This window comes from Nansenia antarctica, assembly GCF_963989245.1.
Source record: "Nansenia antarctica genome assembly, chromosome: 4".
NCBI classification, from domain to species: Eukaryota; Metazoa; Chordata; class Actinopteri; order Argentiniformes; family Microstomatidae; genus Nansenia; species Nansenia antarctica.
This window is the reverse complement of record NC_137689.1, coordinates 22,886,830-22,990,897: the sequence shown is the minus strand read 5'-3', so window position 1 is coordinate 22,990,897 and position 104,068 is coordinate 22,886,830. Positions and strand designations below refer to the sequence as shown.

General features: G+C 44.0%; 11 protein-coding genes across 13 annotated transcripts; 8 read left to right on the top strand and 3 right to left on the bottom strand.

Moving 5' to 3' along the window:
• Positions 1–1,455: 1,455 nt before the first annotated feature.
• On the top strand, positions 1,456–8,708 carry kptn (kaptin (actin binding protein); the record flags this gene model as incomplete). Its single annotated transcript, XM_080530142.1, is given in 17 exon segments — positions 1,456–1,666; positions 1,922–2,004; positions 2,245–2,329; positions 2,703–2,757; positions 3,628–3,635; positions 3,638–3,661; positions 3,664–3,704; positions 3,825–3,867; positions 3,870–3,897; positions 4,064–4,113; positions 4,116–4,168; positions 4,425–4,535; positions 4,537–4,546; positions 4,775–4,838; positions 7,602–7,737; positions 8,001–8,174; positions 8,355–8,708. Coding segments are annotated over 17 exon segments (1,341 nt in total). The 3' UTR covers positions 8,520–8,708.
• Positions 8,709–9,936: 1,228 nt separating this feature from the next.
• LOC308156942 (RNA-binding protein Nova-1-like) lies at positions 9,937–22,958 on the top strand (the record flags this gene model as incomplete). Of its 3 annotated transcripts, none has more annotated exons than XM_080530402.1 (4): positions 9,937–10,102; positions 16,282–16,425; positions 21,300–21,466; positions 21,936–22,958. In XM_080530402.1, the coding sequence occupies 4 exons, from the start codon at positions 9,937–9,939 to the stop codon at positions 22,956–22,958; spliced, it is 1,500 nt and encodes a 499-aa protein (XP_080386528.1). The 3 variants fall into 3 exon arrangements, with proteins under 3 accessions (XP_080386528.1, XP_080386526.1, XP_080386527.1); XM_080530400.1 differs by having other exon boundaries at positions 21,300–21,544; XM_080530401.1 differs by having other exon boundaries at positions 16,222–16,425.
• Positions 22,959–32,541: 9,583 nt separating this feature from the next.
• On the top strand, positions 32,542–38,095 carry alkbh6 (alkB homolog 6). The gene is made up of 6 exons (XM_080528511.1): positions 32,542–32,740; positions 33,023–33,091; positions 33,287–33,347; positions 33,431–33,582; positions 33,803–33,901; positions 37,513–38,095. The coding sequence occupies exons 1-6, from the start codon at positions 32,687–32,689 to the stop codon at positions 37,780–37,782; spliced, it is 705 nt and encodes a 234-aa protein (XP_080384637.1). The 5' UTR covers positions 32,542–32,686; the 3' UTR covers positions 37,783–38,095.
• A 1,060-nt stretch (positions 38,096–39,155) lies between these two features.
• On the top strand, positions 39,156–43,109 carry LOC308155132 (calpain small subunit 1-like). The gene is made up of 11 exons (XM_080528380.1): positions 39,156–39,233; positions 39,973–40,048; positions 40,194–40,230; positions 40,562–40,654; positions 40,819–40,876; positions 40,983–41,047; positions 41,238–41,306; positions 41,443–41,521; positions 41,713–41,829; positions 42,372–42,430; positions 42,608–43,109. The coding sequence occupies exons 2-11, from the start codon at positions 40,002–40,004 to the stop codon at positions 42,632–42,634; spliced, it is 651 nt and encodes a 216-aa protein (XP_080384506.1). The 5' UTR covers positions 39,156–39,233; positions 39,973–40,001; the 3' UTR covers positions 42,635–43,109.
• A 1,941-nt stretch (positions 43,110–45,050) lies between these two features.
• Positions 45,051–47,807, top strand: LOC308155896 (uncharacterized protein; the record flags this gene model as incomplete). The annotated part of the gene is made up of 4 exons (XM_080529262.1): positions 45,051–45,177; positions 45,741–46,268; positions 46,390–46,443; positions 46,543–47,807. 4 exons carry the CDS (start codon positions 45,051–45,053, stop codon positions 46,989–46,991), a joined length of 1,158 nt encoding a protein of 385 aa, XP_080385388.1. The 3' UTR covers positions 46,992–47,807.
• Positions 47,808–48,178: 371 nt separating this feature from the next.
• On the bottom strand, positions 48,179–75,914 carry LOC308155895 (adenosine deaminase domain-containing protein 2-like; the record flags this gene model as incomplete). Its single annotated transcript, XM_080529261.1, has 8 exons — positions 48,179–48,289; positions 48,464–48,596; positions 48,964–49,198; positions 70,741–70,952; positions 71,144–71,311; positions 71,444–71,594; positions 75,287–75,415; positions 75,698–75,914. The coding sequence occupies 8 exons, from the start codon at positions 75,912–75,914 to the stop codon at positions 48,179–48,181; spliced, it is 1,356 nt and encodes a 451-aa protein (XP_080385387.1).
• Positions 61,579–63,285, top strand: LOC308154819 (uncharacterized protein; the record flags this gene model as incomplete). The annotated part of the gene is made up of 4 exons (XM_080528038.1): positions 61,579–61,705; positions 62,275–62,748; positions 62,870–62,923; positions 63,023–63,285. 4 exons carry the CDS (start codon positions 61,579–61,581, stop codon positions 63,283–63,285), a joined length of 918 nt encoding a protein of 305 aa, XP_080384164.1.
• Positions 75,915–80,156: 4,242 nt separating the features above from the next.
• On the top strand, positions 80,157–81,911 carry LOC308155893 (uncharacterized protein; the record flags this gene model as incomplete). The annotated part of the gene is made up of 4 exons (XM_080529259.1): positions 80,157–80,283; positions 80,853–81,380; positions 81,496–81,549; positions 81,649–81,911. The coding sequence occupies 4 exons, from the start codon at positions 80,157–80,159 to the stop codon at positions 81,909–81,911; spliced, it is 972 nt and encodes a 323-aa protein (XP_080385385.1).
• Positions 81,912–82,663: 752 nt separating this feature from the next.
• LOC308155892 (adenosine deaminase domain-containing protein 2-like) lies at positions 82,664–86,159 on the bottom strand (the record flags this gene model as incomplete). Its single annotated transcript, XM_080529258.1, has 8 exons — positions 82,664–82,774; positions 82,949–83,081; positions 83,559–83,793; positions 84,162–84,373; positions 84,565–84,732; positions 84,865–85,015; positions 85,370–85,498; positions 85,781–86,159. The coding sequence occupies 8 exons, from the start codon at positions 86,157–86,159 to the stop codon at positions 82,664–82,666; spliced, it is 1,518 nt and encodes a 505-aa protein (XP_080385384.1).
• Positions 86,160–93,868: 7,709 nt separating this feature from the next.
• On the top strand, positions 93,869–99,437 carry LOC308155891 (uncharacterized protein; the record flags this gene model as incomplete). The annotated part of the gene is made up of 4 exons (XM_080529257.1): positions 93,869–93,995; positions 98,364–98,900; positions 99,022–99,075; positions 99,175–99,437. 4 exons carry the CDS (start codon positions 93,869–93,871, stop codon positions 99,435–99,437), a joined length of 981 nt encoding a protein of 326 aa, XP_080385383.1.
• A 753-nt stretch (positions 99,438–100,190) lies between these two features.
• Positions 100,191–103,771, bottom strand: LOC308155890 (adenosine deaminase domain-containing protein 2-like; the record flags this gene model as incomplete). Its single annotated transcript, XM_080529256.1, has 8 exons — positions 100,191–100,301; positions 100,476–100,608; positions 101,083–101,317; positions 101,758–101,969; positions 102,159–102,326; positions 102,459–102,609; positions 102,966–103,094; positions 103,381–103,771. The coding sequence occupies 8 exons, from the start codon at positions 103,769–103,771 to the stop codon at positions 100,191–100,193; spliced, it is 1,530 nt and encodes a 509-aa protein (XP_080385382.1).
• Positions 103,772–104,068: the final 297 nt, after the last annotated feature.

The window sequence follows — 104,068 nt, the reverse complement described above, 5'->3', positions numbered from 1 at the left end:
GGATGGACTGACTGAGTCCTAGTTGTAGAGCTCCAGAATTCACCACCATGGTGTCAGCAGTGGTATAGCGCTACCTGGAGGGCATGGGAGTTAGTGTAGCAGACAGGGTAAAAATCAATTGTGGATAAAAGCACCAACATTTTACCTCAAGAGTACCTCTTGGGTCATTCTTTGGAAAAAACCTGTTAGCCACGTACATTTCAAAATGGCTGCCATTTTGGCCATGTTTAACCATAGAATCTCATCGTCAAAGCCGATTTCTTATGATGATTTGGTGATTCTGACAGGTTTTTAAGTATGAAAAATTCAAATGTATACATCAGAAATCCTTTATAGGTCTCCCTCTGCCAATTATTCAGATTTATTTCAGAATTAATGTGAAAAATATGCATAAACACAACATTATTTGTTTTTTATTCTTCACATCTGTAGCTACACAGTGCTGTGCAGGAAGGTCCACAGCTGTTGCATTTGCACCTTCCACGGCATTCAAATTTGCTTCTGCACTTGGTCAGTTGTTTGCAACTCTCTGCAATAGGGGGGCGATCAGTCCACAAGATCTGCCACAGATCACCTTTCTTTGTCCATCCCCTGTCACCAGGACTTTGTGCTTCTGGTTGACAAAGTGTTGATTGACCCCATATGCATCCTGCATGGTAGGCAGCACACTTTACATGCTGGAGTAGAGCAGCTTGAGTAGGAGGGATGGCTTCATATGGCCTCTGCTTCCGAGCAAACATGTCCAGCCTTGCATCGTCAACACAATCAGCTGTACTGGACCTGTCATACATTGTGACAACAAAGTTTTCCAGTATCTTCATGTCGGCATCATCTACTACTGGTTGAGTTTGTTGAAAACATCAGAAGCATCGTCAAAAATGTCCCAGGTTTGCCATGCAGTCTTCTTGCCTTTCCCATGGAAGGCTGACACAACATCACAGATGGAGCAAATTGCCTCTGTCAAAAAGATTGAGTTTGTGCTGACACCTAGTGGTAGCCTGACGAAGTGACATTCTAGGGCATTTGTGGATGTAGGCGCACTGCACTGCGCCGAACCAAAAAGAGACTTGTTCCTGCACACTTTTGGGCGCGGGTCAATAGAGCACGGAGATTGCTCGTTACACGTTGCAAATTTAGTAAAGATTTCCTAATCGATTATTTTTTAAATGTATTTAGCAGCGTACTTTACAGTTATTTCCTGTTCATTGATTATGCCTGTTTCTTTTCAATACCTGATTGGTTAAATCTTGATAACAAACACTGGCTGCGCACTACGTCAGTTAAAATATGTCGATGATGATTTGCTAAAATGTTTAGAGTCTCTCCTGATTGGCCAATGTTATTGACAGTCCCTCCTACACAAGGATGTTTTGATTCAGGAGTGTGGGTGCTGAAATTGCATGGTGGATTCCTTGTCCATATCTCATAGAAAAGTGTGTTTGATACGAAGCGAAAATGCTGCGGGAGGCTAAAGAAGCCTGCCCCTTTGAAGAGGACAGTTTCAGCCGCTTTTTGTCCCAGAGTAACATGTACGGACTCTGTGAAGCAGGAGAAAATGAATTACTTGCTGCTACGCTGAAAGGCAAAGTAGTGTATTTCAGGTACCAAGATCTCCAACAGAAAATCAGACCTGTTGCCAAGGAGGTTCAATTCACCTACATACCAGGTGAGGCCGATCAGAATACATTATTAGCAGCAACGATATTTGTTAACAAGTCTGACGCCAGCGTGCCTTGCACAAAGGCAAGTCATGGATTTAACTGAAGTTGATTGTGAAGTGTATGAAGTGAAAACCCGCCCGTCATGAAATAAACTTGTATTATGTCTATCCTAACGTCAACGTGTCTCCCTATGCATTGTATGGTATCCATGCATGTAGGCAATGCATAATGTTATCTACAAAGGTGTCATCTCCCCACAGTTGATGCAGAGATAGTATCAATAGATGCTTTCAACAAGTCTCCACCAAACAGAGGGCTGGTCGTTGGCATAACGTTCATCAAGGTATGGTTCTCTAAGGGTACAGGGATGGGGTAACTTATAATTGACACAGTACTCAGTAGTAACTCCCTTCTGAAAATGCCTTATTTGTACATTCCCTGATCAGTTGCTTGGTGATGTTTACATCCCTCCTTGTGTCCATGTAGGCTCCTCCTCCCCCCCCCCCTTCGGTGTACACTAGATTGGAAGAATCTATTCATGTATCCTATTAACACTCCTCACTTTTTTATTGTTTACCTCAAGGACTCTGGTGATAAAGCCACTCCATTCCTCAACATTTACTGTGACTATGAGCCAGGGTCAGAGTTCAACCTGGAGTCCATTGCACGTAAGTCTAACATTGTGGCAACTTACACAGAACACACAGTCCCCTCTGACTGACTTTCACTGTAACACACAGTCCCCTCTGACTAACTTTCACAGTATTATTTATTCTGCTCCCCAGTCTGGCAGTCAAATGTCAATAATATAATAATATATGCCATTTAGCTGACGCTTTTATCAAAAATGACTTACATTGCGGTGCATACATTTTTCTATATGGTCTCTGGGGTCCATATGAAAATAAATAACATAAAATACAATATGATTACATTAAAAAACTGCAATGACTAGAGAGCAACAACAACAACAACAATGACAACAACTGGCAAACACAATGACTGTGTCATATGAATGTGCTGTTTTGTCCTTGTCCATAGAGAGTTGCCTGAACCTGGAACTGCAGTTTACACCCTTTCAGCTTTACCATACAGAGTAAGTACTACCACAATGATAATACTTTAGAGTAAGTACTACCACAGTGATAATACTTTACCATAGAGTAAGTACTACCAGTGATAATACTTTACCATAGAGTAAGTACTACCAGTGATAATACTTTACCATAGAGTAAGTACTACCACAGTGATAATACTTTACCATAGAGTAAGTACTACCAGTGATAATACTTTACCATAGAGTAAGTACTACCACAGTGATAATACTTTACCATAGAGTAAATACTACCACAGTGATAATACTTTACCATAGAGTAAGTACTACCAGTGATAATACTTTACCATAGAGTAAATACTACCACAGTGATAATACTTTACCATAGAGTAAGTACTACCACAGTGATAATACTTTACCATAGAGTAAGTACTACCACAGTGATAATACTTTACCATAGAGTAAGTACTACCACAGTGATAATACTTTACCATAGAGTAAATACTACCACAGTGATAATACTTTACCATAGAGTAAGTACTACCACAGTGATAATACTTTACCATACAGAGAAGTACTACCACAGTGATAATACTTTACCATACAGAGAAGTACTACCACAGTGATAATACTTTACCATACAGAGTAAAACCTACACACAGTGACAATAGTTTCCCCCCTTTACAATTGTATTACCCAGTTACTAGACTCCATTGCTACACCAGCAGTACAAGTGCATAATGCATTTCAGACATGAGCCACTCAATAAAAAGAAGTCATGTTTACAGGATACAGTTGTGTGCAGGGTAGATAAAGCTGAATGCATAACAATGTGTGGACAGCAGGAATTATTCACTGAGTTATCGTGTTGTTATAGCATTTTTTAACAATAGTATTATTACATTGTTATAGAGTGCAGTGTGTCGAGGCTGCGGTGAGACTGTGTTCTGCTCAGTGGTCACGACCAGAGGATCCACCTCTACAAGGAAGTAAGATGATGTGTGTGTGTGGAACTTTTGTGTTTGGGGTGATTGGGATGATTTTATGAGCTTTTTTTACTGTGTTCTAGGAGACAAATGTTCAACATTGACCCTCTCCTTTTCTCCCAGAATGCTTCACTTCACCAGTTTGAAGAGCAGCCAGTGGAGAGGCTCTTCCTGAGTTACAAGAACTACCCAGAAAGTGAGTTATTGTTGTTCTCTGTCTCTAGGTTGTGTGTGTGCGTGAGTGAATGTGTACATTTCTGTGTCCATTATCCAGTCTTGTTAATCTCTCTCTTTTTCCTGCTGTGTTTGTTTGTGTGTGTGTGTGTGTGTGTTGTGTGTGTGTCTGTCCTCCCTCTCTGCAGTGTGCTATGGCTGGATATGCTGAGTATCCCCGGGGGACGTCGTCTCTCTGCGTTGGCTGTCAGAACGGTTGTGTGGGGCTGGCCCTGGTGGACCAGAGCGGACCTGGTGAGTCTGGACATGGCGTATACACTCTCTGGCCGTCTTATTCTGACTCTACAACTACCTCCACTCACACTCTCTTCCACCTTACAGTAAATTACGGTCATTATTTCAGTGTCTTGACTACAATGACAAAGCAGAAATTGGCATATTGATGTAATGATTTACCAAAAATGGAACCACAAATTGTGTGTGTGTGTGGTGTGTGTGTGTGGTGTGTGTGTGTGTGTGTGTGTGTGTGTGTGTGTGTGTGTGTGTCAGAGGTTTCTACAGAGTTGGCGGGTGCAGCAGGACAGTCCCATCTCCACGGTGCTGCTCTTCCCACTGCGCTCCCGGCTTTGCCGGACCAGGCCACTGACAGAGACAGAGAGGCGGGGGAGACAGTACGTATAAGTTGCCTTTGGCTGTGTTTCATTCAACAAAGTTGTTCCCTGCCCTCTGCCCCTGTCTATCTTGGATCTGAAACATGCAAGAGGCTCATTGCTAATACAGTTTTATATGCACAAGGAGGAGTGCTGACAATGACAGTCATTGTGAAAACAAGGTGTGGCTATAGCATGTGATTGATTCATTGAAGACTAGTGCATTTTTGTATCCCCCACTGTTCTCAGGTGTTGAGATCGAAGGCTATAATCTCCTGGTAACCAGCACAATAGAGATGGCTGTCGTGTACAGGTCAGTGTCAGAAACTTATTAGAGACTCCTGCATTTTATTGAAGTGAGCTTTCATGCAGTCATACTTTTGTACTTACCTCAAATTTAGAGTATTATACTCTAGGTCAGCATATTATATTTTGTGGTGGTAATTGTGTCCACTGAGTTGCAGTATGGTCTGAGGTCAGTAAGTGGCAGTATGGTCTAAGATCTGTATGGTCTAAGATCTGTATGGTCTAAGAACAGTATGTTCTAAGATCTGTATGGTCTAAGATCTGTATGGTCTAAGATCTGTATGGTCTAGTCCAGGGGTCGGCAACCTTAAATGTTGAAAGAGCCATATTGGACCAAAAAACCGAATCTGTCTGGAGCCGCAAAAAATGTAAAGCCTTATATAAGCCTTATAATGAAGGCAACACATGCTGTAAGTGTCTATATATTAGCCTACTATCAAAATAGTAGGCTACAAATACATAAGCCTTAGCACATATGCATACAACCGAATGCAAACGTATTGTGCTTTACAAAAGTGAAACACTAGGATAGCGTAAAGGGGGTCTGGGGGGTTCCCCCAAAACATTTTTTTAACAGAGTAGATGCAATTTCGTGTATTCTGGTGCCTTTTAACAAGTGGGTTGATACTTTTATCTGGCTATACTAGCCTGAAAAAAAATATGGATAAGTTTGTAATTTCATCCGGAGGAAGTGAGCAAACCAAGAGATCGTCAGCCAAAAAATAGACAAATCTACAGACTGTAGACTACAGTACCAAATGAAAACTAGCCTTCCTCGTCCTCTTTTCACTATTTTAAGTTAAACCCTCTCAGACCCACAGGAACGCCGGCGCTTCCAAATATCATATCTTCTTTAGAAGTTCATAATTCGGAAACGGTTTGAGCTAAAGACAAGCCGCTTTTTGCATTTAAAAGTAGGCAAATAGCGCTCACCGGGAAGCTCCCGTTCATCGATGTGCGTCGCCGATGTCCGTCTATAAATCTAGCCACAAAGTTGTAGACAATGTGGATAGTTTCTTGCTTTGCCTGCCGCAGTACTTCGTCAATCCCTGTGGATATAGGTCTACTCTTGAAAAAAACCTGTCACATCCAGTCTCATGTTGGGTCCAGTCAAAATACTAGTCATGTGCCAACATATCCGAATCCTATTGGCCCTCGTACAACATTACAGCGTAAACAGGGAGTTGTAGTTCAAGGAGAGACACCGCGGCAACGTAAAAAATAAATAATCGTTGTTAATTTCCATTTGTGGTCAAAGCCACAGGGAGCCACTGAAGATGGGCAAAAGAGCCGCATGCGGCTCCGGAGCCGCGGGTTGCCGACCCCTGGTCTAGTCACTAGTGAGTGGTAGTATGGTCTACTGAGTGGTAGTATGGTCTAAGATGGTCTGGTGAATGGTAGTATGGTCTAGTGGTAGTATGGTCTAGTGAGTGGTAGTATGGTCTAGTGGTAGTATGGTCTGGTGAATGGTAGTATGGTCTAGTGGTAGTATGGTCTAGTGGTAGTATGGTCTAGTGAGTGGTAGTATGGTCTAGTGGTAGTATGGTCTAGTGGTAGTATGGTCTGGTGGTAGTATAGTCTGGTGAGTGGTAGTATGGTCTAGTGGTAGTATGGTCTAGTGGTAGTATGGTCTAGTGGTAGTATGGTCTAGTGGTAGTATGGTCTGGTGGTAATATAGTCTGGTGAGTGGTAGTATGGTCTAGTGGTAGTATGGTCTAGTGGTAGTATGGTCTAGTGAGTGGTAGTATGGTCTAGTGGTAGTATGGTCTAGTGAGTGGTAGTATGGTCTAGTGGTAGTATGGTCTGGTGAGTGGTAGTATGGTCTAGTGGTAGTATGGTCTGGTGAGTGGTAGTATGGTCTAGTGGTAGTATGGTCTGGTGAGTGGTAGTATGGTCTAGTGGTAGTATGGTCTGGTGGTAGTATGGTCTGGTTAGTGGTAGTATGGTCTAGTGAGTGGTAGTATGGTCTGGTGAGTGGTAGTATGGTCTAGTGGTAGTATGGTCTGGTTAGTGGTAGTGTGGTCTGGTGGTAGTATGGTCTGGTGAGTGGTAGTATGGTCTAGTGGTAGTATGGTCTGGTGAGTGGTAGTATGGTCTAGTGGTAGTATGGTCTGGTGGTAGTATGGTCTAGTGGTAGTATGGTCTAGTGAGTGGTAGTATGGTCTAGTGGTAGTATGGTCTAGTGGTAGTATGGTCTGGTGAGTGGTAGTATGGTCTAGTGGTAGTATGGTCTGGTGAGTGGTAGTATGGTCTAGTGGTAGTATGGTCTGGTGGTAGTATGGTCTGGTGAGTGGTAGTATGGTCTAGTGGTAGTATGGTCTAGTGGTAGTATGGTCTGGTGAGTGGTAGTATGGTCTAGTGGTAGTATGGTCTAGTGGTAGTATGGTCTGGTTAGTGGTAGTATGGTCTAGTGGTAGTATGGTCTGGTGGTAGTATGGTCTGGTGAGTGGTAGTATGGTCTAGTGGTAGTATGGTCTAGTGGTAGTATGGTCTGGTTAGTGGTAGTATGGTCTAGTGGTAGTATGGTCTAGTGGTAGTATGGTCTGGTGAGTGGTAGTATGGTCTAGTGAGTGGTAGTATGGTCTGGTGGTAGTATGGTCTGGTGAGTGGTAGTATGGTCTAGTGGTAATATAGTCTGGTTAGTGGTAGTGTGGTCTGGTGAGTGGTAGTATGGTCTAGTGGTAGTATGGTCTAGTGGTAGTATGGTCTGGTGGTAGTATGGTCTAGTGCTAGTATGGTCTGGTGAGTGGTCAGTGTGTTGTGTTTTCAGAGACGTCCAGGAGTACGGTGTGGCTCGTCCTGCGTGTCTCTCAGAGAGTGACCAGTGTGACGCGGTGCTCTGTGCGCTGGTCATAGATGTGGATTTTGACGGACAGAAAGAGGTGCTGCTGGGAACCTACGGCCAGGTCAGTGGATTGGACGTGTCATAAAGAACACTGCAGCTATGACCAGAACATATCACTGTGCTGGGGTGAAGTGACATAAAACACAGTTCACATTGTGCCCAGTATGAACCAGGGCCACCTAGGCCTCTGCAGTGACGTTGTTAGGCCTGGGCATCTGGGGCTCTAGCCCCGAATGTTTTATGAATAGCTTCGATGAAACCTGTGCTGGGTTAAGCCCCCATTGTTTAAGACCCTAACAAGGCCTCTGCCTCTCTGCCATACAGGAGCTGCTTTGCTATAAATTCCAGCAACCAATAAGAGGGACAGGGGGACAGTTCCAACTGCTCTGGAGGCGGAGCTTCAAGAGTCCCTTGCTGTCCATCATCTACTTGGACCTGACTGGGGATGGGCTGAGGGAGCTGGCCATTCTAACACTAAAGGGACTGCACATACTACAGGTAAATTCACATAAAGCCTAAGCCCAGTGCATATATTGTACCAACGGTATTTTAGTAGACCATGTGGAGTGGCATTTTAGTAGACCATATGGATGTGTTAAAGACACATGTATCATCACTTGACTCCCTTTCATCCCTCTCTCTACTTGTCCATCTGTTCTCCTGTCTTCCTCTCTCCAGCACAGTTTGACCAGCACTGCAGATTTGGTTCTTCAGAGACTGGCCAAAAGGGTTTCCATGCTGACTACAGCTTCCGAGGTCCAGCCAATCACAAGTCAGGAGACCGAAGAGAGGCGTTTGGCAGCCAGTGAGGAGCAGAATCCCACAGAGACACCATCAATTTAAGAACCACCTGTACATTTTTGTACACCTGTGCCAACAATACTGACAATTTTACGATGATGTATTCATGCTTTAGGTTTCAACTAGGTTCCTAGTTGTTCCCAAGTTGACAATTTATTTATTCATGATGTTTTATTCACCAAAACTGTCTACAAATGTACATAATAAATTAAACGTTGAAGGTGGTTTACAGTAGGCCTACTGCCAGAAAGATTTTGAAAACTTTCTGTCTGTTGCCAGGACTCCAAATCTGGAAAAGATTAACCAACCATCTGTAATAAATATGAAGAGATAAGTCTGCCATATGTTTGTTTACTGTTTAGAGAGTGTTTTTGTAATCACTGTAGGCTAATATAATATAATATATGCCATTTAGTTGACGCTTTTATCCAAAACGACTTACATTGCAACGAGTGCATACATTTCATATACGGTCCCAGACTAGGGTCCTAATAGATCTAGAATTTTGGAGTGGAGAGGCAATGTTGCACTGTTGCCAGGACACAAAATCTGGAAATGATTTACCAACCTTTTGTAACAATTCTGAACAGAGATAAGTCTGCCATATGTTTGTTTCTTTACTGATAAGAGAGACTTTTTGTAATTATTGTAGGCTACACTTCGTTACTGTTCAAATTAAACAGTCCAGTATTATCATTATGTAGAGATTGTAGACGGTCCTATAGATCTAGAATTTCAGAGTTGAGAGACAAACATTAGTGAAGCCAGCCCAAGGTGCATGCTCGTCCACGTGACGTCAGCTCGCCTTCTGACAGCAGCCGAAGATGCCCTCGCCGCTCGTTCGCCTCCTCTCTCACCGGTCAGCGGCAGTGTGGTCCACTTAAGAGCTTTCAAAACTAATATTTCCCTCTTCAAAAGACCTTAAAAACAAAACCTGTGCTTATCAAACACCGACATGCTGCGGACTTACTGTACATGTTCATCCCGGAAGATGGCGTGAAGATGATAGAAAAAACCAAACATTTTTAGCAAGTGTTCTGCTCACATCGTCAATTGTTCACCTGCATCATAGTTCAACAGCGAGTTACACATTGTGTTAAGCGACTCTAATGGGGGTTGTTTCGTATGAATAACCGGCAAGAGGATAATTACTGAAGAAGACAAAGCTTTTTAACTGACAAGAGCGCGCGAATGAAAAGCATTTCACTCAATGGATTTGTATATTTAGCTTTTCTGTGACGCTCGATCAGCCAACACTGAGCAGAGTCGAGAACAAGCTGGACCGAATGCACGCTGTGTTCATGTCATTTTGGTGTTGTTGAACGGGGAAAAGGTGGAGACATTTTCATTCAAACCGGAGAAAACTTGACTATTTTGGCCAGAACTCGCTTTCGTACTCTATGTCATGTGGTGAGGGCGCCGTGGAATAACGCTAATTGAATAACAAACTGTTCGGAAAATGATGGCCGGTGGAGCAGTTGAACAAAACGGGGTTTTCTCGAGTCCTCCTCACCATCACAGTCAACAGCAGCACATGGAGACGTCGGAGCCACTCGACTCCCGTAAGCGGCCGCTGGAAACTCCGAGCGAAGAGGCCAGTTGTACCAAGCGCACAAACACGGGAGGTAAGAGAAGAGATAGTGGCCTTTATGTATATTATGGACACCTTATCAGCACGTTGTCTCCTGCGTGTAAAACGAACTCATGTTGCAGGGCCTCTTTGATGTGAATGTTTCATCTGTCATCACCCCATATACATTTAAGAGACAGTTTAACAATGAAATGTCACAGCAGCTTTTCTTGGCGCATTATAATATCACTCATTGGTGCAGTTGCAGTATGAAACATAGGCTACTTGTATGTTGTTCAAACATACTCTGTTTCAAAGCATTGTAACTTTAACTTGAATTCCACATTTTCAGGTATACATTACACTTGCCTAAAAAGAAGCAAGCCTCGAGTGACAAGAGTAAAGTGATAGTTGGTATCTGTCAGCTCTGAACCCAATCACCCCTTCATGTTGTCCATCTGAGATTCAGTGTGACGTTTCCCATATAGTGGGAAATTGAGTTAATAAGGCACACGCTCTATGTGGGGTTGATAACAATATTATCAAGCAAAACAACTGACATTTTTTGAAACATTTGCAGAAGCAACACTGCATATTGTAAATGTCACTTTTGATCCTTCTTCCATACTGTCCCCTTACAATTGTATGTTGATTCCTTTACAACAACAATCAATAACAGTCAATAACCGGTATAAGGCTAAGCCTTCTGAATCAATACGCTATAAGGCTAGGTCCTCTGGATCACAGGCTCTTCTTTACAGCACAGTTTTTCTGCAAAAATTTAGGTATGAAGCCACTTTTACGACTGCTATAACAGTTAAATGTTATCAACCTAAGCCACCGTGGTTTTATATCCCTTATGCCAGCTCGGATTACAGCACAAGCAAACTGTCAGACCGGAGAGTCACACAAATATACTACTTCCCCCTGGACAAACCTATTTGTGTTGCTTACTTGTGTTTTAAATTAATAAAAACTTTGAATATGTTAATTAATTTTACACACAAGAAGAACCCAACCCAAATAAAGAGCCTGCAATGTGTTGCACACATGCTTACCAGATGATTCATCTAAGGAGAATAGTAACATTTCAGTTATAAGATTGAGGGTGTTTGGGATGGTGATGGTAGATACATGAATCCATGTCAAGGCAAGTCTTGTCTCCAGCTTTTGATCAGTATGCTGTAGACCAGCTCATGGGGACCACTTATTCCATGTGCTATGGTAATAGTGTGCCAGCAAAGAATACTGTATTATTCACTAGCTGGTGTACCAGTTGGCTTTGTCTGGCTTTCGACTATAATGGCCAGAGGATGCTATTAGCGAAAACCTAATAATAACTAACAACTGATAACTAGTCACCATATATCACTACAGTAATAACCTGTCGTCATGGTTAACACATTCGATGAGGTGGAGGTGGAGAGACCATGTCTTACCGCTCTCCTTGTAATGAGACTGTCTGTGATGTTCATCTCAGTGATGTAGTAACACTGTCATGAGCAGACTAGAGCTCTAGACTATTACTGCACAACCTATACAACCGCCAGATTACATATCATCTATTATGTGTGTTTTGTAGTCATGTCATATTTTAGTATGTTAAAATCATTATCTTATTAGGTTCCACATATATGTATAAACAATTTGCACTATTACGTATATTACATCTTGTCTGGTAAATGGTTTAGTATATCCTTCTAGTCATTACATACATCCTGACTGTGTCTGATATTGATCATCCAGTTCCTGTTAAACATGAACATGATTAGCAGTTACCATAATGGGCAGAAGCACTAGGCTACTATTTACTGCTGTGCGTCTATTGTGCTTTCAGGCACAGGTTGAGAGAATTACAGCCAAACTGGGTGAGGAGGAATAGCTTCTTTTTTTATCAGCAGTACCTCCTCCTCTTCCTCAAATTGAACATCTCTTTCATTCATCGCTCATGCTAATTTAGACAGTAATTACCCATGTCCTGAGCCCCTGTTGCTGGCTCACACGCTTTTTCTAAGCCTGTGTAGCTGTAGGATTAGGTATGATATGGTAATGTTGCTAATGGAAAGGTTGGCACAGGAATGTGAGCTGGTGGGGTGTTTTGTGAGAAGGACACAGGTGCCCTTGCAGAGCGGTGTGACGTGAGTGGACTGTGAATTTGCCAGGTGGCAGAGTGAAAAAGAGAGAGGGAGCGAGAGAGAGAGAGAGAGAGAGAGAGAGAGAGAGAGAGATAGAGAGAGAAGCCTTCAGGAAGACAATGCTTATGTACGCCACTGGTGAGCATTGGCGACACAATGAATGTGATTGGTTTATGGGTAGAATTTACTGAAAGACATTTGTCCAGAAGCTTATGGGCCTCTGTAAATAGTACAGTTCTGCTGTGTGATTTGAAGACATTGGATATTAATCTTGAAAATGTAAGCGGTTAGGCAAATGGGACTTGTGTTTCTAGAGGTTCCCTGGAAATGGCTATTGAGCGGAGCCAACCTCCCCCCGCCCGCTCTCCACACACAAACACACGTACACACACACACACACACACACACACACACACACACACGTAGGATACCTCTCTATAAGATTTATAGGCGTAGTGATTGGTTTCGTCGCCCCCCTCCACCATTCTGCGGCACTGCCATTTGCAGTGGTTGATGAGCCCCCCCGCCCTCTAAAACATGGCCGTCTAAGGAAAAGGGGGGTGGGAGAGGATAGGAGGGAAAAGGGGGGGTGGCGTTCGGCGCGCTCTTCTCAGATCACTCCTCTCCTCCTCCATCATCCACTCTCGGCGTCCACACACCTCTTCAGCCATCGCTCAAGGTCACCCCACGCTCTCTCCCATTGAACACACAAACCAACCCCACGGCTCGTTTCGCCTTTGTCATTTTCCACTAAAAAGGAAAGTGAATGGGCTTCTACGCTTTATAGTGCTGCGTCAAAAGAGGCGGAGTGGGGGGAGAAAATTCAATTTTTTTGGGACAGGCATTGGGGGGTGGGGACGTGACGCGCTGGGGGGAGGAGGTTGCTGATTGGCCAGGCAGGGTGTCAGTCCTCCACGCTACTGCAGATGGACGGGCCACTCGATGAATATGGATGAGAGCAGTGAAAAGGGTGATGCGGCAGGGAAGACCCCCCCCCTTCAAACCGGTGCAGGCTTGAACAATGCGTGGCGTCTTTCACTGAAAACACTGAGAGCCTGCATTAGCATTTTCTCAGACAATTGAGGCTCTGGCCAGCTGCAGGCATGGCTTGGATGCTGCGGTGAAATCTTTTTTTTTGCACCCACTGATGTGTTAGACCTTGGTGAAATAGGTTGACCGGCCGCATTCCTCAACGCCACCATTGCACCTATGCCGAGCCCAACGTTAAGGTACCCTTTAGAGATTGTGCCCCGGCATTGATGGCGATCTGACAGAGGATTTTAACCAGCAGATCTCAGAATGGGTAAGAGCCAAACTCTTTTTGTGTGACTTGTTGAATTCATTTATCATGCGTAACTCTTTGTTTTGTATCGCGGCACGCAAATCTCATCGGTTCATTATTGCACGTTTTGTTCCATCGTCCTTGCTGGCTGTCAGCGGTGCAGGTTGGTCTATTGAAATGCAGAGTGGGTATCTGGAGGGGTAGTGAAGAGGAGGGGGGGGGGGGTGGGGGGTGGTCACAAGGCATTTCCTCCTGACCCACCCCCCTTGAGTGACTTCACTAAACACGTTTGGCTCCGTGTCCGTGTCTCTCTCCTCCAAGCCATCCCTTCAGCATTGGATCGGGGGGGTTCTGAACTCACACCCCACTGGGCTTAGCTCCCCCAACCTGCCCCGCTGTACCCATCCCCTGGTGGAATCGCAGCAACAGATTGCCATGTTTACTCTACCACTTGACGCCATTGAAACCTGTTACTGTGATTTCAGACGCGAGGACTGAATTAATTATTGACTAATGACAGCAAACGCTGCTGTGAAGGCAATGGAGGGGATCTCAGCAGCATGCCTTCCCCTGCTGGGGTGACACTGGTTTAAGAGACATAGGGGTTTGTGCTCGCCTGCCAACGGCAGGTCCTACAGAGGACGGTTTGACTCTTCGATCCCCATTGTTCAGATTGTCTTGACTGAGTAGCCTTGGAGACAGCCTTGGTGACCACTATCACAGAGTCTGAAGCCTAATGAACACATTTACCAACGTATGGGCCATGGGCTTTTCTTTTTCACCAAGGTCATTTATTGTCATACGCTTTTTTTTTTGCTTGAAAAGGGGAAATGTCTGGAGTATGAAGCAGAGATCCATGCAGAAAAAGGGGTCTTATATGAATGAATATGGTTCCTGTCATAGTGTGACGCCATTATAATGGTTTCTCTCAGATTTATAGAAGTGCTACTGATGTTCTTGGAGAGTCATTAGTGTGATTTACAGCATATATACATATATATGTATATAACATATATATATGTTGACGGGGCTGTTCACCATGTTGAAGATTGAGAGAATTTTCATTGAAATTTAGAATACAGAGTCATGAGACTCAGAGCAGCAAGGAGGGTCCTTTTGGACCAAGGCAACTTAATGTCATCTAATTGACCTGGGGTTTGAGAAACCATAACGTCATTGCCATAATCAAAAGCGTCGGCCTTTCCAGCAAAACAATCAAACCCCAAATGGAACATGAGAGGCATATTAATGCAATCAGGAACATAGCTGACGTGTAGGCCGAGTGTGAAATCCCATAGATGTCAGTGTCATGTTCATTAAGATGTGGATCTAATGAGCGCATTACAGAGGCAAACAGAAGGTCAGTCTTAGCATAGGGAGATCTAAGTGTGCAGACCTACATCCATCATCACTGCCTCTGGATGAGCCCCCACATTCACCCCGCCCCCTCCCGCATGAAGCAAAAGATGTGACGACACTCACAAACCCAAAACCGTGGCATCATTCAAAAATTATCATTGTTATCACCATCCGTTTCGGTGCTGGTTTGTGTTATATAGATTGTTCATGTACATGGATACGGAGTGAACAGTACTTTAAACGTCCATTCGTAGTGGAATGACGTCATCCTTGCTGCTAATATGGCTACTGAAGAGGTCCCAAAGGGACGTCATTCCATCGTAAAAAATAAATGTTAAATTAAGAATTAGAATTAGAATTAGAATAATTATTTTGGTACCAGCATGTCATTTACTATTATCTTGATTTTGAGGGTAATATTGGGGCATGTCTGTCTGTATTTAAGTTTTTTCTTTATTTAACGTATTTGTGGCGTAGCACACCCAAGTGTTGGTTATAATCACGCAACATCCAATCCCGATATGTGGTTGATTAGTTTGTTCTGCGCTAGCCCTTTCACTGTGCTAGGGTTTGTCTGGATTGAGCCACTTATAGGCAGAGGAACTTTCAGTTTAATGGCAGAACAGAATGTTTGGCTAGCCTATCCCTTGAGCTGACTTGCTGTCAATCACTGACTGATACAAAACACTGTAAGCTCATTGAGACCTCTTCGGAAATGGAGGAGATAAGAGTCAGTCTTGGCAGTACCCACTTTAACAAATCTGAGGGATTTGTGTCCCATATGCTCTCATCACTTCCACTCATTACTCAGGATCACACTGTATTGGATTTCATGCACTGCAGGCATATGACCGTTTTCTGTGTTTCTCCTGTACAGTCCTCTGTGAGTAATATTCCCTATTACAATATGTCATTTTGAAAAAATTCTGATGTTTCTTGTGCTCGTCTCTCGGATTGATTTATGATTGATGATTGATACTGTTAGACGTGGATTGATTTGAACCTTGAAATTCAAAAATGTTGTCAGAGGATTATAAAAAGGAAACCAAAACTCCTTGAAAACAGTTAAAATTAGACCTCTGCAAACTGGAAACGAGGTCAGCATTTACTCCACAGAAAATCTGGGACAGAACACAGAACGTGTCACCAAACTGATAAAATGTGGGACTGGAGGCTACAAAGAATGACACTCAAAAATGAAATATAACCCTCTAGATACCTCCCCCTCAGCGTGGAAGTTTGACAACAAGATATGTAGCTACCTACTCAAGTGAATGCAATGCATGTGACAGTTATACATTCCTATTGTGAAATATTGAATCCAAGAATGAATAAGAATACATAGTGAATGCGAGAGCCGGGCTGTCTGAGGGGCTAGGTTGTATATGTGATGTGTAGAGCGTCTTCACTACAGTAGCTCTGACCCCTCTCCCTTTCTGTGCCTGTCTCCCTCCCCAGAGGAGGGTGAGTACTTCCTGAAGGTGCTGATCCCCAGCTATGCGGCCGGCTCTATAATTGGCAAGGGCGGCCAGACCATCGTGCAGTTGCAGAAAGAGACGGGCGCCACTATCAAGCTGTCCAAATCCAAAGACTTCTACCCAGGTAAGAGGGCTCCACTTATCCTTCACATTGTTCCAATATAAAGGCTGGGACAGGTTAGAGTCTCCAGAACCATCACATTCTCTGATGAATACTGAATACTATTCTAATAGTAGTGGTGGGGGTAGTGGTGGTCTACTCTAGTGGATAGTGAGTTGGTCTGGTGATCGGAAGGTTGTGAGTTCAAATCCCGCCTGAAACACCACCACTAGTGTGCCCTTGAGTAAGGCACTTAGCCCCCAGTTACTCCAGGGAGACTGTCCCTGTAATTCATAATTGTAAATCGCTTTGGATTAAAAGTGTCTGCTAAATGGCAAATTATTAGAAATTATTAATGGCATGTGAGGACTGGGAAGATTCTGTTCATTGTTTGTTCACCCCAACCAGGGACTGCAGGTAAAACCCCAACCATGACACCTGACAAGTTCTAAGAGCTCTCTACCCAGACAACAGATCCATACCAATGCTCCAGCTGTTATTGACTCAGGAGTAGCATTTAAATCTTTCAAGCAATTTCTCTTTTTAATTTGGCTGCACTCTTAGCAGGGAGTCAAGCCAATTTCTGTGCAAAGTCTGTATTCCCCAGAAGAACAATCATTCTCCATTCTAGTACAATGCAAGAACTGCATTTAATCAGTTTCCCTTGTAGCTGCCTGGCTGCCATTTTATTTTCAGATAGAGAGCACATTTTCTTATGTCCAGGAAATGTAAGGGTACATTGAAAGCACCAGTCATTGAGAAGGTTCTTATTGGAAACAATGTGGGCACATGGAAAAAAGACGGTCATGTTTTCCAATGACCCCTATGTGATGGAGGTCACAGCTCTCTCTGCTGGGTGCTGAAGCATCATGTCCTCTAACAGAAATTCCAGAGTCTGAGAGACGTGTACTGTATGTCCTTCATGCCGGAGGAGGTTTCAACCTGCTGAAATATAACAGGTGTTGAGCTGCTCACTGTTGATTATGTCCAGATGTTTACTCTGATAACTGATAGAACTACATGTTTTGTTGTGTTGTACACTGGTTTGAAATCATTTTATACAGATCGGATATCGACTGTGGTACAGCGAAACTAAAAGCATGTCGTCAGTTGCTCACGGAGACATAAATGGAGAGGAATGAGCGCACTGCTTTTCCCTCCGATTCTTTTCACACAAGATGACTTATAGTAAATTCTCTGCTTGCCTCAAGCAAACAATTATATGACAGAGGAGAATAGTTCTCCAGGACTAAATGTGTGCCTCTAAATGGCTATCTAGATTAGGTCAATGAAAAAGAATCTGTCCCCCAACCTCTGCCAATTCCGAGTGATATTGCACTCTGAAATGAGCTATATGTAGAAAAGAGAGATTATACTGCCCTGCAGAAATTTGTACAACATGGCTCTAATATGGCCTATTTTTCGAACGGAGGAAGGCTTGATATATTATGCTTTGACTGAACCTTGGCAAAGTATCACCAAACCTTGGCACAGAATAGAAGTATAATAACCCTCTTTTATAGGGTCTTCTTTACTTTGAATATCCCGCCTAAAAAAAAAACGTCTGTATGAACAACAATCAACAAATTAGATTAGATTAAACCTTATTATCATTGCAGAGTACAAGTACCAGACAACAAACTGCAGTAGATACATAAATACAACAGGACACCAAAAATGTACTAGTTAACTAGCATGGAATGAATAGCGCTGCTTGTTTAGACAGAACACATGAAAGCAGTTGTGCTGTTTGGACCCTCTCTGTCTCTGCCGCTGGGTCGTAGATGTGTTGATAGGCCACCACCTGCTCTGCTTTCCCCCCGCCTCATTACTGTGGTGAGTGAGGAGAGCCATTCAGGGAGAGGGTGCTGGCAGGGATCTGATTGGGCGGTGCTACGGCCCCCCCAAAGTAAAATTAAACTACTACACTGCACAATGGGCTAGAACTCCACTCCAGGACCAGATACACAAGCATTTGCAGCTGTTGTCTTTTAAAAGATAAAAACCCTGGGATTAAAAAGACAAGAACCCAGGTGAAACCCATGAAACTGTCTTTTTTTATTACGTTCTACTACCTGGATATGCTGCTACTTATGTAGGCTGGTTTTTTTCTTCCTTTTGAGATGTATCCTTTCTCTACTTGAGTAGGTCAGGTGTTTTAGTAGGAGTGTTTCCTCTACCTTCAGTTCGCGCTGTTGCGTGTGAGACCTGTGCTAACATGTTATTTTTAATGCCATTACACACGGCTCACCCCCTCACCTCTTGTCCTGTAGCAGCCTGAGCTCACACTGCATACAGTACCATGACACACTGCAGGAGACAAATAGACAGAGCTATTTCCCCCGGCGGACCGCTCAGCGATAGCTCGGTTAAAGGATCCCACCCACCTCACGTCTCCCCATCAGTCAGTGTAAGACATGAGACCATGAATGGAAGAGCCTTGATGAGAGCTGTACGACTGGGCCCTGCTGTGGTGGCCTGAGATGAATGACTGGAGATAGTGAAGGGTGTGGATGATGCATGATTGTGTGTGAGGGAGAAGACAAGGGGGCAGGCCCAGAAATAGCCTGTTTCAATCTCTCTCTCTCTCACTGGATGTGACCCTGGCCCAGCTGTACTCAAGCTGCTCTCACACACGCCAAGTTTCCTCCCCCCCCCCTCTCTCTCTCCTAATATTTTTCTTATAGTACTTGATAGTTTAGATAATGCCATAAATAAGATGGCATCAAGCCGGCTCTCCAGAGTTTTGTTTACAGGTTTGCCTAGTAACACACTCAACCCAACCCCCTTTTTGTTATTTGATCGCATCCTTAACAACACCTTACATGACAACATTACCCCAACCGGGCCTGCATAGGACATACTGTGCACACATAGTACATGCATGCTTACACACACACACACACACACACACACACACACACACACACGCACAGGTCCCAGCAGCTGCAAAGAAAGCTGTGGGTCCATGATTCGAGGGCAAAAATCTTAGAACCAAAACTCCAGACTCCCTCCTTTGTGCAGCTGGCTGTTAGCCCAGCTAGCATATAAAGTTACTCACTGTGCTGTACGGACAGATAAAAAGGTTATGATGTCATAGAAATATGGGGCTTGTGTTTTTGATTAGCCGAAAAAACACAATGTCTGACCTCACCCTGAAAAAGGATACATACCAGTCAGTCCATTCTTGGTGAGGTAGTTCCTTCAAAGAGTCATAAGCAACCTAACTGAAATGCTTTGAAAAACGCCTCTCAGTATTCAGAGGAAAATGCAGATAGTTGTTAGGGCTTTATAGCCCTCTGCAGTTAAAGAACTGCAGCCTAAGGCTTTGGACAGAGGCCACTGCACTCCAGAACGGAGGTCCTTCTTCACTCCGCCTGGAGAGACTAAACATGGTGCCAGAAATCCATCGTAAGATTAAAGACACTTATTGTTGATTTTATTACACACATATAACTGATCCCACATTATAGCTGGTCATATATAGCCTGTAGTCTAGTACTAGTCTAGAGATCCAACCAAATTCTCTACTTGGGGCTACCGTTGAAATTCTTAGTGTTCTTCCATCTACAATGCATGGCATCACATAGAGATACATACCCGCAATGGACAAGACGAACCAAGGGACTACACTGTCCGCACCACATAACTGGTGAAAGACAATATGGTTGAATATCAGGCTTTTGAGATGGGAACAGTGGCAACCAGCCCGTGTTTGGTTCTCAGTCAGAACCTCAAGGCTACTTTGATTAAACCCTGGAGTTTTTCCCCAGACAAGGACTGTGTGGTTTGATAACTCGGACATACATTTCCTGAATGTCGACAGGTGCCTAACGGGCAGATGTTTGTGTCACCGAATCCTGTAAGGGAAGATGGAATCACATTATAGGATAGAACACAAATGACCAAAGCTAGAGCAGAGCAGTGTTGCCCGGAAACGAACAGGCCAGTCTTGGCCAGCTGGTCTTTTAACATGAGCGAAGTCCCCTGAATTAGAAGGTTAGGAAGACTCTGTTGCTACCATGGGAAATGTGTCTGTACCACACCATCCCTGGAACCGATTGGATTTCACGAGATTGTTGCTCACCAGCAAATCATTTTGTATGTTTTTAAGACTCATAATATTCGTATATTTGGTAGATGCAATAAAGTTTAAATTGACGATGGTGGTATGAAAGTACTATGGGTGTATGTGTGAGAAGGAAGGAAAGAAAGAAAAAGAGAGCAAGGCAGAGGAGAGGGGGTGGGGTAAGAGACGGAGAGTCAAAGAGAAGCATGCAGGCTGTAGAAAGGACACACTGTTGCATCACCTGTTTCCACGGCGCGGCTCCTTAACCATGGCAACGGAATTCCGGTAGGGCCAACAACGGGGGTGTAGAAAGAAGCTGGGAAGAAGCAAGAGTGTGTGGAGTCTATAGAGGGTGGGGGGTGGGGGTGGGGGGTCGGAGTGGACAGACTCAGAATTCCTGGGCTCTGAAAGAGTTACATCATTTAGGAGGAATCCTTTGTCCCCCTGTGGTTTGTTACCCGAGCTTGTCTTTTTTTTTTCTTCTTTCAGCTGCTCTATTCTTGATCGTGTAAATTAACTCAGAGGGAGCTGGAATAGGCTAGCAATTAGCCCCTCCAGTAAAAATAATGTGTAATACTGTGTATCTAAAACTGTGTTAACAAACCACATGGAGGCTTTTTTATCTGAATAATATTCTAGCACCAATAACTCTCCAGGGGTTGATTTGTACAACTAGGAACAAATTGTCCTTTTATCAATTGTTTGTTCTATATGTCCTCAGCAAACACATTTCAGGAGAGAAATCATTTCCGCCAGCTTCATTTAAACAGAGAGCCCTTCTGATCACTAAAATGTGACATCATCATGTTTTGTTCCTCTCTCCTCACAGGAACCACAGAGCGTGTGTGTCTCATACAGGGTACAGTCGAAGCGCTGAATGGTGTCCACAACTTCATCGCGGAGAAAGTCCGCGAGATGCCCCAGAGTGCCCAGAAAACAGAGCCAGTCAGCATACTGCAACCTCAGACCACAGTCAACCCCGACCGCGTCAAACAGGTGAGACAAGTCAACCCCGAACACCATGCCAATATTACATCTAATGATAAGACAAAGCGTACTGCTTCACATACACAAGTAGAAACACGTAGGTTTGATGCTGGAGAACGAGAATGTTGACATGAGGAATTGACGTAGCATGTGTCGACTGGTCACCACCACATGGCAAGAGCACAGTCACATTTCCAACACACCTTGTCAGGCAGAGAGGCCTGTCTCTTTGGATGTATACCCCGCAGGCCCTGGCAGGGTCAGGAAAATGTGAGGGCATGGGGTTATTTTTACCCCTGGTCCTCCACAGTTAGAGGCAGCTGCAGCCTAAACCCCTGGGATTAACAAACAGCTGAGTAAAGCAGGGGCTGTGATGGCAGACTGACTCAGAGATGTGAGTGAGAGATGTTTTTCTCTTTCTCCATAACCCTCTTTCCAACTTCTCAATCTCTCTATTTCTATCTCTCTCTCTCTGTAGGCTAAGTTGATAGTGCCCAATAGCACTGCTGGCCTGATCATCGGGAAGGGCGGAGCCACCGTGAAGGCAGTGATGGAGCAGTCGGGCGCCTGGGTGCAGCTGTCCCAGAAGCCCGAGGGCATCAACCTGCAGGAGCGCGTGGTCACCATCAGCGGGGAGCCCGAGCAGAACCGGAAGGCTGTGGAGATCATAGTGCAGAAGATCCAGGAGGATCCTCAGAGCAGCAGCTGCCTCAACATCAGCTACTCCAACATCTCCGGCCCTGTGGCCAACTCCAACCCCACCGGCTCTCCCTACGCTAACTCAGCCGAGGTCCTGCCCAACGCGGCCGCCGCCGCGGCTGCCACTGCCTCCAGCCTCCTGGGCCAGGCCGGCCTGGCGGGCATGGGCGGCTTCCCCACCGCAATGTCCAGCTTCTCTGGCAACGACCTGCTGGCCATCACCTCGGCCCTCAACACTCTGGCCAGCTATGGTTATAACACCAACACCCTGGGTCTGGGCCTCAACCCCGCCGCCGCTTCCGGTGTCCTGGCCGCTGTGGCGGCGAGCGCTAACCCGGCCGCAGCCGCCGCCGCTAACCTCCTGGCCTCCTACGCCAGCGACGCCTCCGGCGGTGCCGGCCACCCTGTCGCGGGGCTCGGGGGCTTCTCCCTGGGCTCGCTGGCTGCCGCCACAGGGGCCTCCAACGGCTACCTGAACGCCTCGTCCCCGCTGATGGCCTCCTCCCTGCTGGCCGCAGAGAAGCTGGGCGACGGGGCCAAGGACGTGGTGGAGATCGCCGTGCCCGAGAACCTGGTGGGCGCCATCCTGGGGAAAGGAGGGAAAACGCTGGTGGAGTACCAGGAGCTGACGGGAGCCCGCATCCAGATCTCCAAAAAGGGAGAGTTCATCCCCGGCACGCGGAACCGTAAAGTTACCATAACGGGATCACCCGCGGCAACGCAAGCCGCCCAGTATCTGATCAGCCAGCGGATCACGTACGAGCAGGGCGTGCGTGCCACCAACCCACAGAAGGTGGGCTAAAAGGGAAAAAAAGATGAAAGGAAAGGAAGGATGAAGACAGAGAAAAAGAAAGGAATCAAGAGGGTCACAGAGGAAAAAAAGGAAACGTCCAAATATCTGTTCAATATTTCAGTATTAAGAGAGGATCACAAAGGAGGAGGCGGGGAGAAAACCAAGATAAGTGTGTGTGATATGTGAATGTGTTTTTAGGACTGAAGTCCTGATGTTTTTTAAAAGTTGTGTCGAGTCCTTTTGATGACGGTGATCAGAGTAAAGCTGAACTGGTCCACTGCCAAGCTGCAGATCCAGGGGTGAGGCCACACGATTTCACCCTCCTTCAAAAAACCTCATAGCTGGGTTTATTTTGGGTATTTTGTTCTCCTAATTTTTTCTCTAATTTGTTGAGTTGGTTTTCAGCTTCAGTTGCAGACCTCTGCTCCCGGTGAGTTGAGAGTCAGTTCAGGTTCCAGACAGCTAAAGGAGCAGAGATAGCCTTTGCTTATGCCTTTTTTTTTCTTCTTTTTTTGGGGGGGCTAACCTCACTCTTTGTACACAATGCAGAAGGCATTGTTTACATGGAAGAGGTTACATGACGAGCACCAGGGGTCATCTCAAGACCATTAGGCAGCAATTTCAATCTAAATTCTTAGCTGACATTTATATTGTTTATGACATTATGTCAAAGTGTCACTCAATCTAAAATTGAGGTTTGTAAAATTGGGTTCTTGTCATTTTATTTTCATCAGTTATTTATTGATATTGTCTCATTCAAACACTTATAGATTACTTAAACCTGTGAATCCAGGTTGATCTGAATGTAAAGACAATATTATTGTTCTCGTTTATTTTTGATGACTAAACTTTGAGTTACAGTGAATTTATATGTATAATTCAAACCCAGTCAGAACTCCACAGTTACTATATGTGAGTATAGTTCAGGGGTCAAATGTTCAATGTGAGAGGGTAGAGGAGACACACAGGAATGTACACAGACATAAACAAACACACAGACACTCACACTTAGATAACCCCACACACACAGACACGTGCTTACATGCAAACTCAAACACAACCACAGACAAAGAGTACACAAACACATGTGTAGTTGCTAGACCCTACTTTTGGTGCTACGACATATCTAACTAAATACCTAAATTAAAATCCCTTTGGAGAGTATTCTTCCTCTCCTTGATTGTAAAATTCAAAGTGTAGTCTACTCATCCGTAGTTTGTGGGATCTAGTTCTGCCTTTACATTAACAATATAGCACTGTATTTCATGTTGAGATACAAGCCAGTCTTAATATTTAGACCCACAAAATCACAGTTCTCCTTTAGCTGCCATTGCAGACTGTTTCTTGTGCCACTGTGGACAGTTTAGGTCAGAATAATGTAGTTACTGATCTAAGACGAATCCTTTATCGTATTGTCATGAATTGGCCCTGTACTTCGAGTTAGCCAGTAGATATGTTGCCTTGAGACATACTCATACATAGAAATTGTATTAAACCCCATGAGACGAAACATCAAATCTATGAGAGAAGACAACCCTATACACATACAGCTTGAGGTGTCTTACCTCTCAATTGAAGCAACATCTTACCAGGAAAGTTCCCCGGGGGATGAAGCACTACAAAGCAGTCAACAAGCTATGTATGAAATAATGTCTGGGAGCAAAGTGACTATTGCTTAACATCTAGCCTAGCTGATAGTCAAGAGCCAGACACTAATGAGAAGAAAATGGAGTTACAATGAAAAAAGGCCTCAACTTTCAGTTTTTCTGTGGACCATCCTTCTCAATTAGAGTTAAATCCAGATCGAGCCAAACAGTTTCTGCAGATGGTCAGTCCAGCCTATTATCTTCCCTAAAGCAGACATTAACGCTAGCTTAATATCAGCGGTAGTGCATAAAAGGAGCAAAGTTTGGGCAAAAATTGTTTGGCAAACGGCAGGGAGGGTAATTGTCTAGAACATTTTCAAACACACCGATATTACCCTGGCTTGCTTCCGTGCTGCTATCCATGGTTTCCATTTGAGTACACTGGGTCTTATGACTGCACTGTGAGACATGATGGAGGCATAACACAAAGTGTGTCTGTCCCTAATGAGCCAAGTGTTCATATTTTGATGTACATATCTATACAATAAATAGGCCTACAGCTGGCACACATGCATCGCATGTTGTTAAGAGCAAACCAGCGGAGCAATGAGCGAAGGAATATCTCCACGAGAGCGTCCATCCTGGGACGTCTTGTGACATTTTTTTTGTTTACCAGTACTGCACAGCAGAAAGCTGCTATACTCATATTAATGGAAGTCTCTTATATCATACTGATCAGTCAACAGTCGACCGCTTTTGAAATACCTAAATTACTCATACATTTTTCTCCTGCACAGCAATTCTGAATCTTATTCTGACCTACTTTTCTGTTTTAAAGACATTTATCAATGGCCTTCAACCAGAGCTCTGTGATCAGCTTTTAGAATATGGGGCTGTCAGGGTTAGAGACCGAGCAACATCAAAGGGACAAAAACACTCTCTGTGTGAAATTAAATCACGGGCCCCTCCTCTACCCATTATTCAATAGTTATAAGGCATATCGGCAGACTTTGACCCCTTCAGCAGCTCTGGTTTTGAACTTTCTGCATGGCGTTGCACTGGCAAGCCCATTACCCTGACTCAGTGAATACACATTATCTTTCCTTTCACTGTATTTCTGGAAAGATGTACCATGATTTATGATCGTACTCACTGAACTGAAATTTGATCACTCCAGCTAAACAAGGTAACTTCCACACCTAGGGGTTAAGACAAGTCGTATTTTACGCCCTAACCACCAGATATTTTCGCGCTGATTTTAAATACAAGCACAAATCCAGGTGATTTATCAATGCAAATGAACTGCTTGGCTCAGAGAGAACCCTTCTGTAGAGGTGTCTGATCTATACATTGTGCCAAATCCTCTCTTTCTGCATCCATCATCCCTTTTTCCTCTCTATCAACATTTGATTCCCTTACATAATGCTCTTTTTAACCTCTGTCCAGATCCCTGTCTCTCTTTCCTCCTACACTCTGCTCCCCCCTCTCTCCCTCCGTCCTCCTGTCTTGTCTACTTATAGGTGGTGATGTGTGGTGTTGCCAGGGTGGGTCGAAGTGATTGATGGGAGTTATGCACTATAGGTCATAAGGGTATGCAAATATTGACACAGCCCGTAGAGTTCACAAGGCTAAAATGCACAGAGAACACCTGCCTCCAGACTGTGACACCCACAAGACCAACCAGCAACATTGGCTCAAACTACACTATCAAATTCCCCCTATAAGAGGAACGAGTAGGATGTAGAAAGGTTAAAACCGTGAACTATGACCTTTTAAGGGGGCAGGGAGGGGTTCAGGTTTTTTCTATTAGAAAACAAAAGATGGTGAATCTTGATTGAGATTTCTGTTGGTTAAACAGAGCTTGTATCCCAGCCTCTAGACAAAATAAAGCAGGAGATGAGATGTACAAGAGAGAGAGGGAAAGGTGGGGAACTCGTTTGTGACCTCAAGCTGAAACAATGACATCCTTTATGCATATCCTCATATCTGAAAATGACTAGAATTAATTTCTGTGGAATATGTCATGTCACATGATCTATATGTACTTTATTGTAGCTAATCTAGTTTGTAGTCCAAATGCAGTCCAGCGTTGTCGATACAATGTGAACTATGTTATATTTGTGTGGATGATGAGAGTGCCAACTAAGCCTGATTAAGATTAGCTTTGCGATTTGTTTGTGCATTATGATGACTCATCATCGACAGGTGGCGTCCATATTTCTGTCATTGATGATTTAGTTGACAGTAAGAAAATGTAATGAATATTGGAAGCAATATAGTAGCATGTTGTCCTGTTTTGTGTTTTTGTTATGTCTGTTGTATGAACCTTTGAAATTACTAAGATTTTGAATGAATAGGTTTACATGTACTTTTTGTAAGTTATGAAAATGCTGCTATTTGATAAGTAAAATATACAAAAATATTTTAGTTGAAAAGATGTCTGGTCTGTTGATTAGAAACATGCTCTTAAAGACAGGAGCATTAAACGAGGTGTATAGAATACTATACAGTATTGATAAGATAGTAACAGTAATAATAGACTCTATAGTACAACCTGTGCCAAACTAGACCTCTGCAGCTTCTGAAATTGTAGATGTGCGATCAAATGTTAGATATCAATAACTTGTTTAGAAGTGCTGATGAAGTGCCAATCAAACATGTCTTTTAAGTTAAGAAAAGATAATCAAATACATTAAGAAAACGAAGGACAAAAAACTATTTTGTGCATTGTTTTACCCCATAGCTACATAGAGTAAGAGCTAAAGATTGTGATTTTTATGGATCCATGTTGTTTTACACTCCATGCATCCCCTGTGTGTTTGTTTGACCTGTGGCTTAAGCACTGCTGTTTTTTCACAAACGTCTCTATAGGCCAGCATGGACTAAGCATAACATATTATAAGCATTCATAACATAGCCATTAACAATCAAAAAAATGTGTTTCGTGGAGTTAGGTGTTATCTTTTTGCACGTCTTCTATTGCATGGTATCAAAGTGAATTATGGAGGGGAAAAAATTACAGAAAAAAAAGCGAGTTGTCTCGCAACATTCAAAGACATAATGTTGCATGCAGTCAGTTGTAGAGCAAAGTTAAGTTAATTCGCCTCATATTTAAAACGTTTTTTCTTGTCGTAAGTTGGGAGGGAGCCCATTATCGTCATGTTGGCCCAAAACAACACATGTTAGATCAAAATTCTCATTTATCCATCTCTCTTTATATTACCACAGACAAGGTTATGTTTTTTAGGTACAGTGAGGAGTATTACAAATGTGAAACAAGCAAACGTGAAAATGTTATTCAGTACATTGGCTCCTTGTGTTTTGCTTTCTAGAATACCAGGCATGCATTTTTTAAAGATCAGGTTGAACCTCACAAAACCTGCGTAATATTTTTTAAAGATTTTTTATACCACAGCTTGAAAGCCCAGATCTAATCTATGAATGTACTCCCATTAGCTCATTATTTTCTGTTGAATGTTATCAGTCTTATAATGTGAATTCAGGGCTGGAATGTCAACTACATGTAGAGTTAACATACGTCAATAACCAACTTCAGCTATAGTCAGGTAGGACATGGCCATTATCACAACCCAGATACGTTATAACAACTTCCGATTCGCTGTCAACATTATCCTGTTTGTTTGGTGTTGCATAAATGCACTTTACTGATCAATGGGTCACATCTTTTACTGATCAATGGGTCACATCTTTTTACAAATGACATCTCCTACTAGTGGATGTGAAACAAAGCAAACCATGTTAACTTTCAGCTGCTTTTGTCATTCTTTGCTGTTGCTCTGATGTGATTGTTTTTCTTTTGGTTTTTTTTCTGAACTGTTTGGGTCTCATGAATGATGGGAATGGTATGTGTATCAGAATTTTGTGGAAAAAGTGGCACCTGTGTCCTCACTCCATGACCTCTCCTTCACATTCCCTTTGGCAGAGGTTGGCGTCAGTCACTCTGAGTGAACCAGTCTTGAATGTGTGCAGGTGCTGGAGTCACTGAGGGAACCTAGAGTGGAACTGTTCCATCTTCTCATGCTGCATTCTGCTGTCTTGAAGCACTGGTATAGAGAGGGCAAGATTCTTTTTTTTTTTTTTTTCAACAATTTGGCATTGAAGCACTGTAAACCTCATACCATGTATCTGTGCTTTATCTGAGAACTTGTGGTTGTTACATTACAGAATGCAATCCCAAGGTCTCGCTGATATAATTTTCAGATCTGAGACAAATACAGCACCAGCAAAATTAGACAACTTGTAGAGTCCTGTTCAACTTAAAATAGCATAATTTAATGGCATGCCTTATCTCAGACTTTGTCATCCCTCTACCACGCAGTGCTACTAACCTTAACACTGCTCAGACTCCCCCACCACCCCTCCACTACTGAGTACCAAACAGAAACAATACCATTCCAAACATTTTTGTTTTTGTTTGCTTTTCTCCAAATGTAATCTGGACATTCATCGAACCCCTCGGAAACCCCGCCATAACTATCCGACACAGGACTGGATTTAGACAGTACAAGCTGGCTAAGGCTGCTTGTCCCTCTTTACCTCTTCTACTCAACTCTCTCCATCTTTTTCGGCCCACATGATATTACGGTGTATGTGCTGTAGTGTTGGGCGCCTGTCACTGTATTCACCCTTTTAATGGATAAAGATATTCTGAGCCCATTCCTCTGAATAGTGGGAGAAATACAGGATTTTTACCAACGAGCCATGAGGCCATCTCTTATCTTTGACATTTGACCCTCCCATGAACTAAGTTGACCTTTTTCATACACCCATCTGCCTGTTTGGATATTTTACCCTAGGTTTATCACTAAACCCTATGAATACAACAACTGTATTTTATTTGACTGTTTTGTTTGTTTGATTTTCTTGTCATCCGGATAATTTTGCAGGGTTGAAAGCTAACAAAATTGTAGACTGAAAAAAGCATGACAATACCCTGCAAACTTGTTCGAGCCATTGTAATTATTTGTTTGGGTTAGGTTTTTGATTTTGTAAAACCTCTGTTTTTCCATCTGAAAAAATGGACTGACAGCATAAGAACTAAAACTAAGATGAACGTTGGTGATTTGGAAAAAAATGTGTCCATGTTAAACCACTGTAGTGTCTCTATGTTGAAACAGGGAAGATACTGTACCATTTGAAAGTCCACAGTTTGTACTGCTCTAAGGGATTATTTAATTTCTGACTTAAGCATTTGGATGCCTTTTAAAATGACACAGTCCTCTCAATCTAAAAGATAGGAGGATAATGCTGTCTCATTTTGTGCCCCTTCAGTAAAAAGTGGGTGAGAGCTTTTTATTACTATATTTGCCAATAAGAGTGCCAAATGCAATCCCTACTGAGCCAAAAGAGCCAGCCTAAATACTGATGATGTTGGAGCACTGGAATGGTCCTCTTCCCATTTACTCCCAGATACCTACAGTACTTGTTTGACCTTTTGACTTCATGTAACACTACTGTTATGCTGACAGTCTATTTACTGCTTTCCTCAGTGAAACATCTCAGAAGCAGTTCCTTTTTTTTAACAATACACTGTTGATCAACAGAAACTATGGAAAGGGAATGAAAGAATTTTAAAAGTGTCATTTTTGTGAAGTTATTTTTTAATTATCAGTTTCTGAACATCATTCATTAATAGATTTAAGGGTAATGACTATTTAATGTAACTGTAGTATTGTGTTTGTAAAAAAAAATCAGTGAGTTGTGTTTTATGACTCGTGGACTACCAGTGAAGTCAGCATTTCAGTGTTAATATATTGAATTGTTTTTTAAAGATTATTTTTGCGACGGCAACAGCAACAAAGAGTCATTATAAATGTTCATTTTAGCATCACTTGTCTTCTGTTCCTTTATTCTCTTCCACCTCCCTCTACTCTGTCTCATTTGAGTAAGGTCTTGAGTTTACATAATTTGCTAGCAAACATACACAATGAAAAAAAGCTTTTCAAAATGGGGGGCTGAATTCCAGCACAGACAGTCCATGAACAATAAATAGGACAGCACTCTCAAAATCATATAATTCATTTTTGCTTATTGTGCATGCTCTATGCGAGGCCTGAGTGCTTCCCTATTCATTGCTCAGGATCTTGAGATTTAAACGTAAGTGTCGCTGCAAATTAGTGGTACTGTAAATAAGCCTGTGGACGGAAAGTTCCAGTGTTCTGTACCTGAACCTGTGAGTTCCTACTGATTAATAGAACCTGCTGAAGTGACCTTGATCTGATGTAAAAGAAATGCCCACAGTCTCTCTCATCTCCTCTTATGTGCTGACATTCCTGAGCCATCCAGTGCACAATCATTCCTACACCATGTTGACATCCTCCATTACCAAGGAGCTGTAATACCAGAACACAAGATGCTTACCCAGTCTCAACAGCTGAGAAAGATAGAATAGGTTTATCTGAAATATGAGAGTTGAATACAGTCTAGACCTGTACCAAGAAAACACTGCAGTGCATCCACAGTATCATGTGTATGGTTTCTCAAAGTTCGAGCATAGAGTCAGAGGGACATTGGCTACTCAGGTGGCTTTGTATAACTTGTGTTTCATCCAGTATAAATACAGTTATGGTTTTCCCTAAGGTAATTAAGCATTTGATTAGGATGTTGATTCCGGATCATGATTGAATTCAATCTCATAAAACTCAAAAACAGACGCTACAACAGATGGGTTCACTATGTGTGAAGCTAGCAAATAGCTGGCAAAACTACAGCAATAACTAACTGAGTGGATATACAACAATAATTGAATCTACATGTGCAAGACCTTGGAAAAAGATTGCCAAGGTCATCTGTGCTTTGAGTTTTCTGTCAACAAAGTCTTGCCAGCTTGAACTCTTATGCTCAAACCCACCCAATATTAAAGCAAAATAGAAAATGTGTGGCATGAAACGTTTCAAGACATTTCAGGCAGACACCAGCATTGTGTCTCATCGTGCTCTTTCGAAGCACATTTGATTCCCACTGTGGGAGAAGGTAGCGGTGGCTTGAATGATAAAATCATGTTGTCAAGGTAACAGGTTGTACTGAGAACTGCAAATATGTCACACTGGGGATGCTCCTGGAAGGATTGAACCTGTAGCCTCGGTAGCTCTAAGCAACTCAAGATCTGCAATGCGCCCCCAACAGGACAGCTGGGTAAGTGCGAGTGTGATCATCTTGATTCAATAAATCAAAAATATTTGAAAGCTATAAGGTTAGTGAGGTAATCCGTGCTGCGATGATTAACAGGGAGTCTCCTTTCGCATACCGAATCACAGCAGCCAAATTCCTGGCACTGACTTATAGCATGATGAATGTGAAATAGAGGTGGAGACTACTGCAGAATCAAGAGGCACCCCTTAACATGGCTCCTGATGTAACCATGGAAACCTCTATTTCATGGTTGGAGTGATTCTTGCTGGAGTGGGATTTGAAGGATAGATACCGCTCACTCTATGGAGCCCTTGTCTTACATTATTCGGTCTTCATTCACCAGGCCAATATTATTCCAATCCATTCTATTAACTACAGTGCAGATATGGAAATACCACCATACTTAATCTCTTCAATAATCCACCCTGTCTACAACTGTAAAATGCTATCTAACATGAAGGCAATGATGAGTCTACTCAGACAGCAAATACCTCCCTAGTATAATCAGCCAATCAGTGTGTGTGTGTGTGTGTGTGTGTGTGTGTGTGTGTGTGTGTGTGTGTGTGAGAGAAAGAGAGAGAGAGAGTGTGTGTGTGTGTGTGTGTGTGTGTGAGAGAGAGAGAGAGAGAGAGTGTGTGTGTGTGTGTGTGTGTGTGTGTGTGTGTGTGTGTGTGCGCGCGCGCGCGCGCGCCTGTGTGACTGTGTGCATAATACCATTCAGTTGCAGACCACACAGACAGACTGCTGTACAACAGATGACTGATGACATCTACTCCCGTGCAGTAGGTGGCAGCATTTGTTAGCTAGCTAAATATTGGAATAATGTTTAGAAGAAGAAAGTTAAAATCAGGAGAATCATTTCGAGAAATGCTTCTTTGTGTTTTCTAAACGCTCAATATGACAACGTTAATGATTATTTTCGCAACAATGGTTGAGAGTTAGTTGGGAGATCATGACTTCAGGTACTAGATAGCTAGCCTAGCCTCACAGCTTAAAGATATGGAACCCCCGTGCAATATTTCGAAGAATCTGGAAGGATACATCGTGAAAGATGTAAACTGTTTTCTTTCTTTTGTGTCTCTCTTTGTCCTATATAATTCCTATAGACATAGTCTATGTTGATCACAATCATTAAATCCATATAGGATGTTGGGAGATGGAGCTTTTAAGTAGCCTGGCTAAGCTAGCTACTATGTTACCAAATAAATAGGATGCTAAGAGGATACCTACGTAGCATCCTCTTTATTTGTATCCTCTATTCTCCTCCACTCACTAGACATACTACTATGTATAAAGTCAAGATCACTATCTGACAGTGGGTATTTATGTGTCCAGGCTCCACCTACGGTTTACTACATTCCAGATTTCATATCAGAAGATGAGGAGACCTATCTTTTACAACAGGTAAGTGAATGCCAGCCTGTGAACAGGGTAACAGCTACTAACTTTAGACATAATCAAGTGTTTGGCTTAAGTGGGCTATTACCAAGAATTACATCGGTATTTATGAATACTAAAATGATCTTGTTTTGTCTACCAAATGACAATGTTGTGTTTTTTATGGCTAACCTTCCCCTCTTCAACCCCATGCTGTTGCAGGTGTATAAGGCACCAAAAACAAAATGGACCCAACTGTCTTGCAGAAGGCTCCAGAACTGGGGTGTGTAACAGTCATTAGTGAAATGTAATATACAGTGTGGGAAAACAAATGATATACGGTATCTCATTGCATTTTTGATCTAGGTGGGCTACCTCGTCCGAAAGGGATGCTTGCAGAAAAGCTTCCTGACTGGCTGCTGAAGTACTGTGAGAGAATCTCTGCTCTTGACGCATTTGCTGGGAAGGTTGCCAATCATGTACTGGTGAATGAGTACAAGCAGGGAGAGGGGTTAATGGTACTGCCAACAACATCATTTCCATTTATTCATATGAAAATCAAAATGTTGAAATTCCTTCTAAAAAGAGCCCAAAGTGTTCATGTAGTAGTACAGTATGGTACCGTTTTGGTAAGCCTTTTGTGCATGTTGATTTTGTATTATGATTAACACTCCTTCTAGAGGTAGAGGAGTGGGTTGCTGAACTAACAGTTGATGTCCCATCCACCCTCTGTCACAGGCACATGAGGACGGGCCCCTCTACCACCCCACTGTGACTACTATCAGCCTGGGCTCACACACACTGCTAGACTTCTACAGACCCATTAGTGCCCAGGAGGTATGCATTACCACAAACATGCATTCCTACCCATCCACCCTTTAAGTTAATTTCTATGTCATGAAGGTGCAAGGTTGAAAGAATCAAACTGGTGACACACTATTTTCATAAGTTTAACTAGCTTGATTCTGTAAAGGCCAATGCACACGGCGTGCAATTTTTGTTGCACCACAACATTCGATTTTGAAGTTTGAATGGAAGTCTATGAGAAAACTCCCCAACGCACACGGCCCCGATTTTAATCGCACCGCGAAAATTCGATTCCATTCATTTTTAATGGGACAAAGCACACGGCGTGCGAGTTTTGTCGCACTGTCAAATTTTGCAAATTTTGTAAAAGTTTGTGGTGCGACGGATTATTGCATCACAATGGGACAATTGGGAAAACTTCAACTGGTCTATCTAAATTAATTGAGTCACTCATAACGGGGAGAGAGACTGGAGCATACATTTTTGACTGTCTCCTTTTTTTCTGAAAGAAATGATGCAGTCTCACAATGAAAGGAGAGTTCAACTTGGTCAACAGTTGAGGCTGTAGTGTACAGGAGGACCGCTCCAGACAACTTACTTCAGGTTGAACAGACAGGAGTTTGACGTGGATCTGGGAGAGATTGGAGGCGGAGCGGAGACATTTCGGAGCTAGCATCAAAACACTAGCCTATTAGGGTACTGTACTGTTATAAACTGTTTAATAACAGCCTCCAATACAAACGGAACCAATCTATTTTAACGGTTTGACAGTCAAGGGCAAGATATGAACATCACCATCAGCCAGCCACTACACCTATATAGCCCACAGCTACACTACAGCCCGTTCCAAATTATTATGCAAATGATATTTTTCTCAGATTTTCCTAAATAGTCGATGCAAATGACAATCAGTATAATTTTCAAGTCATCAACCGTTAGAGTATAATTCAAATTTTATTGAACAAACCTCCCAATGATAACAGTATTTTTTTTTTTAATAAAAAACTCAAAATGCACTGTTCCAAATTATTATGCACAACAGAGTTTCAAAACATTTTATAGGTTGTAAAGAACTAAAAATGGTAATTTGATGAATTTAGGGTTAGGAGGTCATATTAGGAGGTCATATTTACTGAAATCAAAAGCTATTTCAAACAAAAACATCTTAACAGGTCAAGTTACATGTTAACATAGGACCCCTTCTTTGATATCACCTTCACAATTCTTGCATCCATTGAACTTGTGAGTTTTTGGACAGTTTCTGCTTGAATTTCTTTGCAGGATGCCAGAATAGCCTCCCAGAGCTGCTGTTTTGATGTGAACTGCCTCCCACCCTCATATATATTTTGCTTGAGGATGCTCCAAAGGTTCTCAATAGGGTTGAGGTCAGGGGAAGATGGGGGCCACACCATGAGTTTCTCTCCTTTGATGCCTATAGCAGCCAATGACACAGAGGTATTCTTTGCAGCATGACAGTGGGCTCAGAAATACATGAAGACTAATTTCCAAACAGTCTTGTTTACTGATGAGTGCCGTGCAACCCTGGATGGTCCAGATGGATGGAGTAGTGGATGGTTGGTGGATGGCCACCATGTCCCAACAAGGCTGCGACGTCAGCAAGGAGGTGGCGGAGTCATGTTTTGGGCCGGAATCATGGGGAGAGAGCTGGTAGGCCCTTTTAAGGTCCCTGAAGGTGTGAAAATGACCTCTGCAAAGTATGTAGAGTTTCTGACTGACCACTTTCTTCCGTGGTACAAAAAGTAGAACCGTGCCTTCCGTAGCAAAATCATCTTCATGCATGACAATGCACCATGTCATGCTGCAAAGAATACCTCTGTGTCATTGGCTGCTATAGGCATAAAAGGAGAGAAACTCATGGTGTGGCCCCCATCTTCCCCTGACCTCAACCCTATTGAGAACCTTTGGAGCATCCTCAAGCAAAATATATATGAGGGTGGGAGGCAGTTCACATCAAAACAGCAGCTCTGGGAGGCTATTCTGGCATCCTGCAAAGAAATTCAAGCAGAAACTGTCCAAAAACTCACAAGTTCAATGGATGCAAGAATTGTGAAGGTGATATCAAAGAAGGGGTCCTATGTTAACATGTAACTTGACCTGTTAAGATGTTTTTGTTTGAAATAGCTTTTGATTTCAGTAAATATGACCTCCTAATATGACCTCCTAACCCTAAATTCATCAAATTACAATTTTTAGTTCTTAACAACCTATAAAATGTTTTGAAACTCTGTTGTGCATAATAATTTGGAACAGTGCATTTTGAGTTTTTTATTTAAAAAAAAAAATACTGTTATCATTGGGAGGTTTGTTCAATAAAATTTGAATTATACTCTAACGGTTGATGACTTGAAAATTATACTGATTGTCATTTGCATCGACTATTTAGGAAAATCTGAGAAAAATATCATTTGCATAATAATTTGGAACGGGCTGTACACATTACTAGCTATACGAATTACTGCATGCATGATTTATTTCCGTGTCATGCCACATAGCTACATGGCCCATCTCACATACAAGACGCCTATATTACATAATAATAACAATCGAGCATGTAGGCACAATATTGTAGCGTGAACGCAGGAACAATCGTCTGCCAGACGGACTTACATATTGAGCCTCATCGGTTGGCAGTGCACCGCTCAGACCCCACGGGGGGGTCTCAAATACCCGGCGAGTTACGTGCCCTTTTAATTATTTACTATTCAGCCAATATGTCCAATGTTTGTCTTATTTATAGGCCTATGATTATTTGAATGAGATGAATTTGTACTACTGTATATTTATGATGATTAATTGAGATGCATGATCAGTTGTGGAAGTTGAGTCCTAGGGCGAATAGCTAGATGTTGGACTGTCTCCGTCCTCCGAATCTATGTCTGCCTGATCATCGCCCATAATAATAAAGTGGCTTTTATAATACACCTTTCTGGCTGTGTGTTTTGTGCGCTCCCTCTCCTGACATTTTACCAATACCCCTAAATCAGGGGACCCACATATTTTATCACAATATGTCCAGTGGTATCTTGTAGAAATTGTGGAAGCAAGGCAAGCAATATTGGTAGAGCCTATTGTAATCAGCCTGCCTGGTCCGACTACGTAACAATAAAGTAACAATTGAGAATGGAATGTTGTGGTGCAACAAAATCTCGCACGCCGTGTGCATTGGGATGAGATTTTTTATGATTTTCTCATAGACTTCAAAGGTGTGAGTTGAAAATGGAATTCTGCGGTGCAACAAAATTGCATCGCACGCCGTGTGCATTGCAATCGAATGTTGTCGTGCAACAAAAATCGCACGCCGTGTGCATTGGCCTTAAGATTCTGAAGAGACCTGTTTACATACATACATACATACATACTGTACATACATACATACATGCATACATACGTACATAAATACATACATACTGTACATACATACATAGATATGTACATACATACATACATATTGTACATACATACATACATACATACTGTACATACATACATGTATACATACATACTGTACATGCATACATGTATACATACTGTACATACATATGCATACTGTAAATACGTACATACATACCTATGCCATGTAACAGCCATGTAATGTTATGTCTCCCTCACTATGCCCCCAGACAGACGTCCCACAGACAGAGGAGAGCCGCTACGTCCTGTCTCTGCTGGTCAGACCACGGAGCCTCCTCATCCTGCAGGACGACATGTACAAGCACCTCCTCCATGGCATCCAGGACTCAGCCCAGGACACACTCACTGACAGGGTGGCCAACCTGCCCACCGCTGGGGCCCTGCCAGGGGACACACTGACCCGAGGCACCAGGGTGTCCCTCACCATACGCCATGTGCCCAAAGTCATGAAGGCCAACCTGCTCTTTGGGAGGAAATGACAGAGGAAGAGACATTTGAATACATGGGCTTCTGCTACGACAAGACCTGTGAATGCCATCATACAGAATTACTTAATGACTTCATGATGATGGTGGCATCATTGATTGCCTGCATCTTCTCTGAAAATATGAATTGTACACTAATGTATCCAGAAGTGAAGTGCAATTTGTAATTAATTAATTTTGTGTGTGATAACTTAATAGTATTTCATTTTTGAATCTGTGGATGTGTTATCCATGAGGCTTCATGTGATGTGGCCCTTTTTTTTGTCTTAAAATGAATGTTTCCTCAGTGTCCCACCTCGGGAATCTCAAAATTCCCATGATGGCTATATGGATACTGTAGTAGTATTCACTTATAGTTATCACTTACACTACAAGAGTATGTACTGAAACTCAATAAAGTGCCGTTTTCAATTGACTTTGCATACTGCAGAGCTTTCCCCCCTCACTCACACCATCAAACTGCCGTGTGGCAAACTACTCTGAAATGGAGTCAACTAAGCTGCAAGTTGGTATTCCTCTGTTAAATTAAACTGCTGCTCCTCTCAAAGGGATTTCACTACACTACAGAGTACACTACCCAAGAAAAGTAGCTCACTACATTGAAACTACTTTACATATACTAGAAGGTCATGAATACTAATCTGGGTTTAAATTTCATGCAGCGAACAATTAATGTGACTCAAAGTAGCAGATAAATCAGAAGTCAAAATGCCCCTTTTATATGCATGATTGTAAGTTTAAAAAAATAATACTCAGCAGTGAGAAATCGTGAGAAATGATGCCATTTTTATTCAAGAAACTCAATGGAGTTAAACGAAAATGTAGTTATGTAGTTCTCGTCCACAGCCTTTTGTATATAGGTTGTCTGTTTACCCCTACTATGAGTAAAATATACAGTTATTTTGGTCTGTTGCCAAGAGCACACCTCTCAATTCGAGGACGACCCTGCTGGTGAGTTTGACAGTAGGGGTGTGTAGGGGTGTGTTTAGACATTTGACAGTAGGAGGTGTGTTTAGACATTTGACAGTAGGAGGTGTGTTTAGACATTTGACAGTAGGAGGTGTGTTTAGACATTTGACAGTAGGAGGTGTGTTTAGACATTTGACAGTAGGAGGTGTGTTTAGACATTTGACAGTAGGAGGTGTGTTTAGACATTTGACAGTAGGGGGTGTGTTTAGACATTTGACAGTAGGGGGTGTGTTTAGACATTTAGACAGTAGGGGGGGTGTTTAGACATTTAGACAGTAGGGGGTGTGTTTAGACATTTAGACAGTAGGGGGCGTGTTTAGACATTTAGACAGTATGGGGCGTGTTTAGACATTTAGACAGTAGGGGGCGTGTTTAGATATTTAGACAGTAGGAGGCGTGTTTAGACATTTGCATTTTTCTTCTTACAGTCTAGCTCAGCTCAGCCCAGCCTCAGTAGAGCAAATTCACCGAGTCTGGTAAGTAACGAATCCACGAATATTCATAATTTAATCGATGAAATTAACCAGCTATAGTTAAGTTATCATACATTTCTTAGCAGTAACGTCAGCTGTATTCCAAGCACACATGCTAATTAGCTACGCTAGCTTGCAGCAGCTTCCTGACACGGGCTAGCTGGTTAGCTCATAAATAGCTGGTTTGCAACTTTTGGCAAAGAAAGCCCGTAACACTTTAGGATTAAATATGAATATTATTCCAACCCCATGGTCTGAATATGTTGTTGTTTTACAAGATGAGCACGACACTACTACTAGTCACTCAGAATCGCTTCCGTCGCTAGTTATGCTGAACACATTCCGCACGACCGACGTTGGCAAATTAGCGATCTGTCAGCTACTTTTCGTAAATTGCTTTACATTATTGGCAAACCTGCGATAAAAACTACCAACATAAACGATACAGTGAAGAGTGTGTATATTGACATTGGGGCAGGGCAGCTCCCTTGTTAAGTGACACATTCTCCAGAGGGCGTATGCAACTTCCAAGTTGTTGCATGAAATATTTGCGTGGGCGTCTACCATTTATGTCAACACTTACTATTGTCAGGAGCAACATTTTTACAAGCTTTCCATTTTCTTATTATGGTCAAATAATTGGTGTTCTTTCTCAACCACAATCTGGGGCCCAGGTCTTGTTTAAACGCCAATGTAGAGTCTAGGCTAGGGGTATTTAATATACATTTCCCTTCGTCCACAGTTGAACACATCCAATTTCACCGATCAAAGATGTTTTTGGCCAAAAAACTGATCGGTGGTATCATCGATGTTGTGAGGTAAGGACCAGTGTGGACACCGCAAACAGCGGTCATCTGAGACCTCTCACTTGTCAGTGCTTGTTAGTACTAATGTGAATGCATAGTTAAGAGGAAGGAATGCGCCTACAGCGTCTAACCGGTTCTTATCTTGCCCTTTCTGCAGCAATATTGATCCAGCCCAGTTTGTGCCCTCTGACCCTGTGAGTGTCAGCTCTCTCTCTAATTACGAGGAAATCATTTGAGTTATATATTTTTAGCTTTCTGTCTATATTGATCATCTGGGCCTAGTATTTAAAAACGTTTAATCTGGATCAGAATTTTTACCGTACAGAATCAAATCTATATGGCTGATTTTGAGTCGTACAGGGGAAATCAGCCATCTCGATCTGATCCTGGATAGCAAAAAAGAATCTGGATCTATTTGATACAGATACTGGGCCCCGGACATTAACTAGAAATGATATGATGTTATTGATCATTGACAGAGTAATCAATCTAAATATCTAATTTCCTGATATCTTTATTCTGCAGCCCCCACCACGAAGGCCACTTGCGTATGCAGAGCAGAATGAGAGTGATGAAGAGAGACAGTTTCGCAAAGTCTTCCAGCAATTGGCTGGAGAGGTGAGTACATACTCATACTGTTTGTCCCTACCACTTCCACCCTACCACATTCCTTTGCTCCCTTTTCACAAACAAATAATCAGTCCCCCAATATCTACTTTCTGCCTTGAGGTCAGAATTATTAAACTGAATTATATATTAAGCTGACCTTATGTATCCTTTAGGACATGGAGGTGAGCGCCACTGAGCTGATGAACATCCTAAACAGAATCGTTGGAAAACGTAAGACCTGCTTCTCTCAGTGTGTGTGGACGTATGTGTATGTGTGGCTATGTGTATGTAGCTGTTTGTCTTTGTGACTCATTGAATGACTGCTTTTGAACCTTAGATTCGGACCTGAAGACAGATGGGTTCAGCATTGAATCCTGCAGGAGTATGGTGGCAGTCATGGATGTATCCTTCCCATCGTGATCTACTGTATTAGTGGTGTGTTGTGGTGTGGTACCAGTGTGCTGAAAATTACTTTTGTATCATTGTACTGTATATAATCTCTTCCCCCTTGTTGGACTTTTCAATAGTTATGAACAATGTTGTGAGGCTCTCCAGAAGTACAGTATTTGGGTCATCCTTAACTATGTTGCAGAGTGACAGCACTGGGAAGCTGGGATTCCATGAGTTCAAACACCTCTGGAACAATATCAAGAAATGGCAGGCAAGTTACTTTTCCAACAGTGCCCCAAGAGAAAACCTAATTTTAGAATTCCTACTTTATTGATTGGTTTTACAAAATGTCTTGAGACCATGAGGATGATGACATTAAACCATTGACTTTAAATGTTTTCTGTTAGGGTGTGTATAAGAATTATGATGCTGATGGCTCCGGGGTCATTGGTGCAGATGAGCTGCCCGATGCTTTCAGGGCTGCAGGTAAGAGCATAATATCATGTTAGAACATACCAATAAAACATACCAAGAGATATTATAAATGTGTTTTGAATATGATTTCAATCAGAATGTGAATACGTTCAAGCAAATAAGTGTTTGAGTGAGAGTTGGACTGTGTTCATATGGAAAAAATCATACAATAGAAACATTAAAGCTTTTCATCTTTTTCACAGGCTTCCCCCTCAATGACCAGTTGTTCCAGATGATCATCCGCAGATACAGCGATGAGTGTGGGAACATGGACTTTGACAACTACATTGGCTGTCTTGTCAGACTGGATGCTATGTGCCGTAAGCTTCAGAGTTCAATGGATGTCAATGGATGTCATTGATGCTGTATTATATCGTTAGCCTCGTAGCATAATTGCATGAAAGTCATGATTCATTTGTGGTCAGCCGAGCCATCTTTGTATGTAGTGTCAAAAATGCCTGTGTCTAAGAGATGACTTGGGCAGATAGTGATTTTGGAATGTAACAAGCATTCTGATAGGCTGATGGCATAGGCAATAATGCACAGTGAATCAGCAGCGTTAGGAGAGTAGAGTTAGGCAGATATCTCAATTTGGCCAAAATATGACATAGGCAATTATGCTATGAGACTAACGAACATGCAAACAGAGTCTGGGAATTAGGTCACCCATTATTTTACAGCCCTGTTTCAGCAGGTATGTACCCAGTATTTACCAAGAAACTAGCAGTTGTCAGTATTATTTGTAACGAGTGGGTTGCCTAAAACGTCTTCCGTCTCAACTGGAAGAAACGTTGGACATCATCACCTTTATTCACTACAACAACACTCTTATAATTTCTTTTCTTTTTTTCTTCCGATTCAGGTGCCTTCAAAACCTTAGACAGGGATGACAACGGGACCATCAAGGTCAACATTCAAGAGGTAAACTTGCCGCATCAGTTACAGATTGTTTTACAATGGTCTTGTTTTACAATGGTCTTGTTCATAGGCTGTTTTCAGTAAGAATGTAAGTAGATAGACATAATACAGCTGGGACAGTCAGTGGTAAAACCCCATCACTGTATAGGATTGACCAACAACACTCTCTTTTCTCTGCAGTGGCTCCAGTTGACCATGTACTCCTGAGCACGGAAAATGCCTCTATGCGCTTACAAAACATGTCTGTCAACTCTACACTGAGCTTTGGACCATTCCCAGGACTCCCTATGTCAGTCAGCCAGATCCCTGCGTATGCAGGTTTCCCTTATTTTCAATCTAAGCAATTACAAGACATTATTCCCTCAGCTTGCAACCGTGAAACACAAAGGCGGTGTAGCAGAAGCCTGCACACACAAGAGAGCCTCTTTGAGGTAACATTGAACACCTCTGGGTCACTTAATGCCAATGCTGGTCCTGCACACAACGACAGCTGTCTGCCTGTTTAACTTTGAATTTGAGAAGCCTTCTACTTGGACACAACACCTTACCAGTGGCTTTCAAATGGTAATCATTTGACAAAATGATTATAAAAGGAACTATAGTCTATAACAGTGGTTCTCAACCTTCTCCTTGGGGTGCCCCAGCCGCACCACATATTTGATCTGTTCCACCACCAGCTCACCTGATTCAACTAATCAAGTACAAAGCAATTATGGTTTGTACTTGATTAGTTGAATCAGGTGAGCTGGTGGTGGAACAGATCAAAAATGTGGTGCGGCTGGGGCGCCCCGAGGAGAGGGTTGAGAACCACTGGTCTATAACTGTATTACCTATGATGCATTCACATACAATAATATAACTGTGTTACCTATGATGCATTCACATACAATAATGCCAGCACTGAATGTTAGTCTTTCCCATGTCTAACAACGAAAAATAGATGTTTGTGCCACAGCTGCATGAAGCGAACAGATGCCATTTAATTAGGATTTAAAGAATGAGTTACTGTTGCCATAGTCATTGAACTGTTACTGTCTTTGAAATGGCCATATTCATATTTTGTATGGAATTAAAATAAAAAATATTATCTTAACACTGATATATCATGTATGCTGTTATTTCAATATCCTAATGATCTTCTATCTTCTTGAAGTACTTTGTGTCCCAAGTGCTGAGAAAATTAGTTTGATGCATTTAATTAAAATGCTAATTCAATGTTGCTGGAATGACAATCTTCTCAGATATGCAAACAGTTGTTGCCAGACGGTTGTTGAATCCCAGTGGCCTTGCACAACTACTAACTTTATTCATTGTGATGATGGCATGCTGATTACTTGCAAAACTTTCACAATGCAAAGGTCTTGGTTCATCAGCCACTCGAAAGAGATTCCCGTTCTTTTGTGTACTTTATTTGATCATTGAACGTATGATTTGAACAGCGCCCTGGCTCGCACATGGTGGTGACTATCGGTACTTCTCCCCGAGGCCCGAGCTGGAGAGAAAAAGGAACCACCGTCATTGAATTTGCGTAGCTAGCGTCGAGACGTCCGACTGTGGTTAGCTAGCTAGTCAGCTACGAAGTTTCTGGACTCGCCTCAGAGAGATAACGCAACCTTTATTGATCGGGAAGGTAAATTCACTCTGCACAATAACATTTTTAAGGTTGAGACAATGGTCGTAGTATTTATTTGTCCCTGTGAATTATTGAAGATACGATAGCTACGTGAACAAATGTTACAATTTTGCAGATTCTTCCAATGGCTAGACGTGACTGGCAAGCTAACGATAGCTAGCTAGCTCACGTTGTCATTCTGTACGAATAAACATACGCCCAAACCGGCATACGAAACCGTATGATTGTTTTTATTCACAGCATTGGACTTTGTAAAAGTGATACTGTCTGTTACAAAAGCCTGTGGAGACGTCTTCGGCTACGTAAATACTACATCGTGTCTTTGTTAGTTAGCTAGCGTTGACGTTAACTAGCGGCTAGTCACGCATTTATGTTCTTGTTGGTTGGTTTACTAGCTGGCGTACCTGCTCTAGTCAGTAAGCCAAGGTACATTGGCACTCAGCTGACTGCACAGGCTGATGACAACTGATCAACAAAAGAGTGAAGATGAGTGTTGAGGGATGCTACAGACTCCAGAGCTCATCTCCTAGAGCTGCGCTAGGCGTGCTTAATGCTTCATATGCAATGATGGATTCGGTACCAAACTGATTTCAATCAGCTGATGAGTGGAGCCGTACGTGCTTATTCCTGTGCATGCTGTGCTTATGAACTTGTGTTCGCGCCTGAAACGTCTCATTCGCCGTACGCTGTACATCCACCTGCTCATTTCCCCATCGACCTGCTCATTTTCCCATCTTGTCCTTACAAACTGTGAACAGCCTACATGGTACTACACGTTTTCAAATTATATTTGAGATAATACAAATTGGTTTCAGTTTATCAAACATATTTAATGTTATTTTGATGTATTTGATAGCAGTTTCTCTAAAGTGTGTATGTAAATGATTGCACTGTCTGTATACTTGGCTATGGTGTTTACAATATTTCTGACAACTTGCAGCCAGGAGCCAGAAGCAGACTGAAGCCAGAGAAAGGCATAGTGAGTGGAAGATGTCTACCCCATACCTTTTCAACCAAGACAGTGTCACGCGCTTCAAAAAGAGAAAAGCCCGTTTTACCTTCAGTGAGGTCCATATACTTTTGGATGAAGTCAGGAAGAACCGCCACATTGTTGTGGGTATGTACCCTTATTCCATGTAGCCCTCTGTGCCATATTATGTTTTGCACTAAGATCCATCCCTATTTGTATCTGTCACGATCTTTGGGGGGGTGGGGTGTAACCAAACAAAAGAAGCATTATTATCTGATCTGCGAAACCACAGGGATGAGGAGGTCTTTGGCCTTGTTTGTTGTAGCCAAATTTAAACACATTGAATGGTGACAGAATGGTAACCAAAGCCTTTCCACACCAGCTATATTTGGATTTGGCTTGTGACTGGCTGTAACGTGAAACACTAACACATGATTAAATGCAAACACAGGTGACATATGGCACACTTTTAAATGTCAGGTGGATGCGAGGTCCCCAGATCTGATATGTTTGATTTAAAGTAAAACAAAAATTACAATCACTGTTTGGTTGTCATTCTAGGCTCATGCAAGTGTTATGTCAGAATTGAGCCAAGTAGATCGATAACAAATTTAATGTGTTGGATATGCACTGTGCCACTTGTGGTATTGGATATATATTATTGCCACCTGAACCAGGCAGTTTCGTGTGTGTCTCTGTAATTTCCACAGGCAAGTTTAACCGCGGCGTGCCGACGGACATCAAGAAGCGCAAGTGGGCCGAGATCACCGCCCGTGTGAATGAGATTGGCGAGTGCCAGCGTGAGGTCATCGAGATCATCAAGAAGTGGTCTGACCTCAAGTGTGACACTAAGCGGAAGGTGGCGGCCATGCGGTCTGGGGTGGCGGCCTACAAGGGGGTCCAGCGGCTGTCACGGGACCTCAGCCCCACAGAGAACATTGTGCACCAGATCCTGGAGTTGGATAACAAGCGAGGGCAGCCCCCCGGGGAGGCTTATCGCCCACTAGGAGACGACGATGAAGGGCCGGAGGACGAGGAAGAGGAAGAAGAGGAAGAGGAGGACATGGCTGGAATCCATGGCTCCCCCAATGGAGGGATGGACATGGCCTCAATGCCACCACCGCCCCCACATTCCATGGGCATGCCCATTCCCATGGGGATGCCTATACCTGGCCCTGGACTGCTCCCGTCGCAACACAAAGATGACCATTCAATGCCAAACTATAGTGGCACATCTCGTGAGTTCTTTGAAGTGCTTTGAAATGGACAACTCTGGGTTTAAATAAAAATAACGTCAGTTGTAGTAAATCTTTACTTGTCTGGTTTTATGTATGGTTTAATTGTATCTATTTATTGCAGGAGATTCGTCACAGCTGTCTTATGAAATGCAGTATGAAATACCCACTACTGAAGGTAAGGACATAAAAAATGTTTTTGTACGTAATTAATTCAATGTGAAAGGGTGAAGGAACGTAATATACACAAAGTGACCACTACCTCCTCTTTCTTAAGACACTGAACCCCAGTTTGTAGCCTCGGACGATGACCACGGGGATGACCTGCTCCCCCCTTCTCAGCAGTCGTCCAGCCTCATAGAGAATCACCAGGGAAGCAGCAGTGTTCATCGCCCTTCCATGGGCATCCACCACCCGCCCTCTCCACCCTCCTCTGGTCCTCCCCCTCCTCCGGTGAACCAGCACGCTCAGAATGCACGGGACAGTATGCTGCAGAGTGCTTCTCTGAGCGTGCAGGAGCAGCACGCCACCAACGTGCTGATGGAGACGGTGTCACGCTCCCTGGAGCTCCTGTCTGAGTCGGTGCAGCAGCTGGCCGAGACGCAGCAGGAGTTTGTGCGTGAGTCCCTGCAGCTCCAGAGAGAGACTGTGAACGTGCTCAGAGACTTTGCCAGCGGAGCCCTGAACCTCATGCACGACAAGCTCAATGGACGACCGGCGCTATAGCAACAGAGGGGGGCTGAAGTGACGGTGTAACAGGCAGCCGAAGTCAAGATGGTGCCTAGTATCAGAGGTCTCCTTTAGGACAAATGCATTTAGTGATGTGAATTAAGGTTGTCAATGCTTTGATCGAAAATGTACCTTAGTATAACGTGATTGAATGACGGTTGCCTCTACAACGTGTTTGAAGATTGTAACTTATAGTTACATCGCCTCACTAATTGTGTTTGTCATAATCAGGCAAAATCTGATCAGTTTACATCAGATACCAAGCACGATCTTGACTTGTCACCTCCAAAGACTTATCTGCCCACCCCCCACCCCGTGGTGCTGGACTTCTATAATCCTTTTACACTGGGCACAAGATTGACGCTTGGTTTCCAGGGGTTTGTGTTCTGGGTTTGTGTTCTGAATTACTGTATGTAGGGGTCATCTTCCTGTCACCCTAACCAGTCCAAATAATAACTGTCACATAGGAAAACTAATAATTGGATTTTACAATTTCTAGAAAGACTTATGTGTGCAAAACGTATGCATCCATTAGTTTCGTCTGATCTCAGATGGTTAATGGGGTATACAGTAGTTGGTGACAGAGCTGCTTAAATTTTAAGGCACTTTGCCAGCATTTTCAATGGTTTTTTTTCTTTCTTTTAAGTGGCTTGTTGTATCATGTGAAAATATGATAAACCTGTTTCTGACAATTTGTTGGTGTGCATAATTTATTGATGATATCTATGGAAAGATTTCAATACATTGTCCCTTTTTTATTCAAAAATACATTTTAAGTTAACTCTTGTATTAACTGTCCCGGTGTACTAATGTAAGGAGATTTCGGAGATGGTGTGGTACATGTAAATAAATGACATTGATTACCTTTGGGGATTTAGGTCCTAAGCGCATTGAGTTGCATCTTGTAAGAAATGCGCTATACAAATAAAATTTGATTTGATTTGATTTGAAGCTTGGGCAAGATATACTTGTTTGTTTTCCCTTCTAATGCAATACTTCAAACTAAATCTTCAGACTTTTCTGTTTTTATTTTGCACATTATTGAACATGAACATGAACATGAATATTGAACCAAACAGAACTTCAAACTAAAGAACATTAAGCATGCAGTAATGCTGAAATTAGGCACAAATCACAAATTCAAACTCCTCTTTGAAACAAAACTACGCCCACACCCATGGGACTCAGTGGCTGAAGCTGTCGACCAGGTGTTTGGAGTTCCAGGGTCCTGCGCCATTGGAGAGGAACTGGTGGTTGACAACCATCTTGGCATTCTGATAGAGACTGGCTTCCAACTGAAACAAGAAGGAACACATCACACAAAATTCACATTCATGCTGTCAACACAATCTTGGCCAGATGATATTCGGTAGCACATGATATGGCTACGATGTCGCCTATATGCAGTGCAGACAAATACAGGTCCAAGGGTGCCAGGATATCTACTGATTCATGGCTCAACAACTCACCTTGGCACTGTGATAGGTTTGGAGGTTCAGTAGAGAACTTTGCCCACTCAGCTTTGCAATTTTGCAGAAGTTACAGTAGAGGGCTCTCTTGCACAGTCTGCTGGAGAAGCCAGGCCCACTCACAGTTGGGGAGCTAAGGGGCCAGAGAGAGCATTACGCCTACATAGAAAGCTGAAGTAAGTGAATCACATCAGTCATCATAAGAACAAATCTATGCTAGGAGCAGGTGCTATTGGCAGTCACAATGCTAGAAGAAGGAAGGATCTTTTTATATATACAGTAGAGGAACTGTACAGGGTAGTGGGGAGTGAAGAGGTCTTTACAGTCAAGATGGACAGGCAAGAGATGGGTCTTCAGTACCCATCAGACTTCATTGTAATGGTAGTATACCAAGTACGGTAAGTATGAAAGTAGTCATCGAGATCATCTATGTTTCATCAAAAATACTTAAATTGTTCCCATGTTACGAGCATCGTCTACCAGTAGCACCATTGACTTACCCATCGACAACAAAGCCTGTTGTGCTGTCCAGCACCTCGATGCTCAGGTCCCCGAGGCACCAGTTGATGCTGAGGTCTTTGCAGTGCCGAGAGCTGTGTTGAGGCGCCACCCCGTCACAACCAAGGAAGAATATCCTCTGTTTCCTAAAGGGTGGGACCAGCTGCTCCTCCCAGTCATCCCCCAGGCGATTGTTGATTGCGTCCGACACGTTGTCCGAGTTATAGCTGGAGTCACCTGAACGGACCAGTAAACCAGAACCAAGTTCTCAAAATTCCTTCTTAACCAGTTAAGGCCCCAATATGAATGAATGAATGAATGAATGAATGGACTTTATTGTCATTGCTACAGTACAGGTACCAAACAACGAAATTTAGGAGGGGTGGCTCCCCTGGTGTTAGGAAAGGAAAAAAAAAAAAAAAAACTTTTAAAAAAAATCACAAGAAGGGAAGGAGCTGGTTTACATAAATAAAGGCTATGTACACTATCCACTGTACTATACTGTACAGATAGACGACTAGGGTTGTCATATTGCACAATAGTATTATTTCACATTTATTTAAAGTGTCACAGTTTGCAGGCTTGAAATGTACATGTTTGTGCCTCAGCACTACACCTGATTTTTTCAGTCCAGCAGCTGCCATCAATCCGTCCAGACTGTCCAGGGCCCAGAACTTAGGTCTTTGCTGTGTTCAGGGCCTGGACGGCCCTGTGGTAGAAGCTGTTCTTCAGTCTGTTTGTCCTTGCGGCCAGGGTCCTGAACCGCCTTTTCGAGGGCAGCCTGGTAAAGTGTTCGTACCCAGGGTGGGTCGGGTCCCTGGAGATCTTGGAGGCCTTCCTGAGACAGCGTGTGTTGTACAGCTCTTCCAGAGAGGGGAGGGGGGCGCCGGTGATCTTCTGTGCTGTTCTCACGACTCTCTGTAGCGCATTTCTCTCCGCTGTTGTGCAGCTGGAGAACCAGTTGCAGATGCCGTAGGTGAGGATGCTCTCCACTGCGCCGCGGTAGAAGGTCACCAGTATCTCCTGCTTGCTGTGTTCCTTCCTGAGGACTCTCAGGGTGTATAGTACAGCGGCTTAGCACAATATTCGTGCACTTTTTGAAGAAAGCATGACATTTCTACCATAGTTAGTACATACCATAAGGTTTATTTTCAGATGTGGAGGGAAGTCAGATTCGACCCCAGAGGCCCGGGAGAGGTCAAATTCAAGATGGCCGCCAGGCCACAGTGTCTAATGTTCAAACACGCTTAATTTTAGAACCAAACAGAGTAGAAAAACACTTAGGTGTCCTTTCCAACTAAGTTAGGGATGCCCATTCATTTGGTGATACTTTTGAGATCGCCAGAATTCAAGAAAATGCATTTAGGTCAAGGTCAAATTACATTGAAATTACGTGATTACATGAAACTTTGCTTCTATTTTGATAGGCTACTATTGTTATGGTTAGTGTAGAGAAGTAGTACACACTATGCAGACTTAGGCAGGCGAAGGATGCAAAAAGGTTGTTTATTTCCAAAACAAAATTGTACGGAACTCAAGGTACACACAACTAACAAACTAATGACAAACCGACGAAAGACAAGTGAAGACATGAGGGGATATACAGGGAGCAAACATTCAAGCAGACATGAGGCAGGTGAAGGACAAGACCAAACACAAGTGGAGACAATTACACATACTGTAATCATAGGACACGAACAGAACAATACACAGAGCTGCCAACAGGGGGAGCCTAAGAAACACAGGAAAGTGACTGACACGGGAACTGGGAGACCAGAAGACTGGAGGGACAAGAGAAGAGACACCACACAAGACATTAGACCATAGCAAACCACGAGACCAACACAACACAAGACCAGAACAGAACTAGAACACAGAACACAAAGTCTCTGAGGTGGAGGTGGTGGCAGGGGTGATGATGTGGAGGGCAGAGTTCAAGTGGACGGTAACAAGTTGAGACACAGTTCATGGAGGCAGTGACAAGGTGTGAGGCAGTCCTGGGGGGTGGGGCAAGGGAGTGGCAAAGTCTCGGAAGGGTGACAGGGAAAAGAGTCTATAATGATGGAGACAAGGGCTAGGTTCACAGTATGTTGTCATGGGAGGAGACAGGGCCAAGTGTCCCAGCAAGGAAGCAGGGCGGAGTCACAGAGCGGGGCAAGGTGGAGCAGGGCAAATTGTAAGAACTATCAACTAACAACTATCAAAATCTAACAATCTCCAGAACAAAAGCACAGATCAGTGCACTTAAGTGCAGCTTTGGCACACTTGCACCGTCCAGTGCACCCTTTCTCACAACGACAGCGGATCAACTCATGACACGATTTAGAGGCTTCAGGGAGAGTGGTCCAGAGCGGATGCCAACCAGTTTCTTCCTTTGTCCAGCCCCAGTCAGATGTCTCGGGCATCTTTGGATCCAGGACCAGTGCCTGGTTCCAACAGTTGGCCTGGTAGCAAGTGCGCTTGATGTGCTCTTTGAGGGCTGCCTGGGTTGGAGGAATGTTTTCTAAAGTTCTGGACTTCTGTGTGAAGAGCTGTTTCCTGGCATCATTCACCTCCGTGCTCTCACTGGTTCGGTCATACATTAGCACCACAAATCTTTCTAGCAGTAATTTTGACTCTTCACTGACCTCACCTGGCATGCACAGGAGTTCATTGAAAGCATCATTGACCTCTGGGAAAGACTTCCAAGTCTCCCAGGCAGTCTTCTTTCCTCGGCCAGCGAATGTAGAGACAGTGTCACACCCAGTGAAAGCATGAAAGACTGGGAGAGTCTGGCACTGTATGGGACTCATTGTGGCAACCATTTGGTGAACAGCTATGTACCTAAAGCTTGACCCGACACCAAAGGCAACCCACAGCTCATCAGGAGCTATTTTGCTAAATGAAGCTACAGCCAGTACCACCACATCGGTATCAACGGTACATATGGTCACCTTCTTACACCCCTTCTGCACAGCATCTGCCACATGCAGAAGTAGACGAGTGTCTGCCTCCTCTTGTGAACATGGGGCAAGGCAGGCCAAGCATAACTCAGCGGGAGAGTAGAGGACTCCAGTTCCAACTGTTGCATACAGTTCCTTGCCCTGTGGTAGAGGTAGATGAACAGCTTTGTGTGACAGGAAAGAAAACAACTCCGCTTTGTTCTCATCGCATCGAAGGAAGTCCTTCCAGTTCTTAGGCATCACAGTAGGAGGAGCCACCCTTTTCCTGGTGCCCTTTCCCCTCTTCTGTCTGGTTGAGGCTTTCAGGCTGGCAGGTAGATATACATCCCAGACAAGGTCAACGCGGGTGATTTTCTGATGTTGTGCAGAGATGTATGGTGCAAACACTGTTTCTCCATACTCTTCAAATGTTCTTGATGTGCTAGGATTTAGCATTTGAACCACCGCTGCACCATCAAGAATTACTGCATCAGCTACAGGCACACTCTTGTTTTCGAGCAGATCTGACTCCAGGCAGCGAAGTAGATCTGCTTTAACCCCAATCCGAAGTTTTCCTCCAGTTGACAGAGCTGGTGGGGCTGCCTGGTTTTCATGGGAGAAGAAATTTTGTATGTCTCCATCTCGTGTTTGACAGGAGATGTACAGCCTTGAAAAGAGACCACAGTCACTCTTCAGTGCTGCATGTTGTGCCTTGTCTTTTGACTTTATTTTGACAGGTGGCCTACTGAACAGTGGCAACTTGTTCTTTCGAAGTGTCTGCGTGACAGGTGTTGTACACTGTTCTAGCCTTTCTGTCACAAACTTGCTGTACTGCTCCTCACCAAGGGTCTCGATCCTTCTCACAGTTTCAGCCACTTGGGTGTCCATGATGTCCCTTGTGTCAATGACTAGTAGGTCTTGGCTGTGTTCTAGAAAAGGATTCCCCATCTCTTCCAGCACTGTCACAAGTGCCTTAACCTCCTTCAGGAATGCTGCTTGCACACCAGGGTGTTGGTCATGGTGATTGTGTCCAGTGTCACTAACTCCATGCTGTTGCTTTATTGCCTGTTCCTCAAACTCTTTAGTGATCCTGGCGATTTCTGGCCCTGCTACCATCCAGCGTCTGAGCGCTCCTGGATTGCCAGTCAGTCCAATAGCCCGACCAGAACCTTTCACCATTGCGTTGTTCTGCTCATGGGACTGGTCAAGTGCAATGGCAGAGAACTTATTGCTGGTTTTGTGCACCACAACATTTCCAGACTTGAATTCTGCTAGGACATCTGGGTGTTTTTCAGCAAGAGTCATCATGTCACGGATGTGTATGGGAAGCCATCTGCTATAGTGTGTGTGATCTAGGGCGAACATCCAGGGAATGATTTGCCTCAGGGATTCCACGTACAGCAGGAAGTTACCTTCACGAAGTGACCTGATGTACCGCAGCAAGAGAAGCTCCAATGACAGGGTCTTAAGCCAGTAATCAAAGTGAACACTGGCTTTTGCTCGCTGTATGCACCACTCATCAAAAGATGGACTATCAGGTGGCACGGCATCAGTATCATCAGATGAGCAGTCTTCACTGTAAGCTTGTTGGAGGAGTGTGTAGAGGCTTGCAGCTGTGACCTGGTGTGCATGGCGGGTCTTGCTAGCTAGCAAACTCATTCCCGGCTATAATCAAATTCAATGTCTTTGCATGGTACAGTTAGGAACTAAGGCTTTACTCAAGTGTACTAATATTGTCTGTTCATAGTAAGTCAGTTTACTTGTTATATTTACCTGTTGATATTTCTGTTATGTTCAATAACGGAGTCAAACTCAGAGCTTGTAGTCGGAGCTGGCAACTCCATTTTATCAAACACGAGTGTAACACAAAACGTAATACGGTACGTCGTAAAGTCCCAACTGTCGTAAAACTACAGACGTAACATTTCCCCCCCCCTCACACAACCTAGGTGTGATATTCAGTCATGTAGTCACGCAAGTAATCGGGCCTGTTGCGTGCTCGAACCAGACGTGGCTTTGGTGCAGCCACAGCCACTGGTGGCGGCTCCACGCCTTGGGGCTGAGCCTGGTAGGCCGGGGTTGCTGCTTCATCCAACCGTGCGGCTGGCAAGACTGTGGAAGAGGCCACACCCAGCGCTGGGCCAGGGGGAGACTGCACCTTACGCAGGCGGGTAGCATGCCAGCGAGTGCCGTCGGCGAGCCTAAACGAGGCCGGGCCAAGCTGTTTGCTGACCTGGACAGGGTCAGACCAAAACGACTGGAGTTTGTTGTCCCGATGAGGTCGTCGGATCCTGACCCAGTCCGACATAGCAATGACAGGTGGCCTAGCACGTCTGGCCCTGTCGAAACGATCCTTCATCAAGCGCTGGTGTTTGGTGACTGTGGCTTGAACTGGATGGACCGGGGGCTGAGCTAGTGTAGGGCGGAGCCTATCGAGAGGCAGCTGGAGCTCCCGCCCCAGCATGAGGGAGGCTGGGGAGACTCCTGTAGTGGCGTGTCGCGTGGCCCGATAATGCAACAGCGTCTGGAGGAGGCTGGTGGTGAGCGTGCACCCTTGTGCCAGGTGGGCCCTGATGCCATTTTTCAGTGTTTGGTTCAGCCGTTCCACCCCCCCGTTCGCAGCAGGGTGGTAGAACGACCCCGGCCGCTAAGACAAACAGACTGAAGAACAGCTTCTACCACAGGGCCGTCAAGGCCCTGAACACAGAAAAGGCCTAAGTTCTAGGCCCAGGACAGTCCGGACGGATTGTATGGCAGCTAGTGCTGAGGCACAAACATGTACATTTTCAAGCCTGCAAACTGTGACACTTTAAAATAATGTGAAAAAATACTTTTTGTGCAATATGACAACCCTAGTTGACTATCTGTGCAGTATAGTACAGTGGATTGTGTACATAGCCTTTATTGATGTAAACCAGCTCCTTACCTTCTTGTGATTTTATGCATCTATGCTTTTTCTAAAATGTGTTTTCTTTTTCCTTTCCTAAACACCAGGGGAGCCTCCCCTCCTAAATGTCGTTGTTTGGTACCTGTACTGTAGCAATGACAAATAAAGTCCATTCCATTTACAGTCGTTAACATATTTTGGTAGTGTATTATTATTGAATAGATTCCAGGGACGGAGTTGAAAAGGTGAGAAGGTCAACGAGAGTTGTGGAAACAGACCTTCTTGGGGGGTTTGGATGCGTAAAAAAAAAAAAAGACGTGATTTTGGATTAAAAATGGAAAAGGTGACTAGTTTGCATCCCTGAGATTCCCCAGTGAGCAGAGAGAAGACCTCACCTCTCTCCAGGACGAAGGCAGCCAGGCCGCTCTTGCAGCTGTGGAACTGGGCACACTCCCTCAGGAGGTCGTCAAACACGTTACTGGACACTGCTGCCATCCGATGCATGTGCCAGTCAGTGTAACCCACTAGAAAAGCAGATGCTTTCAGAGTCAGAAGAAGAGATGTACTAACCCTGACTCTTGGCAGATCATGCAGTATGTAGGCTACAGTATGGAAGACTATTCAATCAAACTGTTAGAGAAGGCAAACAGGTTTATGCCCCATGTTATAATCCTCAAGCCTAGCTGTGAATGTTTCCACTGACTTCCATCACAAAATAACCTGTTCCCTTCTAAATACACTCACAAGTTGTTTAATATGAATTCAATATCAGTTTGATCATCAAGTGAGAGCACCTGGCCCCTAACCTCCACTCTTGGGGCTGCTCTGCAGGTTGTTTGACTGGTCCTGGAGCCCCAATTTTAGGAAGCTGTTGTCCAACTTGGGTGGGGATGTGCCAAGGAGGGAGAGGCCATCACTGTCGTCGCTATCACTGTCGTCATCATCAGAGTCGTCCTCCTCCTCCTCCAGAATTGGGTCAGGCAGTATAAGGCTATGCAGGGGTTTGGCGAGGGAAGACCTCATGGGCCTATAGTCCTCTGGTAGCAGAGCCCCAAAAACGTCTGGGTTACTGGAATCAGTGTCACCACTTACACAGAAATGTCATCCAAAAGCGCCGCTGCTGCCCCTGTGCATAAGAGCGCCTTTCTAGGCAGCCGGCTACGTACAACATCTTCGTCCACCATGATTAGTACCTGCAGTGAACACAGAGTGCATGGGAATTCATTTAACACATGCATCAGTTGTTAGAAAGAGATGCCTTTCGTAAACTAAAGGCTAAAGGATACATTTGAACGGTAGGCCATTGTGATGGTAGTCCGTGTTAAGACCTAGAATTGTAGTACCACTGCACTGGACTGGCATCTTATGAGATGCTTTCGTGGATTTTTTCATAATTTTTTTTTCTGATACAACAACACAAGAACCGTGTGTATGATTATCTGCAAATGTCTCCCTCACATTAAAATGCTGGCATCCCGAACGACATCTGTGGTTGAAGTATGGTGGAAGAAAAAAATGCGCACGTGCAGTTTTGGCTAAACTAATTAGCTAGCTATCCTACTCAACCAGATTTTTAGTTGAAATATAATTAATTTCAATTGTTCTTTGTTTCATTCTATTCGACCATTATGTATGCCGGTTAGTCTCGTTGAGTTAAAATAAAATGTTCTGGTCTATATTTCAATTTTAGATAAAGTTATAGGTAGCTAGCAGGTGGCGCTGTGCAGACTCAATTACTGTATGAGTTAAGTTTATTCATTTACTGTATGAGTGAAGTTAAGGAGCTAATATATAACATTACTCTGTGTTGTAAGAATTATCTCTGTGAGAGATATATATCGTTTTATCTTACCTGGTGTTGGGAATTTGTATTAAAATAACTAGAAGTCATAAATCATGTACTATGTGCTCATTTAAATAATATGTGACTGAGGTCAGTTGAGAACAATAGGAAGGTCTCGCAATTAGCCAAAAGAGAGTTTCTGTTTTTGAGCGACATGAAGAAGAAAAGCTCCTGACTAAAAGAAAGTTTTATGATTCAAACCGCCTGTAAATTACTTATTTTTACCTATGTGCTAACAACCATTTTATACCTGCTGTTATGATATTCTATATTTCTGTACTGATTTCATACTTTCATAACTGATGACTAATGATAAGTCTATTCTTCTATACTATATTTTAACATGTTAATGGAATCCTAAGTCATCGGACTGTGTAACTTCAACAGTTATGTTTTCACAAGCTATTCTGATAAAGGACACACTGACCTAGTCATGAGAGAATGGGTTTGATGATTAAATAACTGGCCAATCAGTGCTTTAGAACAGTGGTCTTCAACCGGGGGTCCGCGACCCCTAGGGGGTCCGCAGAGGTACTGCAGGGGGTCCGCCATTTTTTGTCATTGGACTTTTTTTTGTCATGAGCCAAAATAATCAGTGAGAATTACAAAATATAACAAAAATGATATTGAGTAAAGTACAAGCATTAATAGGCAATAATAAGCTACCTTTGACAAAAAACTATTTACAAAATAAATGATGCCCATGATTCTAGAGTCTCACATAACGTCAGCTGAAAAAGAAAAAAAAACACACCTGTCTAGCAAGCTAGGTGTTGGCTAAAACGCTGCAGTTCGGTCTTCATTGCGAAATTAACGTTAATTAATAACTAGCATAACGTTACTAATTTAGTTAGTTTGATAATAACAAACCCGCCTCTTTGCTTCTCTATGCGCCGCTATAACGCGCTCCTTTACCATTCCGAGGTCAGATGGCTTTCCCGTGGATCAGTATTGGCGCGCGTCTTTGAATTACATACAGCTATCCACGAGATTCTGCTACCGCGCGGAGCTGGCTGCGCATTTCAATGCATTTCCGCGGATTCCGCGGTGCCCTCGCCTGACGTGAAATGCGCAATTGTTGATCACTTGGAGGCTCTCGAAAGTCAATTTGAGAAGTACTTTTCTGAGACTAAGTCTTGGAGAAAGCACAAGACATGGATACGGTTTCCATGCAAAGACAATGCATCCGACGGCTCAAACCTGACCGCCGCTGAGGAAGATCAACTGATCGACCTAACCACAGACAGTACACACAAGAATGTGTACGAGTCACAGCCTCTCACCCAGTTCTCGATGAGCCTCTTGCCTTTTGCAACAACTTATCTTTGTGAAAGCGGATTCTCCTCCCTCACCTACCTGAAGAGCAAATACTGTTCCAGACAGCAGTCTGAGGATGACATGATGCTCTGCCTGACAACCTCCATCTCCCCCAGAATAGACAAGCTGTGTACCACCAACCAGGGCCAGTCATCTCACTGAGGTAGGCATACCTGGCTTCCTGAAGCTAAAAGTTTCATTGTTGAAAAATAATAATAATAGAAAATATAAGCCTCATCAACAACAACAACAACAACAATAATAATAATAACCAATCATAATTATGCATGAACGTTTTATCAATCATAAACACATATAGGCTAATAACCCAGTATATTAGTAATAACCCAGTATATAAATAGGTGAATACGGTGAAAGAAAAGGTGAATGAAGTAAATATACAAGTTATTATAGGCTTTAAAATGTGAGACATTTAAAAATATATATTACATGTGGGGGTCCCTGTTCTGTTTGTCTCTCGTCCAAGGGGTCCTTGGGTTGAAAAGGTTGAAGACCCCTGCTTTAGAACGCACGTAGAATATACCCAAGGTAACTGTATAAAAATGTCTGTACATCCTAAAAACATAACTGTGTGCATATGCTTACCTGTTTTTTAAATACATAGCTGTGTGTGCATATGTGATTAACGAGCCCCAGACAGGGGGTGTGACCGCAGAGGGACACAGAGGGAGGCCAGAAGAAGAAGATAACACACAGTACACTCTCGCACCCACACAGAGAGGAGTTGAAGGCCACATAACTAACTAAAACACTTGCTCACAGCTGCAACAGATTTTATGCTGACAATTAAAAAACTACCAGATAGGGGGGAGGGACAGCCCAGCCCCAAATGTTAAATCAAATGTATAAAGGACTATGTAGGGCCTACCAAGGCTAAACGGGGTTCTTGTTTGGTGAAGCTTCTGCAGTTAACCTATTGACGGCTAGCTGATACTGGCCTGCGGAGGTGAAACTAGATGGGACCACTTTTCCATGGAAATGAACTATTATTGCTTGCTGATGTGCTTGAATAAATATTCTCTTAATGAACAGTTCAGTAGTGGTGCCTAATATTTGATTGGATCATTTTCTCTTAAGAAGTTATATCAAGGACGTCTCGTTGAGATTAAACGAACTCGCTTGTAAGTGACGACTCAATTAAATCAATTCTGGAGAAGTTGATCGCCTTACACTGGCTTGTTAAGGGCTCATGATATGACAACGCAGGGATGTGACTGAACATAAGTTATATTGCACATAACATTGATAGATAGATATATCTTTATTTATGTGTCACTCCTCAACAAACAGGTATGGTATAAAGAACAGCAACAAAAGGTGCATTAAAAAGTTGAGGACTACTCACATGGAGTTGTGAGACACAATACAATTCATAGCAATACAAATTAAAAACGTACATTCAAGTACTATTACACTTGAACTATTACACAACAAATACCATTGGCATTACAATAAAATACAATATGTAAAGGCAATGAAATATGAAAAAACAGGAGGAGGGGGCAGTTTATTGTGCGATGCTCATGAAGGCTACTCTTCTTTGTAGGATGAGGTAGCAGGCCTTGGCACATTCATTTATGCAGTGTTCACCAGCTAAAATTGTACACAATTTATTTTGGTCATCAAAGTCATTAAAATTCTCATAGTGTTTTGATAAAAAGATAAAAAGATCAGCGCGCATGTCGTTGTAAAGTTCACAGTGTAATAAGACGTGGGCTTCGGATTCAATCGAACCACTGTTGCATAGTGTGCAGAAACGACTCTCCGCTAAAACTGGACAGGGGCTTTGCTGGATTTCTGAAATGCACTACTTTGGTTTTATCAACATTTATATTTAGTTTCCACTCCTGGCACCAACTATGGACCAGTGTCAGCATCTCCTGTAGTTCCTCTTCTGTCTCAGAAATCAGGGTAATATCATCTGCGTATAAAAGTATAGAGATCTTTTCATTTCCTATATAGGGACACCTTTTCCCAGGGCCTTAATTGCTATACTTAAGTCATTTATATATATGGAGAACAGAACAGGTGACAAAATGCAGCCCTGTTTTACGACGATGTCGACTGGGAACCAATCTGTAAGGCTACCATTTACACGGACACAGCATTTCACATTTTCGTACAGAGCAGTAAGACAGTTAAGGATGTTGCCATGTAGGCCTAAAGCTGACAACTTCTCCCATAGCATGCTACGGTTAATATGATCAAAGGCTTTGGAAAAATCGATAAAAGAGCAGAAGGTAGTTTTTCTAAGCTTTTTCCTTGAGTCTATAATAGTAGTTAAAGTGGCAATATGGTCTATACAACTCCTTTTCTTTCTAAACCCATTTTGTTCATCTGTTATGATGCTGTTGGACTCCGCCCACTCAGAGACCCTGTTATGTAATACACAGCAGAACAGTTTATATACAGCAGAGGTCAAAGTAATCCCTCGATAGTTTGCAGGTATTCTTTTATCTTTCCCCCCGCCTTTTATCTTTTCAGAACATCAGCAGGTAGCCCATCAAAACCATATGCTTTGCGTTTCTTGGCTGCTTGCAAGACCACAAGAGGTCAGCAAATCAAGCTAGCTAGTCAGCTACGAAGTTTCTGGACTCGCCTCAGAGAGATAACGCAACCTTTATTGATCGGGAAGGTAAATTCACTCTGCACAATAACATTTTTAAGGTTGAGACAATGGTCGTAGTATTTATTTGTCCCTGTGAATGATTGAAGATACGATAGCTACGTGAACAAATGTTACAATTTTGCAGATTCTTCCAATGACTAGACGTGACTGGCAAGCTAACGATAGCTAGCTAGCTCACGTTGTCATTATGTACGAATAAACATACGCCCAAACCGGCATACGAAACGGTTGTTTTTATTCACAGCATTGGACTTTTTAAAAGTGATACTGTCTGTTACAAAAGCCTGTGGAGACGTCTTCGGCTACGTAAATACTACATCGTGTCTTTGTTAGTTAGCTAGCGTTGACGTTAACTAGCGGCTAGTCACGCATTTATGTTCTTGTTGGTTGGTTTACTAGCTGGCGTACCTGCTCTAGTCAGTAAGCCAAGGTACATTGGCACTCAGCTGACTGCACAGGCTGATGACGACTGATCAACAAAAGAGTGAAGATGAGTGTTGAGGGATGCTACAGACTCCAGAGCTCATCTCCTAGAGCTGCGCTAGGCGTGCTTAATGCTTCATATGCAATGATGGATTCGGTACCAAACTGATTTCAATCAGCTGATGAGTGGAGCCGTACGTGCTTATTCCTGTGCATGCTGTGCTTATGAACTTGTGTTCGCGCCTGAAACGTCTCATTCGCCGTACGCTGTACATCCACCTGCTCATTTCCCCATCGACCTGCTCATTTCCCCATCTTGTCCTTGCAAACTGTGAACAGCCTACATGGTAGCCTACTACACGTTTTCAAATTATATTTGAGATAATACAAATTGGTTTCAGTTTATCAAACATATTTAATGTTATTTTGATGTATTTGATAGCAGTTTCTCTAAAGTGTGTATGTAAATGATTGCACTGTCTGTATACTTGGCTATGGTGTTTACAATATTTCTGACAACTTGCAGCCAGGAGCCAGAAGCAGACTGAAGCCAGAGAAAGGCATAGTGAGTGGAAGATGTCTACCCCATACCTTTTCAACCAAGACAGTGTCACGCGCTTCAAAAAGAGAAAAGCCTGTTTTACCTTCAGTGAGGTCCATATACTTTTGGATGAAGTCAGGAAGAACCGCCACATTGTTGTGGGTATGTACCCTTATTCCACGTAGCCCTCTGTGCCATACTGACACTTGCCTTATTATGTCTTGCACTAAGATCCATCCCTATTTGTATCTGTCACGATCTTTGGGGGGGTGGGGTGTAACTAAACAAAAGAAGCATTATTATCTGATCTGCGAAACCACAGGGATGAGGAGGTCTTTGGCCTTGTTTGTTGTAGCCAAATTTAAACACATTGAATGGTGACAGAATGGTAACCAAAGCCTTTCCACACCAGCTATATTTGGATTTGGCTTGTGACTGGCTGTAACGTGAAACACTAACACATGATTAAATGCAAACACAGGTGACATATGGCACACTTTTAAATGTCAGGTGGATGCGAGGTCCCCAGATCTGATATGTTTGATTTAAAGTAAAACAAAAATTACAATCACTGTTTGGTTGTCATTCTAGGCTCATGCAAGTGTTATGTCAGAATTGAGCCAAATTCAAATTTAATGTGTTGGATATGCACTGTGCCACTTGTGGTATTGGATATATATTATTGCCACCTGAACCAGGCAGTTTCGTATGTGTCTCTGTAATTTCCACAGGCCAGTTTAACCGCGGCGTGCCGAGGGACATCACAAAGCGCAAGTGGGCCGAGATCACCGCCCGTGTGAATGAGATTGGCGAGTGCCAGCGTGAGGTCATCGAGATCATCAAGAAGTGGTCTGACCTCAACTCTAACCATAACCGGAAGGTGTGGGCCATGCGGTCTGGGGTGCCGGCCTACAAGGGGGTCCAGCGGCTGTCACGGTACCTCAGCCCCACAGAGAACATTGTGCACCAGATCCTTGAGTTGGATAACAAGCGAGGGCAGCGCCCCGGGGAGGCTTATCGCCCACTAGGAGACGACGATGAAGGGCCAGAGGACGAGGAGGAGGAAGAAGAGGAAGAGGAGGACATGGCTGGAATCCATGGCTCCCCCAATGGAGGGATGGACATGGCCTCAATGCCACCACCGCCCCCACATTCCATGGGCATGGTAGATGACCATTCAATGCCAAACTATAGTGGCACATCTCGTGAGTTCTTTGAAGTGCTTTGAAATGGACAACTCTGGGTTTAAATAAAAATAACGTCAGTTGTAGTAAATCTTTACTTGGCTGGTTTTATGTATGGTTTAATTGTATCTATTTATTGCAGGAGATTCGTCACAGCTGTCTTATGAAATGCAGTATGAAATACCCACTACTGAAGGTAAGGACATAAAAAATGTTTTTGTACGTAACTAATTCAATGTGAAAGGGTGAAGGAACGTAATATACACAAAGTGACCACTACCTCCTCTTTCTTAAGACACTGAACCCCAGTTTGTAGCCTCGGACGATGACCACGGGGATGACCTGCTCCCCCCTTCCGCCACCAACGTGCTGATGGAGACGGTGTCGCGCTCCCTGGAGCTCCTGTCTGAGTCGGTGCAGCAGCTGGCCGAGACGCAGCAGGAGTTTGTGCGTGAGTCCCTGCAGCTCCAGAGAGAGACTGTGAACGTGCTCAGAGACTTTGCCAGCGGAGCCCTGAACCTCATGCACGACAAGCTCAATGGACGACCGGCGCTATAGCAACAGAGGGGGGCTGAAGTGACGGTGTAACAGGCAGCCGAAGTCAAGATGGTGCCTAGTATCAGAGGTCTCCTTTGACGCTTGGTCAGTACTTTAGGTATTTCCAGGGGTTTGTGTTCTGAATTACTGTATGTAGGGGTCATCTTCCTGTCACCCTAACCAGTCCAAATAATAACTGTCACATAGGAAAACTAATAATTGGATTTGACCATTTCTAGAAAGACTTATGCGTGCAAAACGTATGCATCCATTTGTTTCATCTGATCTCAGATGGTTAATGGGGTATAGTTGGTGACAGAGCTGCTTAAATGTTAAGGCACTTTGCCAGTTCAGTTTTGTTCTTTTAAGTGGCTTGTTGTATCATGTGAAAATATGATAAACCTGTTTCTGAGTTTTTTATTCAAAAATACATTTTAAGTTTACTCTTGTATTAACTGTCCCGGTGTACTAATGTAAGGAGATTTCGGAGATGGTGTGGTACATGTAAATAAATGACATTGATTACCTTTGGGGATTTAGGTCCTAAGCTTGGGCAAGATATACTTGTTTGTTTTCCCTTCTAATGCAATACTTCAAACTAAATCTTCAGACTTTTCTGTTTTTATTTTGCACATTATTGAACATGAACATGAATGTGAAACCAAACAGAACTTCAAACTAAAGAACATTACTGCATGCTTAATGCTGAAATTAGGCACAAATCACAAATTCAAACTCCTCTTTGAAACAAAACTACGCCCACACCCAAGGGACTCAGTGGCTGAAGCTCTCGACCAGGTGTTTGGAGTTCCAGGGTCCTGCGCCATTGGAGAGGAACTGGTGGTTGACAACCATCTTGGCATTCTGATAGAGACTGGCTTCCAACTGAAACAAGAAGGAACACATCACACAAAATTCACATTCATGCTGTCAACACAATCTTGGCCAGATGATATTCGGTAGCACATGATATGGCTACGATGTCGCCTATATGCAGTGCAGACAAATACAGGTCCAAGGGTGCCAGGATATCTACTGATTCATGGTTCAACAACTCACCTTGGCACTGTGATAGGTTTGGAGGTTCAGTAGAGAACTTTGCCCACTCAGCTTTGCAATTTTGCAGAAGTTACAGTAGAGGGCTCTCTTGCACAGTCTGCTGGAGAAGCCAGGCCCACTCACAGTTGGGGAGCTAAGGGGCCAGAGAGAGCATTACGCCTACATAGAAAGCTCCCTCCACAATGAAATTATACATTTACATAATTTGTTTTTAAATGTTTGACATTTACCAGACGCTTTTATCCAAAGCAACTTACAAACGTGTCTAACAAGTAAGTGAATCACATCAGTCATCATAAGAACAAATCTATGCTAGGAGCAGGTGCTATTGGCAGTCACAATGCTAGAAGAAGGAAGGATCTTTTTTATATATACAGTAGAGGAACTGTACAGGGTAGTGGGGAGTGAAGAGGTCTTTACAGTCAAGATGGACAGGCAAGAGATGGGTCTTCAGTACCCATTAGACTTCATTGTAATGGTAGTATACCAAGTACGGTAAGTATGAAAGTAGTCATCGAGATCATCTATGTTTCATCAAAAATACTTAAATTGTTCCCATGTTACGAGCATCGTCTACCAGTAGCACCATTGACTTACCCATCGACAACAAAGCCTGTTGTGCTGTCCAGCACCTCGATGCTCAGGTCCCCGAGGCACCAGTTGATGCTGAGGTCTTTGCAGTGACGAGAGCTGTGTTGAGGCGCCACCCCGTCACAACCAAGGAAGAATATCCTCTGTTTCCTAAAGGGTGGGACCAGCTGCTCCTCCCAGTCATCCCCCAGGCGATTGTTGATTGCGTCCGACACGTTGTCCGAGTTATAGCTGGAGTCACCTGAACGGACCAGTAAACCAGAACCAAGTTCTCAAAATTCCTTCTTAACCAGTTAAGGCCCCAATATGAATGAATGAATGAATGAATGAATGAATGAATGGACTTTATTGTCATTGCTACAGTACAGGTACCAAACAACGAAATTTAGGAGGGGTGGCTCCCCTGGTGTTAGGAAAGGAAAAAAAAAAAAATTACTTTAAAAAAAAATCACAAGAAGGGAAGGAGCTGGTTTACATAAATAAAGGCTATGTACACTATCCACTGTACTATACTGTACAGATAGACGACTAGGGTTGTCATATTGCACAATAGTATTATTTCACATTTATTTAAAGTGTCACAGTTTGCAGGCTTGAAATGTACATGTTTGTGCCTCAGCACTACACCTGATTTTTTCAGTCCAGCAGCTGCCATCAATCCGTCCAGACTGTCCAGGGCCCAGAACTTAGGTCTTTGCTGTGTTCAGGGCCTGGACGGCCCTGTGGTAGAAGCTGTTCTTCAGTCTGTTTGTCCTTGCGGCCAGGGTCCTGAACCGCCTTTTCGAGGGCAGCCTGGTAAAGTGTTCGTACCCAGGGTGGGTCGGGTCCCTGGAGATCTTGGAGGCCTTCCTGAGACAGCGTGTGTTGTACAGCTCTTCCAGAGAGGGGAGGGGGGCGCCGGTGATCTTCTGTGCTGTTCTCACGACTCTCTGTAGCGCATTTCTCTCCGCTGTTGTGCAGCTGGAGAACCAGTTGCAGATGCCGTAGGTGAGGATGCTCTCCACTGCGCCGCGGTAGAAGGTCACCTGCTTGCTGTGTTCCTTCCTGAGGACTCTCAGGGTGTATAGTACAGCGGCTTAGCACAATATTCGTGCACTTTTTGAAGAAAGCATGACATTTCTACCATAGTTAGTACATACCATAAGGTTTATTTTCAGATGTGGAGGGAAGTCAGATTCGACCCCAGAGGCCCGGGAGAGGTCAAATTCAAGATGGCCGCCAGGCCACAGTGTCTAATGTTCAAACACGCTTAATTTTAGAACCAAACAGAGTAGAAAAACACTTAGGTGTCCTTTCCAACTAAGTTAGGGATGCCCATTCATTTGGTGATACTTTTGAGATCGCCAGAATTCAAGAAAATGCATTTAGGTCAAGGTCAAATTACATTGAAATTACGTGATTACATGAAACTTTGCTTCTATTTTGATAGGCTACTATTGTTATGGTTAGTGTAGAGAAGTAGTACACACTATGCAGACTTAGGCAGGCGAAGGATGCAAAAAGGTTGTTTATTTCCAAAACAAAATTGTACGGAACTCAAGGTACACACAACTAACAAACTAATGACAAACCGACGAAAGACAAGGGAAGACATGAGGGGATATACAGGGAGCAAACATTCAAGCAGACATGAGGCAGGTGAAGGACAAGACCAAACACAAGTGGAGACAATTACACATACTGTAATCATAGGACACGAACAGAACAATACACAGAGCTGCCAACAGGGGGAGCCTAAGAAACACAGGAAAGTGACTGACACGGGAACTGGGAGACCAGAAGACTGGAGGGACAAGAGAAGAGACACCACACAAGACATTAGACCATAGCAAACCACGAGACCAACACAACACAAGACCAGAACAGAACTAGAACACAGAACACAAAGTCTCTGAGGTGGAGGTGGTGGCAGGGGTGATGATGTGGAGGGCAGAGTTCAAGTGGACGGTAACAAGTTGAGACACAGTTCATGGAGGCAGTGACAAGGTGTGAGGCGGTCCTGGGGGGTGGGGCAAGGGAGTGGCAAAGTCTCGGAAGAGTGACAGGGAAAAGAGTCTATAATGATGGAGACAAGGGCTAGGTTCACAGTATGTTGTCATGGGAGGAGACAGGGCCAAGTGTCCCAGCAAGGAAGCAGGGCGGAGTCACAGAGCGGGGCAAGGTGGAGCAGGGCAAATTGTAAGAACTATCAACTAACAACTATCAAAATCTAACAATCTCCAGAACAAAAGCACAGATCAGTGCACTTAAGTGCAGCTTTGGCACACTTGCACCGTCCAGTGCACCCTTTCTCACAACGACAGCGGATCAACTCATGACACGATTTAGAGGCTTCAGGGAGAGTGGTCCAGAGCGGATGCCAACCAGTTTCATCCTTTGTCCAGCCCCAGTCAGATGTCTCGGGCATCTTTGGATCCAGGACCAGTGCCTGGTTCCAACAGTTGGCCTGGTAGCAAGTGCGCTTGATGTGCTCTTTGAGGGCTGCCTGGGTTGGAGGAATGTTTTCTAAAGTTCTGGACTTCTGTGTGAAGAGCTGTTTCCTGGCATCATTCACCTCCGTGCTCTCACTGGTTCGGTCATACATTAGCACCACAAATCTTTCTAGCAGTAATTTTTACTCTTCACTGACCTCACCTGGCATGCACAGGAGTTCATTGAAAGCATCATTGACCTCTGGGAAAGACTTCCAAGTCTCCCAGGCAGTCTTCTTTCCTCGGCCAGCGAATGTAGAGACAGTGTCACACCCAGTGAAAGCATGAAAGACTGGGAGAGTCTGGCACTGTATGGGACTCATTGTGGCAACCATTTGGTGAACAGCTATGTACCTAAAGCTTGACCCGACACCAAAGGCAACCCACAGCTCATCAGGAGCTATTTTGCTAAATGAAGCCACAGCCAGTACCACCACATCGGTATCAACGGTACATATGGTCACCTTCTTACACCCCTTCTGCACAGCATCTGCCACATGCAGAAGTAGACGAGTGTCTGCCTCCTCTTGTGAACATGGGGCAAGGCAGGCCAAGCATAACTCAGCGGGAGAGTAGAGGACTCCAGTTCCAACTGTTGCATACAGTTCCTTGCCCTGTGGTAGAGGTAGATGAACAGCTTTGTGTGACAGGAAAGAAAACAACTCCGTTTTGTTCTCATCGCATCGAAGGAAGTCCTTCCAGTTCTTAGGCATCACAGTAGGAGGAGCCACCCTTTTCCTGGTGCCCTTTCCCCTCTTCTGTCTGGTTGAGGCTTTCAGGCTGGCAGGTAGATATACATCCCAGACAAGGTCAACGCGGGTGATTTTCTGATGTTGAGCAGAGATGTATGGTGCAAACACTGTTTCTCCATACTCTTCAAATGTTCTTGATGTGCTAGGATTTAGCATTTGAACCACCGCTGCACCATCAAGAATTACTGCATCAGCTACAGGCACACTCTTGTTTTCGAGCAGATCTGACTCCAGGCAGCGAAGTAGATCTGCTTTAACCCCAATCCGAAGTTTTCCTCCAGTTGACAGAGCTGGTGGGGCTGCCTGGTTTTCATGGGAGAATACATTTTGTATGTCTCCATCTCGTGTTTGACAGGAGATGTACAGCCTTGAAAAGAGACCACAGTCACTCTTCAGTGCTGCAAGTTGTGCCTTGTCTTTTGACTTTATTTTGACAGGTGGCCTACTGAACAGTGGCAACTTGTTCTTTCGAAGTGTCTGCGTGACAGGTGTTGTACACTGTTCTAGCCTTTCTGTCACAAACTTGCTGTACTGCTCCTCACCAAGGGTCTCGATCCTTCTCACAGTTTCAGCCACTTGGGTGTCCATGATGTCCCTTGTGTCAATGACTAGTAGGTCTTGGCTGTGTTCTAGAAAAGGATTCCCCATCTCTTCCAGCACTGTCACAAGTGCCTTAACCTCCTTCAGGAATGCTGCTTGCACACCAGGGTGTTGGTCATGGTGATTGTGTCCAGTGTCACTAACTCCATGCTGTTGCTTTATTGCCTGTTCCTCAAACTCTTTAGTGATCCTGGCGATTTCTGGCCCTGCTACCATCCAGCGTCTGAGCGCTCCTGGATTGCCAGTCAGTCCAATAGCCCCACCAGAACCTTTCACCATTGCGTTGTTCTGCTCATGGGACTGGTCAAGTGCAATGGCAGAGAACTTATTGCTGGTTTTGTGCACCACAACATTTCCAGACTTGAATTCTGCTAGGACATCTGGGTGTTTTTCAGCAAGAGTTATCATGTCACGGATGTGTATGGGAAGCCATCTGCTATAGTGTGTGTGATCTAGGGCGAACATCCAGGGAATGATTTGCCTCAGGGATTCCACGTACAGCAGGAAGTTACCTTCACGAAGTGACCTGATGTACCGCAGCAAGAGAAGCTCCAATGACAGGGTCTTAAGCCAGTAATCAAAGTGAACACTGGCTTTTGCTCGCTGTATGCACCACTCATCAAAAGATGGACTATCAGGTGGCACGGCATCAGTATCATCAGATGAGCAGTCTTCACTGTAAGCTTGTTGGAGGAGTGTGTAGAGGCTTGCAGCTGTGACCTGGTGTGCATGGCGGGTCTTGCTAGCTAGCAAACTCATTCCCGGCTATAATCAAATTCAATGTCTTTGCATGGTACAGTTAGGAACTAAGGCTTTACTCAAGTGTACTAATATTGTCTGTTCATAGTAAGTCAGTTTACTTGTTATATTTACCTGTTGATATTTCTGTTATGTTCAATAACGGAGTCAAACTCAGAGCTTGTAGTCGGAGCTGGCAACTCCATTTTATCAAACACGAGTGTAACACAAAACGTAATACGGTACGTCGTAAAGTCCCAACTGTCGTAAAACTACAGACGTAACAATTTCATCAGAAGTGCTCTCTGTCTCGTGCATACTGCACTATCACGGAGTGTTGGCGTTACTACTGGTAACCGTAGCTACTGGTGCCCTAGAGGGCCATCTGCTGATAACTCTGTGCTTAGCAGGAATAAATAAAATAAAATAACCACACATCCCAGTAAATAATAACTAATAACTGAATAATGCAGGGCAATAAAAACGTTTTTTTTCCTCATAAATACAGAGTTCATAAATAAAAAGAAATTTTCTGAGGTAAATTTTTACATAGACCTTGACCTAAATGCATTTTCTTGAATTCTGGCGATCTCAAAAGTATCACCAAATGAATGGGCATCCCTAACTTAGTTGGAAAGGACACCTAAAGTGTTTTTCTACTCTGTTTGGTTCTAAAATTAAGCGTGTTTGAACATTAGACACAGTGGCCTGGCGGCCATCTTGAATTTGACCTCTCCCGGGCCTCTGGGGTCAAATCTGACTTCCCTCCACATCTGAAAACAAACCTTATGGTATGTACTAACTATGGTAGAAATGTCATGCTTTCTTCAAAAAGTGCACAATTCCTCATAATATGAGAGCTAAGCCGCTGTACTACAATACAATTCTAGAACACTGCTGTAGATTGCTGAGAATTGTCAAGATAAAGATAAAATATTAGAACAAGCCTGAGAAAAGTATCACACACCAGTATTACACAGCACATTATTCAGGGAAAACAGACTAGATTGAGAAAGATTCGGTGACTATTTCAAAATGTACCAAACGTCAGCATTAAGATTCTGGTTGTTGTGTTTGTATTATGGTTTGAAAACCAAAGCCGTCAACGGCTACTTACCGTAGAACATAGAACAGCCATTCCTGGCCGGGGGACGGGGGCGACTAGAGGCTTAATACCTCTCAGTGTCACTGGAGCACTGTCCGTCAGTCCTACAAGGGAGGGCGGCCTATGCTACTGTGATTGTAATGCATCCTTGGTTACTTACCTAGGACCACATTGATGATGTAGAGTGGCTCAATGAAGTGGCTCAGCAGCGCCCCCTGGACCCCGGTGACGGCCCAGCGGCAAAGTTTGTCACTGTCGGACATGCAGCAGACCCGGGCGCCCCACACACCCGGATGGAGGAGAGCCACAGGGATCAGAGAGCCCTTAGCATGGCACTGCAGCATCAGGGAACTGTAGAGATTCAGGGAGTTCCTATGGGGACAGAGGATGCACACAATCACTCTCACTGGGTCACTCAATTAGATCACTAAATTGGTGAAATGTAAACTGCCCCAAAATGTAATTCCCATCCAATTCTTACACTTCTGAGTGGATGCAAGCAATTAAGATTTCCGCATTGGACACTCAACAACAGCAGCCGATATGAAAATGCACACACTCACATGGAACCGCACTGTGCTGCCCCTCTTGGGGTCTGGTTGGTGTAGAGGTGAAGGTAGGTTTTGGTCTTGAGCTGGAGCAGGTGGCTGTCTGAGTTTCTCTCGTAGATGGAGCGCTCCTTGCACTTTGGGTCATGGCTGAAGAACAGCAGAAGCTGTTTGTACAAGAACCTGAATAGAAATACAGGATCGGACACATCATTTGCTAATCTCCAGTATTAATAGCTAAACAAACCAAACAAGTGAGTGAAGTGAGTAAGTAAGTCCAGACGATCCAACAAAACTCCTGTCAGGCTGATGTACCTTTGGAGAGCCCGTCTGGCGATGACCATGGCATGGCAGTCATGCACCATGGTGCCACTGAAGCAGAGCCAGTCACTGCAGCTTGACTCGCCCGTGCCCAACGCCACAACGTTGTAGCGCACGTAGGACTGGCCCCAAGTGTCACACAGCTCTGGAGAGGGAATAATGTGGGAGAATCACATCCATAAACTATTCACAATCTATAGACACACATATATATAACACACATGGATGACACATAAACTGTGTGTGCGTACATTAGACATGCTCATCAAAAATAGGTGTCATTTTTGACACCTGCAAGATGGCCGCGCGCTTAGTCCGCGCAGCTCGGGGGGCGACCACACTGGTGTTTCTTTATGTTTGTAAATACATTTGTATGTACACTTTTATTCTAGTACTTATAGGGAACAGTTGTGTAAATAGTACCTACAGCAGGCTCGACTTATTAGAAATCGGCACGCAAAACGACAAGACAGTTACAGCGGAGTTTCTAAAGCAACACAGGATATATTACGAGATAGCCCGTGTACCGGGCGAACCTTGGTTCTCAGTCCCCTCCCTGAGGCGGAAGCGACGGAGGCGAGATCGTAAGCGACCCCGAGGCCGCAGGGGAGGCCTGTTAGCAAGGCTAAGGAGAAACCCAAACAAGCCAGCGCTACCAAGCATTTTCCTCTCTAACGTCAGATCCCTGACTAACAAGATGGATGAACTAAGACTACAGGTGGCCAAAAACAGCATCGTAGGGGATAGCTGTGTGATTATTCTGACCGAAACCTGGCTAAATGACAACATTGTGGACGCTACCGTTAGCTTAGAGGGCCGAACGCTACATCGCGCTGACCGAACGGAGCGTAGCGGGAAGTCAAGAGGCGGTGGGATCATAATATCGACGAAGGATAGCTGGTGCTTAAACACGAAAACTGTAAGTAGCCACTGCTCCCCAGACCTAGAATACTTGACTGTTAAATGCCGACCCACATACCTGCCTAGGGAGTTTAACGCGGTGCTAATTACATGTGTGTATATAGCACCTAGCTCAGACAGCAAAGTAGCATTGGCGCGACTATATGACGTCATTAGTAGCCAACAAAGTACTGATCCACAGGCTATTCACATCATAGCGGGGGACTTTAATCATGTCGACCTGAAGGCAGTACTACCCAAGTTCTACCAGCATGTAAAATGCGCAACGAGAGGAGAAAAAACACTGGATAAGGTATACACCAACATCAAACGTGCTTACAAGGCTAGTCCGCTAGCTCATCTAGGCATGTCTGACCATGTGTCAATCCTCCTGATTCCTGCATACACTACAATGGGGAAAAGTGCTCCCTCCACCACTAAGACTGTCAGAACCTGGCCAGAAGGGTCCGCTCCACTGCAGATCTGCCTAAATGACACCCTATGGCAGGAATATGAGCATGAGGACCTGGAACAGTACACGTCGTCGGTTCTGAACCACATAGTGAACTGCACCAACTCAGTCACCGTGGACAAACGGGTCCGGGTCTACCCCAACACAAAGCCATGGATGACTGGGAAGGTCCAAAAACTGATAAATGAGAGGGACAACGCCTTCTTCGCAGGGAAGCGCACACCGCTGTACAGCTCCACCAGGGCCAACCTAAAGCGCGGCATCAAAGCGGCCAAGGCAGAGCACAGAGAGAAGATTGAGGAATGCCTCCTGAGCAACGACTCCAGGCGGATGTGGCAGGGGGTTCAGCAGATGACAAACTTCAGAGCCAACAGGCTCACAGCCGCAGAGGACGACCCCCTGCTGGCGGGAAAGCTGAACACCTTCTACGCCCGGTTCGACGAGGGGCGAACGGAGGTAACCACAACACAGACACCACTCTCTCCAGCTCTCAGCAGCCTCACCCTCACAGAGCACGAGGTGAGACGCGTACTGAAGGCGGTGGACCCCAGGAAAGCCTCGGGGCCGGATGGCGTCCTGGGACGGGTGCTGAGAGACTGCGCCGACCAGCTGGCCGGGGTTTTCACCAACATCTTTAACCAGTCCCTGTCCCAGGCCACCGTCCCACCCTGCCTGAAAACCTCAACTATCAACCCAGTCCCGAAGAAAAGCACGGTGAGCTGCCTAAACGACTACCGCCCGGTGGCACTCACACCAATCATAATGAAGTGCTTCGAGAAACTAGTCCGGGCCCACATACTCACACGCCTCCCGCCCAACCTGGATCCATACCAGTTCGCCTACAGAGCCCACAGGTCCACAGAGGACGCCATAGCGACGACTCTCCACGCCACTCTATCCCACCTGGAGAGGGGAAACAGCTACGCGAGACTGCTCTTCGTGGACTTCAGCTCCGCTTTTAACACCATCCTTCCAGACAGGCTAGTGACCAAACTACTAGACCTGGGTCTATCACACTCTATATGTGCGTGGATCAAGGACTTCCTGACCGACCGCCCCCAGAGGGTGCGGGGGGGCCCCCACACCTCCACAGCCCTCAGCCTCAGCACTGGGTCACCCCAGGGCTGCGTGCTAAGCCCCATCCTCTACAACCTCTACACCCACGACTTCACCCCCATCCACCCCAGCAACTACATCGTAAAGTTTGCAGACGACACCACCGTGGTGGGATGTATCTCGGGGGGGGACGAGGCGGCGTACAGGGATGAGGTAGAGCAATTGAGCAAGCTGTGCAAGGTTAACAACCTGCTGCTAAACAAGTCAAAGACCCAGGAATTTATAGTAGACTTCAGGAGGAAAAAGTCCGAGATCCAGCCCCTGCTCATCGACGGAGAGAGCGTGGAGATAGTCTCAACCCTCCGATTCCTGGGACACAACATGCGGGATGACCTGGCCTGGAAGGACAACACTAAAGGCACCATCAAGAGGGCACAACAGCGGCTATACACCCTGAGATGCCTCAGGAAACAACACAACAAGCAGGAGATACTGGTGGCCTTCTACCACGGCGCAGTGGAGAGCATCCTCACCTCGGCATCTCCAACTGGTTCCACAGCTGCACAACAGCGGAGAGAAACGAGCTACAGAGAGTCGTGAGAACAGCACAGAAGATCACCGGCGCCCCCCTCCCCTCTCTGGAGGAGCTGTACAAAACACGCTGTCTCAGGAGGGCCTCCAAGATCTCCAAGGACCCGACCCACCCTGGGCACGAACACTTTGTCAAGCTGCCCTCGAACAGGAGGTACAGGACCCCGGCCGCTAAGACAAACAGACTGAAGAACAGCTTCTACCACAGGGCCGTCAAGGCCCTGAACACAGAAAAGGCCTAAGTTCTGGGCCCAGGACAGTCCGGACGGATTGTATGGCAGCTAGTGCTGAGGCACAAACATGTACATTTTCAAGCCTGCAAACTGTGACACTTTAAAATAATGTGAAAAAATACTTTCTTGTGAAATATGACAACCCTAGTTGACTATCTGTGCAGTATAGTACAGTGGATTGTGTACATAGCCTTTATTGATGTAAACCAGCTCCTTACCTTCTTGTGATTTTATGCATCTATGCTTTTTCTAAAATGTGTTTTCTTTTTCCTTTCCTAAACACCAGGGGAGCCTCCCCTCCTAAATTTCGTTGTTTGGTACCTGTACTGTAGCAATGACAAATAAAGTCCATTCCATTCCATTCCATTTACAGTCGTTAACATATTTTGGTAGTGTATTATTATTGAATAGATTCCAGGGACGGAGTTGAAAAGGTGAGAAGGTCAACGAGAGTTGTGGAAACAGACCTTCTTGGGGGGTTTGGATGCGTAAAAAAAAAAAAAAGACGTGATTTTGGATAAAAAATGGAAAAGGTGACTAGTTTGCATGCCTGAGATTCCCCAGTGAGCAGAGAGAAGACCTCACCTCTCTCCAGGACGAAGGCAGCCAGGCCGCTCTTGCAGCTGTGGAACTGGGCACACTCCCTCAGGAGGTCGTCAAACACGTTACTGGACACTGCTGCCATCCGATGCATGTGCCAGTCAGTGTAACCCACTAGAAAAGCAGATGCTTTCAGAGTCAGAAGAAGAGATGTACTAACCCTGACTCTTGGCAGATCATGCAGTATGTAGGCTACAGTATGGAAGACTATTCAATCAAACTGTTAGAGAAGGCAAACAGGTTTATGCCCCATGTTATAATCCTCAAGCCTAGCTGTGAATGTTTCCACTGACTTCCATCACAAAATAACCTGTTCCCTTCTAAATACACTCACAAGTTGTTTAATATGAATTCAATATCAGTTTGATCATCAAGTGAGAGCACCTGGCCCCTAACCTCCACTCTCGGGGCTGCTCTGCAGGTTGTTTGACTGGTACTGGAGCCCCAATTTTAGGAAGCTGTTGTCCAACTTGGGTGGGGATGTGCCAAGGAGGGAGAGGCCATCACTGTCGTCGCTATCACTGTCGTCATCATCAGAGTCGTCCTCCTCCTCCTCCAGAATTGGGTCAGGCAGTATAAGACTATGCAGGGGTTTGGCGAGGGAAGACCTCATGGGCCTATAGTCCTCTGGTAGCAGAGCCCCAAAAACGTCTGGGTTACTGGAATCAGTGTCACCACTTACACAGAAATGTCGTCCAAAAGCGCCGCTGCTGCCCCTGTGCATAAGAGCGCCTTTCTAGGCAGCCGGCTACGTACAACATCTTCGTCCACCATGATTAGTACCTGCAGTGAACACAGAGTGCATGGGAATTCATTTAACACATGCATCAGTTGTTAGAAAGAGATGCCTTTCGTAAACTAAAGGCTAAAGGATACATTTGAACGGTAGGCCATTGTGATGGTAGTCCGTGTTAAGACCTAGAATTGTAGTACCACTGCACTGGACTGGCATCTTATGAGATGCTTTCGTGGATTTTTTCATTAAAACATTTTCTGATACAACAACACAAGAACCGTGTGTATGATTATCTGCAAATGTCTCCCTCACATTAAAATGCTGGCATCCCGAACGACATCTGTGGTTGAAGTATGGTGGAAGAAAAAAATGCGCATGTGCAGTTTTGGCTAAACTAATTAGCTAGCTATCCTACTCAACCAGATTTTTAGTTGAAATATAATTAATTTCAATTGTTCTTTGTTTCATTCTATTCGACCATTATGTATGCCGGTTAGTCTCGTTGAGTTAAAATAAAATGTTCTGGTCTATATTTCAATTTTAGATAAAGTTATAGGTAGCTAGCAGGTGGCGCTGTGCAGACTCAATTACTGTATGAGTTAAGTTTATTCATTTACTGTATGAGTGAAGTTAAGGAGCTAATATATAACATTACTCTGTGTTGTAAGAATTATCTCTGTGAGAGATATATATCGTTTTATCTTACCTGGTGTTGGGAATTTGTATTAAAATAACTAGAAGTCATAAATCATGTACTATGTGCTCATTTAAATAATATGTGACTGAGGTCAGTTGAGAACAATAGGAAGGTCTCGCAATTAGCCAAAAGAGAGTTTCTAAGTCTATTCTTCTATACTATATTTTAACATGTTAATGGGATCCTAAGTCATCGGACTGTGTAACTTCAACAGTTATGTTTTCACAAGCTATTCTGATAAAGGACACACTGACCTAGTCATGAGAGAATGGGTTTGATGATCAAATAACTGGCCAATCAGTGCTTTAGAACGCACGTAGAATATACCCAAGGTAACTGTATAAAAATGTCTGTACATCCTAAAAACATAACTGTGTGCATATGCTTACCTGTTTTTTAAATACATAGCTGTGTGTGCATATGTGATTAACGAGCCCCAGACAGGGGGTGTGACCGCAGAGGGACACAGAGGGAGGCCAGAAGAAGAAGATAACACACAGTACACTCTCGCACCCACACAGAGAGGAGTTGAAGGCCACATAACTAACTAAAACACTTGCTCACAGCTGCAACAGATTTTATGCTGACAATTAAAAAACTACCAGATAGCGGGGGAGGGACAGCCCAGCCCCAAATGTTAAATCAAATGTATAAAGGACTATGTAGGGCCTACCAAGGCTAAACGGGGTTCTTGTTTGGTGAAGCTTCTGCAGTTAACCTATTGACGGCTAGCTGATACTGGCCTGCGGAGGTGAAACTAGATGGGACCACTTTTCCATGGAAATGAACTATTATTGCTTGCTGATGTGCTTGAATAAATATTCTCTTAATGAACAGTTCAGTAGTGGTGCCTAATATTTGATTGGATCATTTTCTCTTAAGAAGTTATATCAAGGACGTCTCGTTGAGATTAAACGAACTCGCTTGTAAGTGACGACTCAATTAAATCAATTCTGGAGAAGTTGATCGCCTTACACTGGCTTGTTAAGGGCTCATGATATGACAACGCAGGGATGTGACTGAACATAAGTTATATTGCACATAACATAGATAGATAGATATATCTTTATTTATGTGTCACTCCTCAACAAACAGGTATGGTATAAAGAACAGCAACAAAAGGTGCATTAAAAAGTTGAGGACTACTCACATGGAGTTGTGAGACACAATACAATTCATAGCAATACAAATTAAAAACGTACATTCAAGTACTATTACACTTGAACTATTACACAACAAATACCATTGGCATTACAATAAAATACAATATAAGGCAATGAAATATGAAAAAAAGGAGGAGGGGGCAGTTTATTGTGCGATGCTCATGAAGGCTACTCTTCTTTGTAGGATGAGGTAGCAGGCCTTGGCACATTCATTTATGCAGTGTTCACCAGCTAAAATTGTACACAATTTATTTTGGTCATCAAAGTCATTAAAATTCTCATAGTGTTTTGATAAAAAGATAAAAAGATCAGCGCGCATGTCGTTGTAAAGTTCACAGTGTAATAAGACGTGGGCTTCGGATTCAATCGAACCACTGTTGCATAGTGTGCAGAAACGACTCTCCACAAAAACTGGACAGGGGCTTTACTGGATTTCTGAAATGCACTACTTTGGTTTTATCAACATTTATATTTAGTTTCCACTCCTGGCACCAACTATGGACCAGTGTCAGCATCTCCTGTAGTTCCTCTTCTGTCTCAGAAATCAGGGTAATATCATCTGCGTATAAAAGTATAGAGATCTTTTCATTTCCTATAGGGACACCTTTTCCCAGGGCCTTAATTGCTATACTTAATTGCTATGTCATTTATATATATGGAGAACAGAACAGGTGACAAAATGCAGCCCTGTTTTACGACGATGTCGACTGGGAACCAATCTGTAAGGCTACCATTTACATGGACACAGCATTTCACATTTTCGTACAGAGCAGTAAGATAGTTAAGGATGTTGCCATGTAGGCCTACAGCTGACAACTTCTCCCATAGCATGCTACGGTTAATATGATCAAAGGCTTTGGAAAAATCGATAAAAGAGCAGAAGGTAGATTTTCTAAGCTTTTTCCTGGAGTCTATAATAGTAGTTAAAGTGGCAATATGGTCTATACAACTCCTTTTCTTTCTAAACCCATTTTGTTCATCTGTTATGATGCTGTTGGACTCCGCCCACTCAGAGACCCTGTTATGTAATACACAGCAGAACAGTTTATATACAGCAGAGGTCAAAGTAATCCCTCGATAGTTTGCAGGTATTCTTTTATCTTTCCCCCCGCCTTTTATCTTTTCAGAACATCAGCAGGTAGCCCATCAAAACCATATGCTTTGCGTTTCTTGGCTGCTTGCAAGACCACAAGAGGTCAGCAAATCAAGCTAGCTAGTCAGCTACGAAGTTTCTGGACTCGCCTCAGAGAGATAACGCAACCTTTATTGATCGGGAAGGTAAATTCACTCTGCACAATAACATTTTTAAGGTTGAGACAATGGTCGTAGTATTTATTTGTCCCTGTGAATTATTGAAGATACGATAGCTACGTGAACAAATGTTACAATTTTGCAGATTCTTCCAATGACTAGACGTGACTGGCAAGCTAACGATAGCTAGCTAGCTCACGTTGTCATTATGTACGAATAAACATACGCCCAAACCTGCATACGAAACGGTTGTTTTTATTCACAGCATTGGACTTTTTAAAAGTGATACTGTCTGTTACAAAAGCCTGTGGAGACGTCTTCGGCTACGTAAATACTACATCGTGTCTTTGTTAGTTAGCTAGCGTTGACGTTAACTAGCGGCTAGTCACGCATTTATGTTCTTGTTGGTTGGTTTACTAGCTGGCGTACCTGCTCTAGTCAGTAAGCCAAGGTACATTGGCACTCAGCTGACTGCACAGGCTGATGACGACTGATCAACAAAAGAGTGAAGATGAGTGTTGAGGGATGCTACAGACTCCAGAGCTCATCTCCTAGAGCGGCGCTAGGCGTGCTTAATGCTTCATATTTCGGTACCAAACTGTTTCAATGAGCTGATGAGTGGAGCCGTACGTGCTTATTCCTGTGCATGCTGTGCTTATGAACTTGTGTTCGCGCCTGAAACGTCTCATTCGCCGTACGCTGTACATCCACCTGCTCATTTCCCCATCGACCTGCTCATTTCCCCATCTTGTCCTTACAAACTGTGAACAGCCTACATGGTAGCCTACTACACGTTTTCAAATTATATTTGAGATAATACAAATTGGTTTCAGTTTATCAAACATATTTAATGTTATTTTGATGTATTTGATAGCAGTTTCTCTAAAGTGTGTATGTAAATTATTGCACTGTCTGTATACTTGGCTATGGTGTTTACAATATTTCTGACAACTTGCAGCCAGGAGCCAGAAGCAGACTGAAGCCAGAGAAAGGCATAGTGAGTGGAAGATGTCTACCCCATACCTTTTCAACCAAGACAGTGTCACGCGCTTCAAAAAGAGAAAAGCCTGTTTTACCTTCAGTGAGGTCCATATACTTTTGGATGAAGTCAGGAAGAACCGCCACATTGTTGTGGGTATGTACCCTTATTCCACGTAGCCCTCTGTGCCATACTGACACTTGCCTTATTATGTCTTGCACTAAGATCCATCCCTATTTGTATCTGTCACGATCTTTGGGGGGGTGGGGTGTAACTAAACAAAAGAAGCATTATTATCTGATCTGCGAAACCACAGGGATGAGGAGGTCTTTGGCCTTGTTTGTTGTAGCCAAATTTAAACACATTGAATGGTGACAGAATGGTAACCAAAGCCTTTCCACACCAGCTATATTTGGATTTGGCTTGTGACTGGCTGTAACGTGAAACACTAACACATGATTAAATGCAAACACAGGTGACATATGGCACGCTTTTAAATGTCAGGTGGATGCGAGGTCCCCAGATCTGATATGTTTGATTTAAAGTAAAACAAAAATTACAATCACTGTTTGGTTGTCATTCTAGGCTCATGCAAGTGTTATGTCAGAATTGAGCCAAATTCAAATTTAATGTGTTGGATATGCACTGTGCCACTTGTGGTATTGGATATATATTATTGCCACCTGAACCAGGCAGTTTCGTATGTGTCTCTGTAATTTCCACAGGCCAGTTTAACCGCGGCGTGCCGAGGGACATCACAAAGCGCAAGTGGGCCGAGATCACCGCCCGTGTGAATGAGATTGGCGAGTGCCAGCGTGAGGTCATCGAGATCATCAAGAAGTGGTCTGACCTCAACTCTAACTATAACCGGAAGGTGTGGGCCATGCGGTCTGGGGTGCCGGCCTACAAGGGGGTCCAGCGGCTGTCACGGTACCTCAGCCCCACAGAGAACATTGTGCACCAGATCCTTGAGTTGGATAACAAGCGAGGGCAGCGCCCCGGGGAGGCTTATCGCCCACTAGGAGACGACGATGAAGGGCCGGAGGACGAGGAGGAGGAAGAAGAGGAAGAGGAGGACATGGCTGGAATCCATGGCTCCCCCAATGGAGGGATGGACATGGCCTCAATGCCACCACCGCCCCCACATTCCATGGGCATGCCCATTCCCATGGGGATGCCTATACCTGGCCCTGGACTGCTCCCGTCGCAACACAAAGATGACCATTCAATGCCAAACTATAGTGGCACATCTCGTGAGTTCTTTGAAGTGCTTTGAAATGGACAACTCTGGGTTTAAATAACGTCAGTTGTAGTAAATCTTTACTTGTCTGGTTTTATGTATGGTTTAATTGTGTCTATTTATTGCAGGAGATTCGTCACAGCTGTCTTATGAAATGCAGTATGAAATACCCACTACTGAAGGTAAGGACATAAAAAATGTTTTTGTACGTAACTAATTCAATGTGAAAGGGTGAAGGAACGTAATATACACAAAGTGACCACTACCTCCTCTTTCTTAAGACACTGAACCCCAGTTTGTAGCCTCGGACGATGACCACGGGGATGACCTGCTCCCCCCTTCCGCCACCAACGTGCTGATGGAGACGGTGTCGCGCTCCCTGGAGCTCCTGTCTGAGTCGGTGCAGCAGCTGGCCGAGACGCAGCAGGAGTTTGTGCGTGAGTCCCTGCAGCTCCAGAGAGAGACTGTGAACGTGCTCAGAGACTTTGCCAGCGGAGCCCTGAACCTCATGCACGACAAGCTCAATGGACGACCGGCGCTATAGCAACAGAGGGGGGCTGAAGTGACGGTGTAACAGGCAGCCGAAGTCAAGATGATGCCTAGTATCAGAGGTCTCCTTTGACGCTTGGTCAGTACTTTAGGTATTTCCAGGGGTTTGTGTTCTGAATTACTGTATGTAGGGGTCATCTTCCTGTCACCCTAACCAGTCCAAATAATAACTGTCACATAGGAAAACTAATAATTGGATTTTACCATTTCTAGAAAGACTTATGCGTGCAAAACGTATGCATCCATTTGTTTCGTCTGATCTCAGATGGTTAATGGGGTATAGTTGGTGACAGAGCTGCTTAAATTTTAAGGCACTTTGCCAGTTCAGTTTTGTTCTTTTAAGTGGCTTGTTGTATCATGTGAAAATATGATAAACCTGTTTCTGAGTTTTTTATTCAAAAATACATTTTAAGTTTACTCTTGTATTAACTGTCCCGGTGTACTAATGTAAGGAGATTTCGGAGATGGTGTGGTACATGTAAATAAATGACATTATTACCTTTGGGGATTTAGGTCCTAAGCTTGGGCAAGATATACTTGTTTGTTTTCCCTTCTAATGCAATACTTCAAACTAAATCTTCAGACTTTTCTGTTTTTATTTTGCACATTATTGAACATGAACATGAATGTGAAACCAAACAGAACTTCAAACTAAAGAACATTACTGCATGCTTAATGCTGAAATTAGGCACAAATCACAAATTCAAACTCCTCTTTCAAACAAAACTACGCCCACACCCATGGGACTCAGTGGCTGAAGCTGTCGACCAGGTGTTTGGAGTCCCAGGGTCCTGCGCCATTGGAGAGGAACTGGTGGTTGACAACCATCTTGGCATTCTGATAGAGACTGGCTTCCAACTGAAACAAGAAGGAACACATCACACAAAATTCACATTCATGCTGTCAACACAATCTTGGCCAGATGATATTCGGTAGCACATGATATGGCTACGATGTCGCCTATATGCAGTGCAGACAAATACAGGTCCAAGGGTGCCAGGATATCTACTGATTCATGGCTCAACAACTCACCTTGGCACTGTGATAGGTTTGGAGGTTCAGTAGAGAACTTTGCCCACTCAGCTTTGCAATTTTGCAGAAGTTACAGTAGAGGGCTCTCTTGCACAGTCTGCTGGAGAAGCCAGGCCCACTCACAGTTGGGAAGCTAAGGGGCCAGAGAGAGCATTACGCCTACATAGAAAGCTCCCTCCACAATGAAATTATACATTTACATAATTTGTTTTTCAATGTTTGACATTTACCAGACGCTTTTATCCAAAGCAACTTACAAACGTGTCTAACAAGTAAGTGAATCACATCAGTCATCATAAGAACAAATCTATGCTAGGAGCAGGTGCTATTGGCAGTCACAATGCTAGAAGAAGGAAGGATCTTTTTTATATATACAGTAGAGGAACTGTACAGGGTAGTGGGGAGTGAAGAGGTCTTTACAGTCAAGATGGACAGGCAAGATGTAGTCTGAAGAGATGGGTCCTCAGTACCCATCAGACTTCATTGTAATGGTAGTATACCATGTACGGTAAGTATGAAAGTAGTCATCGAGATCATCTATGTTTCATCAAAAATACTTAAATTGTTCCCATGTTACGAGCATCGTCTACCAGTAGCACCATTGACTTACCCATCGACAACAAAGCCTGTTGTGCTGTCCAGCACCTCGATGCTCAGGTCCCCGAGGCACCAGTTGATGCTGAGGTCTTTGCAGTGGCGAGAGCTGTGTTGAGGCGCCACCCCGTCACAACCTAGGAAGAATATCCTCTGTTTCCTAAAGGGTGGGACCAGCTGCTCCTCCCAGTCATCCCCCAGGCGATTGTTGATTGCGTCCGACACGTTGTCCCAGTTATAGCTGGAGTCACCTGAACGGACCAGTAAACCAGAACCAAGTTCTCAAAATTCCTTCTTAACCAGTTAAGGCCCTGAGAAAAGTATCACACACCAGTATTACACAGCACATTATTCAGGGAAAACAGACTAGATTGAGAAAGATTCAGTGACTATTTCAAAATGTACCAAAAGTCAGCATTAAGATTTTGCTTGTTGTGTTTGTATTATGGTTTGAAAACCAAAGCCGTCAACGGCTACTTACCGTAGAACATAGAACAGCCATTCCTGGCCGGGGGACGGGGGGGACTAGAGGCTTAGTGTCACTGGAGCACTGTCCGTCAGTCCTACAAGGGAGGGCGGCCTATGCTACTGTGATTGTAATGCATCCTTGGTTACTTACCTAGGACCACATTGATGATGTAGAGTGGCTCAATGAAGTGGCTCAGCAGCGCCCCCTGGACCCCGGTGACGGCCCAGCGGCAAAGTTTGTCACTGTCGGACATGCAGCAGACCCGGGCGCCCCACACACCCGGATGGAGGAGAGCCACAGGGATCAGAGAGCCCTTAGCATGGCACTGCAGCATCAGGGAACTGTAGAGATTCAGGGAGTTCCTATGGGGACAGAGGATGCACACAATCACTCTCACAGGGTCACTCAATTAGATCACTAAATTAGTGAAATGTAAACTGCCCCAAAATGTAATTGCCATCCAATTCTTACACTTCTGAGTGGATGCAAGCAATTAAGATTTCCGCATTGGACACTCAACAACAGCAGCCAGTATGAAAATGCACACACTCACATGGAACCGCACTGTGCTGCCCCTCTTGGGGTCTGGTTGGTGTAGAGGTGAAGGTAGGTTTTGGGCTTGAGCTGGAGCAGGTGGCTGTCTGAGTTTCTCTCGTAGATGGAGCGCTCCTTGCACTTTGGGTCATGGCTGAAGAACAGCAGAAGCTGCTTGTACAAGAACCTGAATAGAAATACAGGATCGGACACATCATTTACTAGTCTCCAGTATTAATAGCTAAACAAACCAAACAAGTGAGTGAAGTGAGTAAGTAAGTCCAGACGATCCAACAAAACTCCTGTCAGGCTGATGTACCTTTGGAGAGCCCGTCTGGCGATGACCATGGCATGGCAGTCATGCACCATGGTGCCACTGAAGCAGAGCCAGTCACTGCAGCTTGACTCGCCCGTGCCCAACGCCACAACGTTGTAGCGCACATAGGACTGGTCCCAAGTGTCACACAGCTCTGGAGAGGGAATAATGTGGGAGAATCACATCCATAAACTATTCACAATCTATAGACACATATATATATAACACACATGGACGACACATAAACTGTGTGTGCGTACATTAGACATGCTCATCAAAAATAGGTGTCATTTACAGTCGTTAACATATTTTTGTAGTGTATTATTATTGAATAGATTCCAGGGACGGAGTTGAAAAGGTGAGAAGGTCAACGAGAGTTGTGGAAACAGACCTTCTTGGGGGGTTCGGATGCATAAAAATAAAAAAAGACGTGACTTTGGATTAAAAATGGAAAAGGTGACTAGTTTGTATCCCTGAGATTCCCCAGTGAGCAGAGAGAAGACCTCACCTCTCTCCAGGACGAGGGCAGCCAGGCCGCTCTTGCAGCTGTGGAACTGGGCACACTCCCTCAGGAGGTCGTCAAACATGTTACTGGACACTGCTGCCATCCGATGCATGTGCCAGTCAGTGTAACCCACTAGAAAAGCAGATGCTTTCATAGTCAGAAGAAGAGATGTACTAACCCTGACTCTTGGCAGATCATGCAGTATGTAGGCTACAGTATGGAAGACTATTCAATCAAACTGTTAGAAAAGGCAAACAGGTTTATGCCCCATGTTATAATCCTCAAGCCTAGCTGTGAATGTTTCCACTGACTTCCATCACAAAATAACCTGTTCCCTTCTAAATACACTCACAAGTTGTTTAATATGAATTCAATATCAGTTTGATCATCAAGTGAGAGCACCTGGCCCCTAACCTCCACTCTCGGGGCTGCTCTGCAGGTTGTTTGACTGGTCCTGGAGCCCCAATTTTAGGAAGCTGTTGTCCAACTTGGGTGGGGATGTGCCAAGGAGGGAGAGGCCATCACTGTCGTCGCTATCACTGTCGTCATCATCAGAGTCGTCCTCCTCCTCCAGCATTGGGTCAGGCAGTATAAGGCTATGCAGGGGTTTGGCGAGGGAAGACCTCATGGGCCTATAGTCCTCTGGTAGCAGAGCCCCAAAAACGTCTGGGTTACTGGAATCAGTGTCACCACTTACACAGAAATGTCGTCCCAAAGCGCCGCTGCTGCCCCTGTGCATAAGAGAGGCCGCCTTTCTAGGCAGCCGGCTACGTACAACATCTTCGTCCACCATGATTAGTACCTGCAGTGAACACAGAGTGCATGGGAATTCATTTAACACATGCATCAGTTGTTAGAAAGAGATGCCATTCGTAAACTAAAGGCTAAAGGATACATTTGAACGGTAGGCCATTGTGATGGTAGTCCGTGTTAAGACCTAGAATTGTAGTACCACTGCACTGGACTGGCATCTTATGAGATGCTTTCGTGGATTTTTTCATAAAAACATTTTCTGATACAACAACACTAGAACCGTGTGTATGATTATCTGCAAATGTCTCCCTCACATTAAAATGCTGGCATCCCTAACGACATCTGTGGTTGAAGTATGGTGGAAGAAAAAAAAGCGCACGTGCAGTTTTGGCTAAACTAATTAGCTAGCTATCCTACTCAACCAGATTTGTTGTTGAAATATAATTAATTTCAATTGTTCTTTATTTCACTTTATTCGACCATTATGTATGCCGGTTAGTCTCGTTGAGTTAAAATAAAATGTTCTGGTCTATATTTCAATTTTAGATAAAGTTATAGGTAGCTAGCAGATGGCGCTGTGCAGACTCAATTACTGTATGAGTGACGTTTATTCATTTACTGTATGAGTGAAGTTAAGGAGCTAATATATAACATTACTCTGTGTTGTAAGAATTATCTCTGTGAGAGATATTTATCATTTTATCTTACCTGGTGTTGGGAATTTGTATTAAAATAACTAGAAGTCATAAATCATGTACTATGTGCTCATTTAAATAATATGTGACTGAGGTCAGTTGAGAACAATAGGAAGGTCTCGCAATTAGCCAAAAGAGAGTTTCTGTTTTTGAGCGACATGAAGAAAAGCTCCTGACTAAAAGAAAGTTTTATGATTCAAACCGCCTGTAAATTACTTATTTTTACCTATGTGCTAACAACCATTTTATACCTGCTGTTATGATATTCTATTTTTCTGTACTGATTTTATACTTTCATAACTAATGATTAATGATAAGTCTATTCTTCTATACTATATTTTAACATGTTAATCGAATCCTAAGTCATAGGACTGTGTAACTTCAACAGTTATGTTTTCACAAGCTATTCTGATAAAGGACACACTGACCTAGTCATGAGAGAATGGGTTTGATGATCAAATAACTGGCCAATCAGTGCTTTAGAACGCTCGTAGAATATACCCAAGGTAACTGTATAAAAATGTCTGTAGGCTACATCCTAAAAACATAACTGTGTGCTTACCTGTTTTTTAAATACATAGCTGTGTGTGCATATGTGATTAACGAGCCCCAGACAGGGGGTGTGACCGCAGAGGGACACAGAGGGAGAAGATAACACACAGTACACTCTCGCACCCACACAGAGAGGAGTTGAAGGCCACATAACTAACTAAAACACTTGCTCACAGCTGCAACAGATTTTATGCTGACAATTAAAAAACTACCAGATAGGGGGGGAGGGACAGCCCAGCCCCAAATGTTAAATCAAATGTATAAAGGACTATGTACCAAGGCTAAACGGGGTTCTTGTTTGGTGAAGCTTCTGCAGTTAACCTATTGACGGCTAGCTGATACTGGCCTGCGGAGGTGAAACTAGATGGGACCACTTTTCCATGGAAATGAACTATTATTGCTTGCTGATGTGCTTGAATAAATATTCTCTTAATGAACAGTTCAGTAGTGGTGCCTAATATTTGATTGGATCATTTTATCTTAAGAAGTTATATCAAGGACGTCTCGTTGAGATTAAACGAACTCCCTTGTAAGTGACGACTCAATTAAATCAATTCTGGAGAAGTTGATCGCCTTACACTGGCTTGTTAAGGGCTCATGATATGACAACACAGGGATGTGACTGAACATAAGTTATATTGCACATAACATAGATAGATAGATAGATATATCTTTATTTATGTGTCACTCCTCAACAAATAGGTATGGTATAAAGAACAGCAACAAAAGGTGCATTAAAAAGTTGAGGACTACTCACATGGAGTTGTGAGACACAATACAATTCATAGCAATACAAATTAAAAACGTACATTCAAGTACTATTACACTTGAACTATTACACAACAAATACCATTGGCATTACAATAAAATACAATATGTAAAGGCAATGAAATATGAAAAAAAAAGGAGGAGGGGGCAGTTTATTGTGCGATGCTCATGAAGGCTACTCTTCTTTGTAGGATGAGGTGGCAGGCCTTGGCACATTCATTTATGCAGTGTTCACCAGCTAAAATTGTACACAATTTATTTTGGTCATCAAAGACATTAAAATTCTCATAGTGTTTTGATAAAAAGATAAAAAGATCAGCGCGCATGTCGTTGTAAAGTTCACAGTGTAATAAGACGTGGGCTTCGGATTCAATCGAACCACTGTTGCATAGTGTGCAGAAACGACTCTCCACTGGGGTGTTAGTGTATCTGCCGGTTTCCAGGGCTAAGGGAGCGACTCCACACCTAAACTTGGCAAGGGCACTTCTATGCTGCCTGGCAGGGGCGCCGCTAGAGATTCTGGGCCCCATGACAGAATATCATTTTGGGCCCCCCCACCTAAACCACCCATCAACCTAAACCCAGTTGAAGTTGATGAACTATTGATGCACTGCAAGCAATCCAATGATGGACATCTTTTGTAAATGTAATTTAAAATTACAGTTAATACAGGAATCAACAATTCAGCAAAGAAATCTCAACATTCTTTAACTTATTAAATTAAGACTTGAACAACACAAGGACAAAAGTATAATTAAATGAAGATTGGAACCCAATTATAAAAATATTATTTTAATGGGGTGGTATTGTGTCTAAATAAATGTAGATCTTGTAAAAAAAAAAAAAAAAAAAAAAGATCAGTTGGCCATAATACTGTCAGGATTAGATCAATGAAGAATTACAGCAGAGATATTTACTGACTCAGCATTGCTTGTTTCACACAAAGACAAACGTGTCTTATACAAGAGGGAGCAACACAGACATGGTGCCAGGGAAATTTAATGTGAAATGGGAAGATTTTTATTTTTACACTGCGGCAGTACTGTGGAATAGTATACCTGGAGAGCTAAAAACTATATCTAGCCTAATGCACAACGATTCAAGATAGGAGTAAAGAGATCAAATCAAATCAAAGCTAAACGCTGGGCCTTCTTAGTAGCAAAATCTTTAATAAGATCCTTGAAATCTAGTGATGAAGCCAACTTGCTGTGCTGCTGTCATTGTCCTGTTCTTGCTCTTCTTCTTCTGCCTCTTTACCTCTTATTTTTTTTAATTTTAATTAATTTTGCCATTTAGCAGACGCTTTTAATCCAAACAATTACGAATTACAGGGACATTCCCCCTGTAGTAACTGAAGGCTAAGTGCCTTACTCAAGGGCACACTAGTAGTGGTGAGGTTTCAGGCGGGATTTGAACTCGCAACCTTCCGATCACAAGTCCAACTCACTATCCACTACTAGACCACCACTACCCCCCACCACCTCTGCTCTCCTCTCTGGCTGCCTTGCTTTAAGAGGGCCCTGGCATGGAGTATCCATAGGTACATAATTCATAAGATGTCCTATAATAGTATTAACATAATAATACATACATTACACCAGATTAGCTAACTTCAATGTTATCTAGCTAGCTAACAATATTATTAAGATGCCAGTGGTCAATGTTATTGCAATTACTGGAAGAACTATTAACTAAATATGAATATTAGCTAAAGTTGTATTCAATGCTTGCATGGTAATGCAGCATACATTAAAATATTCAAAATATGTTTGTTAACCCCAAACTCCTACTGCTCACCTCCTTCTCCTTCAACTGGGAGGTGCATCTGTGCATGACGTCATTAGCATGTAACATTATACTAGCTAGCTAGCTATAATAGCAAGAGTGCATAGCTGCTGGATACAAATTCACTGAGCTCTAATAACCTATATTTGGACCAAAATTGCACTCATCTCATACATTTAACTGAAATTATACTGACAGTGCACTGTAAGTTAACTATACTTGAAGTTAATGTTAATTAGCTATAGCGAGCTAACTAGATCATCCACGCAGTGATTAGATCACTAAACCACTGTTTTTAGTGATTTTTTTTACTTTTCTCTTTTGAGACCCTGACTTTGGCTTTGCCTTTCACGACGTCGTCCACGCACGCACACGTACATTTGATGCATTTCCAATCTGGCTGTCCTCCATCTGTCCCACACACATTCGACAGCAGGACATGTTGGTCATGGAAACCTTGTCAGACTATTTGCGGTAACGTTCCTCTCGTCTAGCAGCTCGCGCGCGGTGGACTGAACCATGCAGTGAATAAATAGAGGGGTAAATAATAAGGCTTAATTGTGTTAAACATAGAGAAACAAAACTCCAGTTTGTTTCTTTTGTGACTTTTTTTAATACATAGAATTATAATTTGAATTCGGCTACATTAACGTCCTTATGATAATAATAATAATAATAATAATAATAATAATAATATTTATAAATATAATATATTTAAAAAAAAAAGATTATCATGGGCCACTGTCAGTGCTGGGCCCTTAGAATCGTCCTAACTTACCACCCCCTAGCGGCGCCCCTGCTGCCTGGGCATAATGTATTGAACATAGGGTTCAGATTCAAAAACATTTTTAAAAGAACAGTAAGTACGCAGTTTGTTTCCCTCTGGCCTGTTAATCTGCAGGAGCCATTTCTCCTTGTCTGCCTCTGCAACTGCTTCATCAAGACTCTGTAGATCATTTCTTGATAGGATTAGATCAGTGCTGGCGAGATGGGATAGATGTAGAGAGCTAAAAAATGTTCGCACTGTATGAGCATAGTTTTTCACATTTCTAATCTGGTTAGCCCACAGGAACACACGCTTACATAGCCTGTTATCCGGCATACCACACAGTCTCTTCCAGTTCTTGAAAATGCATGACCACTGGTGTTGCCACATGGTTTTCCACCCCAAATCACCTTGTATGGCAGCATTCGGTGTGTATTTACCCACACCCAAATAAAAACGACATGCCCTATTAAAAACAGCGTTAATACAAGAGTGACTTTTGTAACCCCAGACAGTAGCTGCATAGGTCAGGATGGGCAGAACCAAAGATTCAAACAATTTGGTGAAACATTTGAAGGGGAAACCACCCAATATTTTGCTTTTGGCTATAATTGCACCTAGTGCTCTATTAGAATGCAAGGCTAGATGTTTAGCAGTTACACTATAGTCTAGGACAGGGGTCTTCAACCTTTTTCAACCCAAGGACCCCTTGGACGAGAGACAAACAGAACAGGGACCCCCACATGTATTTTTTATTTTTATTTTTTATGTCTCACATTTTAAAGCCTATAATATCTTTTATATTTACTTCATTCACCTTTTCTTTCACCGTATTAACCTATTTATATACTGGGTTATTAGATATGTGTTTATGATTGATAAAACATTCATGCATAATTATGATTGGTTATTATTATTATTGTTGTTGTTGTTGTTGTTGTTGTTGTTGTTGTTGATGAGGCTTATATTGTCTATTATTATTATTATTATTCAACAATGAAACTTTTAGCTTCAGGAAGCCAGGTAGGCTTACCTCAGTGAGATGACTGGCCCTGGTTGGTGGTACACAGCTTGTCTATTCTGGGGGAGATGGAGGTTGTCAGGCAGAGCATCATGTCATCCTCAGACTGCTGTCTGGAACGGTATTTGCTCTTCAGGTAGGTGAGGGAGGAGAATCCACTTTCACAAAGATAAGTTGTTGCAAAAGGCAAGAGGCTCGTCGAGAACTGGGTGAGAGGCTGTGACTCGTACACCTTATTGTGTGTACTGTCAGCTGATCTTCCTCAGTGGCTGTCAGGTTTGAGCCGTCGGATGCATTGTCTTTGCATGGAAACCGTATCCATGTCTTGTGCTTTCTCCAAGACTCAGTCTCAGAAAAGTACTTCTCAAATTGACTTTCGAGTGCCTCCAAGTGATCAACAATTGCGCATTTCACGTCAGGCGAGGGCACCGCGGAATCCGCTCTATATCATCTGCGTATAAAAGTATAGAGATCTTTTCATTTTCTATAGGGACAGCTTTTCCCAGGGCCTTAATTGCTATACTTAAGTCATTTATATATATGGAGAACAGAACAGGTGACAAAATGCAGCCCTGTTTTACGACGATGTCGACTGGGAACCAATCTGTAAGGCTACCATTTACACGGACACATCATTTCACATTTTCGTACAGAGCAGTAAGACAGTTAAGGATGTTGCCATGTAGGCCTACAGCTGACAACTTCTCCCATAGCATGCTACGGTTAATATGATCAAAGGCTTTGGAAAAATCGATAAAAGAGCAGAAGGTAGATTTTCTAAGCTTTTTCCTGGAGTCTATAATAGCAGTTAAAGTGGCAATATGGTCTATACAACTCCTTTTCTTTCTAAACCCATTTTGTTCATCTGTTATGATGCCGTTGGACTCCACCCACTCAGAGACCCTGTTATGTAATACACAGCAGAACAGTTTATATACAGCAGAGGTCAAAGTAATCCCTCGATAGTTTGCAGGTATTCTTTTATCTTTTCCCCCGCCTTTTATCTTTTCAGAACATCAGCAGGTAGCCCATCAAAACCATATGCTTTGCGTTTCTTGGCTGCTTGCAAGACCACAAGAGGTCAGCAAATCAAGCTAGCTAGTCAGCTACGAAGTTTCTGGACTCGCCTCAGAGAGATAACGCAACCTTTATTGATCGGGAAGGTAAATTCACTCTGCACAATAACATTTTTAAGGTTGAGACAATGGTCGTAGTATTTATTTGTCCCTGTGAATTATTGAAGATACGATAGCTACGTGAACAAATGTTACAATTTTGCAGATTCTTCCAATGACTAGACGTGACTGGCAAGCTAACGATAGCTAGCTAGCTCACATTGTCATTATGTACGAAATAAACATACGCCCAAACCTGCATACGAAACCGTACGATTGTTTTTATTCACAGCATTTGGACTTTTTAAAAGTGATACTGTCTGTTACAAAAGCCTGTGGAGACGTCTTCGGCTACGTAAATACTACATCGTGTCTTTCTTAGTTAGCTAGCGTTGACGTTAACTAGCGGCTAGTCACGCATTTATGTTCTTGTTGGTTGGTTTACTAGCTGGCGTACCTGCTCTAGTCAGTAAGCCAAGGTACATTGGCACTCAGCTGACTGCACAGGCTGATGACGACTGATCAACAAAAGAGTGAAGATGAGTGTTGAGGGATGCTACAGACTCCAGAGCTCATCTCCTAGAGCTGCGCTAAGCGGGCTTAATGCTTCATATGCAATGATGGATTCGGTACCAAACTGTTTCAATGAGCTGATGAGTGGAGCCGTACGTGCTTATTCCTGTGCATGCTGTGCTTATGAACTTGTGTTCGCGCCTGAAACGTCTCATTCGCCGTACGCTGTACATCCACCTGCTCATTTCCCCATCGACCTGCTCATTTCCCCATCTTGTCCTTACAAACTGTGAACAGCCTACATGGTAGCCTACTACACGTTTTCAAATTATATTTGAGATAATACAAATTGGTTTCAGTTTATCAAACATATTTAATGTTATTTTGATGTATTTGATAGCAGTTTCTCTAAAGTGTGTATGTAAATTATTGCACTGTCTGTATACTTGGCTATGGTGTTTACAATATTTCTGACAACTTGCAGCCAGGAGCCAGAAGCAGACTGAAGCCAGAGAAAGGCATAGTGAGTGGAAGATGTCTACCCCATACCTTTTCAACCAAGACAGTGTCACACGCTTCGAAAAGAGAAAAGCCCGTTTTACCTTCAGTGAGGTCCATATACTTTTGGATGAAGTCAGGAAGAACCGCCACATTGTTGTGGGTATGTACCCTTATTCCACGTAGCCCTCTGTGCCATACTGACACTTGCCTTATTATGTCTTGCACTAAGATCCATCCCTATTTGTATCTGTCACGATCTTTGGGGGGGTGGGGTGTAACCAAACAAAAGAAGCATTATTATCTGATCTGCGAAACCACAGGGATTACATTTACATTTACATTTTTGGCATTTAGCAGACGCCTTATTCCAAAGCGACTTACAATCAATACATTTGAATACTAAGCATGTGAATCAGCAGTCCACCATCCGTTGCAGGAAGAGTACTCTAGCTCGGGCCGGGGGCTTGGGGGGTTACCATTTCCTTCAGGTAGGCAGGGGCTGTCCCTTTAGCTGCCTGGTATGCAAGCACCAGGGTCTTGAATCTGATGCGAGCTGCTATCGGGAGCCAGTGCAGGGTGCGAAGGAGAGGGGTGACATGCGAGTATTTGGGGAGGTTGAATACCAGCCGGGCAGCAGCATTCTGGATGAGCTGCAGAGGTCTAATGGCTGAAGCGGGGAGCCCCGCCAGGAGTGCATTGCAGTAATCCAGGCGGGAGATGACCAGTGCCTGGATCAAGAGTTGCGCTGCCTCTCTGGTAAGGAATGGTCGTATCCTTCTGATGTTGTAGAGGAGGAATCTGCAGGAGCGAGCCGTTGCTGCAATGTTCTCCGCACAGGATAGTCGGTTATCCAGGATCACTCCAAGGTTCTTGGCTGTCAGGGAGGGGGTTACAGTAGAGTTCTCCACTGTGATGGAGAAGTCTTGGAGAGGGCAGGCTTTCCCGGGGATGAAGAGGAGCTCAGTCTTGTTAAGATTGAGCTTGAGATGGTGGTCAGCCATCCAAGTTGAAATGTCAGCGAGACATGCTGAGATACGGGTTGCCACGTGTACATCAGACGGGGGGAAGGACAGGAAGAGTTGAGTGTCGTCTGCGTAGCTGTGGTAGGAGAGCCCATGTGAAGAGATTACCGAGCCAAGAGACTTGGTGTAGAGGGAGAAGAGTAGGGGCCCTAGGACGGAACCCTGGGGAACTCCAGTGGAGAGGGTTCGTGGAGAAGATAGCGATTCTCTCCAGGTCACCTGGTAGGAGCGGCCCGCCAGGTAGGAAGAAAACCAGGAGTGTGCGGTGCCAGAGATGCCCAGGTCTGAGAGGATGGAGAGAAGGATCTGGTGATTGACTGTGTCGAAGGCAGCAGACAGGTCAAGAAGAATGAGAACAGAGGAGAGGGAGGAAGCTTGGGCAGAGTGGAGGGCTTCCGTGACAGCAAGGAGCGCAGTCTCAGTGGAATGCCCCGCCTTGAAGCCGGATTGGTGGGGGTCTAAGTGATCCATCTTCCGGAGATAGTCAATCAGTTGTTTAGATGCCGCGCGTTCAAGGGTTTTGGAAGGGAAGGAGAGAAGGGATACCGGTCTGTAATTGTGGACAGATGATGGGTCAAGGGTAGGTTTCTTGAGGAGAGGCTTGACTATGGCTATTTTGAAGGCCGCTGGGACAGATCCAGTGGATAGGGAGGAGTTGATTAGGGTGGTAAGGTAAGGAAGGATGTCGGCGGAAATGGATTGGAGAAGGGGGGAGGGGATGGGGTCAAGAGGGCATGTGGTTGCCCGCTTTGATGTGATAAGTGTGAGAATCTCATCGGGGGAGAGGGGGGAAAAAGATGACAATCCAGAGATCGAGTGTCGAGGGGGGAGTTTGGAAGGGGTGTTAGCATTGTTAGTGGGAACAGTGTTAGCATTGTTAGTGGGAGGAGGGAGCGGTGGGGGGAGAAAGGTGCTGCTGATGTCGTCCACCTTTTTTTCAAAGTAGGTGACAAAGTCATCGGCGGACAGGGAGGAAGGAGGAGGGGGAGGAGGTGGATTAAGGAGTGAAGAGAAAGTGGAGAACAGTTTTCTAGGATTAGAGGCAGAAGAATGTATTTTTGAATGATAGTAGGATGTTTTAGCAGCTGATGCCGAGGAGGCGTAGTTGGCAAGGAGAGAGTGATAGAGGTTAAGGTCATCAGAAAGGCCAGTTTTTCTCCATTTCCTCTCAGCTGCTCTGAGCTCTAGTCTACAAGCATGTAGCGTTTCAGAGAGCCAGGGAGCTCGAGGAGAGGATCGAGCTGGCTTCAAGGTTAGTGGACAGAGGGTGTCGAAGGATGAGGTGAGAGCGGACAGAAGGGTTGAGGATGCCGCATCAGTGGATAGAAGGGAGAAGGATTCGACAGAGGGTAGGGAGGATAGGACAGAAGAAGAGAGGGCGCTGGGGGACAGGGTACGTAGGTTACGACGAGAGGGTCTTAAGTGGTTAGAGGCTGAGAGGGAAGAGGAAGTTTTGAGGGGAAGGGAGAAGGATATAAAGTGGTGATCAGAAACTGGAAGAGGGGTAACGGTAAGGTTGGAAGTGTGGGAAGATCTGGTGAAGACAAGGTCGAGCTGATTGCCTGCCTTATGAGTCGGAGGAGAGGGGGACAGGGTAAGGCCGAAGGAGAGGAGAAGGTCAAGTACTCCAGATGAGAGAAGCTTCTCAGATTGGAAATTGAAGTCACCTAGTAGTACGAGCGGAGTGCCATCATCAGGGAAAGAGCTGAGAAGGCCATCCATCTCGCCTAGGAAGTCACCGAGTTGGCCTGGGGGGCGATAGATGACGACAATGTGGAGTTTGACCGGGGAAGAGACAAAAGCAGCATGAAATTCAAAGGAGGATGTAGACAAGTGTGCCAGGGGAAGGACAGTGTGTGACCACTTGGGCGAGATGAGGAGTCCTGTGCCTCCCCCTCGACCAGAGGGTCTAGGGGAATGAGAAAAGGAGTAGGCGGCAGAGAGGGCTGCCGGTGTAGCTGTGTTTTCTGGTGTGATCCAGGTCTCAGTGAGAGCAAGGAAATTGAGGGCCATAAGAGATGCATAAGCTGAGATAGCGTCAGCTTTCCGGACCGCCGACTGGCAATTCCAGAGACCGCCTGCGGCGATAAAGTCATGGTCAGTAGAAAGAGGTGGGTAGATGAGATTGGAAGGTTTGCGAGGGGGGATGTAGCATCTAGGTGTCCTCCTGAGTGTCAGAAGAACAGGGATAGGGAGAAAGCACATTGTGGCAAAAGTCTGTAGAGGGGAAGAGGGCTAAGGAACCAACAGAACTAGGAGTAGCTAAGCGCACTCAGTAGACCGGAGTGACTTGAGGAGACAGCAACACTACAAACAACTGGAAGAGAAGGTACTTAGTACCCTGGCTTCCGGCTTCCTCTCAGGCCTTCCTCGATGGACTCCCACAGATAGACTCCCTTGTCTTGTTGTCACGAGTCTTAGACTCCCACAGATAGACTCCCTTGTCTTGTTGTCACGAGTCTTAGACTCCCACAGATAGACTCCCTTGTCTTGTTGTCACGAGTCTTAGACTCCCACAGATAGACTCCCTTGTCTTGTTGTCACGAGTCTTAGACTCCCACAGATAGACTCCCTTGTCTTGTTGTCACGAGTCTTAGACTCCCACAGATAGACTCCCTTGTCTTGTTGTCACGAGTCTTAGACTCCCACAGATAGACTCCCTTGTCTTGTTGTCACGAGTCTTAGACTCCCACAGATAGACTCCCTTGTCTTGTTGTCACGAGTCTTAGACTCCCACAGATAGACTCCCTTGTCTTGTTGTCACGAGTCTTAGACTCCCACAGATAGACTCCCTTGTCTTGTTGTCACGAGTCTTAGACTCCCACAGATAGACTCCCTTGTCTTGTTGTCACGAGTCTTAGACTCCCACAGATAGACTCCCTTGTCTTGTTGTCACGAGTCTTAGACTCCCACAGATAGACTCCCTTGTCTTGTTGTCACGAGTCTTAGTGTCAGGAGGCTGTCGCAGGGGCTGTCGCTCTCAGACAGGCCAGATATTTATGGACACTAGCAGGCTTGTAGCCACTCCTCACTAACGAGCACTAATGACAACGACTGACAGATGTTCTCACAGTCGCCTGTATGGATGGGATGAGGAGGTCTTTGGCCTTGTTTGTTGTAGCCAAATTTAAACACATTGAATGGTGACAGAATGGTAACCAAAGCCTTTCCACACCAGCTATATTTGGATTTGGCTTGTGATTGGCTGTAACGTGAAACACTAACACATGATTAAATGCAAACACAGGTGACATATGGCACGCTTTTAAATGTCAGGTGGATGCGAGGTCCCCAGATCTGATATGTTTGATTTAAAGTAAAACAAAAATTACAATCACTGTTTGATTGTCATTCTAGGCTCATGCAAGTGTTATGTCAGAATTGAGCCAAGTAGATCGATAACAAATTTAATGTGTTGGATTTGCACTGTGCCACTTGTGGTATTGGATATATATTATTGCCACCTGAACCAGGCAGTTTCGTATGTGTCTCTGTAATTTCCACAGTCCAGTTTAACCGCGGCGTGCCGACGGACATCAAGAAGCGCAAGTGGGCCGAGATCACCGCCCGTGTGAATGAGATTGGCGAGTGGCAGCGTGAGGTCATCGAGATCTTCAAGAAGTGGTCTCACCTCAAGTGTACCACTGAGCGGAAGGTGGCGGCCATGCGGTCTGGGGTGCCGGCCTACAAGGGGGTCCAGCGGCTGTCACGGGACCTCAGCCCCACAGAGAACATTGTGCACCAGATCCTTGAGTTGGATAACAAGCGAGGGCAGCCCCCCGGGGAGGCTTATCGCCCACTAGGAGACGACGATGAAGGGCCGGAGGACGAGGAGGAGGAAGAAGAGGAAGAGGAGGACATGGCTGGAATCCATGGCTCCCCCAATGGAGGGATGGACATGGCCTCAATGCCACCACCGCCCCCACATTCCATGGGCATGCCCATTCCCATGGGGATGCCTATACCTGGCCCTGGACAGATGCCCCCGCTCCCGTCGCAACACAAAGATGACCATTCAATGCCAAACTATAGTGGCACATCTCGTGAGTTCTTTGAAGTGCTTTGAAATGGACAACTCTGGGTTTAAATAAAAATAACGTCAGTTGTAGTAAATCTTTACTTGGCTGGTTTTATGTATGGTTTAATTGTATCTATTTATTGCAGGAGATTCGTCACAGCTGTCTTATGAAATGCAGTATGAAATACCCACTACTGAAGGTAAGGACATAAAAAATGTTTTTGTACGTAACTAATTCAATGTGAAAGGGTGAAGGAACGTAATATACACAAAGTGACCACTACCTCCTCTTTCTTAAGACACTGAACCCCAGTTTGTAGCCTCGGACGATGACCACGGGGATGACCTGCTCCCCCCTTCCGCCACCAACGTGCTGATGGAGACGGTGTCGCGCTCCCTGGAGCTCCTGTCTGAGTCGGTGCAGCAGCTGGCCGAGACGCAGCAGGAGTTTGTGCGTGAGTCCCTGCAGCTCCAGAGAGAGACTGTGAACGTGCTCAGAGACTTTGCCAGCGGAGCCCTGAACCTCATGCACGACAAGCTCAATGGACGACCGGCGCTATAGCAACAGAGGGGGGCTGAAGTGACGGTGTAACAGGCAGCCGAAGTCAAGATGGTGCCTAGTATCAGAGGTCTCCTTTGACGCTTGGTCAGTACTTTAGGTATTTCCAGGGGTTTGTGTTCTGAATTACTGTATGTAGGGGTCATCTTCCTGTCACCCTAACCAGTCCAAATAATAACTGTCACATAGGAAAACTAATAATTGGATTTTACCATTTCTAGAAAGACTTATGCGTGCAAAACGTATGCATCCATTTGTTTCATCTGATCTCAGATGGTTAATGGGGTATAGTTGGTGACAGAGCTGCTTAAATTTTAAGGCACTTTGCCAGTTCAGTTTTGTTCTTTTAAGTGGCTTGTTGTATCATGTGAAAATATGATAAACCTGTTTCTGAGTTTTTTATTCAAAAATACATTTTAAGTTTACTCTTGTATTAACTGTCCCGGTGTACTAATGTAAGGAGATTTCGGAGATGGTGTGGTACATGTAAATAAATGACATTGATTACCTTTGGGGATTTAGGTCCTAAGCTTGGGCAAGATATACTTGTTTGTTTTCCCTTCTAATGCAATACTTCAAACTAAATCTTCAGACTTTTCTGTTTTTATTTTGCACATTATTGAACATGAACATGAATGTGAAACCAAACAGAACTTCAAACTAAAGAACATTACTGCATGCTTAATGCTGAAATTAGGCACAAATCACAAATTCAAACTCCTCTTTCAAACAAAACTACGCCCACACCCATGGGACTCAGTGGCTGAAGCTGTCGACCAGGTGTTTGGAGTTCCAGGGTCCTGCGCCATTGGAGAGGAACTGGTGGTTGACAACCATCTTGGCATTCTGATAGAGACTGGCTTCCAACTGAAACAAGAAGGAACACATCACACAAAATTCACATTCATGCTGTCAACACAATCTTGGCCAGATGATATTCGGTAGCACATGATATGGCTATGATGTCGCCTATATGCAGTGCAGACAAATACAGGTCCAAGGGTGCCAGGATATCTACTGATTCATGGTTCAACAACTCACCTTGGCACTGTGATAGGTTTGGAGGTTCAGTAGAGAACTTTGCCCACTCAGCTTTGCAATTTTGCAGAAGTTACAGTAGAGGGCTCTCTTGCACAGTCTGCTGGAGAAGCCAGGCCCACTCACAGTTGGGGAGCTAAGGGGCCAGAGAGAGCATTACGCCTACATAGAAAGACTCCACAATGAAATTATACATTTACATAATTTGTTTTTAAATGTTTGACATTTACCAGACGCTTTTATCCAAAGCAACTTACAAACGTGTCTAACAAGTAAGTGAATCACATCAGTCATCATAAGAACAAATCTATGCTAGGAGCAGGTGCTATTGGCAGTCACAATGCTAGAAGAAGGAAGGATCTTTTTTATATATACAGTAGAGGAACTGTACAGGGTAGTGGGGAGTGAAGAGGTCTTTACAGTCAAGATGGACAGGCAAGATGTAGTCTGAAGAGATGGGTCTTCAGTACCCATCAGACTTCATTGTAATGGTAGTATACCAAGTACGGTAAGTATGAAAGTAGTCATCGAGATCATCTATGTTTCATCAAAAATACTTAAATTGTTCCCATGTTACGAGCATCGTCTACCAGTAGCACCATTGACTTACCCATCGACAACAAAGCCTGTTGTGCTGTCCAGCACCTCGATGCTCAGGTCCGCGAGGCACCAGTTGATGCTGAGGTCTTTGCAGTGGCGAGAGCTGTGTTGAGGCGCCACCCCGTCACAACCTAGGAAGAATATCCTCTGTTTCCTAAAGGGTGGGACCAGCTGCTCCTCCCAGTCATCCCCCAGGCGATTGTTGATTGCGTCCGACACGTTGTCCGAGTTATAGCTGGAGTCACCTGAACGGACCAGTAAACCAGAACCAAGTTCTCAAAATTCCTTCTTAACCAGTTAAGGCCCCAATACAATTCTAGAACACTGCTGTAGATTGCTGAGAATTGTCAAGATAAAGATAAAATATTAGAACAAGCCTGAGAAAAGTATCACACACCAGTATTACACAGCACATTATTCAGGGAAAACAGACTAGATTGAGAAAGATTCAGTGACTATTTCAAAATGTACCAAAAGTCAGCATTAAGATTTTGGTTGTTGTGTTTGTATTATGGTTTGAAAACCAAAGCCGTCAACGGCTACTTACCGTAGAACATAGAACAGCCATTCCTGGCCGGGGGACGGGGGGGACTAGAGGCTTAGTGTCACTGGAGCACTGTCCGTCAGTCCTACAAGGGAGTTCGGCCTATGCTACTGTGATTGTAATGCATCCTTGGTTACTTACCTAGGACCACATTGATGATGTAGAGTGGCTCAATGAAGTGGCTCAGCAGCGCCCCCTGGATCCCGGTGACGGCCCAGCGGCAAAGTTTGTCACTGTCGGACATGCAGCAGACCCGGGCGCCCCACACACCCGGATGGAGGAGAGCCACAGGGATCAGAGAGCCCTTAGCATGGCACTGCAGCATCAGGGAACTGTAGAGATTCAGGGAGTTCCTATGGGGACAGAGGATGCACACAATCACTCTCACTGGGTCACTCAATTAGATCACTAAATTTGTGAAATGTAAACTGCCCCAAAATGTAATTCCCATCCAATTCTTACACTTCTGAGTGGATGCAAGCAATTAAGATTTCCGCATTGGACACTCAACAACAGCAGCCAGTGAAAATGCACACACTCACATGGAACCGCACTGTGCTGCCCCTCTTGGGGTCTGGTTGGTGTAGAGGTGAAGGTAGGTTTTGGGCTTGAGCTGGAGCAGGTGGCTGTCTGAGTTTCTCTCGTAGATGGAGCGCTCCTTGCACTTTGGGTCATGGCTGAAGAACAGCAGAAGCTGCTTGTACAAGAACCTGTATAGAAATACAGGATCGGACACATCATTTGCTAGTATCCAGTATTAATAGCTAAACAAACCAAACAAGTGAGTGAAGTGAGTAAGTAAGTCCAGACGATCCAACAAAACTCCTGTCAGGCTGATGTACCTTTGGAGAGCCCGTCTGGCGATGACCATGGCATGGCAGTCATGCACCATGGTGCCACTGAAGCAGAGCCAGTCACTGCAGCTTGACTCGCCCGTGCCCAACGCCACAACGTTGTAGCGCACATAGGACTGGCCCCAAGTGTCACACAGCTCTGGAGAGGGAATAATGTGGGAGAATCACATCCATAAACTATTCACAATCTATAGACACATATATATAATATAACACACATGGACGACACATAAACTGTGTGTGCGTACATTAGACATGCTCATCAAAAATAGGTGTCATTTACAGTCGTTAACATATTTTGTTAGTGTATTATTATTGAATAGATTCCAGGGACAGAGTTGAAAAGGTGAGAAGGTCAACGAGAGTTGTGGAAACAGACCTTCTTGGGGGGTTCGGATGCATAAAAATAAAAAAAGACTGATTTTGGATTAAAAATGGAAAAGGTGACTAGTTTGCATCCCTGAGATTCCCCAGTGAGCAGAGAGAAGACCTCACCTCTCTCCAGGACGAAGGCAGCCAGGCCGCTCTTGCAGCTGTGGAACTGGGCACACTCCCCCAGGAGGTCGTCAAACACGTTACTGGACACTGCTGCCATCCGATGCATGTGCCAGTCAGTGTAACCCACTAGAAAAGCAGATGCTTTCAGAGTCAGAAGAAGAGATGTACTAACCCTGACTCTTGGCAGATCATGCAGTATGTAGGCTACAGTATGGAAGACTATTCAATCAAACTGTTAGAAAAGGCAAACAGGTTTATGCCCCATGTTATAATCCTCAAGCCTAGCTGTGAATGTTTCCACTGACTTCCATCACAAAATAACCTGTTCCCTTCTAAATACACTCACAAGTTGTTTAATATGAATTCAATATCCGTTTGATTGATCATCAAGTGAGAGCACCTGGCCCCTAACCTCCACTCTTGGGGCTGCTCTGCAGGTTGTTTGACTGGTCCTGGAGCCCCAATTTTAGGAAGCTGTTGTCCAACTTGGGTGGGGATGTGCCAAGGAGGGAGAGGCCATCACTGTCGTCGCTATCACTGTCATCATCATCAGAGACGTCCTCCTCCTCCTCCTCCTCCAGCATTGGGTCAGGCAGTATAAGACTATGCAGGGGGTTGGCGAGGGAAGACCTCATGGGCCTATAGTCCTCTGGTAGCAGAGCCCCAAAAACGTCTGGGTTACTGGAATCAGTGTCACCACTTACACAGAAATGTCGTCCAAAAGCGCCGCTGCTGCCCCTGTGCATAAGAGAGGCCCCTGCCTTTCTAGGCAGCCGGCTACGTACAACATCTTCGTCCACCATGATTAGTACCTGCAGTGAACACAGAGTGCATGGGAATTCATTTAACACATGCATCAGTTGTTAGAAAGAGATGCCATTCGTAAACTAAAGGCTAGTAAAGCTAAAGGATACATTTGAACGGTAGGCCATTGTGATGGTAGTCCGTGTTAAGACCTAGAATTGTAGTACCACTGCACTGGACGCTGGCATCTTATGAGATGCTTTCGTGGATTTTTTCATAAAAACATTTTCTGATACAACAACACTAGAACCGTGTGTATGCTTATCTGCAAATGTCTCCCTCACGTTAAAATGCTG

Excerpts from the sequence above, each read along its gene's own strand:
- alkbh6 (XM_080528511.1), top strand. The coding sequence starts at position 32,687 with ATGGAACCCCCGTGCAATATTTCGAAGAATCTGGAAGGATACATCGTG. Across the intron at positions 32,741-33,022 it reads AAGGATACATCGTGAAAGAT|GCTCCACCTACGGTTTACTA; the intron begins GTAAACTGTTTT and ends TTATGTGTCCAG. Across the intron at positions 33,902-37,512 it reads GACCCATTAGTGCCCAGGAG|ACAGACGTCCCACAGACAGA; the intron begins GTATGCATTACC and ends CTATGCCCCCAG.
- LOC308155132 (XM_080528380.1), top strand. The coding sequence starts at position 40,002 with ATGTTTTTGGCCAAAAAACTGATCGGTGGTATCATCGATGTTGTGAG. Across the intron at positions 41,307-41,442 it reads ACAATATCAAGAAATGGCAG|GGTGTGTATAAGAATTATGA; the intron begins GCAAGTTACTTT and ends GTTTTCTGTTAG. Across the intron at positions 41,522-41,712 it reads CGATGCTTTCAGGGCTGCAG|GCTTCCCCCTCAATGACCAG; the intron begins GTAAGAGCATAA and ends TCTTTTTCACAG.